Genomic DNA, 144,179 nt, shown 5'->3' on the forward strand with positions numbered 1-144,179 from the left:
GTTCAGAGTTTTTCCGACAGAAAAGCGGGCGCGCAGCGACCACAGGTCCCGGGGTAAGGAGATGGGGTGAAGGAGAGGAGTATGTAAGAAATCGGGCAGCAACGCGGGCGGCCCACGCCCCTCGGAGGGCGGCAAGACCCCACCGAACCTGGCTGCTGCCACAGCAGCGCCTCTCCTCGCCCCAACCCGTAATAACACGGAGGACAGCAGGGCACCATTCCCCTCCCTCGGGCCGAGCCACCCCGATGCGGCTCCCCCCACTTGGGCTGCGTGGGACGACATTCGCGCCTCAGCCCCAAGCACCGCGTTGCGGTCGCCGGCCGCACCCGGGGAAACCCGGTCGGGCCAGGGGCCGCCCCCCGGTGCAGGCTCCCGCCCGTTGCGCCTCTACCGCGCAGAGCCGGCTCCCCGCGCGGGGGATGAGCCGCACTGCGCATGAGCGGGAGGCGGCGGAAGGGCCCGTGAGGAGCCGGGAGCTGCCGCCGCCGGAGGAAGCCGTTGCCGCCGCCGTCGCCGCCGCCCTCAGTCTCCGCCTGAGCCGGGAGGGAAGAGGCCTGCACAGCCCTCAACATGGTGAGCTCCCTCTCGGGTCGCCTTTTGGCCCTGCTCGGCGTCTCGGGGCCGGCCCGGCGCGGCGACGCCGCAGGGGCAGCTGGGGCCTAGTCGTGGCAGGCTGGGGTGTCCGGGAGGGGCGAAAGGGCCAGCCCCGGGGACCCCCCAGACGAGGCGTGATGTCCTGGGGCCACGGGCTCCTCGGTTCTCCTACCGAGCGTGGTGGGAAGAGCGTGTGGGGCCCGTGAAGGGTGGTGCGGCTGGCCGGGGCCGCCGGCCGCGGGGCAGACAGGCAAGGAGGCTGTTCTTGTGCAGGGGCGAGCGCCGGGGCCTAGGTGGGGGGCGCTGGGATCCCACGGAGGCCTTCGGCCCGAGGGGATCTGTCTGGCCTTCTCACGGCGAGGAGGTGCTGTCTTGCACTTTGTATGAGTGGACAGGCACCTTTGTACGGGACAGGCATAACAGAGGTGTTCTGTGGGCGGCTTGGTTTGCGCCCTGTGCGGGGTCAGTAACAACCGTAACTAGAGAGGGTGCAGGGGACTGCCAGAAACCAGGGGCTACTTGAAGTTTTAGTCGGGATTTCAGGCGGCTCAGGGCCAATTAAGTGCTGTCAGTTCACTGGGAAACTTAGATATGTTGATCCTTCATGAATTAGGATTATGTTGGAGCAAATCTGGTTTTGGTAAGGCTGCTATTCATATAAGTGGTGAAAAGCAGGACCTATCTCTCTGGCATTTTCTCCATGATGCTTTTTTCCTTGTATCTGAGGATTTGCTGTGCACTGAGTTCAACCGACATTCTTCCTTCTAGAGGGAAGCTGCACTGGTTGGAACAAAATCTGGATTTTTTGTGCACCTGAACAAATGAAAAAGGCATTCTTTAGCCTTAAATAAGGAGAGTACTTAGGTATCTTGCACAGTGTTTTAAGCACCCAGGGCAACATGTTTATAGTCATACTTCTCTATACAACAGTTGTACAGCTGTACAATTTGAAGTAGTACTTTTACGTAGCAGCTCTATTGTCTTAGGAAGGGTGTGAGAGGGAGTCTAAGATCTACTGGTGTACGCTTGTTGGTGTAAAGATATATCATACCCATGGTTAATATTATTCTGGAAAGCAATGTCAGATGCATATTGAAAAAAAAAAAGTCACCTTTAACTGATGGTGTTATATTGGCTTAAAAATGTATTCAGGATTTAAATTAGTGGTGCTTTATGCAGACCTTTCATAAACTTATCACTATGTTACTGGTATATAATTTTTATTTGAATACCTTTAAGTAGATCTTCACTTCATTTTTTTTTAATGGGAGGTTGAAACTAAACTCTGGGTGAAGTTCAGACTGTAGAGGTGTCTTGCTGTAATCTGCAGTTCAGGGACTGTTTGAAAGAGCACTTTGGCAGTAATGTTACACAACTCCTTATACAGACTTTTTTCCATAAAATTCACCTAGAGCTGCCTCGCAGTATATGTAGTGTAGGCATGCAGAATAAATGCACATGCATATATGTACATACATATGTTCTTGGCTGGCTGTGTGGTTAGAAATTTAAATGGAACAATGCTGTAGTAAGTGTCAGTAGAACAGAAATAATGAGGCACATTATTGTGAGAATATCTTTTTGTGAGAAACAGCAGAATCTTCCTTGCTTAGTTTTCTTGGAAATACTTAAGAAGTAGCAGATAGTAGCCTGTGAACAAAAATCTACTGATAGATTGGGAGTTATCAGATTGGAGAGCATCTGAATACTGTATAGTCATGGCCCCAAGCGCAGTTGTTAGGCTCCATGCAAGCAGCTGTTTTCCAGGTTGTGCTTCTTGGCTCTAGCACTCAGGTGAAAGGATGATATAGACACTGAAGTGGGACTAAATGACAGGCTGCAGCCTTTGTAAGAAGTAAATACAGGTATGAATTGTTTCTGGCGCCCAGGTATAGGACTCTGTACCTATACCTATGGCATGTCATAATCTAGGGGAGGTTTAGATTGGATATTAGAGTTTCATTGCTGAAAGAGTGGTCAAGCATCGGAGTGGACGGTCCAAGGAAATGACACAGTGGCCATCTCTGGAAGGGTTCAAAAAATGTGTAGACACTTTATGGTCATGGTGGTGTTAGGTTGATGGTTGGGTTTGATTATCTTAGAGGTCCTTTCCAACTGAAATGGTTATGTGATTATATACGATATATGATCCCCTTTTTAGATAGGGGAAAGAATAGGGAGACTTCTTCATAGAGATCTGAAGATGGCGATCCAGAAACATGGGATTCAACATCTTGTTTTCCTGCTTGTGTGCACTCCTGCTCTGGCAAGTACTTCAAGTGGCTATGTCAGGTTCTGGGGCCGGGTTGGTTGTCCATCACAGCATATGCTGCAGCAGAGGCTTCTGCAGCTGAGGCCTGGCTCCTGCTCATTGCACTGCCAGTAAGAGCATTTCTGGCATTGACTCTCACCAGTGTTCCTACAGGCCGTGGTTTAAGGACAAAGGTTTCCTGGCTTTGAACTGTCTATGTCTAGTACCTGGAAGGGAGGCCATTACAGCAGCCTGTTATGCTCAGTGGCCATTTAGCTAGCTCGAAAAGTGTTTTCTATCCAGTGCTCAGGTACACCACCCTGGCACTGTTCCTTGGATTGCTGATAGCAATCTGCCTTTCTTACGTTTTCATTTGAGCTGAGCAGCAGCTATGGAAGTGGTCTCCTTCACCTTATCTGTTAGTATGTTATTGCTTCATCTCATCACAAGGACAAGTAATGTGCCTGCAAATCAAGACAGAGCAGCAGACCAATCCGTTACACCCTAATCCATCTTCTCTGAGGAGAAGAGCTACTACCTGTATTATTCTGAATGATTTAATGAAGTTAGGGCTTTGTGTGAGTGGCCATATCTTTATCCAGGACCAATTGCTAACTAGATCTCTACTTACACTATTACATTATCCAATTTGAGTTCTCTGAGGAATATTTCTATGGTGATAAATTTATTACTGCAAACCTCAGGTGACAGGAAGTCGTAAAAAATCAGTATTACAAGAATTTCACGTCTGACGCTGTCTTTTGTAATGTTATTGTACTTCATGACATTGTTATGTGGTGTTTAACTCAACAAGCTGTTGTGCAAGGCTGTTTGGTATGGTGGGTATTCATGCTTGTAGCAGTTTGTTGATATTAAATGTTTCGGGGTTTGGTTCTCCTGTAGTAAATCTTGCAGATTCTTGGCATTAGGACAGAGTAGTCTGAGTGCTAGACAAGATGGTGCATGATCTTGTTTCCTTTCCTAGTGTGCTAGAGAACCCTTTGAACTTACACTGTACAATCACTTTTAACTAGGGCCATGAAAAAAATATTCAGGAATATGAACTACTTCGAGAACAAGGTGCGAAATTTATTATGTAGCTCTTGATATTTTACTCCTGTTTCATGGTGCCAATGCAAACACAAAGTATGAATGCAGCTTCTAATAGCTGAATAGAGCTTCTGCTCCAGACCAGAACTAGGAATTATAAACAACTGACAGCTTTATTTTGTCCTTTTTTAATTGAAAAAGTGTAATTTTGGTGCTTCCTTCACCTCTAAGAGTAACATGAATTACCTTAAAAATCTACTGCAACTGCTTCATTCTTCTGACTACCTATATATTGATCTTCTGCGAAGGACCTTCAGCCCATGTGCAAGTACTAAAATGATTTTATCCACTAAAAGAACATCAGAGGTGTAAAAAGCAACTTCAGTTTTATGTTGCCTAGATTATTTTTTTTCCCCCTTTTTGGATTTTATCTCTCAACAGGCCTTTTACATTTCAGAGTTGTATTCTGTTCCACTGCAGACGAGTGGATTCACATCAGTTCAAAATCGAAGTTTAAGAGCATCCTGGCAAGTGTACTTAGTGTGCCCTCTTTTCAAGAAACTGTTGTAGAAAATAAAATGTAGCTGCAGAGCATGTTCATTGACATTACACAGAAACAGTGGCTCTTTGATTGGTTTTGTCTTTACCTTGAATTTTATGTGGGGTTTTTTGGGTAGTATATATATGCATGCCATCACAGTTAGTGGATGTAATTCGGGGTGTTCATGGACTTCCATTGTTTTTACTAACTTCTGTTTTCCTCTCAAAGAAAAATGGTCACAATTTTGCCTTCTAAGCTTTAGCTGTGTATTTTTTGCATGCAAGCAGTAAACAAGATTATGTGCAGGTGTCGTGTTCGTTCCTTTAATGGATACAGCCTAGTGTCAGCCTAGTGTGGAACGATTCAGACATCGTACGACAGCCACATTCTCTTGACCATTAGTGTCATGTAAAGGCACAATGAAATGGACAGTTATGATCTCTGAGGTTATTGCACGAGAAACTCCTTCTGTGTGCAGGCTGAAGTTACTCTGTATGAACTGATGTCACTGGGGTCCTTCGAAAGTGTGAGGATGCTTCCTGCAGCCAGATCTCTTGCTTTAAGTGCAGTTAGTGTAAAAGCCTTGGTATTGTGGAGGTTGATACTGTTTTAGGAAAGGCTTTTACCTGTCACCTGCATGCTTTCCTTTGAGTCCTGATAGAAAAGCCCAGATGTCACAGCGTTCAAATTCTTTTAGTTAGCAGGGGAACTAGCAGGAACCAGATCATCCCTAATCAATTGCTGGGAAGGGAAAGGTAAAAAGCAGTTATTCATTACTCTGCAGTGATGAGTAGAAAAGAAAGTGGAACTAGTTCTTTGGGAGCTGTAGGAGTTTTGGGCAGTGATACTTCCAACTCTTTGTGCCTCTTGTCTATCTGGCAGCTGCATATAACCTTTGAGAAAAGTCCAAGAACAGGATTTTGATTGGAATCCTCAGCTCTCTGCTCCAGGCAGTGAAGGATGAAGGTTGTTACTGTTTCTCATGGGCATTATTCAGGAGACTGGAACCCTCATATGGCCATCAGCTCTCCAGAAAATGTTGATGATTAGTGTGCAGGGCTGATCTTTGAATCTGAAGTGACTAAAAATTGAATGTGGAAGATAAGGAAAAACCACTATGAAGTAAGAGTTGGGAGATAATTTTTAGCACTTTTTATCCCTATGTTGTGAAAGCTTACCCCCCTAGACAGGGAAAATTTCAGTCTGAAAAAAAAATGGGGAAAAAAGCTCATGTTGCCTTTTTTGGTTTGTTTTGTTTGCTTGTTGGGTGTTTGTGTGTGTGGTGGTGTCTGTGTGTTTGAATTAAATTTTTAAGCTTTCTCATCAAAGATGGGCTAATGTCGAATTTGGTACTTCACAGGGAGATGCAAATTTTCATTTAAAATCAATGTTATAGCATCAGATGCTCATGGCAGTGATGTAATTATTGTAGTTTTATGAATCTACATAATATAGCTTTTAATTTGGAGAATTATTCTCTGTTGTAAAAGTAAGTTTTTTTTTCCTCTTATCCAAGGGGTAAGACTTACTAGAAACTCTGTTGCATTTGTTTTCAATTTGGTTTCCATTGGTTTTCACTTGGTATTTTATCCAGACAAGTATCTGTTAAATAAAATTCTATCTTCCCTTTTAACTGGTGTTGAAGTTGAGATATTTTAAATGGATTGCATTGCATTACAGTTCATACAATTGCAGTGTAAGGTATTTGTTGCCTGATGAGTAGAGGATTAAAGGTTGTAGGGTGCTCTGGCTTCTGTATTGCACACTTAAAACAATAATAGACTGTTAGAGCTTGACTTCTAGAAATAGCTCTTGAAAGTGCAGAAGGCTTGGAACCTGTTAGTGCTTGAAGTGTGGGTTTTTAATGTGATGAAAGAAGAGCTATAATAGGATAATAAAAACTCAGCAGTAATTTCATCTCTTGCTGTCCTGTAGTAGGCCTTCAAAGAGTCGTCCAGTCACTTAGGATGTGGGGTGTCTCCCATGTATTGGCAAGGTTCTGTGGAAACATTCATCAAGTATAAAGAAAGGGCTTTGGCATTTCTTCACTAAAAATAAACTCATATTTGCCCAGTAAAAATGGAGTTATTGCAGAAAAAGATTGTCTGAACAGTGTGATTTACTGCATCTTGTGTATTACCAAGTGCTATATTGATGAGTGTCATTAGCTGCTTGACTCTTGGCAAATTCATTGTACTGTTTAAAAAGGCTTTACATTGTTACTGTCACTTAGCCCCAAGCACAGAAGTTTTCATGTGAATATGTAGGATTTAAATTTTATCATAAAAGTTATTTAAGTTCTGATTTATTTATTTATTTTTAAATCTAATAAACTGTCTTCTCCTTTTATGTGCTAACACACAAAACACTATCGTTTGTGGGGTTGGGCATCCACCATGAAGTAAACCTGTTCCTTGACTTTTTGTTGTATGCCATTGCTTTTAGAGTTTACTCTTGTTAGGAGTAGGGCAGACCAAAGCCACTTAAGGTTTTATAGAATACACCCTAAGAAAGGGCTGTGCATACTTATGTGTACTTGTTTAAACAAACCAAACAAAGCCCCTAATGATTAAAGGCATCAGCTTTGTCAGGGGAAAAAAAAAAGGCAAAGCTAAGGTCACAAGTGTGACTGCCCTATAGTGCCCCTGAGTCTGTGGTGATGCAGCAGTAAAAGTGAGTGAAAATCCATTAGTAATTTCTGGAAGTTTTTTCCACCTGGCTTTGTCAGTGATTTTTGTGGAAATTTGAGCTCAGTGTTGTGGGGTGCTGGTGAACTCAAAGCACGCACAGATTGTCAGCAGCAGGGCTTTGCAGGACCTGCCCTAATGGCTTGACTTTTACCTGGAACCACTTACAAAAATCTGACTTTCAGAAACATGTTTGTAGCAGAAGATCCAATGTTCAAAAGACAGACTTGTAACTTTAACTGTAGGGTAGCCCAACTAACATCACAGTGTTTAAGTCTGCAGCTTGTGCTGAAGTTTTGGCTTCTGCTAAGTGGTGTATCTAGAGCGTTGTTCTGGCTTGAAGTTTTATTTATTTAAAGAATCTTAAAGGATATTCATCTGTCTAATATATTATGTGGGCTAATATCAGTTTAAGTCACACATGATGCCCTCATATATATTTTTTTAAATGTGTAGCTGAAGCTGACAGTTTAACTACCGTTACAGATAACCGTGTTCATGTTCACTGCCACAAGCAGCAGAAAACTGATTTTGACTTTTAGGGCAGAGGAGTTTGTGTTCTGAAGCATCTGTTACTTTTTTTTCTAATGATAATGTGATTGGACAGTAATTATCCTTTGGAATGAAGAGCTTGAGCCCATGCTGCTCCTAAACAGTTTGGGTTTTGGCTGAAGATAGTTTATTAGGTTTAGAGACTTTTCTGGCCTTTTTCCCTCCATGCTCCCAGAGAAGGTGCCCTGCACTTGGAAATTAGAATAATTAATAGAATATAGAAGTTTTGATTAGAATGCAAAGTGATCTACAAATGAAATATGCACCATGTAGGAAATCCAATCCTGACTTTAAAGTCAGAACCATGTTGTAGCATTAGGAGTCTTTTTGCTTTGAATGTATTGAGTGAAGTTTAGAACTGGATTTGGTTTTAGTGTAGGAGCTGTACGTGTGGTTACTTTCTTCTCATCATCAGTTCTGTATAACTTAATACCCTTGAAATAATGAGCATGCTTCTCATCAAAAATCTCCTTGGATATCCCTCTACCTGACAAATTACTGGCAGCAAGTTCTCCATTCAGTTTTGCACTAGAGCAGAGAGGGCTGTCTCTCAGTCTGGGCAAGAGGCCTGAAATTCCAAGCTCTCACCTTGGCTATTCACTCCCCTGCCTGCCTCAGGCAAAATTACTTTTTTTTTTACCTTCAGTTGCTGCACCTGTGAAATAGAGACAATGCCTCCTCACAGGAATGTTTTGCAAATTGTGTAGGTGGAGTTGAGGACCTTCAAAATGAAAAAAATCTCTAAAAGAGAGGGAAAAGGAAAAAAAAAAAAAAAAAAAGAAATAAGAAAAAGCCTTTTAAGCTATTTTTGAGCTTATCTCCCTGAAATGGATGACCCAGCCCTGGTGCCTTGCTGCCATCAGGAGGCACGTGGAGAGATCCTGTTCCTGGCAGCATGGTCTCCCCTGCACTAGCTGGCATGTCTGTTAGTTTGGTCAGCTGGGGCTAAATGACTGCCAGCCTCTCCTTCAGGGATGGTGATTAAACCAGCTGTCCTGCTGCATCTGTTGAATCAATCTATCAAATATTTTGATAGCCACGGGCTTTATTTAGGCATCTCAACTGTTCTTTTTTTGGTAGGTGTAGCATTACATCTCCTTTATTAATAGGAGAATGTGGGGGTTGTGTTCATTTTTAAAAACAATAATTGGTTTAAATAAGATGATGTCCCAGCTTGGAGCTGTGTATGAGTTTGCTATGATCTTCAGCTCTCTTTCCAAAGGTGCAATAAGAACACCTGTTTTCTATTGCTTTGATAGCATGATTGTTGTGATAAACTCAACTTTGCTAAAAGGTTTAGTGTGTAGGATGAAGGTAGTTAAAATGTTTTAAATAATTTTTAAGTTGTTGGTTTGAAAATATCTAATTAATACTGATGGTTTGGTGCCATTTTTTTCTTTCTTCCAGTTTAACATATCTAGTTACAGTATTGTCTGGATTTTTTTTTTTTCTTCACTAGAACAAGTTGAAATCATCACAGAAGGATAAAGTGCGTCAGTTTATGGTCTTCACACAATCTAGTGAAAAGACAGCAGTGAGCTGTCTGTCTCAAAATGACTGGAAGTTAGATGTTGCAACAGACAACTTTTTCCAAAACCCTGAACTTTATATACGAGAGAGTGTTAAAGGCTCATTGGACAGAAAGAAGTTAGAACAGTTATATAACAGATACAAAGGTGAGTACCCTGAATTTTAAGGCTTATTTCCTAGTCTCGTGTGTGTGTTCTTAATTACAGTGTATCACTGCAACTCTGCTCCTCTGCTGGCAAATCTTAACCTAGTCTTTCAGATTTGTTTTTCTGTTTACTAATAAAACAAGGTAGTAGGTTTCTACTTCACAAGGATTATATGTAGTTTCTTTGTGTGCTCTAAATATATGCACATTTCTACAAGAGCAGGGTCTGGAACTGGAGTTGGGGGTACAGTCAGTAGCTGTAATGGTTAACATGGGGTTTAGGGGATTGCTTTGGAGAAAGCATATCAGGATTTGCTCCTGACAAACTGGAAGGCTGCATTCTAAGGATGGAGTCTACCTTATTTTTATTCACCTTCTGTTCATTATCAGGTTGTTACAAACAAAACAGAAAAGAAAAAGTCTCTTCATCTGTTACAGAGTCAGTGTTGAACTGATGATATCCTACCACAAATAGTAAAGTGGATTCAGTACTGTACAACAAATTGAGGTTTAGCACTTAGAAATGAATGAGTTTCTGTCAGTTTTCACATGTGTATGTAATCCAAATACCATTTTCCTGAAGTTTTTGTTGGCTTATGTTAGTAGATCTTTGTTAGTGCACTTGAAATGTGAGCATCTCACTTCCAGACCAGATGTTGATTCCTTCATGGAAAGAGGAGTGTGCCTGGCTGACTTGGAATCGGTAATGGGGCAATGTAACTTTCCTCTTGGAGGTTACCAGGTCCAATCTCATGCATGCTGGTGATGCCAGAAAATGCATAAAACTCATGCTGATCATGGGCAGATTTGAATATTTTATCAGTCCAGCTTGCAAATGGACTTTGCAGAATTGTTTATAATGGTACACAGATCACAGCCTTACCAAAGATGCCAATAATTGTGTTGGTGGGAAAAGGACCACTGTTCTCTGTGTAGAATGAGTCAGAATATCATGTGTATTATTAGGCAGAAAACAAATGTTTGTGGTGCTTTTGTCTCTCAATGAAAATAACATAAGCTTCATTGTGTGGGAGGCTTTATTGTAGTAACTGCCTCGATTGTTAAAGCCTAACCATTGAAAATACTAATTTAATTTTGTTTTCAAAATAGCCACTTAAAAGGGCTGATCCCCAAAATGGCTATGTGAAAATGTTTGCCTATCTTAAATACACTTGTTAAATAACTGAGCTCTTCCAGCAATCTGCTTTTCTTGATACTTACTTTTATATCTTAAAGATCCTCAAGATGAAAATAAAATTGGTATAGATGGCATACAGCAGTTTTGTGATGATTTAGCTCTTGACCCAGCCAGCATTACTGTGCTCATCATTGCATGGAAATTCCGAGCTGCAACACAGTGTGAATTTTCAAAGCTGGAATTTATGGATGGAATGACTGAGCTGGGGTAAGTGTGCAGTAAGTATTAGACACTGACAGTGTAATCCGGTGCCAGAAACTGGAATGTCTGTTGAAACAGCCCTGTTATGGGGCGTTCACCATCACTTTGTCCTTTTACACTTCAGAGACTTTTCAGAGCCTAGTGTGCTTGTCTGTTTCTAAACCCCACCTGTCTATGTGCCAGATGCTTAGTGACTAAGAAGTGGGAGGCAAATTTGAGCACCACTTGCTGTGGCTGATTTCAGTTAGTTCCTGCAGAGCTACTTGGGTAGGTAAGGCAAGGATGTCCAGATGCAGTGTGGCGACAGGTTGGACTCGATGATCCTCGAGGTCTCTTCCAACCTTAGTGATACTGTGACACTGTGATACCTGGACTTTTCTCTGCCTGGTGAGAATGCAGTGGTGGTCTTCACATTTGTCTAAAATCTCATGGATTATAGAACTTGCTGTATCAGCTAGTTTGTGCAAGTAGCAATGTAAAAGAGGTAACAGCAAAGAAATGAAACCGTTGTGTAGGTGCTCATTAATTAAAAGCTTCCTGAATTTTGTTTTGATAGTTGTACTGCATTCCACCAAATTGTATAAATTCTTGTTTAAGTTCTAATGCATATTTTATAGCAAAATGGATGATACACAAATGAACATGCTATTTTTTAAAATGCAGATGTGACAGCATAGAAAAACTGAAGGCCCAGATTCCTAAAATGGAACAAGAATTGAAAGAGCCAGGAAGATTTAAGGATTTTTATCAGTTTACCTTCAACTTTGCAAAGAATCCAGGACAGAAAGGTTTAGGTATGTATTCTTAATCATTTGTTTGTGGATGTGGGAAGTGACTGATTAAAGCAGTAAGAGTATTATTGTGATCCAATGAATCTGAAGGACAACCACCCTTGGGAACAGAAGCAGCTTTCTGTTGTGAAGGACAGATGTCAATTTAAGGTGTTCAAACTGAGAGAAAAGTCTGCATCGTTAATACAGACTACAAAACTGAATGAGAGGGGGTTTATTCCTTCATTAATTGTGTGCAACTCTAAGAAAGCACAGTGGATTATGGTCTTAGGTTAAAGGCACGGTGATACCACTTAGAATTTGCAGCACTGAGCAGCTTAATTGAATTTTCACTTTTAGGATGAACTTAAGCTGTAAAACTGATTTCCCTGTAAGCACACTTGTACAATCTGTTATAACATCTAAAATGCTTGTAAATGTCTTGGCAAAATAGAGTTGGAAGAGTACAAATGGCTTTCTGTATCGCAGTCCGGATGCCTCTTGTTGTGCCATTGGTAATAGGTGCCTAGGTGCCCATCTGCAGCCTTTATTGGTTTTTCCACAGCTCACTGAATGTTTTGTTGCTTTTTTTCATTATGTCAGAGCACTTGGGTTGATTGTGCTTTGATAGTGCAGCAGGTGAAATACAAGAATCAGTTATTGAAAATAATGACAGAACACCACAGTTCTGATGAAACTGGCTGCCCAGGGGGGTTGTGGAGTCTCCCTCCAGAGATATTCAAGACCCATCTGGATGCTTTGCAGTGTGATCTGGTATAGCTGATCCTGCTCTGCTGGGGGGGTTGGACTAGATGATCTCTCAAGGTCCCTTCCAGCCCCTAACATTCTGTGATTCTGTGAACATGCTGAAGAAACTGTAGATATCTTTAGTCAAAACAGCAAAAATAATGGAACAAAAATTTCTTGCAAGAAATTGCATTGGCTAACCAGAATGCATGTTCATTGATATACAGTGTAGTTGAGACGTTAGCCATAACCAGTATGTTATGACTCTCTGACTGTTAACTTCTCAGAGCAGTTAGCTTAAGAAGAAATAAAATACTGAATGGCCAGTAAGTTCTTCCATGGCAACTTCTGCATTTATTTTTCTCAGCAATGGAAATACCTTAAACAGGCTGCCACAGACCAGCTTTGTATTCTTGTGCTGTGAAAAGATGAGCATTCTGCTCTGGCTTTATTGTCTTTTATAGGTGCATCAACCTCTGACTTAAAACATTTAAAAACAAATAAGAACTTATTAATTCATTTTCTTTTTTAGGTTATTACAATAAAGAAAATGTCAGCAGTTACTGAATGGTGAGAAGGTAGAAGTTAGGTTATGGAGAATGTCAGTGTGGAATCAGTTCTGCAGTGTGAATGGTTGCAGGATTTAGTTTGGAGGTTCTTTTATGGTTTCCATTGTGACATTGTAGCATTTGACAACAATCTTAACAGTTTTACACAAGGAATATTTTGCAGAATATCTGTAAGGTGGTAAAAGTGAAATGACAACTTACAGTGATAGCATAGGTACATGATCTTTTTTAATTCATTTTCTCAAAGTTTCACAACAGCAGAACTGTTTGATGGAGTACTTGCCTCCTTGTTTTCTTCTCCATACTTCTAAGGTATCAGGAAAGGTTGCATTATTTTTCTGAGTATCTCCCCTTCCTGCCCTCCCCCCCACCAAAAAAAAAAGAGCCCCAAATCTTCCTGGGTATCCCAGATAGACTTCAGTTAAAAATTATTTACAGGAAAAACCAAGTCACTTGCTTTATTCCTCATTCATCTAGAAGCTGCTTTATCCAGGTTATGCTCTAACAAAGACAAATACAGTTTTCTCAGTTCCATATAGCATATATATAGTATAAGAATTGGTTAGATTTTTGTTTGTGTTTTTAACTTTGGGTCTGGAAATTATGTAGAACTGGTCTTAGCTTCTGGATGCTTACCAGCCCTTTTGATGCCAGTAAATACACAGTTCTAGGCATGAATTTACAGTAGGGCAGAATAATTCTGGTAAACCCTGAAGCAAAAGAATATTGGGAGAAGTTCAGTGCAGAAAAGTAAGTGCTTCCAGTTAGGCAATTAATTTTGGAGTTTCTAAGTAGCTGCTTGTAAGAACTTGCAAATTGATTTTAATGTATATTGGCCTAATCATACAAACACTGTGTAGTAGTTCAGGCACAGCTCTGGAAACATTTCCTCTGCATAATTCCTTACTACTGTGTTAATTCTATGGATGTCTTGAAAGTTTTTGTGATCTTTACATACCATTTGAGAATACCTTTCAGCTGATGTTCATCTCAAACACTCTTTGCTTCTCTTGCATCTCTCTGGACAAAACTCAGAGCATATATTTTCTGACTTTCATATTTGATCCATGAGGACCTTTCATAGAATCGGTAAGGTTGGAAAAGACCTCAGAGATCATCCAGTCCAACCTGTCACCCAACACCTCATGACTAACTAAACCACGGCTTCAAGTGCCACGTCCAATCCTTTTTTGAACACCTCCAGGGATGGTGATTCCACCACCTCCCTGGGCAGCACATTCCAATGGCCAATCACTCTTTCTGTGAAGAACTTTCTCCTCACCTTGAGCCTAAACTTCCCCTGGTGCGGCTTGAGACTGTGTCCTCTTGTTCTGGTGCTGCTTGCCTGGAAGAAGAGACCAACCCCCACCTCTCTACAACCTCCTTTCAGGTAGTTGTAGAGAGCTCAGGTAGTTTCACTTATGAAAATCTAAAATGATATCTGTACTTTCCACTTGTGTGATTTGATGAAACTTCTTTTAAAACATGCAGTGTGTCCTAAGGCCTTCATGCTTTTACATTTTGGGACTTAACACAATGAGTTTGAAGTTGCAGCTTCCTGAGACCTGTTTTTCCAAGGGTTTGATCACCCACTAGAACAGTCCCCAGGTCCTACAAGCATGTCAGAAGCGCACGGTTTGTGTATAAACCACTGTAAATATGCAGCAACTTGGTAACTGTGCATTTTTGTGTATGCCTGCTATTAACACATTACAAGTAAACAAAACTTACTGTTCTAATCTCTTCCCTTGAGGAACTGATCAGCTTAATCTGAAGTTTGTATCTGCTCAGGTTTAGAAGACCATACTTGTAGTTGAAAGCTGAAGTGCATAATTTGTGTGTCTGAATCTTCTGTTGAAGAGCGATACCTAAGATTAACACTCTTAAACAAGTTGTTACTTTCACGTACAGCTTATTTACTGAGGAGTGGTGACAGAACTTTAAAACGTCTCTGCTGCTCAAAGCTCAAATTTGCTCTTTTGTCTGAAGTCACACCCCTTTGCAACTGCTGGAAAATCCTTCCACAGATTTTGTGCTTTGGTCCCATCACTGTCTGTTTTCCCTCCAGCAATGCAGAGTTCTTGCCTTGTTTTGTTTGCAGTTGATTGCACCTCTAAGATTCTGGTGTCTGGGGGAAGGGAGTGGCTTTCTTGGGTTGTGGGTTTTTTCCTTTCTTCTGAGGTGCAGTTATGCACTGCTTCTCTCTGCTCTCACAAGGCGTTTGTTGGTGGAAGAAGTATTGCTAGGCTGCAGAACATGAGAGGAGGTCACTTAATTAAGCATTTTGGGGTCACTGTGTGTACTCCATGCTGGATAATGAACTCTCTAAGGTCACCGTTGGTAGCATTTTGCAGTATGGTACAGAGGTCCTTGGTAGTTCATTGAGATCACGCTAGGTAGAGGTTTAGAACTTGGATACGTAGCTTTCTTAGGGCAGCTAACACATTGCCATATGCCACTAATAAAGAGTCAGTGCATGTCAGTTTAGCCTTTGGCAGATAGCAGGGGGCCAGTTGCTCTCTCTCCCTCCATGCTGGACTAACCAGTCTGTTCTAACTGCAGCACAGTAACAGCACCTGCTGACGACAGCAGCACACAGTTGCCTGACAAGGCAGTAAACTGTCCTCCTTCCTCAAGGGTCTTTCCCTGACAAACAGATTCAAACCAAGCAAGAACTTAACAGGAGTCTTTGGAAGAAAAATAAAACCTGAAACAACAGCTAGAAATGCACACTAAATAAAAAAAAACCCCAAACCCTCAAAACTGCACCCCTCTGAAGAAAGACCCAAAACTCCCAAACCAACCATCAACCATCTGCTTGCGCAGTCCTTAAAAAGAGCTTTTCAAAAGGAAACCTTATTGATAAGATGAGCACTTGCCAAAATCATTACAAAGCCAGCACCTGTGACATGGTTGCTTTAAAAATGAAATCCTGAAATGCTAGCTTGGTATAAATTGTATTTTATATATAAAAACCCAATAATACAGCAGATCTTAGTACAGAATTCTGCAGACTTTCAGGTCGATAGGATTCTAAGAAGCCTGTCAGTGAATTTTAACTAAAGGGTTGTTAGGTAGCAAAAGACATATGAAGTATGTCTTATGTGTCTTGGATATTGGTAGATACTAAGATGGGCAATGTTCACTTCTATATATTTGAGTGATGATACCAAAAAGCTACAAAACACTTGTGTGAAACTTGGTTTGTGGTTGCCTTCATGGATCCATGAGTATGTTTACATTAGATGAATCTTTTCACCTTTATTCACTGTATGGTTCACCTAGTGTTAGATACCTGTGGAGATGCTGTATTTGAACTGTAATCTCTAAAAGTAATATATTTTAATATTACAGATTTAGAAATGGCCATTGCCTACTGGAATTTAGTACTTAATGGAAGATTTAAATTTCTAGACTTGTGGAACAAATTTTTGTTGGTAAGTTAAAATCTTTACATAAACTGGACTGCAGCATTTTCAAACCATGGAAGATAAATGTGTTTAAATTTATGGAATAGATTAAGTGACCCAAATCCCAGATACTACATTTCATAATGTGGATAAGAGAAATATATTTTGGGGCTGTGGACTTGTCCAAGACAGTGAAAAGAAATGTCTGTAAGAGCCTTTTATTTATTGTATTAAAATACCAATTTTCCACCCTCCAAACAGGAACATCATAAAAGATCTATTCCTAAGGATACCTGGAACCTTCTTCTAGACTTTAGTACAATGATAGCAGATGATATGTCTAACTATGATGAGGAAGGTAAACATTTCCATTTTCTTTCATTAACTTCTGTGTTTTATGCTACATTTATTACTGTGTATCTGCTTTGGCACAGCTGGCTAATGGCAGCCTAATTAGAATGTCACTGGTGATCGAAAGCTCAGGGAGAGCTGCTCTAGTGCATGTTGTTAACATCTGCTTGTTACTGCACCTTAAAAAGAGGAATGCTGAAACTTTCTTAAATCCATTTCCATTTTTTTTCATCTGTCTGAGTTCAAGGGCTAATTCTTTATTGGACAAACCCTGGTATTTGTCCATTTAAATCAGTGCAGTTCTTGATATCTTCAACTAAGTAATTGATTTCATGGCCTGTGCAATTCTTTGCAGGGTCCCTTGGTTGTTGCATTTATTAGCTGAGAATGGTTTTGGTTGCTTCAGTTTGTGAAGGGTGGACATGTAATAATACGAAAATGAAGCTGGCAGCGTAGAGGAATTGCTAGGCATAAGCAATAATTTATCCAATGTGTTTCTTGTAAACTTCTGTATTGATCTTTCCTCTTCCAGTCCATCTGTAGCCAAGAACAGCTAATTATCTTCAGTCGTTGGCAGCAGATCAGTTCAGTGAGTGGAGGAAACTGTAAACTTCTGATACTTCCAGAGCAGAGGGGAGCAAACTTCTACAACTTTAGTAATTAAGGACAGTTCTCATTCCCTTATCATCGAGCTGCCCACAAGAAATAAATGCAGTTTAGAAAGATTAAAGGCAGAAAACAGGATTTAATGATAATTTAAGGGGGGAGGAAAAAACCAGCTTGGCCCACAATTGTTTTTAACCTTCACGTACCGTCACGCACCTGACTGGGGACTTCTTTGGGTTTGTCTGCCTGTAATATGTAAAATCACTGATGTACATTTTGACTACCTCTTGGTGAGGATTACAAAGGATTCTTATCTAGTGTTGCAGATCCAGCCTGCTAGGGCCTTCTGCTGCGTTGCTGGCAAGCAGAGCACACGGTGCTGTTTGGGTAGCACCAAGGATGCTAGCACTGCATTCGTGTGAACTCAGAGGACCAGCAGTAAATGCTCTGCTGTGTTTCGATGTGCTGCTGCTCACAGCATAGAAGGCTACATCCAAGGTTCAGTCAAGTTCTGGTATTACAAACAGGATGGATTTAAGTTAGAATTTATGTCAGCTTTTTTCCTTCCCCCACCCCCCCTCATTTGTCAGTGCTTTTCCCATCCCCCCTTTTCTTTTTTAACAGAAGGTTGAAGGCAGTATGACCCCTGAAAGGGATGTGTATTAACTGGGGTTAAAGGAAGTAGAGATTTGTCACCAGCTCTTAAATTTCAAGCAAGGAAAGCAAATGAATATGAATATGAAACCGTGCCTAGTTAAGAGTGGAAAGCAAATTCCTTGTTTAGATCTGAAGCTCTAACAGAAATGCTGTGTTGAACTGAGTTCTTACGTTCTTGTCGTTTTGGGTTTTTTCCCTTTTAGGAGCATGGCCAGTTCTTATTGATGACTTTGTGGAATTTGCACGCCCTCAAATTGCTGGGACAAAAAGTACGACAGTGTAGCACTAAAGGACCTTTCTAGAGTGTACATAGTCTGTACAAATACCTGAAATGGAAAATTGCACAGTCAATTTCTGCTGGCTGGACTGAACTGAAGATCAATCCTCACAATTATGGCTGAGGGTTGAGACAAACCTTTAAGGATACATCTTGGACCATATCATATTTCATTCTTCTACGGGTGGTTCGGGCTTTTCTTCTAGTCTGGACCGCTCTTGCCCGTTCAAATTCCGCCATTGTGGATTTCATCATGGATTTTGGTTTTCTGGGGGTTTGTTTTGTTTTGTTTTTTTCTTTGGTGGACCACCCTTAGTTCCATCTCCCATAAGTCCTAGAAGCTTAATAATTATTTGGAGGTTTCTGGTTTTACATAAAGCACAATGCTGGTCATCATCAGACAACCGTTGTGTGGCATATGAATTGCATAGCTCAACATCAACACCAGTTTTTAAAAGAATCCTTAAATATACACTTGGGGCTAGTTGCAAAGACTGCATCGATAGCACTTCCTGTCAGAGTGATATATTTAAGTGTGCTGGGTCCGCTCTTCTTTTTTTCCTTTCTGGAGAAGTACAGGTAATGTCTCAGTGAGTTGGAGTATCTGGTTCAAAACAATTGCAGAAATAACCAAGCAAACCCGAGGTGGTTGATCCTGGGATATCTAGGTGCCTATCTGAATGGTTTGATTGTACATCGGCTGGCTGCGAGAGTGGGCGAAGCACGACGCAACTACTGTGCACTTCCAGCACCCGCGCGTGATGTTCCAGCTGGCCGTCAGTGAGCCTCGTTGAGATAAGCTGTGTGTGTCATGATAGACTCTAATGCTCTCTAGGTTATTCTCTAAGAATGCAGATCTCATTACAGTTTTGAAATGCTTACGTCTGCCCAAGAAAGGTTTTTTCATTTCTGTGGAAATCTCAGACTTGAGTATAATGAATTTGTCGTAAATGTTTGCTACACAGTACAGTATTTTAAATCAAGACATGTAAATGTTTATGGGTGAGGTGTGATGAAGCAAATGGCCCTGTTGTACCCGAAGCTGGGGAGTTTGATGTGAATCTAGGTTTTGAAACCGTTATCCTGAGAAGAAAGCTGAATCTTTGTAACACACAGGTACTGCCATCATGGATGACACACGTTTTTTAAATGGTTTTCATGAGCTTCCCTTACATGGACATATCACTGTGGTTGCCAAATACAGAAATGAAGAGTAAAGCCTTCCCTAGCCAGCACAGATCAGATAGGAAATAGTGCGCTGGCTTTGTCTGCTTAAATTATGTTGTGGATCATCACTACTTCTTAACTCAATAGCTGCATTTAACTCAATCAGGTTCATTTGTTCAAGTTTTATCAGATACAGTTTTCCATTATTTTTAATATTACAAGAGCTCTTGAGCTGCTTTTGTGCTAAACATGGTCTTTTGCTCCTCAGTTACTTGTGAAGAGCTCTGATAAATAACTGCTCTGTAAACAAGCTGGAAAATGCCAAGCTCCAGGAGCAAAGACAGACCATAGTTACAAGTAAGGATAGAGGCTTAAGTCCATGCTCTAAATAATCCCATGATAAAGTCAGAGTTCTTCTTGCAGTGTAATTGGTACTTGCACTAAACAGCAGAACACTTTTATGCAGATGCAAAAGGCATTTTAGAATTATTGACTATTGAAACTGCAAAAAATTGTAATCTGTGCTCTCTGAGGTTGTCCCCAAGGCCAGCACCCCTCAGATCAGAGCCCTTGAGAGAAAAGCCCCGTGTGCATTCATTTTCAAGGACACCGTTCCGTAGAAACATTGCAGACTTCCTCCAGCTACTGGAATTGGCTATGCCAAAAACAAAAGAGTGTGTTTTGCTGCTTTCAGTATTTCCTTTTCTCAATTTTGTGTAAATAGAAATAGGGACTTGAAATTATGGGGGAAGGGGATGTGGACAGAAGGTCTACACACTATCTCTGCCTGCTGTTTTCTGTCTTGAGGGTTTTGGTCCAGTTTCAAGGGTGGGGTGCTTTTGGAGAGGAGAGCTGACTTGCTTTTTGTCCCACTACAGACTTGGCCCTCCAAAAAGCCTGAGATTGGGTAGCAGCCTAAGGCCGTGGTGTTTTAAAGACTATTCCTTTTGAATGCAAGATCTTTTCAACAGACTTAAGTGTTGTCATCAGTTTGGTACTACATGCTTATAATTACTGTGTAATTATAAAGAAATACATAAACCTTTGAGTCATTATGTTGCAGAAAAGGGTTATTTGTGCTATGATGGCATCTGAAGAGTTTGTCTGAACAAGTGACTGAAGTTGAAAGAAGCATTGATTAACAGGGTGTTGTTCTAAGGACAGAATGCCTGGTTACAGGAACTATTTTGTATTGAGACGTGCTCAGATGTGGCCATGTGGGGTTTTTTTTTCTCCTTTATATATTTGTGTGGTTTTTCTTCCCCCCACCCCTTTTGTTTTTTTTTTTCCCCTAAGAATGCAGACAGCTGCTTCCTTGGATTGCTTTAAGTCGTTAAGTGCTTATGTCTTCAATTTGGTGAGCTCCCCTTAAACGGATCGGTTTGATTTTTGCCAAACGTCAAGAGCGAGGCGGCGAAGAACACCAAGTTTGTAACCTGTTTTTATACATGAAACGTGTACAAAATTAGAAGTGCCCTGATTATAAAACACTTAATCTTGAGATTATATTTAGTAAAAAACCATCATTTACATATCTCTGTAAGTTCAAATGTAACTTCTTACAATCCCTCTCATTACCAACAGAGGCAATAAAGCTCCAGTGAAATTGCCATGACTAAGTCTTCTCATGCATTGTTTCAGTCTATTCTTTGGCAGATGGCTCTAGAATGCGCTTTTATAAAAGCAAGGGGGGACGAAGCTGTATGGAATGCTTCTCTTTGCAGTAGTGAGTAGTTTTTGGGGGAGGCAAAAGGTGTCAGAACTGCTCCACCACCTTGCCTACAAACCCAATTTGTTTACAAACCCCAAAGGGAGCTGATCTTTCCCAGCCATGCTGCATTGCCATGACCTAGCATGTGAAGGAAGATACCACACACACTGCGTTGTGTCAAGATGGTTGTAGACCTACATCAGTAACGTGACTTTTTTTTTTTGTTGCTCAAACTGTTAATAAATAACTTATGACTTGCTTCAGAACTGTTTGACAATGAAATCCATACTGGGAAATCCTTATTTAAGAAAGAGAAAAATTTTTTTAAAGAATGCATTTAATAAACTTTTGTCACTCACACTTTATTTAAACCATGTTGCCAGAAGTCTCTGTAGATTTTGTTTGAGTACTTGGTTTTTAAACCCACGGTGCCAGTCAGTCCTCTGAGCTCTCCCAAGAGCAGACCACAGGCAAATACTCAATTAAATTATAAGCTTATGCATCAGAAAAGTCCTTGGCTTCCTAAGTGCTTAGCAGACGGCTTTAATACTGCATGTAGCGGTAGCTACAGGAGTTAAGCAGAGAGGTTTGCTCCTGGCTGTTAAAACACCTGTAACTCAAACTCCAGCTGGGATATTTAAACTGGGGCAGAGATCAATACCCTGCTTCTGGAAGTTTCGCCATTATCTTTAAAGGGCCCAATTCAGCAAAAGCTGTGTAACTGCAGTGTGCATGTTTACATGACATTAATGCTGCTTCCAAACACTATGCTGTGTCTGCAGAGTATAAAATGTAAGCCCTCCTTCCTTGAAGAGCTGAAAGGACAACTGGTGGGAGTCAGGATAACCCTGTTAATCATGTTGGGAACTTGGAAGGAAGCCTGAGAGGTGGGTGAGGGATGGCTGTGACTGGGTAACCAAGTGCAAGCTCAGGTACTTCTGCTGTTTAAGGAACTGGAATGAAACCCATGCTGGCATTCAGCAGTAAGTAAATCCCCTGGTGAGCTGGAGTTACTGGAGCACCTAGTTGAGCTCAGCTGCGGGAGGGACAGCTCCTCCCCCTTACACATGCATATATGTGTGTGTGTGTGTGTGTGTGTGTGTAAAGTTGATGGGTTGGGGTTGGTTTTTTGTTTTTATTCCTTTTCTCAGCCCTTATGGGGGGGATTATCTCCAGTCCCAGAGGGCAGCAGGGTGAGGCCACAGGTACTTGTCATGCTCATCAGGGGTGTAGGGGGCTCTGCACATAGGGATGTAGGTACTGTATGTATGCCTGCAGGCAATGGAGCCCTAGCCTTGCTGCTGCGTGAGGCTGGAGACGCGGAGCAACAAACCTTGCTTTACTCTGGCATATTTTCCTCTAATACATAATTGAAACAATGACTCAGCTAGAAGTGAAAGATTTATTTAATAAATATAGTTTTCATAAACCATTTTTAAAACAACTTCTACTGACCAAGCTGTACAAGAAGCAAGCACACAGACTCGCTGTCAGAGAATCAAAAAGAACATGAGGCAGCCACAGTGTCAGAGGTCCAAAATTCTTTGTACTAATTATTGCTAGTTTCCAGTTGTCAGTGCCCCTTATTTGCCTAAAATTAGGGCTCAACATCTTGTATCGAGGATACCATTCAAGTTTGGGGGGGGTGGGGGGGTGGTTTTCTTCACAAAAAGCAGCAGAACTTAAGTGGAAACGCAAGACTCTAGAGAGGAGTTATTTTTGTGTGCATAGGACCTGAAATCTCTCATGGGACCAGAACTAGGAATTATAAAAAACTCCACCTTTGCTGCAGCACTGAGATCTTATACCTGAAACTAAGTCTTGTGCTTAACAATCTTCCCCTTCCTAACCTCTGTGCCCCATGGGTTAACTTTTGTCCCACTGCTCCCATGTAAAAAGGGTTTGAACCTGCTGCTGTATGAAATAATTTCCTCTAAAACTGCTGAGGAAAAATTTAATATACACCACAGGCCACTTAGGTGCTCCTCAGGGTTTCTTTCTTTCAGCCAAGGCCCACCTTGTAGCTTTGTCTATTTCATTTCTTCCCACTTCACGTTACACACAGCAGTCTTTAGCCCACAGCCCTCAGGTTTTATTCACACCTGCATTTATACAAACTGGAAACACCACAAAGTTGGAGCTACAGTGCTGACAATTGTATATACCGATTGCAATACAACATCGGAGCGTGGCAACAGCGAGAGCAAGGCGAATACTTCAGAGTGATGAGAACATTCCTCTTAACGAAAGCCACGGAAGCTTGGGCAGCAGACAAGGTCTCTCTATTGTATTATTTCAGATGTCTCTACAAGCAGAATTTAGCTGAAGGAAATAAATCTATGGAAAGCAGAAGCCTTGCAAATACTGATGCGAATGTGCTCCTAAGACGACTGACGGCAAGAGCTGACACAGCCGTGAGCATCCCATCTTTCCTCCTCCTGGTATAAATTAAGTCATTCCAATAGAGAGCAGAAACCAGACAAAAATCAGGCCACTGGAAGCAAACAACAGAAGCAAAGAACATACAAAACAACCAACAATAAAACCACTCCCAGATCTGCAAAGAGGAAAAGTCTAGCTGGAAACTAATTCAGGTACAGAAAAAAGGCCAAAGTGAGTCCATAAGAAAGGGTTCGCCCAGCTCTAGGAGTAACTCTTAACCCAGCGCTGTCCCTGTAACAAGTCAGTGCTGGCAGTGTGAGAGTTACTGAGTGTTCTACACCAACAAAACCAGAAGCTCAGATGGTCCAGATGCACACTGGTGGCTGAACACTTTTGAACACTGCATTTCACCAAAAATCACTAACATTTAGAAGTACCAGGTAAAACTGTTAAAAATAAAGTGGACTACAGCTTTGAGTCATTTCTAGCACTAGAAAAATGAGATTTCCCCCCCCCCCCCCTTCCCAATATAGAAGTTATACTGTCATAAAAAACCTGTTTGAAAGTATTACCAAAGGTTTCCAGTATGAAATTATAGTTGTCTACTATGCACTCTAAATTGCATAAATCTTTTCTCACATCATCTTTTGCCCTAGAAATCACTCTGAGAATGTCAAGCCAAAGGTTTCAGCGTTCCTTCCTTTGCAACTTTTGTTTTTGTTCGCCCTCCCCCAGAACCTTCAAAAATATACAGAATATTTGTTTTGAGCAGAATATTTACATTTGAGTTTGCAAAACCATTCAGAGGGTCTTCCCACTTCATTTTTTCCACTGCACCCTTTAAAAAGCCCAAGTTTGGCAACTAAAACTATGTTATTTTAAGTAACAAGAAGAAAAAAACCCACCCTATTTTTCACAGAACAAGAACTAAAAATCTGCTGAGAACTCAATCCTGCCTTTGAAAGTGGCTACAGAGAAGGTGCTGCTTCTTCAGACACTGCATAGTAGAGTGACCACACACCACTCTTGCTTTTAACTGCAAACATCCACTATAGGCTCTTCTGCCATATGTTACGGATTTCAAGGCTTAAGAGGTAATTCTAAAGCATTTCCTCTCTGTGGGAAATCCTCCCTCAACCCATTCATACTCTAAACAGAGAGATGAATGCTGGCGTTAAGATGGAATTGGCTGTATTCTGTTCAGTCTTCTTCGTGAAGAATTCTGCACTGCACCCAACGCACAGTGAATGGTTTCACACACTTTAGCTGTCAAAGAAATACACAAAAAATCTTTCATCCTCGAACAGAAGCAATTCTCAAAGACTTTGTGAGATCAGTACTCAAAAACACAGTCACTCCTTCCATCCAGAATGCTTGGCGGACCAAAAAAATCTGGTCTTAGGCAAAGCAATTCTACATTCTTACTACATGAGAAATTACTGATTTAGAGTTACTGCAAATAGAAAAATATACCTTGGCAGACAGATGGACTCTTAAGTTCTTCCTGAATTGTTTAAATGCATGTTTCTTCGGTAACCTTACAAACACTGAGAAAAGGGAAAGCAGGGGGGAAAAGGAGAAGAGGAGATGGAAGGTTTTAAAGAAACACATAATGAAGGTAAAATTATTCTTCAAGCATAGGACTGTGCTGCTTTTGTGCAAATATAAGTAACAGAGTTGGGTGGTAAAAGCCAAAACAGACGTGTGGAGCTGAACCATCCTAAATGCTTGGAGTGGGGCTGCGTATCAAAGCTTCTGCCTCCTACTGTACCAAAGTTAAGCACACCTATTATACTTCACTACATGATGCACCAACCACACAGAATAATGAGGTCACACAAACTGACTGGATGATTACAGTGCCATGGTTGACGGACAAACGAGAACTTCTGGAACGTGAAAACACCGATTTAGACACCAAGGATATAGCTAAACAGCAGATGTCTGATTAGAGTACTTCAAAAAGTCTTTGCTAGGTAGCTCTGGCAGTAGGAAAGCTTTTAGGATGACAAACTACTAAAAAGAAAACAATTCTTGTAAAAATAGACTTCATATTATATGTGTGTGTATGTATATATGCTACATAGAGGAAGCTACGGGAGTAGGTGAAATCCAAGTGTATTTTGTTAGTACCACATACCTGGGAAAAAATAGTTTTCCTGGGGCCTAGAGAGCTGACAATCGGTTTACTGACCTCTGCAATCTCAAGCCCTGTGCAGTCAGACAAGTTACACACATTAATACCCAGGGCACAGGCAGAACTTGATTTTCAGTAATTCTTGATCATCTTAATCATCATAAGGAGCCCCTGCTGTATGGTGAGGATGATGGGGCACTGGAACAGGCAGCCCAGAAATGTTGTGGAGTCTCCTCCTCTGGAGGCTTTCAAAACCTGCCTGGATGTGTTCCTGTGTGACCTGCCCTTGGTCAGCCTGCTCTGGCAGAGGGGTTGGACTCGATGATCTCTGGAGGTCCCTTCCAACCCCTAGCATTCTGTGATCTAGACACTCAGTGGGGGGATCTAGGTGTACAATTGAAATCCTCAAGCTTAGGCTTCACTGCACTTAGGCATTTGAAGGCATCGTTCAGATATGACCTACAAATGCTGAATTAAACACATTTAAAAGGAAAATTTGCTTGGTTTCTTCTGTTTCCTAATTCATTTTTAGAGCTTCTTAATAAGGTTAATTGGTCTTCATCTACACTGGCAAGATAAAAACCTCATATACTGCAAATTCAAGTCACTACGAGGTTCCAAACAGGGTTAAAATGACAGTTTCTTCACTACACTGCCTTGAACAATGAGATCTTGCAAATACAGCAGCATCTGCAGCCTTTGATTAAGAGTGAAGCTTCCAGGCATTAATGTAAAGTTCCACAAGGAGGACTGAAATAATACTGGTTATAGTCATTAGCAAGAATTATGAACGGCAAAGCTGTTCACAGGGAGGCAAGGAACATCCAAATCATTTGATAGAAGGAAAGTTGGACCCCTTGAACACTTCTCCTGCAGCTCTTGAATTTGGGACAATCGGAGATGACCATAACAAGAAGGATACACTCCTCTGTCAGCAGTCCAGGCCCCACGGAGGTGCCTTACCAGGAGGGCAAAATTTATCTGCCTGAATCATAAAATAAAAGCATCTGCCCTGTAATTGGCTCAGGACACAGCACTTCACTGGAAACTCATGCAAGCAGTGAATGCAGCTACTGTTGGGTTTCTCCAAATCCTGTGCTTAGCCACATCCTTATTACAGGAGTTCTTGTAGGACTTATTTACAGTCTGTGCTCAATTTACAGTTTATTCCATTAGAGATAATTTTAATATGCAGCTTTACATCTTTTAGTGTCTGACAGGAAGAGTCTTCCAACTGTTGATGGGACTTCAGTGTCAGAGATTGACCTAAAATTTGATATCCAAATGAGGGTTCATAAAAAGCAACATTTTTACCATAAAACCTTCCGTGCTTAAGCCAACGATCTATGGCTGCTCCTCTGTTTTATCTCCTACATCTAAAGACAACCAACAACAGGTTTATGCATCCCACCTGAGTGAAGAGACAAACGTTGCTACCCAACCCCCAAACGCTCAGCCACGTTACTTTTGGAGCAATGGCTGTACCTGCAAGATGCACCAATCGAGGCTCCATCTGTGCAATTGGTTTTTATTGGCATACTTGGGTATCAAAACATTGCCATCAATGTCTCGGGTCCTTCAGATATACGAAGAGAATTAAGCATAACTGTATCTTCAAAGCACAACATAACCAAATATAAATACATGAGGAAAAAAAAAAAGAATAAAACATGCAAAAATTCCTCAACTTTAATAATTAATTAAAAAAAATAATATTATGCTAGTGAGGCTTCTGCACAATCCACTGATTTGGACACATTTTTCCACCTCAGGATGAAGAAGCTGTTAACAAAACACACAGGGCACAACCAAAAGATGACTGCGAACTGCTATATCCCTTCTTGTTCCAAACTGCTGATTTGTCAGAGTTCACAATGCTTTTCTAAGCAATGACTACTACATTGCCAATCATACACCAGCATAAATAGTTGAATTTTACTTAACTCTCAAAAATTACTGAAGTGATTGCTTATAGAACGCAGTAACCGTCCACAGAGAGGACAAGTGATTTGCAAACTGCTAAGACATCATCTGTAGGAGCAAACAAAAAAAAAAGAGAATGTGTGTGTGTCTGAAGTGAAAGGTCAGCGTGAAAAATGCAACTCTGGAAAGTTTCCTTGTGCAATTTCGGTTCTGTTGGAGCACTCAAATTTGGGAGGAGGAAGATTTTGTCACTGTGCTGCAGGGATGTCTCAAGTACCAAATGCAGCGTTCCAATCTCCGCTCTGAGCGTACAAAGCTCACAAAGGTAACACAAAAGATTAAATGATCAGAGATAAAAGTGTTCCTTATCAAAAACAAAACAAACCCCCCCCAAAAAACAAAAGGAAAGAAAAACTATGTAGCCATTTGTGGATATAGTTAGGGAAAAAAATAGGGGAAGCAATTACTGTCCAGATGGCTTACACTAGGCCACAAGACAAGCCACAGTTTGTATCTGCAAGCCATGCTAGTCCTTTTCTAGGGCAGGGATGCAGCACTGAACTCGCTTCAGAACCTGCTATAGGTGTGAGCACCACATGGCTTCCACAAGGCATTTACAAATGTCCCTGTTAACAAGTGGCTGAGTCCATTGTGGAGAGAGTCAAGATGCTTCTGTCGTTGGCATAGAAGGGATCCGAGGAACTCCATGATCTAAAGTAACAATAAAAGAAAAGTTTGGCTGACTGGGAATTTACCATCTAGAGGTGAGGAATAAAGTCTATGAAAGCAAAAGATTTAAAAGTGTTAGGAGATTAGGCAAATATTACTCTTCAAAAGACTAATCTGTTCATTTTATGGAGGCACCTGCAATTCATTCAAACCTTTCAAAACAGACTGCAATTAATCATGTCAACTAACGATTCTATGTCTTCCTTTCTGGCAAAGTCTATTCACAGCTCCAGGTATTTTCATCACTGAAATGACCATATGCCAGCTTTACAACCAAAGCTGTGCCTCAAGGAGAATCTGTTGCAGGGGCAAGCTGAGGCACTGCCGAGTGCTGAGATTTGATACAGCCCAAGGTCATTCTAGTAAAAGCCTTGTGGTACGCACAGCTAACCTGGTAATGCAGGATTCTGCTGCTCTAATGTTAAACACCCACACTGCCAGGAAATCAATTATTTCACCATTTACTGTTAAATGCAAGGTAAAATTTAAGATGTCAGGAAAACTACCTAACATGTCACAGCTTTTAATTCAGAGGGGATCTCACAATGCCTTTCTCTTAAGGATGTTACTAATGAGGATGAATATTGTTCTGGGTTGAACAATACTACAGGAGTGCATGTGCAAAGCTGAAAAACAGAATGTTGGAAGGAAATCAAAACATAACAAAGTTATCCTCTGAATTTGCCTCTGTCAGAAATCTGCTGTTTCTTTAGAACTTTTACATGCGGTGCCTTGACACGAGTACCACTAATGGGAGATCCAAACAAATCAGTAATGAATCCTACTGTACAAGAAATGGATGTGATCCAGCATTCTTAATATTTTAGTGACTGACAAGTTGACAAGACAATTTAATGGAACAGACAGACAAAAATGCATTTTACTATACCACACCACACATTTTATATCCTAACTGCTGAACGAAGCTAGAGAAAATACTTCACAAACACATTTGACAAGCAGTAAATGAAGTACAAGAGACTCTATTCCTGCGTCCCGTTACTCCAAGCATTTATACAACTTTGATTCAAAGTTTCCACTGAAATTTGATACTATATTTGACTTCATGTTCCATTACTGTATTTGACAGAATATCATATTTGACAGAATATCAGGAGCACTGAATGAAACACAAGCTAGCGACAGCGACGTTATTTCAAGCAGTGCTCGTCATTCTGCAGCACTCAAAGAGAACGCTTAACAGCATCACTTCATTCAACAAAAATCATTCGCAGCTACCTCCTGGTTGAATAAGAAGCTAGTTTATAAAGCACAAATACTCAAAAGACCATCCTGTTTGGGACTGAGCAATCTTTTGATGGTACCAGCTTTAGGTTAAAAAATCAGAGCAGCTCAAGCTTGTGAACCAATGCTAAACAACTGTACCAGATGGATTTCTTAACTGTACCTTCAGCATTTCACAACTTGTGACTGCCTCATGATCAGTACATTAAAAACAAACACTGACTTCCACATATTGCCAGGAAAGTGGAAGGAGGAAAGTAGTCTCATACCTTGACTTTTAGGCAAGGTTTTAAATGTCAGTGCTGAGTGGGAGGAACTGAAGGTATTGAAGAAACCATGCAAGACTAAAATTCAACATCAAAAAATGAGAATCTTTTCTAGTTGTGAAACCAGAAGATGGTTCAGAGTAATATCAACCAGAGGCAGAAGCAAAATCTACAAAACCTCAAGCCCTTATTGTAGCACCAACAGTTTTGCATATTCATTAAACATAATACTAACTTCTGCATTCTAACAGCTCTAGAATTGCTCAGCTAGATGGAACTTTGTCTGAAAATTACATGAGGTAAGCAGAAAAGAAACCTGGGGTGGGGGGGTGGGGGGGGAAAAAAAGCAGTCTTCAGTTTAATATTCTGTCAAATACAAGTTATCTTCAATAAGTATTTGTAAGTTGCAAAAGAAAGAAAATTGAGTGGGAAAAAAAATAAAGAGGAAATTGTAAAAATGTAAATGCATAAAGACAGAATACCTACCTTACAAGACTACACTTTGCTAAGGCAAATGTTATCTAAAAACCTGCCTTATTAAGGTAACACTAAATGAAAAAAGTAAAATGAGACTCTCTCAATTGGAAAGCACAGTTTTACAGAGAAGTGGAAAAAAAACCCCACCAAAAAAAAACCCTTAAGAGTAACTGCTACCAAAATGCTGATTTTTTTAGACCAATTAAATGCTCACCTTGTAGATTAAAAAGTCTATTCAACTGTTTATTTTATACACCATGCCCGCTTTCTATACAGCAAGAGTTGGAATTAAAAAGGTACTTAATGATTGTAACAGTTCATTTTTCATATGGAATGAAACATTTTTGCATAATTATACTCTAGGTTTGTAGAAACGTTGAATAATTTCATAAGCAAAGCCAGAAAAGAGAAACTGAGACACAGACAGCATTCGACACAAGAGTTCAGACCAGAGATGTACTACACACCAAGTCAATACCTAAGGGCAGAATCAGAAGTGACAGAACTTGTCAGTGAAAAGTACCCAGAGGAGATGTATACTGAATGAATGATATCACAGCCTTTAACCAAAAGAGAGAAAGTTCTTCAAATACAAAAGGAGTTTCCTTGCAAATGTGTGAAGCACAACTTTTTCAGGTTTGCCTTTCGACCAATGTAGGACCATGATATCATCTGGGGACTGAGAGACTGAGATGTACAAAAGACTCCTTTTACTTCTACCCCCAAATATTTCCCTGTTTGTTAGCTATCCCTCTTTATCTGGCAATGGGGAGATGGCACATTAGCAGGTTTAGTAAGAGCTTTTCTCACAGTTACGTTGTCTGCAAGAGCAGTGCTGCTCCTTAGACATATTTGATTACCCTCCCACTGAGGGTTGTTTCACACCTGGTTTGTGAAAGAAGACGATTTATTTAGCACACACTTTGGAATGGCACACACGATTTGGACAATATACCTTCCAGAACCAAAAACACGTTTAAAATTCTTAGAACCTCGAGGCTCTGCTCTGTCAATTACTCTGGTTTTTTTAGAAATAGGTTTATAAAAGTTATACTACAAAAATATTTCATCTTCATATCAATCAATGGCTGAAAGATTTAAAGACTCTCCTTCCAACAATGAAGTTATATTTAAGCAGGGGGGTGGGGGTAGGGTGGGGGGAGTGTAAGCCTTTTGTATGTCTTCAGGAGTAATGCAAGCTCCAAGGTAAATATTTGGAGGTTGTACATCAAGAACCAAAGGGAAAAGTCTTTTGACTTTACAAACAACTCCTGATTTGTGAAGGTTAAAAAAGAAAAAAATTAATCATCAAAAGGAGAACAAAACCAGCAGCAAGGCTTGATTTCTCTAAGGAGGAGACTGTACAAATCAAGAGAAATTACGGAAGATACAACACAAGAACTTGTAGTGAGCCAAACGGAACATTGAAACAGAAACCTTTTGCAAACTGTTTCCCTGCCCCCCACCCGCCCTCTGCATCCCAAAAGAAAAGCACCCAAAAAAAGAAACAAGAAACTAATCTTTCAGGATGGGAAAAAAAAAAAATAAAAAAATAAAAAAATAAAAGTACAATAAAGAGTTGCATTTCCTACTTAAAAAGAAGCAAAACCTGCAGCCGGTTTGCTACACATCTATTGCTGCAGGTTCGTCAGGTTCCAGTTTATAGGAGACTCGTCTGCAGCAAAGGCTATTGAGAGAAATGCCACACCTGTTGACCCGGCTGGGACTACATCTTCCCATTAGTCGTTCCAGCATTCTTCTAACAGATGTGCATGCTGTTTCCCCACCTGAGAAGCAGCACATGGAGTCCAAGCAGTTGATACCTGAACCTGCCTCAGTAAGCTGGAAGGAGGAGATAAAAAAAAAAAAAAACAGACAAAGAAATACAAGTCAGAACTCTCAGATTCCAGCACTGAAGATGCCATCAGAGAACACTTAGGAAAAGCAGGTTTTCTTAAAGTTAGAGTGTTGAATATTTTTCAATTTTACAGAAGAATGACAATGATGAATAATGTTACCAGATTCCTTCCTAAAGTCTATACACACTGAAATTTGATCTGCCCAAGTATTGAATGCAGCCTCGGTGAATGTAGGGAACTCCTTTAGCATCACCTCTGCTTAATGTTGGAAATAAACTGGTTAGCAGTTCTCTGCCTTACAGCTGTAATGAATCTCTGGAGCAGACTGTCATGCAGTTTAAGCTGTGATGCCTTGATTAACCTCAGTGGAGGTACAGGTCTGTTTTGTATTAAGGGAAATCCATCACGAGAAAGCTTCAGACCGGGGCTGCAGAATACAATGCAGCAACCTGATTTTAAGTAACATTTTTTTTCCTCAAGAAATGTGAAAGCAATCACCTATAATAATTCACATTATATCATGACCATAGATACCCTTAGCTTGGTAAGGAACAAAAGCACATTCCTGATTTTATGAATATCTTTTATCTGAAAGCAAACAAGGCTGATGTTAGAAAGGTTCAGTCACATTCATGCCAGCATGAAGAATAATTCAACATCAGCATAATCAACTTCCTATACTGTTCACTCTCTAGGTGAGAAAAAGACCCAAAGAAAATTAAAGCAATAATACAGAGATGTATGGATTTGTGTTAAGTGCCATTTATCACTGTTTTGTTTTTGCACACTAGTCAATCACAGCATAACTAAAATCTGACTGAAATCTAGTACTGATGGAGAGAGAATATCCAAAACTGACTTCAGTATCCTTTCCGAAAGGAAACAAGAATGTGGAATGCTGGGACTCTATTTTAATTTTCAGCTCTCCACAAGAGCTTCCTGTCAAACAAATGCCAAATACAGTGGGTAAATTTAAACATCCATTATCCTCATCTCACTCTCAGAAACCAGTGAATGAAGAAATCTGGGAGGAGGCATCTTAATCTAGGACAGGACACAGCTCACTTAAGAGAATCCCCCAGCTTTTCACCGTGTGACCAAAGGTCACTGACTGTTTTTAAAGATTTTAGTTTCCAACCCCAGTTTCTTCCATGCTACCCACACTTGCCCAGTGCTGCAAGGAAAGCAAAGACCCTGAGTTTCCCATGGGAATGTATTACTATGAGTGGGTGCATTCCTTCCTAATCCCTCAAAACAGGCAGCTGGACAGATACAGCTTCATAACAGAACAATATCTGTAGTACAAAGAAGTAGGTAACACAAATGAGGGCATTTGGAAATCCAAGAGAAAAATGACAATGGATAGGACAAGGAGGAAGCAGCACACAGGCAGAATAGGAGCTTCCATGCATCTTTTCCTATGCCTGCTCCTTCCTCAGTTTGGTTATGCATTCCCCATGGTGCCTCCAGATCTTCCCATCAGATCACTTAATGTGGATTGTCAGCTCCCAACTGTATGACCTTACAGAAAGCATCACAGACTGAAACCCTTGGAGGCCATGAATGAGTGCACCAAGCAGACACGCTCCTGACTAGCTTGCGCTCATTTGGTAGGTCTTTTGGACACAAAATGAACATTTGCTATGGCAATGAACTTCTGTAAATACTTAGGAGACAGGAACAGAAGCATTGCTTTGGTGAAGGAGTTTGGTAAAACCAAAACAAAACACACCTTAAGAGAGCTTGAATCCCTGAAGGACCTTACTTGATGACCATCACATCTGGGCACAACTGTGCCATTACAGAATATATCATAATCTGTAACAGCACAGTTTGGTGCAGTGCTAGCAAATATGACCTTCACAGTCACTTCACACAAGGCTTAAGGTATCAGAAAAGAAGCAGCAAATTCCTGCTAGGAGGTCAGAGAGCAAGCTGCCTGCAGTGATCTTCACCATTGTGTCCACAGCAATATAAAACAAATTCTCAACACTTAGGATTTCAGAAAGAATATTTAGCCCATCCATTACCTTGAAGCAGAGCACATAATATCTTTAAAGTTACTGTAAAAGTTCCTGTTACAGAGGTTGTATGTAGGATCAGATGGACCAGACATTTTCTTAACCTAGAATCTGCTAGCAGTCCTGGACATTACCCAAAGATTGGAAAAAGAGCAAGTAGGAGTAACCCAAACTAGTTTCCAAGGAGTGAATCTTCAGCTCTGGGTTTTGGAGGGCTGGTTTCTCTTCTTCAATAGACTCTCCTTTGTCCTTTTCAAGTTACATACTAACAAAAAGCTGGAGTCATACTTGAACCACAGTTTAGGGAAGGTTAATACTACCCTTTTTAAAAAAGAACTGCAAATGTGAGCTTACATAAGCCTGGAAACAACATTGATGTTATATAAAATTCAACAGTTAAGTGTAAAGTAATACTGGGAAAGCATTGAAGGACAACATAGAAATAAATTCCATTTTATGTGCAGACATATTGTGCATCACTGCCTAGTGAGCATGGATTTTTATATTTATATCCACCAGCTGGAAGAAAGATACTTGTATTATGCTAAAGAGCCCCTGTTCTCACTTTTCTCTCTGTGGCAGCAATTATGAGCATAGTTAGATATCAAAGTAAAACCTGACAGAGCATAAAGATCTCTGAAGACCTGAAACAAACCCTCAGGAAACAAAAAGCAGGAGAGATAATGTTTTAAAATAAAAAAAAAAAAACAAAAAACCCAACTGTATGGAGAAATATCTGAAACTATTCATATTTGGCCTGCAAATACAGTTTTTTCATGAGGTAAGACCTGGGATCACAATAAATGCAATACTTGATATGATAATGGCCCACTTCATGTAATAAAGCAAAAAGCAACTGAAGTGCAGAATTAAAGTGTGATTCAGCTTGAGAAGGAAAAAAAAAACATAAGAAATAATCAAACCCACATACTATGATGCAAATTTTCTGGTAAACAGCAAAAGTATGGGTGTTTTGGAGATGGCTCCATGTCTAAATATTATATATATATATATATATAAAAATATGATATATAGAAAACACACATTAGGGTAGAGTGGGAGTACTACCTAGTGAACGTAAGAACTGTCGGGTAGGCTAGATGGGTCTAGGAGTTGCCTATTGTCCTCCCCTCTGTGCCTGCTTTCAGCAAAGTCACATGCTGAGCTGACTGAACCCTTATCTTCTTCCATCTAGAAGGACAGAAAAGCAACAAATCTTATAAAGCACCATGCTTGCATTGCTTTAAAACAGTTACCATTTTTATATGAACTTTGACTTTACAGATCTGTTCCTGAGAGAGCAGGGCATATTTCCATGGCAAAGAGGCAACCTTGAAAACTTAATTGGTGGATCAAACACAGTTTGTCAGTGCACTGGAAGTGTTTGGGCTTTTTGCACAGCTTAGACTACAAAAGGGGACACCCCATCAAATTTGAAATCTATGCCAAGTTTTCAGATTTTGGAGGTTTATTTGTTTTCTCCCCTTCTCACAGAAAGGACCATTTCAGTCTGTTTGCCTTGCTACAGGGTATGCTATATGCCACAAGACAGACATTTCAACTAAACATTTAAATCACACTGCAGTCTACAGTTGGGACTTTGCTGGACAGGAAACTTATCTAAGCCTGTACATGAAGTTAAGAGCACTGCAGCAGATTTCCCTGAGCCCAGGGCCTAGCTGCCAACATGTCTGATGCCACACAGATGTTTCAGAAAATATCTATGAGATGGTTATTACTATTCCACAATTAAACTTGCTCCCTACTGTGAGGCTGACTTTCTTTAACCCTTAGTAGACTGCATACCAAAATTGCAAACAATTAAATTCAAAATTTTACAAGAAAATACAAAAAGGCTGACATGGAACAACTTCACTGGCACTTATGTTTTCAACACTTTGCTAGTTTTTCTACTCTTCATCTCTTTGAATCAAAGAGACTTACAAATGTCAGATTACTTTGTTATTCCAAAGTCATCAGACAAGAGTACCTTCAGGTAAGTAAGCATGTGCACTTTTGTACCTGAAGAGAAACAGAAAACAGTATTTATTCCCCCTTTTGGTGCTAGATTCTATGGATTAGCTAACAGACCAGCACCACTCTGCTAACAACACACAAGGTTGTAAAATAAGAGATTACCCTTGGACCCTAGCACACTAAGATGTTCTAGTGTACTTCACTAGTGCAAATGCATGTTTGCATTTGCAGAGTCTTCTCTCTTCACTATTGGTTGCTTATGCTGTAAAAGACACAGCAGTCTGTCTGTTCTGGACTTCTACACAGCTGGGCTGGGTCAGATATGGCAGTTATCAGCAGGGGACTCCTGTGAAACAGTAATGACAGCAAAATATACAAACAAGTAATGAAGGCCGTAACACCAGGGCCTGGAGTTCTATACACCGCTAAAGGAGGCAAATCTGTAGAGAGGTGAAGGGAAAACAAGGCAGCAACAGACTCCTGGGCCTGTAGATGGGGAAAGAACAGGGTCTTGGCTATGCTAAAGCAAATGTTAACCGTTTCAGGGTCCCCTTTCTGTGTTTACACTTCCCTAGTACCGTGCACAGTTGTAACACACTGTCCAAAGGTAAAAACATAATTGTTAATGCCATCAGAGTTAAAACATCTGTTCAAGCAACACGTCTGACATATGGCTTAGGATTTCTAACAGTTCTTATGAAGCACAGACATGTATACACACACAACCACATACAACATTGTTTACAAAGGCAAAACTGAAATGAGATACAATGGGGCCCAGTTAGTAGCCTAAGACACATGTTCCAAGAGCAGGAGAGACAGCTAGAGAGGAAAGAAGTAGCACTCAGTCAGTCTCCAGTTAAGCATGAAGCCTGTGCCTGACCTGTGCTGATTTCCTCTTCATCCCAAGCGACAGAGGCAACAGACAAGTTCAGAGGCATGAGTTTAACAGGCACACACACACACACACACTACATTTCTGACTCACAGGAATGACATGGACATTAAGAAAAACAAACCCTAACCCAACCCTCAAAGTCCTGAACTGTACATCACAAATGTACTTAATACAAACTTGAACACATTTTGCACACTGTGAAGGCTATGGACATAAAAGTTCATTATAACATCAACCTTGTCTTTTAATTTGCATTCATAAAGGTGTTCTCCTTTTGTATATCACCATGTATAGAAGGAAGCACAATCAGCTTAAGCTGGTGCTACACTCACCTTGAGTTTTCTTAATAGATATTTAACAACCAACAAAAGTCTGCCAAAGTCTTTTTGTCAATCTACATGCATTCTGCAGTCACAAAGGATGCAGTTGCTGGGTGGGCATGTACAAATCAGGCAGAATTGGCTGCCTACAGGTGCAGCTGTTTTGTTTCACGTTTCTATAGTTTTCCCTGCTGTCAGAAAATAGCTGCCCTGGACACCACAGAAACCACCCCATAGTCTTCATTCCAAATTAATTTCTATTTAGTACAGTGAAGTGAGTGGTTTCCATCTACTACTGATTTTCCTTTTTACCCTTTAGGTCAGGGATCCAGAGGATAGCCTCTGAACTTTATTGGAAGACTATAAATAAAGAAGAGAAATTCGAACATTTGTTTCTTCTTTATAACTTCAATGCACAGCATAAGGCATTCAGTGCTTCAGGTACCTCACTATTTGACACTCAAAGTGTAACAATCCTGACATACCAGAGAATTGGATTTGCATAATCATTTGTTAGTCATAGGAAAAACAAATTTCTTGGTTTTGTCAACTTCTTCTCTAAGTGTAATATGAAGACAACCCCCTCAAGTTAGCAGGCATTTCCCTGGGTTTGATAACTGCAGTGCTGCATTGCTAGACTGCTTGATTTTTCTTTCACCATCCAGTTGCATAACCCTTAAAACTTCTGGAAAGAAACAGTTTGTTATAAAACTTTTGGTGTAGACAATGATGATGCACCAACTAGTTTACTACAATAATTCAGTGGGAAAACAAAGGTTTACCAAAATGCATTCACCCAAAGTTTTCAAAAGGTGACTTATTTACATGAACTTGGTAAACCAAGTATTTTAAAAGCTACTTTGTAAGAGCTTTTGCACTGGAATCTCCTCAATATGTTGCTACCTTTACTGAAATTCAAGGGGCATACTGCAGCTTGCAGCTAGCAAGTGCTGAATTTAAATCAGAGCAAATCAAGAACATCCCACCCTGGGGTGTCTGGAAATCTAAGCTGATATGTTTCACAGTGGGACAACTAACAGCTAAACACAACAGTCGTTTCAAGTTTCCCCTAGCTGGGCACTCTCCCTGGCAATACAAAGCTTTTCTCCCCCTACTTTAAAAGCACTTGGATCATCTGTTCCAATTAACCTCTAAACATTCTCTGCTAGTCCTTTACCATGTCAGCTTCCCATCACCCATTTTCTCCTAGTTAAAGAACAATGAAGACCCCAAAATGCAGGTTGGTTTATACTCCTCGCACCTATTTGCATGGGGTTTTTTGAACAACAGTCACCTTAAAAATAAATATCTAAAAGGAATCAGTTCTTTGCATTTATTCTTGCTGTAGAGTATAGAAGTAGATTAGGAGTGGGATAAAACATCAAACAAGTTGAGACGTCATCGATGCATGTGAATGTTTTCGTGTTACAAAAGAGAGTCAGCATTTGATAGCATTTCATGTACTGAACTCGATGCATTTGAAGAGTTTCAGAATCATAACGGTTCTCCTACACAGACACATGGAAGCTTTGATCTTTTTTTTTTTTTTAACAATTTTCTAGGACTTTGTAGCCAAATGCCTGTAGGAATATGTATCTATAACACATTGAAAACAAACAACACTCACTTTAGAGATGCACAACACAAACACAAAAAGCTTTAGCTGCACAAGTGTATGTGCGTGCCCAAACTTAAAACGTTCTCTGCTCTTTCACCACAAGTAAAGCAAATTAAAACGGGCAAAGAACTTGCAAGGACTTGCTGCCTGAAATACATGGACCTTCCTGTCATGGTCTTATGAAGCTGAAATTATCCAGCATGCAAAAAGCACTGTTAATTTGGATCATAAAGAAATGAAAAGCATCATAACCATGCTAGAAACAGTGATTAATTAAGAAATGGATGCAAGGAGAGCTAGATCTCTGTTCTGAAAGTTGAGCATCATGCCAGGGATGTTTTTGTCCTAAAAGCAGCACATCCAACACATGCTACTTAGGAGAAGCATTTGGCTCAAAAACACAGAGCAAAGCCAAGAAATAACCAAACTGAATATATCTGCACTGCAGGTATTGCCCTCTCAACCCACTAATATTCATGCCTCTTCCCATCTCTCTCAGCACTGGTTAGTTCACCTTCAGCATGCAAAGAGTTGACGAGGAACTGTCCCCTCCTACTCTACCTAATTTTGCTCAGCTGATTCCTTGCCCTGGACAATGGCTGCAGTGCGATGAATTCGTCACTTAAAGCAACTCTGTTGGAGTACATCTACAATTGGACAGAGAAGGGATGGAACATACATGTCAGTAAGTAGCAGCAGTAATTTTCTGAGAGAAAGACACAGGACAAGACATTGTTATTTAAGTGGAATACACATCATATACAGAATGTAAGTCTGGTACCATCAGGACAGCTCCTGGGATCATCACAGCCGGTTATTGTTTGGCAGGACCATTCTTAAGTACACCTTAGATTTCAGACTGAGAAAAAAAGCCTGTACACTTCTACACCTAAACTGTAACAGACACCTTTATTCAGTATTACCTTCCTCCCTTCAATAGTGCTGTGGTTTATATTTACCCAAAGATTTATATTTTGACTCAGCTTTACCTTATTGTCCACTTCCTCCTATATATTTCTGGAACAGATCTATAGTCAGAAATTGCCTAGAAGCCACTTCAGGGCAACAGCCCTAAGTCAAACATAACAAGATAGATTTACTAGAAATGTTAAACAAATCTAACAAGGTATAATCACAAAATAAGCAGTCTGTCACTTCTTGGCAACAAATGTTCTGAACTGGTCACATGTTCATCTTCACTTAAGTCTACCTCCCCACAAGAAGAATAGCCAATGAAATTCCCTTGGGCTAATTGTCCCATTAAAAATAAGAGTGGGGAAATCTCAACAGATCAAACCTCAAGAAGGGAACAAACTCATGCTTCCTTCTCACAAATACATTTTTAACTCTGATTTCACTGTCAGACACACACAGAGAAATCACTGAGGCATTTCTGGTCAAATGAGGTTTTAGATACCTCAACTTTGCAGTATCAGGAATAGAGCTGTTTTCAAAAGAAAAATCCCAGACCTTTACATTGTGGTAAACACAGATCCTAATGCTGACACTTGCAAAGGGCAAAACAGAATGTGAACAGGAGAAAAAGATGACTGCTAGAAACACACAAAGCAAAACCCCCACGGCTATGAACCAAGCTGCAGCCACAGAAAAGGTGTCAGACATTCATCAAGATTCCTTCTGAAAAATAAGAAGTCCAACTGTGACCTTGGCAACACAACTAATGGAACCAAACTGAACCCAGAAAGTCTCAGGAAACACAAGAATGCAAGAAGTAGTATATAGATAAAGCTAGGGGGAAATGATGTGGGCTTTTTGGTTTTTAATTCATGTATTTTAGGAACATGAGAAACCAACAACCACATCAACAGACTGCCAAACAGGAACAGCTGATGTAAGGGAAGGAAGGAAAGGGAAGTGTTTGATAAATATTGCTTCTAGTTTTCAAATTAAAACCCATATAAGTATCATTACCTATAGAATTCTTCCTGTACTGAGACTCTTTAATTCAAAAAGTGCAGTAACATGCACTTAAGAGTCTTATCAGGTCTAGGTGAATAGCTTTCTGAAAGCTAGTAGCTATTTGACTTGGGTTTTAGCTATCAAATTCCAAGGCTGGAAAAAGCAGCTAATGTTCCCGTTTTGAAAAGGGAGTAAGGGATTCTTTTAGGTTGCAATAGATTTGTCAGCATGATGTCGATCCTAGCAAAATTAAGAGAACATGTCACATGGATTTTTTCTTCTTCTTCTTCTTTTTTTTTTTTTTTAAATACACAACTTAGAAGGGTAATATAATTTAAGTCAGCATTCACTTACATGGAAAATAATTACAAGGGGAGATGCTAAAAGTACCAGTATTGACGTAATGGAGTTAGGAGTACAGCACACAGCTCAGTGCAATTTGGATTAAGCAACTAGGCCAGCACAAAATCCATGTGGCACACAAATGGCCTAAAAATCACTAACACATTTTAGAACACAGCTGTCTATGAGGGTATCTTTGTCAACTGGGTTCTTCATTCACCGTCACGTTGGTTTTAGCCCTAAGCTATATGACCTCACATCAAGGACCTAGAAGAAACCAATACAATCACTTTCAGATGAGAAAAAGATGCAGAAGAGAAGAACTTATTGATGTGTAATATTCTGCACACTGAATGCAGCTTGGGGGTTTTATATTTCCATGCTTGGAACTGACATATGCTGTGCTTGAATATTGTGTCCACTGCTGAAATCCAGAACTTAAGATGAGGTTGAGGAACGGTGAAGATTAGTAGAGAACCACAAGAATTACAAAAAAGACTGGAAAATAACCTTTTTGACAGAAAGTTTAAGTCCATTCTACTACCCATCAGTGACAAAATTAACTTGATCAAACCTAACTGTGAATTAAACCAGCAACTGTTAAATGAAGGCTTTTCAGTTTGGCAGAAAAAGTATGAAGAAAAAAAATGCTGTAAAGTGAAACCAGGAGCAGCAACTATTAGACCAGTGGGTCAGGATGATGCCTTTGTAATTGTCACTAAAGAGAAAGAAAACTTCTCCAACACAGATGAGATATTTACCTAAAAGATGTAAATATCAACATCAACAGGATGGTTGCACAGGGTTTTTTCAGCCTTTGTCAGGCAAAAGGGAGTTTCTGTTCTCACAGTGTATCTTCAGACCTCTTCTATGAATTTACCAAAATGCCACATGGGTAATTATCTTTCAGTACATAATCAGCCACCAAAGACACAGCGTATGACACAATCAAGATTGAAGAGATACTAATTAAAACATGTCCCACTAAAGCAATTTCTTAAATTATTGTTTTCATTGCCTTTTAAGAACTATTCAGTGGCAACTGCAGTTGAAAAGAGAGCTCCTAGCATCCAGACAAAACTGAGATTCTTTATAGAACCTGAACAGTGGCACAAAAACAGGGAGCATGATCCACTCATACAGTTGCAAGTTGAAATGCAAAAGACTAAGTGGCCCCTTTATAATTAATGCCACTATTGCCAACATCAATTACTTAAACATAAATGTTATTTCCTTGTAAAATGGTGTCTTTTTTTTTCTCTTTTTTTTTTTTTAATTTAAATGAACAATTATCTTTTGAAATGGCAACACTTTAATGCATTAAACATGACAGTAATGGAAGAGGGTAATTAAAAATCACAGGAAAATGATTAGTTTACGAGATACATTTTCACAAGCCTGTTCTTGTAGCTATTGATCAAGTCAGATACAAAAGCACAACATTACCTGAGCTTTTTCAGTACTTGTTGGTTGTAGATGTCTGTACAGCACTTTCTTCACAACATCAACAAACAAACAAGCAACTACTATGAGGATTATGGCAAACCAAGCAGAACCACTTGACAACAGTTGAACAAATACAAAGTACATGTCCTGGGTATGTAAAAATGGCCTGAAATTTTAAAAGAAGTGACAATTATTAAAAGGATCTTCCAGACACAAAAGTACAGCAGGCTCAAGTGCATGCTATTTTCATCAAGCAGCAAATCTCTCAGGACATAGTTAAAACTGCATCTGTCCATGAGGAAGTCTAACAATTTGTAGGACCTGACCTGCAAAGAATCTCTGGGGAAGAAGATTACCAAACTTTGGAGGGAAGCATCCTGGTTTAGTTTTAAATTGTTTTGCAGGAAATCATCCTATCCCACCAAGAACCCCAAATATACTGAAAAAATACATCACTTCACTGATTCAAACCACAGCATCTTCATTTATGTGGCAAACATTTACCTATCTCCAGCACATCTAGGAACCTATCTACTTAAAAGCAAAAATGCTTTTATAGACACAGGCTGCTGGAAACAAGCAACATTTAGCCTTGAGCAGAGGACAGCTTAGCAGCTTTGCTCAAAGTTGCTAAAAGAACCACCAAAAATGCATGGCCAATTTAGGTTAAAAAAATTTATTTTCTGATGCCTGTCACAAAATTAAGAGCAAGATGGTAGAACATAATACTCTACTATTTTTTCATAGGAGCAGCAGAAAGGAGTGGGGGAAAAAACAGTTAATAAAATAAACCACTCACCAGATAATTCCCCCATAAAACAAGGAGAATATGAAATAAAATACAATGGATCCCCAAGTAACAAAATGGTTTATCCATGTCCAGAAGTGAGTTTCTAGTGCCATCTAAAACAAAGATAACTTCAGTTAACTTCCTTTTTACTCCTTCTTCAACAGAAAATTATACATACTGGTCTGAATGTACTTAGGAACTTTCAGCTCAAACACTAAACATCATTGCAACATGCAAAAAGTGTGAATAAAAATTGCAAGCACCACTGAAACTAAATAAAAAAATCACTAATCTGGAGTCCTCAAGAATCAACTATTTCTGTATAAGTTTTGAATTGATTTTAAGGTATAACTATATTTGCTTACACAACCAAACACAGGATTAATTAGTACAATTTCATACCTTCATTGTAACGGTGATAACCATAACAGTGAAGACCAAAGTACCAAATGTCCAGTTCCCAAACATCTAAGAAAATGGCAAGGCAAAGATCACAGCAGGAAAAAAAAATAAACATCTGTTAAGAGCATTCACAGTAAGCTACATCCTTCTCAAGTCAGCTACACTAATGAAACAAGTCTGTGGACATAAGCTTGTGACAACTAATTGTTGTCAAAAAGCAAGAAGAATACAACACGAACTACTAGAAAAAAACAAAACAACACAGCTTATGTAATAGCAAAATTCACAACCCACAAGTCATCTTTCTTCTTGGTTTAAAACAAATTGCCATAAAAGCTACACGAAGCATGAAGTCAAGTCCAGAATAGTAACACAAAAATGATAGGAAAATGAAGATATCAATTAAGTATAAGCATCCAATCGAAAGCAAATATTGAGTAGAATGTATTCACTGTAACGTTAAGTGCAAAAAAAACACCCCACTTTGAATTTAAATATTTCCAGATAATTTTCAACATGCAGCATCATCTGAAAGTTCACTTTTTACCCCAAGCACAATTTCACAATTCAAAAATAATGGTGCCATTGCATTTTTTTTCCAATAAAACTCTAAGGAAAAGACACTTTGTTTCAAGGCTGAGAAACATAAAATTAAACTTCAATTTAAAAAAAAAAAAAAAAAAGCTCTCTCTGGTCACTTTTGTATTCTGTTGTTTATGTAAATGAGGCTATCAAAACTCTGAACAAGTTCTACAACAACAAAATCTCAGCTCTGACAACCAAGCAGGGTTGCTGAGTTTGTAATCTATCTACACACGTGCTACTCAAACAGACACTGCCATTCTACAATAGGTCTGACTGCTCTGCTCTTGTAAGCAGTCTGGGTGCTGAAACTGAAGGCATTGCTGGTTTGTAGCTATTTTTGCCACGGACATACTGAACAACGATGAAACCCTCAACTCTCTGTTTAACGGTAGCAAACTAAGCAAGCAAGGAGAAAGGTACTACATGCAGACAGGCACAGTCATCCTAGAGCTGGTTTATTAGTACAGCACAGGGTCATGGAACTGGGATTCACACAGTTGTAGTCCTTGTTACAGAGCTCTGACAAAAAAAAGTCTTGATAAATTAAAAACCCCAGTGGCCAGGTGGGAGATCTCAGAACTGCTTTTCTCATCTTTACACAAGGTGTAAAACTGAGGCAGCCATCAGCCATTTACTGTTCAAGTATCTCTTATAACACAGCTTCTGAAGCCTTCTATTTACTTTTCATACTGATGGTAATCTTTAACAAGCCACATGCTTGCTGTTAACTGCTGCAGTAATAGCCTTACAATAAAATTAGCAGACTAACTGCTCCTGAGCAACCTGTGAAAGAAAGTGTCTTTGCTAACGCTGCTCTCAATGGTCACAGAGTTAGAATGCAAAACATGAAGAGGTTCTTGCCACCATTTTATTTTTGAATACATGGACACTAGGGATGCTGCATCCTTTAATCCTGTGAAGTAACAGATACAATAGTTTGTATCTCCTCCTCTTCTAAACTCTTACCATTTGTCTGTTAGGTTTCAATATCTGATGACATGCACAGCATGAAAAAGGTGGGGAGAAAGAAAGAACTAAAAGATCAAGTTGTTGCACAATGCATTGAGGTAAGCCTAACAAACCACCAGCATTAACAAATCATTTACAATCCTTTCCATTCTGTTTTGTTCCAAACTGAGAGCTTGGAATTCGAATGCGAGGCCTTGCACTAACACTACCCTGTGGTTAAGGACTTCATACGCAAAGGCACTTCAATAGTACACAGACTTCTCTTGCCCATAACTTTGGCTTTTCCAGGCACATATTATATTTGCAATTATGCACCACTGATACTTGACTGCAAAACAAAATTCTACCACTTCTGATAACTATTTTTAGCAAACACAGATAGATGAAGAGTAATTCCAAATAAAGCCCAAGACTTTTAAGTCACATCACAGAAAACATGAGAAGCCAAAGGAAATCTGAAAGCTTTATTTGCAGTATGTTCATCCACAAAGTCTACATTAACATACTGTTCTAGACTTATAGTAGATGATCTGTTCCTCCAAGTAAGCATTCATTACTTAATATTTTCTAAAGCCTGTTACTGCCTTGTGGGCTTTAACTAAGCAATACTGAAGTGAGGTGCTTTGATAAATAAGACAGATGCACATAAATGCACTGCTTCATAGTGTGGAATTACATTTAGAAGAGCACTGAAGGTCCTTTACCAAAGTCACACAGCTTGTAACAAATGACAAGAGGACACTCTTACAGCTCATACTCAGTTGTAAGAGAAACACAACTATTTTCAAGTTATTATGTCTTAATGTCACGATGAAATAGGTACCTCACCTAGTTGCACCATTCTCCCTTTATTACTCTTTTCTCTGCAGGGATGCTGACCACTCGCTCACATGCTCTCTGATTTTAGTCATTCAAGACAATTCTAATCATTGTACATCATTATAAGCTTTCTTTGGCTAAAGTTCCTGAGCTCATGTCTACTCCCCATCACCAGGTGACCACTGAATACTGCATGATGCTGCTTTTTGCACTTTGTGCCAAAACTTGCAACTCTGCCAAGCGCTACACAAGAATCAGCAACCACTTCATGTCAGCAGTGAGAACGGCATGAGAGAAGCAAATGTATTTTTGCATTGGCACATGTAGCAGTTCTAGGAGAGAAAAATCAGTAGCTAATTGTTCTAAACTGGGTTGACTAACTCTGAACCAGGGAAAATAAGGGAGAAAACTTGCATTGGCTTTATCCAAGCTTCAGAGGTTTTTTTGTATATGGTTTTAAGAGCTTTAAAATAGTCAAATTAGTGTTTCATTAAAGTTATTGTCCTAAAATCATTTATTGAATAGAAGCATCTTGTGCCACTTCATTTAAAAAAATTCTGAGTAATTGAAACAATACAGTTTTGGACAAAGCTTCAAGAATTTTGGCAACTTTCAGAGTTGAGCCTGATTTTGTAACTGATGCTAAAGAGAAGCCATTGTTTGACACTGCAACTAAGTCAAACTCACAATGAGTTTTGAATGAATGAATAAATTCTCATTTACTGAAGCAATGACACGGGATTTTGACAAAAATGGTATACAAAATAAAGCCACATTTAAGTAACCATAGTACATGCATTGTCTTGAAACACATATTGTGAGGAAGTGTATGTCCATAAAGAATATGTCTTGCAGTTTCCAGACTAAGAAATGTTACTTTGAATATACACATGAATACCGGCAAAGCATCTTTGGTAATTTATGTGATTCATTAACAAAAACCAAACAAAACCAAAAACCAAACACCCAAACCTTAAGATTTTTTTCTTACATAAGAGGATTTTTTTTTTTTTTTAAATAAAATTAAGAAATAACCCCCAAAAATACAGTGGTAGAATAATGTTTATGATGTACCTGGCCATTTCCCAGCAGAGAGGTGTCTTCTCCCATTAGAAGATAAGAGCCATAAAAGAAAACAAATGCATGAAAAAAGCCCAAGATGGTCCAGTAAAGAAATGGTTTAAACCCCAGATGGGCATTTTTACTGATGTCTCTGCAGAAATAAAACAGATTTGGGATTTCAGATTGTCTTTACATAAGCCATCAGCTGTTCACATTGCATGCCTGCTACTGCTTTGAATAAATATAACTTTCAGCTGCACCAAGATACACTTAACAAATGCTGACATGTATTAAAAAAACTCCTCAAAAACATAAATCATGAAAAGAAAATAGGAAAAACCTCAGAGAGCTCTCATGATTTGCCTCTGCTTTATGCAGGCATCACCAACGGCAAAGGTCTCTACTGAGTCAAATTGGGAATAGCACAAACTAGAAATCTTCTCCCTTGAGGTGGAATTGCAAGAGGATGGAAGAGCCGGATCTGATACTTGCCTCTTGCTCTGTTTAAAAGGCCTTTAGGGAAAGAGAAACATCTCCTTTTAACAAAAATATTTATGTTTTCCAAAAAAAAAGCAGTAAGCAGTGCAATGCACTACCACTGGAAAGACATTTAACACTACAGGAAATTACTTCCCTTCTTAGTAAAGCATTGTTTGTGATGACTCCCCTAATCACAGCGCCCTAGTTCTTCACCTGCATGTCTGAATGATTTTCACCTCCTACATGTAATAGAAGAGAAGGCTTCCAATCATGGAAGCTGACCACATGCTTAGGGCTCTAGTCTTAACATGACTGATATAAGATGATGTTTCCCTGAAAATACTCATGTTAATTTATAGGATGAATAGTATGGAGCTGCAGTTCCTTCTCATCAAATGTTATGAGCAATTGCAGAAATTACTGTTACAGTTTTAAGACTGATGTCTTAATTGGAAATGAAGCTTTCCAGAGAGTTTGATTGCCAGGGATGGGCAGCTCTTGGAGACTGGACACAGAATCGTGCAAGAGAAGTGCATAAGAAGGCCATTCCATGGGCCTGCTGATCATCTTATATTTTGAGCACAAGCTTGTTTTTCTCTCTCTTCTGGGCTCGCTCTGCTTGCATCCTGCCTGAGCAATCTGCTATTTGGGCTATAAGGTATTGCGGGTAGAGATAACCGGGGCTAGCTGTGTCCAGAGTGGGGTGAGAGAGCTGAATTTTGGATAAGAGAGGGTATGGTGCTGCTGTTAATCTGTAAATTCATGGGGGGGAGGGGGGGTTGTTGTTGTTTTTTGGTCTATGTTTATTGCCTTTCATACTTTTCTATTTAGTCTGCTGTTTGTAAATACAGTTTCATTTTGCTTCTAAAATTCTGAGTGTGGTAAATGTGCTCCTCAGGGTAAACTTCCAAATTGTTGTGGGGAAGGGGGTGTGGGTGTCTAACCCAACCCACCACAATTATAGATTGAAAAAAAATAAATAAATGGCAGGAATGCATAGTAGCAAGTTCAGACTTGTGTAGGTGCTGTGATTGTTGTAAAGGATGTAGCACTGTGGCCACAGGTAAGAGATACGTACCGATAGAGCACAGGTTTGCTCTGCAGTACATGCGGATGCACATGCTGTTCAAAAAGACTGTAGATGAGGACAGGCAAGGAAGTGAAACAAATATTGTACAAAGTCAGGTATACACTGTCATAGAGCGTCTGAAAAGGGAAACAAAAAGCAATTTGTTGAGTCTTGCAAAAAATAAAAGTCCTTTGTGTTTTGTATGAAAAATTATTTAGCACACTAACAGCGGCAACAAAACACCTCTTAATTGGGTGAATTTGCTAGTTATTAAAAAACTATCCTCACATAACCAGCTAGCAACATCAAGGTATCAGAGAAAATGAAGCAGGGTATGTACCAAATCTGTGCTGCTCCTGTGTAGCTTCATAGAATGGTTTGGGTTAGAAGGGACCTTAAATTAGACCATCTAGTTCCAACCCCCCTGTTATGGGCAGGGACACTGTCCACTAGACCAGGTTGCTCATGGCCTCATCCAACCTGGCCTTGAACACATCCAAGGAAGAGGCACCCATGACCTCCCTGGGCAACATGTTCCAGTGTCTTACCACCCTTACAGTAAAAGATTTTCTTTCTTGTATCTAGTCTAAACCTGCCCTCCTCAAGCTTCAATCCATTCCCTCTCGTCCTATCACAACAAGCCCTTGTAAGAAGTCCCTTCCTGGTTTTCTCACAGGCCCGCTTCAGGTACTGGAAGGCCACTGTAAGGTGTCCCCAGAGCCTTTAGCCCAGAGTTCTTTACCCTTTTTTCCAGTTATTTACCCTGTATGTTTCATATACATTTAACAAGGCATCAAGTACTCACTTGTTGTGAAAACAAACAGAAGAACTGATATAAAAATTGTGGTGTAATAAAGCACACATTCTGGAAAAAAAAAACAAAAAAACAGAAAAGTGAAGGAAACAGTTAATCCTCAGTATAGGGCTCACAGCCCTCAAAAGAAATTACTAACTCTGGCAAGCTGGTAAGAATACACACAGAGAGCATAAAGCACTTCAGCACTAAATTCGGCAAAGCGAAGCAATATGCTTTGCTTGAGAGTGTATTTTGCCTGTCCTTTGGGACAACAGACCTGAAAAATATAAGCATAATTATATGTGTTTGATGAACAGATCTCATTATGGCAGTATAAGCAGTGTTAAATGAGAGAAATCCATCCATTTTCCACTCAGGTTTTATTTCAGGAATTGATGTGCAAAATAGTTTCCACATCACACTCCAGACCTCCTATGCCCTGCTCATGTCAGATTTTTGCATGGAAGTAGACAAAAACTAACATCTAATGCCATCTTTAAATGGAAGCAAACAAAAGAAGATAAAAAGTGTATTGGTGGCCAGTGATATACGTCAGATACATTTCAAGTTGGCTTCTTATCAAGTAAACAAACAAACCAAGCCAGAACAAACCCCAGACATTTCAACATTCAACACCCAACCTAGGATTGAGGTCGCTGGCCCGTGCTCTCACTCCTCCTAGCTGCTGTTCCATGCCCATAGCTTCCTGATGGGTGCCCAGATATAACTCAGTCCCTGGTGCTTACTTCCCTTGCAGTGTTTCACCTCACAATTTTTTGAATCAAAGCTGCGACCATGTTCTGGTTTGAGTTAGAAGAGAATGAATTCTGCTCAGGGATTTTATTTTTCAGCTCAGCCTCTTATAACCAACTGCACTTTCTGAAGTTAATGACATATTTTGACAGACAGTGTCTGCTTCTAGCAGTGAAAATACTCAAGGGTGTAAAGGGCTGCACCTGTAGGGAGAAGCAGACTGAACAGATGGCTCTAAACTGACCAACAAGGTATTCCATTCCCTCTACGTCATCTTTGGTATATGAGCTGAGGGACCACTAGGGTCAAGTTCTTCCTCCTCTTCTTCACTCTGTTCTGCCTTTGATCCTGATCCATGAGTTCCTGAACCTAGTTCCTATCTGCCCCCAAATCCTGTCTGGGACTTCTGCCACAGCATCAGTGGTGATGGTGAGTAACTTCCACCAGGGAGGTTGAGTTTAATATTTGCTTTGTATATACTTATTATTTTCATTAGTTTTGGTTTTCATTTCTAATACACAGGTCTCTCTCCCTTATTCCTTTTCCTTTTAGGAAGAGAGAGGGGCTGGTGGAGAGCTTCTGTCACTTGTTTAATAGCTGGCCCAGATCTAATCCTTGACAGACTGTTAAGTTTTCTTAAGGTCAGTCTGCCGGTAAAGAGCATGCTCTCTCCTCACACCCTTCCTGCAGACCCTTCCCTTCCTCAACTTCCTGTGCTCCTTTTTTCTTATAAGACAGATGAATGGATTTGGTTCACATTAAAGCAATGAACACAAAATGTTATACTTCTGCATCTTGCTACAGAATGGATTCAATTTCATGCTAGTAATACTGCTTTGAGAGAGCAAGCACGTCTGCTCTCAGCCTGGGCACACTCATTTTGGTATTTAACACCTATTTCTAGGTGGAAGGACTAAATGTCACAAACTGCTGCATTTGGTTGTAAAATATATTAAAAAATATAAAACAAAGCAGAAAATGTTTTGCATATAGATATATAGCAACCAAAAACTTAGAACTGGAATAAACTTCTTGCTGGGAAAAAGTTACCTATTTAATGTGAACTTCACTGGTACTCTTTGAAGACTTACCTTATAAAAAAAGTACTGTACAAGGGTTGCTATTCTAATATAGTAAAAGTGTCCATGAACAAAAAGCAACTTGGAGAGGAATTTGAACCGTGCTATTGCATAGTCACTGTTTCTTACAGCTTGTCTTCCTTCCTTGCCCATGATTCCTGTCACATTTGGGAAACAAAACAGAAAACAGGTTAAACCTTATAAAAATTGAAGTTTAAAACCAAACAAACACAAACCAAACCACAAAAGAGACCTGCAGCTACATGTTCTGTTTTCCTGCACTTCAACATTATAAAGACTTCATCAACCTTCAGTTCTAAAAGATGTTATTCCTGACACTAACAGCTAAAGGAAACTACTCATTTGGTGCTGATTCAATTAAAAATTAATAATAAAAGACCATTTCCATAAGGCATGCTTTAGAAAAGATTTTTACAAGGACATAGAAACAGTAAGATTTGTACAAAACCAAACCCAAGCAAACCATCATCAATCCATGATTAATTTACTTAGTATGATTCACTTCAGAAAGGTTTTTCTTATGGTACTTCCTGGGAATAACACATGGCCTATACTGAATGGTAGAATAAAAGCAATGCTGCTCTTACAATAGTACCACCTTAGAAAAAAAGTACTGTACAAGGGTTGCTATTCTAATATAGTAAAAGTGTCCATGAACAAAAAGCAATTTGGAGAGGAATTTAAACCTTGCTATTGCATAGTCACTGTTTCTTACAGCTTGTCTTCCTTCCTTGCCCATGATTCCTGTCACATTCCTAAAAACCATTATTAATATTAGGATAAGCATACATGGAGGATACAAAATGCTCTTTTACAGAAGAGAACTGGCCCAGATATCTAAAAACCAGGTACTTAGAAGTGCTGATTGCTTTGAGAAAAAGAATTGACAAAGATAGTCTAAAGGTCTCATCACCCTTGATTGCAAAGACTTGCCAGTTCTGGGCAGTGCATATGTAATGTCTAATACAAAATGCAAAAAAAAAGGTGGACAGTTTTTTAATAAACTTCAGTTAATTGATAAACCAGATGTAGAATAAAACATCATTTGCCTTTGGCTTGTAACCTTGTCAAGCAGTCTATGCTCACTGTCTTAAAAATCATGGCCACATACTTACATGATAAACATTACACATATCTTTTTACTCACAGAGGGAGACAGACTGAATATTCTGATGTACAACACCTTTTGTAAGAACCTCCAGCATTTACTATTATACCAAAAACCATTCAAAGTTAGTAAAAGGAATACCAGAACACTATGTGATGGGTACCAATTCAGTTGTATATTCTCTTTTGCACCCAATTGCATTACACACCAGAAAAAGTTTAAAGGTCCTGGCCAGATAATAAATAGAATACTGCCAAGCTTAGCTGAGAATCAGTAACAGTCTCTCAACAGATACAATGAATGCCTTCTTGAAGAGAAACCAGACACAAATGGCATTTCTAGGTTGATGCAGATGTGGTGCAAATAGTGGCAGTTTAGTGCAAAGAAAGGTTTAAAGGTCAAATTTACACAGGAACTTAGAATCTACAACGTCTAAAGCTACAGATATCCACTTCCAGTATCTGAAGCGGTGTACTTCTGAGATTGTAGTTACATAGAAATCTTTGCTGTTATGGCAGCATTGAGTAGAACTTCTGATTATTGTTAAGCTACACAACAAACCTAAGATTTCTGAAGGCAAATAGCCTTAAATTTTACATTTCACTAAAACTGCTACAACAGATGATTCATATTAACATCCTGTCATTCACAGGTGAAAAGATTTTATACAAGTTTGGGTGTTTATCAATACTACCCTCTAGTAAAATTTGCATTTTATTTATCTCTCTGCCAAAAGAAAGTTACCTATGCCAACATGTGCTTCTTGTATCATGCTCACATCATTAGCACCATCACCAATTGCTAATGTTATAGGTTTCTCTGGAGATGTTTTTAACAGTCGCACTACCTGGAAAAGGAAAAAAAGTAAGGTAGAATCTGTTCAGATTAGACATACAGTCTGCCTAGAAACCATGCCACTAATTCCCAAGCACCTTAGTTAGTTACCTGCTTGTAAATATAATTAGTATGCTTTATGAATGTGCATGCTTGAGTGAAAAATATTTCTGGCATACCACATGTGCAAATTCGTTGTTCCTTTAGAAAAGCTGTTTGCTTTGGGCCATGAGTCTTCTTTAAATATGCCTGCTTTGAGCTTATTTGGCTGGCTTTACTTAGATGATCTTTTGCAACTCCTAATTTGGTGCTTTCATACAGAACAGTCAAGTACAAATTAGGACTAAAAATTTACTTAGGGAGTAATCCAGACATAATGCTCTTTATTGGACATGCCCAGATTCTTCACATTTTCAATTACTGGAACTAGTCTGTGTTAAACAGGAATCCCAAAATCCAATGTATTACCTCAAAGATCAATACCTGCTGTTATTACTGAAAGCAGTTTATATTTCAAGCAATTTCATTATCACCAATAGGTATTCTCAGTTGGAAAAGACACTGAAGAAGATATGATAGAGGGGAAAAAATTTGTTTAGATACAATGCTCCAAAGTCCTTGAAAGAAGAACAGTGATATCCAGCTCTTGACAGAAAATAAACAGACCATTAATTTAAGTATCCACAATACCTAAACACAGAAGAATTAGTTAGAAGAGGCTTTTTTTGTGAAGGAGAATTAGTAATTCATTAACCTTCCAGACAGCTCTAACTAAAAGTAGAAGCCTCAGGCTGAAGAGGTAAAGGTGTGAATGCAGATCCAAAAGGCTTTCTAAAACCAAAAGATAATTATCTAAGAAGAAACATTGCACTTCTCTCCCTGAAGTTCTAGAAAACCCAAAGTGGAAATATGAACTACATGAGGTAGTTGATACAATGAATTACATTCAAAAAATTGAGTTCTAGCTGGCAGCAGCAGAGCATTGATTCATAGGAGCAGTAATTCACACGAGAAACACAACGGTGATTAAATACAGCCCATAGTTCAGAGAAATTCACCTGATTATGGGGGTATATTCCCTAATTGCAGGTATTAACATTGAAGCTGGGGAGTTTTCCATTCCTAAAGGGTAATTACTTCCAAGTACACTTAGCATTAGATCTTAACAAGAAGCCTTAAACAGGAAACAAGGCTGCAGTATGTCACCCAGATCAGTCCTCATGAGATACTGAAGACTGTGGTAACTTAGACAGGCAAACATCTATGTGAAAAGGTCAAGACAAATCCTCTGGCAAATTTTAACAAGAGTAGTCAGCAGCAGCTCTGAATGGCTGACATGAAAGATGTTTAAAAAGGCTTCCAAGCTATAAAATACACAACAAGAAGCAGTGATACCACTAACCACATATTAACAAGCAATACAATTAACAGAAAAGAGGCAGAAAATAGCAAGATGAGCTACAGTTAACCTTGGAATAAACCTCACAGAAAGGGTGCCTAGAGAAGAAAACCAAATGCAAGGCCATACACTTCCTTCCTGCCTGCCCTCCCATGTTAATGGCATTTGTCTCAGGCTTTTCTGTACTTCAATGTTTCAAATTAAAGAGTCACTGCCATCAAAATTAGGCTTTGCTGTACTTCATGACAAGACACAGGAAATAAAAAGGAGATTATCAGCTGGACAGGATCCGAATTAAGCAAAGCATTATTGGCTGCTATCTGCCAAATTTGGCAGTACAAAAAGCACAGTATAAATCAAGTCAAATAACACAATAAGAACAAATAAGGACAAAATAAGAACCCAAGCAAATAACTACATTTTAAAGAGAGGGGATGGCAAAAATTTCAGCTAAAAAAGTGTACATCAAGTGGACACATCCAAAAAGTTGTTTTTCTCAGTTACAAACAACTTGCTTTTAACATTTTATTGAAACTAATACTACATCACATTTTATTCACAGGTGAACAGTTTTATAACAAACTAGAAGTCTGGCTACACTTTGGAAGCATGCAAACAAGTCACTCATGCTATAGTAAACCAGCCTGCCCACTTTTGCACACCCAGTACCTCACATGAGGGTTTCCTAGTGCCTCAAGGTAAAAAGATAGGGGTTTATTCCCTTTTCTTTTTGATGAGGTGGTTTTAAAACTCTTTTAGACACACACTTTTTTTCCCCCACAGTTGCATGAATTATTATGAAGCTTTTTTGGCTTGGAGAAGTGATGGAACTGACAGTGAAAAAGCATGCAGGTGTGCCTTACAGAACATTCAAAAGGCTGACTAAAGATTAGCCTTTTCTTGCACAGTGCCAGTGTTTTGCCTCCCTCCTACACACACTTGCAAATTTCTACTAACACATGTAGAAACTTCTGAGCAAACCACCTGAATTTAACAAGGGTTGAAAAGTCAGCCATAAATAAGGTCAGGCAAGCAAACAAAGCAGTCCCAGAAATCCTTGCCTCCTCAAAGCAGGATAAAAAACACTTAAATGACAAAGCTGGTTAATATTCTTCCTTACCTTTGCTTTCTGAAGGGGTGCCATGCGACAGCACAACACTGCAGAGCAGTTTTTGCAAACTTCCATGAACAGTTTTTCATGTTCCCTGAGTGCGAGAGAAAGGCTGGTGCCGTCCACAACCAGTCCGTGCTGGATAACATGGTCTTCCTTTATTCTATTCAGGGACAAAGCAGTTGGCTATGTATCAGTGCAATGCACAAACTTTAATTTTGTTATGAGCTATGCACTTGTCCATACAAGAAATTGAGAAGTTAGCCTGGTAGACAGGCTACTTCTGCAAGCCTATTTTTGGTGGTATTTTGTGGTTTTTTTAAAGGCCACAACAACCCCATGCAGTGCTACAGGCTGGGGTCAGAGTGGGTGGAGAGTGGCCAGGAAGAAAGGGACCTGGGGGTGCTGATTGATAGTAGGCTGACCATGAGCCAGCAGTGTGCCCAGGTGGCCAAGAAGGCCAATGGCATCCTGGCCTGCATCAGGAATAGTGTGGCCAGTGGGAGCAGGGAAGTAACACTGCCCCTGTACTCAGCACTGGTTAGGCGACACCTTGAGTACTGTGTCCAGTTCTGGGCCCCTCTGTTTAGGAACGATGTTGAGTTGCTTGAATGTGTTCAGAGAAGGGCAACAAAGCTGGGGAGGGGTTTGGAAAACAAGCCCTATGAGGAGTGGCTGAGGGAGCTGGGGTTGCTTAGCCTGGAGAAGAGGAGGCTCAGGGGAGACCTTATTGCTGTTTACAACTACCTGAGGGGAGGTTGTAGCCAGGTGGGGGTTGGTCTCTTCTCTCAGGCAAGCAGCACCAGAACAAGAGGCTACAATCCCCAGCTGTGCCAGGGAAGGTTTGGGCTGGATGTTAGGAAAAAGTTCTTCACAGAAAGAGTGATTGGCCATTGGGAGAGAGACGCCCAGGGAGGTGGTGGAGTCACCATCCCTGGAAGTGTTTAAGAGGGGACTGGATGAGGCACTTGGTGCCATGGTTTAGTTGATTAGATGGTGTGGGGTGATAGGTTGGACTTGATGATCTCAAAGGTCTTTTCCAACCTGGTTAATTCTATTCTAAGGCAACTTCATGTATTTGGCACATACATCAAAGAAATCAGCATAGCATTTGAATATAAAAGAAAGATCTCCCCTGAGATAATGAGGTCTCAGGTGGTTTACCTCTTGGCTAGCTGCCTCAGTTGTTCTGCACATGTGCTGTCTGACTTGTGTTGCACAAGCTCAAGGATGTTCATGGTTCTGTGAAAGTGTCCACATGATAAACTGACACTAACAGCTGTTTCGTGCTTATCTCCAGTGAGTACCCACACTTTGATGCCAGCCAACCTGAGTGCTTCTATAGTTTCTTGGACTTTCTCCTGCAGTCTAGAAACAAGAAAAATCTTAAACAACCAGTCAAACACTTCACAAAAAAAATAAAAAGAGCTCACACTGTAACTCCATTTTATTCCTGTGACCCCACATCATCATGATGTAGGACTGCATGTCCAATGTTATGTGTATTTTCAGAGAATCACAGACTGTCAGGTGACATTATTTTACCAGCAATAAAACTATGGTCTTGATGAAACAAAACTTGAACTTCAATCCTGGAAAGTGATCAAAAATTTGTAATAAACATATCTTAATTTAAATTAGCCATCACTGCTGCCCTTGAGAACCTTTAAAACAGTCCACAACAATTATTATCTGTTATGGTGCATGAAAAGTTTCTAAGTGATCCATCTGTGCCCTCCAGTGTACAATACACTCTCTGATATACAGAACAGACATCACACAAATAGAATGTTTTGTCAAGTAGCCATTGCCCTAAATACTGACTGCAATTACTCCATTCTACATATATTAACTCTCTCCTGATGAAGCACAATGTGTGTCATTGTTAAGCCAAAATCAGTTGGTACAACATGTGTTTTGAATGCTCCTCTCCTCAATCCAAACAAGACAGAACTTTTGGCTGTGGCAGGACATTTTTCCATGGCACGTATCATATTTCAGTTACAAATCCTAAACTCATAGTGGTTTTGAGGGTAGTTAGCAGAAACTCCATGCATACTTGTCTTCTACTCCTGTAGCCCCAAGTAACTCCAGATCCCTTTCTATGAAGTTGAATACATCTGCTAATCTTTCCTCCCGTTGCTGTAAGGCAGTCCTGGCCTCATGAAGGCGTTTGCCAATTTCTTGATACTCCTCAGGTGTGAATCTTCTGTAGGCTATGCACAAAGTTCTCAGTCCTTTCTGTGAGAAAATAAAAGACTACATTCAGAGCAGACATAATTCTAATCTAACAAGATGATGTCACCAGTCACAGACTTTTCTATCAGAACAATTTTCTCCCAATCAGCCGAGCAAGCATATATGCTTACCAAAGCAAATTCATCCACATGTATCCTTGTTTTGTCTATTTCTCCACTGTTACTACGAGGAAGAATGGAGGATTCTGCTCCCTTTGTGAATAAAAGCTTTTCCCCTGAAAAGGCAAATAGAACAGCAGTTAAGAATACACACTACTTCAGAAATTCTCAGCTGTGGCTTGTTAGCTTTCATCACTTACCTGAGGGACTCTCTACGATGACACTCATGCGTCTGCGGTTTGGATCAAACTCCAAAACATGAAGCAATTTATACCTGTATTTTGTAGTTTAATGGAGGAGGGAAAGGGCAGAAAACATTTTTTAGAAATAAATCTCCAAAGACAATTACTCTTACACCACAGAGCTTTTCCCAAAGTTGTTGGTTTTATATAGAAACTCTAAAAGTAACTCTACCACTATCAGGCAACAATAACTGTTATCAGTGGTTGTGCAACAGATTTCTTTCCATAATTTTATGTATATTTACAGAATAAACCAGGTTGGAAAAGTCCTTTGATATCATCAAGGCTAACCTATCACCCAGGACCATCTAAACAACTAAACCATGGCACTAAGTGCCTCATCCAGTCTCTTTTTAAACACTTCCAGGGATGGTGACTCCACCACCTCCCTGGGCAGCACATTCCAATGGCCAATCTCTTTGTCTGTGAAGAATGTCTTGCTAACATCCAGCCTAACCCTCCCCTGGCACAGCTTGAGACTGCATTTAACTCAATTTTATAAGACTAAAATATTTTTTCTATGTATAGAAAAAGTTTCCTGAATAGTTTCTCAAAGGTCTTTTCCAACCTGGTTAATTCTGTATTCTGAACATTAGGTTGACATTTGAAGATTACAATCAGCTCCTACCTACTCTTTTATCCTTCTGTCACTACTTCAAGTGGAACTTTGACAAATACATTTTGTTTCTCACATTTGTAAACAACCTACACGGTCAAGAGTGTAATGTTCCCTGATAACTGGTTATCTGTTGATATGTTACCACTACTTCAAATTTAAATGTCTAACATTAATTTTCTAAAGTACTGCCACATAGAATTAAACAGGTTGGAAAAGACCTTTGGGATCATTGAGTCCAACCTATCACCCAACACCATCTAATCAACTAAACCATGGCACCAAGCACCCCATCCAGTCTCTTCTTAAACACCTCCAGTGATGGTGACTCCACCATCTCCCTGGGCAGCCCATTCCAATGGCCAATCACTCTTTCTATGAAGAACTTCTTCCTAACATCCAGACTAAGCCTCCCCTGGTGCAGCTTGAGACTGTGTCCTCTTATTCTGGTACCGGTTGCCTGGGAGAAGAGACCAAACCCCAGCTGGCTACAACCTCCCTTCAGGTAGCTGGAGGAAGGTTGTAGCCAGCTGGGGGTTGGTCTCTAAGTGACAAAGATCAAGAGGATTGAAGGTGTTATGACATAGCACAGATATACAATTATTGATAATATTTCTAGTCATTTTGGGAAAGTTTAAAATGTGTTTTTAGGTTATGCATACATGAGACTGATTCTGGATACTTCTAGACCTGAAAGTGACAACCCTAAGAGCTATCCAGTTTTCCAACTCTGCTACAGCCACACCCTTTGAGGAACGGGCAAAGATGCAACCTGTCATAATATACATCTGCACAGAGTAGCTCAAACAAAATTCTTGCATCTCAGTTTCAATAAGTAAGGAATAAGATGCAAGCAGCCTTGAAAGCATTAAAAAGGGCATGCTGTGTAAAGGCAAGGTTTGCATGGGAACAGAGAGGATTAATTTATATCAATCTTCATTACTGCTTTGTCCTTCAAAAGAAACAAGGAATAAGAACAAATACCTCTCTGGTTTTCCAAGACTTTTTACTTCCATACTGTCCCCACTAATTCCAGTAAATACTACTCCAACCCTAAGAGGAAAAGAAAAATATACATTTAATCACTTTAGACAATGCTGTTGATTATGAGGGAAGGAGCAGAGAGGGAAGGAGGCTTTCATAGCACACTAACAGTACAGCTGAGGGCCTGGCACAAGTCTGTGTAATTTATAAGGCTATTTTTACCATTAATTGCCTGCCCTATGAGGCAATTTCTACATTAGATGGCTTTGGGGGTACAACTCACCGGCTTGCAGCTTCAACTAAAGCTTTCTCATCTGGTGAGGAAGCATAATATTCCAACTGGGGTGCTATTCCATTAGCATGCCAGGGGCCATCAGCACCATCTGTTTGATCTGCATTGATCTGCACTGTATGACAAAGACAAACTGCTTTCAAGAAGAGTTCTTCCTCTTTCATCTGTAATACAGAAAAAACTTTATTTGTAACATTTAGATTTCAACCCAACTTTTGAACATAATGAGAAAAAGCTTTTATTTAAAAATCTGTCAAATACTCCATGCTAATCACATATCAACATCTTTAATAAATGATATTTTTCAGTAGCACTTAATAGTTTCAAACTACTCAGAAATTCTGATTTAAAGAAAAGAAATACTAGAAGATTATTTCTCTGATGTAAAACATTTTCTATCTAAGATGCATATCATAGTATCATAGAATTAGTCAGGGTTGGAAGGGACCACAAGGATCATCGAGTTCCAACCCCATTGCCATGGGCAGGGACACCCCACACTAGATCAGGCTGGCCAGAGCCTCATCCAGCCTGGTCTTAAGCACCTCCAGGGACAGGGCCTCAACTACCTCCCTGGACAAACCATTCCAGGGCTTCACCACTCTCATGGTGAAGAACTTCCTCCTCATGTCCAGGTAAAATGGTAGAGCCTCTAACAGAAGTAGCCAAGAGCAATTTGACCTGCAGGATGCTGATGTTTGAACAAGGGGATTAGGGTGGGGGGAAAGGTCTTACCAAACCATGCCTATTTCCATCTGGAGAATCTTCAGAAAAACCCTCTGGTGTTAGTTTACCATTGACCTCTTGGTACTTTATGCCATTAATGGAGCACTCCCGAAACTGCATCTCATTTTCAGTTAATGTGCCAGTTTTGTCTGTAAACACATACTCTACCTTTCATAAAAGAAAGCAAAAAACCAGACTTGGAGTTACATGCATTTGTTAGAATCAAAGTTAAAATAAACAAACTCACACTCTCTTACACACCTTTGTTTGGTCATGTCAAACATTTTCATTTCTGCTATCAAATACTTCTGCTTTATTTTAAAATTACTCAGAAATCAAAGCACAAGAGAAAAAACAACACCCAACTGTTTGCAGTAATGAATTTCAATTTGGAAAAAGAAGTAGAAAATTGATAGTTTAAAAAAAAAAAAAAAAAGAAAGAGAAAGGAACAAACAACATATATTTTACTCTACCTGGCCCAGCTCCTCATTGAGGTCTGAAGTATTTACTTGTGCTCTCTGGTTTGTTTCCTTGTGATAGAGGTCAAGATCCCAGCCAATAAAAAAAGATCCAAGAAACTTCTGCATCTCAACAGTCACATAAAGTGAGATAGGTATGATAAAGTTGTAAAGGACCAGAAAAGCAAGAAAATCTGAAATAAATCTCAGAATCTATGAGAGAGAGAACAATGTAAAGGTTAATGCAGTGATCAGGTGAAGCATGGTCACTTAGTTGCTTCAATATATATGAAAAAAAAGACAAATTGACAGAGCCAGAGGAAACCACCTCCCACCTAGATACGAGAGAGAAACCACACACAGTGGCAATGTAGGCATCTCTTAATTGCCTCACTGATGCACCTTCAGAGTGATGAAAAAAGACTACCTTAAGCTGCATGTTTCAGTTGTCGAGCTCATTCATTTTTATCCTTTCTCCTGTCTGTCTGGAGGGCTGCCAATTAGTATTAACTGTGGTGGTGATTCTGTTTTTAAACCAGTCTCTTGAAAGAGTTGGGTCTGAAAAAGCTAACCTGTTCCCCACTTCATCAAGCAGCACCATTCACAGGTGTTTCTAAGGAACCACAAATAGTGGAGGCAAACAACTGACATTCCATGTTGTCAGAGCGATCTGCAAGTATTCTGTCCTGGTTTAGGACAGCAGATTGACAAGAGGTCTCTTATCTACTAGCATTCCTCAGTCATCCAAACTACATGACAAGAAACAGAACACATGGATTTCAAGGTGGAGACTTCATTGGTGCGTCTTCCAATCACTGTGTTTAGGCACATACATTTCAGATAAACACCTGTGTAACAGGATAGAGAATTCTCTTTATGAGGTAGAACAAATTTGAACAAACTCTGAAATGCTATGTTACAGTCTCTTTCAAGTCTCCATTTGCACAAGAAACTCAATATTGACATGGTACTTTGGGAAGACTCCTATCAATACATGAATACCAAGCAAGGCAGATTAGAGATGAGAAAAACTGGGATCTTTCAGCTCTACCAGATGCTGTGTAGATGAACATTTTGAAGAATAAGAGTATGAAAGTAGACAACAGTTTGCAAAGCTCTCTAATATCTGTTCTTCCCAATTATGGAGTGTTGCTATAATTACTTAATGAAAGTCTGTGCCAATAATTAAGGTGTCTGACAAAAACTCAGGAAGCTCTGTGCCTTAAGAGATCTTTCAAGCAAAACCAGAAGAGACAGTTATAACCTGAGAGCAGTAATTCATGTAAGAGAACATATAATGAAGTGACAATAACTAAGGTTAGGGAGTTTCTTCAAGCACTGTCTGTTAAATAACAATCTGCACAACTCAGGACTGATGACCAGAGAAAGCACTCCAAGTAAGGATGTCAGCATACTGAGAAACCCAAAAGTAGACTGTGGAAGTTAACAAAAGAAGAGGAAAATAAAGGCATGATAGAAGGAGAATGTCACTGCAGAAACAGATGGCTCTGTATGCTCCTGAAGGCAGAAGTCAAGGAAGGGAAAGATTGAGTAAATATTTAACCTGATTCTACTTGGAACTGAGCGGGCTCCACAGGCTGGTCTAACTTACATAGCAGCTACTTCAGATTAGGAAGAGCCAAGAATTTAACTGACCACTTCAAACAGTGGACAGTGGAAAGTGCATAAAGTAGGTGCAAGCACTAAAGAGAAGTCACTAAACAACTGGAAAACTTTTACATTAATTTAGCACTTTTCAACAGTGGCACTTTGCGGCAAGAGTATTTTAGAATACACTGAAAAGTTTTGGAACTGTAGCGATAACCTCAACTAATATTTGTAAACAAAACACAGCACTGAGACACAGGTGTTTTTCCACTTAAACCACAAAACCCCACTTTGTATGACAAGCTTCTGAGAAAGCTGCATGTTCTACTGGAATGCCAGTAAATGTTTAATTCTCTTTGAATTGAAGATGTTCTCAAATTACTTCTGGTTTTCTTCCTGAACCTCCATGTACTAATCGTAAATTTCACTCTATTGCTGAAGCAGAACAGAACTCTCCTGACCTGGATTTGGACCTTCCTGCACACATGGCACCTAGTGAGCACATTCAATTTTCAACTCTCTGGGAGGTGGGGAGGGTGTGGGTGTTAAGCATCTGACACCACATGTGGCAAGTGGATTTCCAGTTCCTCTGTCTTTTGAAAATCCTCTATACTTAGTGTCAGCTTCAGCCAGATCCTGAACTGTTTTGGAAGAAGGCAGACTCACATAGAAATCAAAAACTAAACCAGAAAAGTACAAAATGATTGAAAAAAGGACACTTCTCAGAACCACAGACTTCAGGAACACTTCAAAGCATCCCTCCAATCTCTACAGAAAGGTGAGAAGGCAAGCAGGAGCTTGAGCAAAATTACCGCCTTATGAAATTGTCTGAACAATCTCAGCATCACAGAGCATCCAAAATGCCTGAACTGTGAAATCACTGCAACGGAACGTGCACAAGAACAAGCTGCTCTGCCCTCCTCCCCTTCCTCCCCTTTTCATTTCAGGAATGACAAAAGACACCCAAAAGATCTGGAACTGCGATAAGAACAGAGAACATCAGGTAAAAGTCCTAACAAACCCCAACCTTTTCAAAAAGCTTAGTCTTCATAAAGGAAGAAAAAGTCCAACTGGTAACAGGGGTAAAGTGTTTCTACCCAAGGGTGAGGCTACATAGGACTAACTCTCTCAAAAACACTGGGACAATAGCACACAGACTTGCAAGTGGATCATGTGGCATTTACACCTGTATCCAAGAACAGAGACAGTGTACACATTCAGTGTATAGTGGTTGAGGGTTCCCCAGATAGGTAAATCAGGCAGAACTACATTACCTTACTGCTGTTTCTTTCATGCTCTGTTTTTCCATTATACCAAGGCTCATCCCATTTTTCTTCAGCTTGCCATGCATACTTTAAAATAGTGCTCAGAATGGCTTCAAAGAGGAGGATTATTAGATAAATAATCAAAAAGGAATTCATGGACCTATAGAGGTAAAAAAAAACAAACCAAAACAACAAACAAACAAAAAAAGAAAAGCAGCAACTTCTGTTAATTTTCTCTTTTAGCACACTGAGGTTAGATGAATCATTCAAAAACTTATTGGACTTTGTTTTTAATGTATACTGTGTTATGGGTATAAAGTTTCTATGTGACAAGCAGGCAACAGAAGTCAAATAAATCCTACATCTGACTAACACATATACTCTACATATAGCAATATGAAGGCTAGCTTAAGGTGCAGGAATACCCCAATATCTGACTTGTGCCACACCTGCTGTCCAAGATTTTAGGGACTCACCTGTTCTTCTCTTCCCCAAGTAGCTACCAAGGTGGTGAAGGCAGTACAAACAACCACAAGAAATCCAAGGCTGCACCTTGGATTGCACAACCATGTGCAATGATTGTTTAACCCAGGCCATGCTCTTGCCTCTATATTTTCTAATCCTAGCCAGACCACCTTTGCCCTCCTTACTTTGATGGCTGAACTTCTCTTGTTCACTCTAGGGTTCTGTTTGTATTTGGCTGTAGAAGACCAATCAACCCTACTTTTGCAAACAAATACCAGGAGCCACATTTTTAATAGCTGGAATAAAGTCACCATATCAGAACTTCTTTTACTTTTTAAATAATTCACAAGGTTCTACTTATAAATCTCTATTATAGTAGCACCTATCCTGTAAACTGTGAGCAAAGGTGTTGTGTTGGTTTTTTTTTAAAGTGCCTTGCAACTTGTGCTGGAAGCCAGGTTCATTGCAAAAAACCTATCTGCATCAGCTGTATTCTTTAGACTATATAAAACAAAGCTATTCTCCATTATACTAAACACTATGATTCAGAAGCAAGACTTGTAAGAGCTTACAACTACATTTCAATCCATCCTCTTTACAGGCATGATGCAGTCTTACAGCAAAGGATGCAGAAAACAAGCTGGGACTGTTCTGAAAACTATGTCTGAGCATCTGGTTCAAGCAGCATTTCACCTATCATTAAATGATTTCCACAGCTTGAAAACAAACGTCCCGAAGGAACCTTTTCTGCTTTAGATCTTTTAAAGCTTGGGTATTCCAGCTTTGCACACTACTGCAAGAATCAATAAAGGATGAAACATCAAGAAACAGATTTTATATGTATATCTTCTTACTGAAAGCAAAGCAAACACACTCTCTTCCCTTGCTTACAACCCAATGACGAGAGCATCAGGGTTTTTAAGTCAGAGGAAAAAACTAAGTCAAAACTCTACAAATAAGAAAGATAGTAGAAAATAAACATACTTTTCTACTGCTGACCGTTTCTGAGATTTACTCTTGTAATTTAATGCCATCTTTGTCTCCATACCTGTATACACTGCAACACCTGGGAAGGAAGGGGAGGGGGAGGAAAAAATTACACTGTATTTTCTGCATGCGTAGCATTTTTCATTTTAAGAGACATGGGCTAAAATCAGGAGGAGATATTACTTTTGTGTTTACTTCAGTGCAATGATAGTACTTTTTAAGTATGTGCAATATTCTGCTACAGCAAAACAGTACTACTGAAGCAATTTTAACATCTACTAAAATGCTCTTCATTATTATGACTCTACTGCTCTTCAATATGTATTTTATGGAAATCAGATTGGTAAATCTCAGGAGAAAATCTTGAATAATGTGTAACAGTAAAAACAGTCATTTACCCATTGAAGTTAACTTATTCCTTTATCAAACCACTTCAAATATGTTCACAGAACAGAGCTGGAACTTTATATCCTTAGAGATTCTTCAGCATAATATCATTGCTTTCATCTATAATCATATCCCCTTAGGTTACAGCCAGCATGATTATTACAATTTCTTCAGTGTAAGTAGAATTAAACCACAGTTCATCAGCATGTTTTAAGGAGAGAATACTCTTTAAATATTTAGGTGTCTACAAACCAAATATTTCTTTAGTGTTTTTTAATCTTGCTCCACGAAGTAAGAGACTTTCAGGCCCAAGAGGTCTAAAAAGAAACAGACATATCAGCATTTAAAAATTACTTCTGTATTCTGTAGGACTAATGAAATCCAGTTTCCTATGCAAAGCTGTCCCAGATCCCCTATGAATTCCCACCACAACTCCAACACCACTCTCATTTCAGTTGTCTTCAGTCCTCTTACCTCTTTTACCATACCTCACCCACACATCTCCACAAAGCTCTCGGTTTCCTTTGGTCACCTCCATACTCTCCTGCCACTGTTCAATTTCCCATGATTAGCAATTGAGCTAAGCATACCAAATAGCTCGTTCAGAGACACTAGCACGTCACTTGAGAAGCCAGCAGGCTAAAAAGCCTGTCAAGCTCACAGTGCAATGGTAGTGCTGGTTTAGGTTTAGCTAGTTTACCTGTTACTTCTATCCCTCTACCAAACTGAAATGATCTATCAAGTTTAAAAGCTACTCACATCAGAGGAACAAACAACTGCAGGGACACACCATCAACACAACAGTGCAAGTTTTGCTTCCTAACACCAGAGTAAAATTTAGAGGGTTTTTTTCCCCTTCACACCTTCACTGGCTAAGTTAACTGTGAACAGTGCTGTGAAAGTAAAGGCTCGGCTAGAATCAAGGTTCATATAAGGTTAGGGCTATATATTCTACTCCAGCAGCTGTATCATCTTTAGAAACTACCAGCAGAGTTGCTTGGTTTGAAATAGAATTTAAAACAAACCCAAAGGGGTACATTCACTACTTCTGTCCATGTTTCAAAGGAAAGCAAAAACTGAACAACTGCAGGGGCCTAATTGGCATACTGGGTGTAAGCAAAAGAACTGACGATCATATACCAAGAGCTACTTAGGTACAAGCCCTTGGGTTTGTCTTATTTTTCCATTAGCTGAACCACAAGCAGTCCATGCTGACTATTATATAAACAAAGCTCTTCTATTTGAAGTTCCTTTGAAAGCATAACCTGGAGTTACTCAAGAAAACCATGGCCAAGCCCATCCCCAACCTCCCACAGCGTAACATTTAACTTAAATGTTACTCCAAATGTGGCTGTTCCCATCCCAAATACCATGTGAACTGACTACACACACAGATTATGACAGGTTCTCCAAACGACACATACATGTGTTTAAAATTTTAGGTCAGACTCTAACTGAAACTCTGAACTAAAAGTGACTAAGTGGTCAAGCATTTAACCTCCTCTCTTGATAAATCTATTGGATATTTCTGGATTCAAGTGGGTTTTGCAGTTTGTAAAACCAGATTTTGGCAGATATTGGAAGTAGAGAATCCAAATCTGTGCAACATAGACCAGACAAGTTTATCTTTGGCATTCAGAAGATACAGGTCCACCAGCAGTCAGAACTTAGTTACTTTTCATGCTCCATTTAAACTGGCTCTGTTATAGGCTGTCAATTAAATTACTTTAATATATTATCTCAAAACTGAGCCTGTAAAGCTTGGCAGTAATGAATTCTGAAAAGGTCTAAGCGAAGTAGCAACCTTAGAAAACAGAGGAGTGGGTTTCTGGGGAAGGTTGAATAGGGGGCTTATTCTGGGGGCAGATAAGGCATTGGAGTTGGGGTCCTCTACATTCCCATATTTCTTGCAAAACCATTGACATGCCACTGATTCACCCTGAACTCTGTGTCTCTCCTATCTAAACTTGACAGATGTCTGTGAGCCTCATAGGAGGCTGTCAGATTCAAGACTTGAAGCTCTTCAGGCTGAAGGCACACATTACACAGAAAGTACTACTACTTTAATACTTGATTCAACCAGAAACATCACTTGGCAAAAAAGTGTAAAAGGATAACATTTTTGACATTCTAGCACTGAAAGAATCACAGATTTACCTACATTTATACATCATAATACAGCACATCTTGAGAAGAGGTGATCAAGTATTTTGAAAGTTTGATTATCAACAACTTAAAAGAAAACAATCAAATAACTTGCATGCTAAATATTCCTTAAAATCTAGCCCTTTCTTGTGAGTAATTTCCCTGTCTTTTTTCCCAAACAATGGCCCTTCTCACATTGTTTTTCCTGTCTTGTGGTGGTGGTAAGTGAATGAGCAGCTGTGGCTGTTAGCTGGGGCTAACTCACTGCAATTTGCAATCTTTTGATGAAGTTCACATACAGGTCTGTAGGTGTCTTCACCACTTTACTTTCACATATGTTTAGGCATATCCTACTCGCTATGACTACACAGGAAATGGTTGCAAGTACACCATTATGTACACAAAATCATGTGTTGACTATTATAGATGTAGACACTTATCTTTACAGTCCAGGCAGTACAACAGTTTGAAATACTTAGTATATGCTGCAAACTTTTTAGCAGAGGCTTTATTAAAACAGACCAATAGTATACAGGAATTTCATCTGCAAAAACACCTGCCTCTGATAAACAGATGACAAGGGATCTGTCATGTACATATTATGTAGTCTCCATAATATGCCACTGGCAAATGTTTAAGGTCAATAAATGCTTTAAACAACAAAAACCAAGTTCCCAGCTAATGACCCGTGCCAGAAAATCTGCCCTTCCAGAACGGTTAAGCTTTCCAGAACCATCATATCAAATTTGGAAAACCGGGTAGCAATGAGCTTTTTTCCTCTAGTTTTCTCTCATCTCCATCTGAACTATGCAGCTACAACTGACACTTTCAGTAGAAATACCTCTCCCTTTCATATAGTCGACAGTAACTCTTTTGTGATGGTGATGATTTTAACCACTTCCATCGGTTCTAAACTTCAATCTCATAAAATTTTACTTACCGTACAATTTCTTCAGCTTGTTGACTTATAGTTATTCTTCCAACAAATCTATAAAAGATGGCCAAAAAAAAGAAGAGTCATGAATGGCTTACAAGTACAAAATAACCAACTTTTATTGTCAATCAAACTAAAATACTGTGGGAACACTGGCAACAATTTTACAAGAAATATTTCACAAGAGAAATATTTCTCCTTCAAAAGAACAGCCATTAGAGAAAGCCTGTTAGAGTTCACTTACAAAACCACAAAAGATTGTATTCTTTGCTCTGTTAAAATGGATAGTCACTTCTTGGTGTTTCAGCAAGAAATAATTCCTCAACAAAATTCAGCATATGATCCATAAGAACTAGTAATTTTTCTGCTTTTAAAACCTGACACTTGCATATTTGGCACAAACCCTGCTACCAACTGGGGAAACAAACTACTATAGATAGTGTACCTTAACTCAATGTTCTCTACAAACTGAACACTGCATTTGGATTTAATTTCAAAATATTTACTAATAAAGTGATACCTGTATAGATCTGCCTCTGGCTGCTGACATTCTATAACAGCCACAAGTTTGTCCAGGTTGGCAACGGACTGTAACACTGCTGTTTCTGGGACCGCAACGTGTGTCTGTAAAACAGCGTCTGTTAGGTTAACGATACAGGGCTCCTGGGTTGCGGTGGGGGGGTGGGGAGGAGGGGGCTGTATTTCAGTGGACTGAAATAAAAAAGGCATGGCAAAATAGCAACACTTAATTTCACAGCAGTAACACAGACCTTAAGATTGGTCTCTCCATCCAAACTTGCGGTAGTAACATGGCATGAACCGTCAACTCGATCAGATGACAGAAGAACCAGATCAACAGGAAAAGTCTCATCTTTGGCTACTCTGACAATGTCTCCCACCTAATGAAGTGAGGACAAATGAGAAGTGTACAAATAGAGTTTGAAAAGAGACTAAATCATTTCAGCATTGTTACCAGATCATGATGAAACAGGCCACGATGTTTGGTAATGAAACAAAAGCTTTAGCAATGGACAGAAGCACAATTGTCCATTTGCCCTTCAGCACATACCCGGATGTTTTTAGATCTAGTTTTCACAAGGCCACCACTTCGAACAACATAAACTGGAGCACCATTTACTTCATTGTCTGCTTTATGTCGTAGCCAGTCTTCATAACCCTGTGGAAAACACACACAAATTTACTTTTTAAGTAAGAAACTCATAGAGCATAACAAATCTCTGCTAAGCCAGTGCACTGCAAATTACTCGCTGCATAGCCTGAACGCAGTTACAAACTTCTCCTGAGTTTCTACTGCAGTGGTTACACAAAAACTTGGGAAACTAATTTTCCTTCACTTTACACAAAGTAGCAAAAGTTGAGAAGAAAATTAATAGTCCTGTGTTCTGTTAAACAGGCAGGGACATTTTCTGCAAACAAGATGAACACTCAGTCTTTTGGGTTTTCATGGGTTAATATACCATGAAACTCAGAATAGTCACTCCCAGTCTCTCTTACAGACTCCTCTAAGAGAAGTAGACTGAAATTACTTCCTCATGTCATGCCCTATAACACTTCCTATAGTTACTGCCATAGCCTATGCATGAAATCTTAAGATTTCTTAATTGTGCATGACATGCTCTTTACACATCAGCTCGGTACAGCAAGAGATGACTGAGAAGATTTTAGTTTATGTATGCAACAGTTCACAGCAACTGAGTTTTTAAAAGGATAAAATAAAGCAGCTTTCCTTAGCCTGATATTCAGCACCTCTTTAAACACCCTTTATCTGTGCAAATATTCATGAGAGTGAATCCAGGTGTGTTATCCCCCTCCTGTTTTTCCTCAACTATTCATACACTGCTTAATCTCATAGCATGTTCATGTTTGTCAATAGTATGATCTCTGATCTCCAAGTCCAGCTACTCTTTAGAAAGCCCCATAAGCAAGCATAAGAAATGGATTAGTCCTTGCACAAAGTTTCATTGCCTCTTACATCCTGGCAAGACTCACACAACTGATTTCAATAGAGACATTCCCCAAAATATTTTTCTGTAGATTTACAAAACATGAAAGGGTTAAAACCACTTCCTTGGAAGTTTGAAGACTGAAGAAGAGGGCCCTCTGAAACAGCAGGCATAATCTCAATTCATCCTAGAATGCTACAAACATTAGATGAATGTCATAATACAAAGAGTAGTACTGCAGATGGAGTTTGGCAAGTTCTGAAGTGGACTGAATTTTGGAGGAAAGTTCTGTGCTGAATGTAGCATTTTAGAAGTATAGTTTTGCAGGTCTACCTTCATGAACCTCCACTGTTACTAGCACAAATATATAAAGACAGCACAACTGCACTTAGGTTTAAAAAAAGAAAAGATGGAAGCTTTATATGCCAACTGCTTAAAAATAAATGATTAAGAAGTGTGTGGTAAAACTAGCCACACAAATACTGTGAAATCAGATTCCTAAGTAAGAGTCTTTATGAATCCCTCCTAATCAGCATGAAAAGGGAAAATGAAAAAGTCAATGAGTACAGCTCCTTGTTAAAGGTGACTGACAGAAGAACACAAGGATTTAACTAACACCCAGTAACCTTGGGGCATTTGTCTCATAAACCTGAGCAGCTGAGCAATATGGGCATTTGGCAAAGAACTGAAATTTACCTTCTTTAGAAAGTACAGATTTCAGCGCTTTCTCCATCTGACACCTATTGCCTCTAACACAAGGGCAACACCTTACACCAGGGAATTATAAAGAGCCAACTCACTGTGGTCAGTTTAAATTCCCCCCAAAATCTACCCAATGCAGCATTTTTGAGAGAGCTCCTTAGCCTCACTTGTAAATGCTGCTAAAACAGCCTTAAAAAGATGCAGTAGAAATACAGGGAATGCTGCTTAACTGCAAGAGTAGAAAACAAAGATTAAAATCCTTCAAATACTCTTAAGTCCAGCTTAAATAACTGCATCAGTGTACTTGAGGAAAGGACAAAATTAAAACAGGCTTGTATATTAGATTACTATGTTTTTTCATCCTCAGTTTAAGGTTATATTTAATCAAAACCTGCAAAGCAGTTGCTTCTGATTTACCTGGCAGTCATGTAAACATGTGTCAAATCAGCTTGTTTGCTAAACAGCTATGAACTTACTGAAATGCACTAAGCTCCTTAGGAAATATCTTTATTTAGTTGTATTTTGGTTTGGGGTCTTTTTTGATTTTTGGTTTTATCTATTTTCTGGTTTTGGACTCCTCCAAGGACTGTGTACACATCTTCCCAGGCAGAAGGAGGAAAGTGCTCTGGCTAACAAGACAGACAAAATGACACAGCATGAGTTGCATCACTTTGCAGTCTTGTTTGTCCTTCTTCTGTCCTAGGTGCAATGACACTTCTAAGAAGAAAAAAGTTCTGTCTCCTTGGCTGAGATGAAAATAAAGATGAGTTTGAGGTCTGCTAGAGGTGCCATGTTAACTGGCCTTCTGGAAGTAGGGGAGAGTGTTCAGAGTTTATCCACCCACAGTCAAACTTCTCAAACCCACATACTGTTACTGGATCCATTTTGCCCCTTCATCCCTTGAAAGATCCTGATGTAACTTTATATAAACTGGTGCCCTGCAGCCTTCAAAAGGGGTTTCTTCCTCTAAATTTGCTCCCCATTCCACTTCTGGTTTGACAGAAAACAGGAGCTGGTTTTGAGACCACACTGGGCATCTTCCATCTTCCCCTCTGCATTCCAACACTTTCTTCCTTGTCCAAGGGCAGCACACAGAATTGTCTTTCCAAGACATCTTGTGAATACTTTTTGCCTACTTTGCAGTAGGTAGGATAAACAGAGAATCCATTAGAACAGTTCAGGTGGTTCCAATAGTCTTTGCAGATACTGAGAGAAAACCTTCTGATGCTTAACAAGTCATGAATGATTTGAAACTTCCAAAATGAATGCCAAGATTGTTGTTCTTTGCAATTGGTGGCAAGACATTTCTATTTCCCAATATAAGATTGGACATGTCAAAACAAATTGGTAATAGATTCTTTCAGACTTAAGACTTATACAAGTCCAACCTCTTTCAGGAAAAAAAACCAAACACCTAATAACTATGTCTCTTTCAGGTCACACAGCTTTAAGGGCTATTTTCCATTGCTTGCTTAGATCTTTTGAACCCATGATTTTTGAGGGGTGATGATATTTACTGTAATTGAATAGGACCGGGGCACTCTACATACACAAACTGCACAGCAACAAGATCACAGAATCAGAGAATCAACCAGGTTGGAAAAGGCCTCAGAGACCAAGTCCAACCTATTACCTAATACCTAACACCACCTGACAACTAAACTGACACATTAGTTGAGATATTACTCCATCATTTAACCTCCTTCTGCCTCAAACACCATTCTATCCACTTGAAAGCCAGAGCTATTTTTACTTTTGCCCTGTTTCTGGGTGGCTCTGGGTCTTACTGCCACAGAAGGCAAATTGAAATTCCAACTGTAGCTTCATAACAGTCTCCTGATTACTTTCCAGTTGCTATGACTGCATCTCTTCCCCAGACAGCACTGCCAAACCCTTTGAAGGGGACAGTTCCTGAAAATTACATCCCCGCAAAAGAGATTACTGTTTCTATCCACATCAGCTCCTTATATGTTTGGTTTTCACTCCTCTTACTTGAAGGATTTAAAGAAAACAGAAGATTGTTTCTTCTTTATCTCTTATTTTTCTTTTTCTCATTTCTTTTTAATATTTTCCTTCCAGGAGCTCTAGGTCTTAGCAGTCTGTAGTATGATGCTTGAACAAGATTCCTATCAAACTCAGAACATTCTTCTTATTTCAAGTGCAGTAAAGCACTTCTAAATATTTTATGCCACCAAAGGAAAAAGAAACCAGAAGCCTTCTAAACTGGACCTTTTACCTGGTACAGGATTATACAGTTAATATATATTTTACAGCATGAAACATCCTCCTTGGGGCAAAGTTTGCCTTTTAACTACTGACAAACATGGATTGCACCATAGCTTCATCTACCCAAGCTCCTTTCTCAGTGTGTCATGTGGGAGGATTGGTTTTAATATGCAGCGAGGTGTGCCAAAGGAATAAGTGAGAAGCTTTCAGAAAAGGTCTTATAACAAGTGACATGCAATGCTTGGACAAAAATGCTGTCTGACAGTCATTCACTGTCCATTTAAGCGTCACAGTGAGTCACTGAGCTCTTGACAACGAACCAAAAAGCTCAAGTTCAAGCCTCTATCTAACAAGAAACAGGAAACACAAAATCCTTTCTACAAAGATGACTCTTAAAAGATATTTTTAGTATCTACAGATTGTTGTGGTCCCACTTTATTAAGTAACTTTACCTTAGAAGGACTTCATACTGTAAGATTTTTCCCCTTTACCTGTTTTATGGCTGTCACAGTTATGACAAAAAATAATGGCAATCCACTGGTAATAGGACTAGTAGGGGTGTCTATCATAAGCTAAAAGAGAGGAAAAGATGAAAATTAGCACAAATTTTATTTTCACATTTGTACTTGCAAAAAAAATAACACAACAAAACAACCCATGAAGCAGGATGACACCTATTTTCCAAACTTGCCATTATAACTTATGAGTATTTTTACTGCAGTATTTCTGGAGTCTAAATAGTAATAATCCTGACACCTGAATAATCCATATGACTAACGATGCAAACAAAGGTTCTAGGGCATGGAACAGACTTAATAGCATTTATGATGCATGTGCTAATTTAAAGAGTCCACAGTAAAAGGAATATATATGTTTTCAACTTAGAAAGATGAATACACAAGTCCATAAAAAAAAAAAAAAGGAAATCTACATTTTGTGAAGCTGTTTCAACACCCTGCACAATCTACTGCTTAACAGCAATGTAGAATACAACAACATCCACTTTAGAAGGGGAAATAAAGCCAAAAATCATAATTCCTGACCATACAGATATTAGAGCACACTCTTTCTTAGACTGCTCCTTTCTGTCTCCCCCAAGTTAACATGCAGATTTTACAGTTTGTGCTATTGTTATTGGCATGCCACAAGTGCAGTGTATACACCAAACTTCTGGATGTGGAGGGGGACATTTGTGGTTCTCCTCTGCTGCAGGGAAAAAACCACACAGACAAGTGCTGTAAAGAAAATATACACAAAAGCTATTCAAAACCACAGATATCAATTTGATCCACTTTACCTGAGACTTATGGCATTGCTTTGGGAACCATTAAAGAAGAAAAAAATAAAAGTAATCATATATGAAGTTTAAGCTGTTGAGAGCCAAGAGCCTCACAGAGAAAACTGACTATGCCACCTTACAAAATGTGCATAAACGCTTTTTTTCCCCCCACTGAAACACAGAAATCAAATCTAGCCTGCAGTATCACCTTTTCTTCACCTGTAGCATTGCACCTTCAGCTTGGCAGGATGCTGTTCAAGAAAACCCATGCCAAAAGGATCTGACTTTTGTCTGTATAGGGTTAACCATGACATTTCTGCCATCTACACTCTCTCCTTCTTTCTCAGGAGAGGCTCTCATGTGGAAAGGAAGCAAGTTTTGTACTGATGGAATGATCATGGCAGCCTGCTCCTTTTGCCTCTTTGACCAGAACACCATGGCCCTTTGCCTTTTACACAGCTGGCCACATGCCCTTCACACAACTGTTTTGGAGTCTCATGTGAATGAAATGCAGTCAGTCACCATGTTGCTGGCATGCATATGTGCAGTGAACAACGTGGACTGGACTGTGCCGCGTGTTTAAATCACACAACGAGAACTTGCCCCGGCTCTGTCATCCCCAGTGGAATAAGGTGGCAATGATAGACACTGCATCTTGGTCACATGAGATTCATATGACAAAGAAGATACCATGGTGATCAAATTTAAAAGGCATCTTTGCCTTATAAAATGAAAACAAAAATAAAATTAATGGATTTCCAAGTGGGATTTGAATAAAACCAGATTCCACTCTAACAAATGAACCAAAATGTCTGCAGCATTTGTCCTGCTCAGTCTCCAAGAATACACACACACACAGACAAGATATTTCCCATACAAACTGGGACACCCTCGAGTCACAAAGTGAGAGAAGAACAGAGTTACACTCTGAATAGAACTTCTGTCTTTAGATCCACATTTGTTCATGGACATCACATTTAACTGTTACTGAAGTCTAGCAGTTGGAAAGGAATGTGACTCAAAATGTAACTAAAGAAGTAAATTTGCATTACAAAAAAAAAACACAATAAAAAAAACTACAACAAAAGCTTTAAAAATACAGTATAATGGCCACTTTAAGCCACATTTATGTTCCATCTCCAACATATCCTCATCTTCTTCATGCTACAATATGTTAAATAGCATGAAACATCATAACAGGAATGACAAAGTCAGTATTTTTCACTAGGAAGACAGGATGGGTACCACGTTGTTAGTCTACATTAGACCTATATGACTTCAGTATCTCTCAACACAGGATTTTCCAGCCTAGTAGGATATTCACTCTTTCCAAACTTGAAAGAACAAGAGCAAGGGACACAGGATGCAATGGATTAAAAATTACAGAACTGGCTCAGCTATTGACATCTCACAGGCAAATCTTATGGACTCTTCACTGTTCCTGTTTTTGTCAGATGAGGCAACCATCTGTTATGGATGCATACTGTAAATGTTGGTTAATCACTGTTGAAGGCTGTACATGTTCAAAGCATTCTATTTTACAATGAAAGAAAAGCTTGTATACCCCCAAAATATTGTCTTTGTCTCAGATATTAATTGGTATTTCAAAATACAGTATCTCTCCTCACAGTCTTTCTCCCACTTCATCTACTCAGTTTGCAATAGCTCAACAAAATTCAAGTGGAACTAGAGTCAGTGGTGCAAAGCGTGAGCTGCCATAACATTTGTGGCTGTTCTTAATTAGAATATACTCTGTCACAAAAGCCACAGGAATATTTGTGACCTACAGTGTATCAAAATCAGGACTAACTGATGTCTTCAAAGCTGATAAAAAGATCAGTCCTAGCTCAAATATTTTCTGGGTGCATTTTATCTGGAAAATTGAATTTGAGGGTCTTAGAACTGTGTGACAATAATTTGTTGACTTAGAAAGTCCAGATTCCACCTACAATGAGAACATAGCACTGATCTGTCCTCAGCTCAAGAGCGAGCATCTTGCGCAGTCTGACACATTTGATTTGAACTTCTGCATTTTGACACACTCATGGCCAAGAAGCACTTCAAAACACACAGATTAAAACTCTTGGTCTATTTAAACATGAAAATGTCCACAAAAATAACAACTTTAAAAAACAAAAAAAAAAAGAGTCTCTGGAATTTTATTACTAACCTAAGAGATTTAAGGTTGTATTCTGAAACAGACAACTGAGTCCCCGGGCTGGCAGTGCAATGGACTTTGAAGCTGCACACTTAAATATACTATGAAGCATGAAGACAAAAACCTAATGGATAGTACTTAAAATTTGGACACAACACTTTAAGGTTATGTTAGTTTCCCAGAGAAACTCAACTGTGTTGGTTTTCTAGACAGAATACATAGGCAAAGAAGTTAAGTTCATAGAACACAAATCAGTGGCAGAATTTACAACGTAAACTGCAATGTCCTGAATATTACTCAACTTACCTGAACCAAAAAAATAATCAGAAAATAAAAGTTGGCTACTCTTCTGAACTGCTCAAATAGGTTTTTTGGAACAAAATTCCACACTGTATACTGAAGGGGAGAAAAAAAAGAGAGACAGTGAGAGAACAGTTATGACATACTGAAGAATTTTTCAGTGAAATTCAGTTCCACTCCCATTAAACTCTCTTAACCTACATCTTTTCATTTTCTATCTCCCTTCCCCCAAACCTTCTTCTGGTGTTGTCCTACTTCCACACAGAACTGCTGCATTCACTTTGCTGAGTTTTTGTTTGGAGTTGGTTTTATTGTTTGGTTGGTTTTGTGCGTTTGGTTGTTTGTGTTTTGGGGGTTTTGCTGTTGTTGTTTTGCTTTTATTTTAAGTACAGCTAGCAGGGAATCTGAGGTAGCAACCTCTTGCCTCTACAGTCAAAGTTTCAGATGTTCTTTTTAAATGTTCTCCTACCAACTGGGACAGGAGCAGCTGGAGTCATTTGGCTGCTTGCATCCTAGGTAGCAGAGAAGAAATTCATTCCTGCAGCTGTAACTTTCTCTTCTACACTACAGCAACAAGACACATCCCCACCATCAGTTCTATTGATTCCCATCCAAGGTCACACCAGGAGGGAATCTGCAATTGCAGTTGATTGCTGATTTATTTTATGCAGAGCACTAGCTTACGGCCTGGCTATTTTATAAATCATCACAACCAGCTTCAGCCTTCCTTTGAAGTGGTTCCACGCATCATACCCAAGCACAGGCAACACCGGTTTTAAACCTACTTTTCTCCAGCAATTCTGACCAACATGCTTAATTGTTCTGTGCTTAGGTTCTGAAGAAAATGGATGAGAAGGGGGAAAACTACATAGGCAGCAACCTATCTTTTTCCTCTAAAAAGCTGAGAGTTTGCTTCATTTTCAGTATTGTATATGCACCATTTGACATAACTAACACAGGCACATTCGCTACATGAATTCTTAAGTAACACATCAAGTGGTTTTCCCATGACAAATTGATTCCTTACCTTGGATGATATGATTCTGTTGTCTGCAAACTTCTGAGGAACATAATGGCCATGCTGGGGAAAACGGTTTGCTATATAAATAGTTCTCGTATCGCTTTGATGCGGCGGGTCAAAACCCTAAAACACAAACCAAAGACTATCAAGAAAGACTGGTTTATTAACATTAGTTTTGTAAAAGGGTGATCTTTGGGCTGAAAAGTGATATCCAGATACCAAGCAGCAGTTTCAGGATGGCAGCATTTGAATGGGAAACAAAATTAACATGTAAATTAAAGTCTGCTGTGTCCAGAGAATTTCCAAACACTGGGGGAAAACTCCTCAGTTTTGAGGTTGTGAACTTCTTCTGGAAGATGAGAAAAACCCACCAAATTTTAAGTCTCAAAAAGGCTAGAGAATACTTGCTATCATGCCAGCCTGACGTCCTATGAAATGTGAATAAGAAAGAGAAAAGGAGATGAAAACATATATAAATCCCAAAACCTCAGAGCCACACTCTAGAAAACCCTAATAAAATAGATTATGAGAAAAATAAAAGGTCTGAACAAACAAGGCATGATAATATGCTGTGAAAAAAATGGGCTTTGAAAAGAATTCTCACTGGCTTAAATAAAAGAGCATATGCATTTGACTAAAGAACACTGTTTCTCCAAACAAGTTCTATCTCCAAGAACTTACTGTTTGCCTAACCTCAGATGAGACTTCCTGCCACTAACACCAATTCACACAACTGCTTCAGGTCTAATGGTTGATACTATCATCAACTGCCACTGCCAGGGCAAAGGGGATAAAGGTGTTGAATGTGCAGACGAACCCACCTCAGGAGTGCAACACCAAAAAACAAGGATAACTCAAAATCATCTCAACTAACCCTACACACCTAAGACTGAAAGATAGAGAAGTTGAGACATGATTAACTGCATCTACAAAAAGAGAATAAAAGCCTGTTATAGGAGAGCTGTAGAAAAGGATCAAAAGGCTGTGGCTGACCAAAGGCTGAATATGAGTCAGTAATGTCACCAAGTAAAAGGGCTTCAGTATTAAGGAGACTAGAGGAGGAGTGGGAGCCACAGTCGAAGCACTGCGAACCAGCTGGACAACATCCAGAGGAGTGGAACATGAGCCACCAGAGATCCTGAAAACATGACATAATGCAAGGCTGAACAATCTAGAAAGCAAAAAGTAAAGAAATTAGAGCAATTTAGCCTAGAGGAGAGGAAGCTTGTGATATACTAGTACATCTTCTGATACATAGAAGACTATTCCACTGAGGAAAGGGGTAATCTGAAGGACAAGAAACAGAAGTAGGTTTAAACTGCAGCTAGGAAAACATAGTTTGGATATTGGAAAAAAAAAAACCAAACAAACAAAAAATCTTTTTATAGAAAGAAATAATAATAAAAATTATTTTAAAATATCAAAGTAAGTCACATGGGAAGGTTGCAATGTCTCTGTAACACAAGGGCTTATATCTAGGTCATTCAAGTCTATCTTTAATTGAGCCTTTCCTGGGGCTACATGACTCACCAGAAACTTTCCTAGCTTTAAGGTTCTGACCTGCAGAAGCAGGTGATGGCAAAAGACAACAAACAAGACTGCAAACCTGTAATAATTCAGATAACAGGTCAAGAAAATTACCAAAATAAAACAAACAAAAGTTTTATGACACACAATAAAAAGTAATAGTGAAATTAAACTGGAACTGTCAAGCCAATTAATATGGAATCAATGATTTCTTGGGAGGTGGTGAATTTCAGCATCACATCCCTAATCTTAGATAGAACCAACTTTACACTCTATTTGGCCTCCTTGTTCTTTGATGCCAAGTGAAAAGACAACTGATTAAACAGCTAGAAAGGGCATTAGCAATTCCATTACTGGAGGTGAGGGAACTACTGCTGCTGCTGTGTTGCGTCACTTGTGAAACCATGCTCAGACCATGACTTGTGTCAAATAAAAACTGAAATTTCACAGCACATGAACAGAAGATACTTCTCCAACATCGAACTACAGAGGGTGATGAACAGTGAGCATGATAGCTACATTAAAAATGCTTGGTATAACCAATCAAAAATTTTATTTAATCTCTCTCTGACATAGGGCATCATGCATGTTCACATTTTAAAGTAAAGGAATAATTTAAAAATCCCCTCAAAATGACAAATATTTGTACTTGACACTATTGCTACTGCAACATTCTGCTTTGGGAAGCAAGCAGCCCAGAAGCAAGCAAGCAAGCAGCCCAGAAGCAAGCAAGCAAGCAGCCCAGAAGCAAGCAAGCAAGCAGCCCAGAAGCAAGCAAGCAAGCAGCCCAGAAGCAAGCAAGCAAGCAGCCCAGAAGCAAGCAAGCAAGCAGCCCAGAAGCAAGCAAGCAAGCAGCCCAGAAGCAAGCAAGCAAGCAGCCCAGAAGCAAGCAAGCAAGGATGGAAAGGGGAATTTGATTTCAAAGACATTTGAAGGAGAATAAACTTTAGACGACAAGAAGTGGAAGGCTGCTCTAGTCACATGCTTCAGTGTAAAAGCTTGTTTAAAGATAAGAGTGGAGCAGTGAGACAAAAAGTAGTTAGGGGAAAGGACAGGAGAAAACATACAGGATGCCAAGAGCAAAAAGAAGGGAACTATTCACAACTTCAAAAAATGAAATATAAGTATGAAAAGAAGATGAAAAAACCCCAGAAAATTTAAAAGGAGAACAATGTTTGTAGCAAAAGCACTTTTGATATCTGTCATTAGTGACACGTTATCTGTAAAACAATCCATAAGACGCTACATTGACAGTGTTTTGCAAGCAAGAAAAAAGTGCTTAATTAGTACATAGACTAAGTACATAGTTCTCCATCTCAGAAAATGTCTGGCACTCAGAAAATGCCAGGCATCCTCACTTTGAAAAGTGATATTCTACAGCGTGAAAAAATTCCACTCTAAACCAAACAGATGCAAAGCAGGAAAAAAAAAGGGGTGGGGGGGTGGGGGGTGGGGGGGGTGGCACGGAGGGAAATGTAAGAAAGCAAATGGCAACTTTCTGATGATGACAAATGTTAATCTCCATGCCACTTGCTAAAAGTTATTAAAAGACACATGAAAAATTTCAGGGAGACTAGAGTATTACTAAATTTTTTTTAAAAAATATTTGTAAGCCTTTTTCAGTCCATCACCTGAGCACCCAAAAGTTAAGAAGCTTACTGGTACTTTCATTATGAAAAGCAAAGACCTCCATACAAGTCAAGCCTAACTGCACAAGCACTTCCCTCAGAGCACACCACCACCACTGAAGCAGCTTCAGCTGATTAAAAGTGGGTAATCTATCATCCAAATCAAAATCTCAGCTAAAACAGCTTAAAATTGCAGTCTGTACACACACAGCTCTGTTCTGTTGACATTTAACACAGAGATGGCAATGCACAAGCAAGGCAGGCTGGGGGCAGGCTGGGGATGAGAATCTCTCCTGCTGTTGGAGCTATGGTTGGGAAAGGACACATCCTTGACAACCTGAGCTGCTTGACTGTAGCCACAACAGGAAGCAAGTGCCAAAGCTGGAAACAGAACTGAGATTTCCCAAGTTTCATGTCTGCAGCTACGAAAGATCATTTGAAATTTCCTAACAACCCGATCATCACATAATTAGCTGGTGAGACCACAACCAGGCAGATCTTCCAGTGAAATTTTAATTGCACATCTCTCCAAGGAAAATTCTGCACAGATGTTCACAGAATGAACTTAATTGTTCAAGAACTGAAATGTCTTTAACTTTTCTGTAACTATGGGGCTGGTCACAGATCCTGCTCCTGACACAAAACTGATTTGCAGTCCAAATTTCTGCCCAGCAAGCAGATTTTGCATTGTATCTACAAGCAAGCCAGCAAAGAGGTACAGAAAGCACATTGTTCCCTAATTCCACTTATTAGACAGTTCTCTTTCTAATGTCATTATCAAACTCAGGGTAAAACTAGGGTAACATGACCTTGTCAAAGGATTTCTGCAGCTAAAGAGCATGAGCAGAGAATCCCTAAATTCCATTTTGAGTCTTGCAAAAAGATTCAATTGTCATCAGCATCTTTCAACAAAAGTTAGTTCTGCAGTTATCCAGTGAAGTGGTTTCTAGATAACTGCACAGATCATTGACTAAGTTTATTACAAAATCTGGTGTTCAAGGCTTCTTAATCAGGTGGTATTACATGCATAAACTCTAAACACAATAAAATTTGACCGTATGATTAAGTGACTGAAATAAATAAAAAGCTAAAGTTCAACCATTCATAAGCATAAGCCAGGCATTATCTGCCCCTGGAATGCAGGTCTCATATTAAATCCTTGATATACACTTTCCCAGAGGCACCCAGATAAACCTGACAAGTTTCTTTTTGGAAATAATCTGTTAATTTATGGCAGTATGCACTATGCCCTCCCCATAGAGGCTACAGCACTGTCAAGCGAGGCAGCAGAAACCCACAGATCTTTCAGCTAGGATTAGCAACACGAGACCAGCCCGCAACAAATCAATCGCTGTTTCAAGCTTTGCAACACATGCACTGATAACTACAAACCATTTGACAAGTAATTTCTGCTTATGATTTGCATAAAGTTAGCATACTTTAGGATGACCATCTAGTGTTTCTTACTCATAATTCACAGATCTTACAGGAAAACAAAATGATATTGCTAGAACTTCTGCTATGTGACTGAGCTTTAGTGAAAGGGGTTTGAAAGAAGGAAGTTTCAATTAAAGCCTCTTCCTCCTTTCAAAAACCACACTGAAAACGGCTAACAGAAGTAGTACCTCCCCCCCACAAGCCCTCTGGACATCATGTACTAGTTAACTAAACTAATAAACAGTAGAAAACTCAGTATCAGAAAGCTTTTTTTCCTAGGGAGGTGACTGACTGGCCATGCTGCAGAAACAGAACACCACATTTGCTGGCAGATAGCCCAAAGCCTGATGCCAAGACATTTTGATTAAAGGTGTTTTGAGGAAATGGATTTTCTTGCTTTGGATTTATTTTTTTTCCCCCTCTGAACATACAAGGAATATTTTTCTCCTTGTCAGAGAAGATGATCTATTCACACTCCATGCACATTTGCAGAAGTCTGTGTAAATCTGCACTCAAACCAGTCAGCCAATAATTCTTTCAGTCATATAACTGGGCAGTAGTCAAACTGAATTTGCAGTATCAAAGGTTAGCATGAAGAAAGAAACAGCCTCTCACAGCAATTTTAAACACTGCTCTAACAACTCCAGTAGTGAATCAGCTGAAGCACGCTGGGGTTTACAGAGTGTCGTGTAATTTGTTCCTCCTCTTTTAAATATCACTGCAGTAAAGAAATAAAAAGGTATTAAAAGTCATGCACTATTCATGCAACTTCCTCTTCCTGCTTACTGTATCTGCAGTTGTTTTAAAATATCTGATAACAAATCATGTTGTAACCTTCTAAATGGCCTATAAGCAGGCTACACTCCTTTGTGAAAACACTCTGGGAAACAAGGCCCGAGAAATCAAGAAGCAATGATCTTTCCTTTCACAGAGTTCAAAAAAGCCCTAGTGCTGTACTTAGAAATGTTCTACTGGTGCTGGGAACAAAGTCCTGGTTGCATACAGCTCAAGTTATTCTTATTTTACGTTATTTTGTCCAAATGGCCACAGAAATAACTTGGAAAAATCCCTGCCTAAAATTTAAAAATGTACATATCTTCTTTTTCTTTATCTGCAGAAACAAAAAGCAAGCTGAACTGGCCTCATTTGCTGCTCGCATACTTCCCCATGCCAGTTTTTTCTACTCAGGTGACTGATGCCAAACATACTGGTCTTGTAACATCAATAAAATCGCAAAAGGTGAAGCAAGCTGAGCAGGCAAGCTAGGCTTTCTAACCTAGTGTTCTCAAAGACTGCCATGACGTGTCCAGTTTCTGCTGCTAGTAAAGAATTTCAACAGATATTTAGGGATACTGCCTCAGTTAAGGAATTGGCTTTCTTATCCTCTCCAATAATCCAGCCCATTTTGGGCTTCCTAGGATAGAACAAAACTAACTCCTTGTAACAGGTCCTCTTTTGGGACCCTCTTCACGAATTCTAAACTTTGTCTTTCTTTCTGAAGGATTATTAGAATTCTTAGCCTCTTGCATCCAATGTATTTAACCAAATGCCTATAAAACATTCCTCATTCATTGCTTTATTTTAGGATGTTCTGTTTCATCCTCAGACACACAGATTATGAAAATTATGAATCATGAACAGATCCAGTAATACTTTTGATCACATTCTTTTTGATGGAAAACAGACTTTACAGTAAATTTGTCTTCAACTCTAACAAAGAAAGCAATTCAGTTAACATTCAGACTCTAAGAAGAAAGCCTCTATCTAAAGGAAATGGATAGTGGCTCCCAAAATACTTTTGGGAGGCCATTCAGTGCTTCTAAATTTTTTTTCCCTTTAAAAAAATGTATTATGATAAAGTCCAAGGGGTCTAAGAGAAGTTGAGGCTTGACAGTATCTGTAGTCCAAAATGTTTGCTCTTTTGCCATGATTCACAAAGCAGGCCCTTGCTCTAAAGAAGTGGGAAAGAGGATGCCTTTGAAGTTCCAACTACATAGTTTTAATCTCAGAACACTTTTCCTCTGTGAGCCTCAGCAGCCAGTTGCCCTTATCTGCAATACCATCTCCCTCTCAGACAGGTACAAACACAGAATAGGCAAGATTTTTCAAAGCTGAAGTGTGGCTTTAGACACCCACCAGGAGGCAACTATAGGGCATCATATTTTATAAAATAGGAACTGATATCTCAGAAAAAATAATTAATTAAACCAATAGCCACTTTTAAAAACACTGCTCAAAATAAAGTACTTTGAATATGGAAAGTGCTACAATTTTGCAATAATCAACACAAAGGCAGTTACTAAACAAAGTCATACTAAGAAACACAGAACCAGTACATAAATGAAACACTCAAAATCCTTCATATACCTTGAATAGTAGCTCAGACAAACAAAATCTGATTGCATCCTTTCTGCATAGTCCCTGATTTTAAGTCATTTTAGAGTAGAAATATTTTTCTTTGATTTTCAGTACTAAATAAAGCATTGAAGCCTGTGACAGGTTCTGAACTTTCATTTAGAATTAGAAAGCAGTTCCAACTTTGTAGCTAGCAACTCCACATCTCACAACAATTTCTCAAGTCCATGACAGGACAAACACAGAAGAATCAAACATTTGTTCACATGCTTCATACTGTGTGCACTATTATCTTAAAATGAAATGCTGTTTACCTGCTGCTTTAAAGAGTCATTTATAAAACTACTTCACACAAGCATGAAGGCTCCTCTTCTGAGCTACTCCTATGACCATTATCCCACATAAATACTGAAAGCAACCATTTCCACTATTTAATTGGTTCTAGTAGGCAACAGCTACTATGCCAATCAGCTCCTGCACTGCAAGATTAATTCATGTTCCTTCAGTATGTAAAAAACCCACCAGTTTTCAAAAAATTCCCCTAGATAATGTATCTGAAGGCTTTTGGAAAATGTGTGCTCAAATTATACTGACAATTGCTTTGACAGTTGTTCCTCAAGAAATTTCAGAGGAAGAGAATTCAGTTCATAGCTGGAACTGTCTAGCTCTTCCTACTAACCATCCTAGATAAAGCTTGTTCTGTTAAAGTTAACATTAGGAGTTTTGAGTCTGCTCCATTCATTGAACACCAATTTAGGTTTTAATTCCAGTCCAAATGTGATTTATGACCTAAGTTATCAGTTGATGTCCTGCCTTCAAGCATGTTTGCAAACTAGTTTATCCTTAAAGCTTGTTAAATCTTAAGCTCCCTTCCTATGTTGTTGTAATTCTTTTTTTTTTCCAAGCAGACATGTAAATATCTGCAGAAGTTATCACAGTCACCCATAAAACTAGCAAAAAAAACCCACATGTGGAAAGGGGATAGTAAAGGAATAATAAAATGTGACAATATTAAACAAAATAACACTTTTTTTTTGTATAAACTACATAAAATGTCTTTCCCTAGTAAAATATTTCAGGATGAAAACAAACGGCTTGCCTTTTGTTTACATCAATATCTCTCCTTCACATTTACAGAAAAATTCCCCATGCTTATTTTTACTCACAGTAAACAAGGAAAAAACCCAAACCTTTTAAGCCACAGCATGTGGGAGGGCAAGGAATTACAGGGTTTTGTATCTTAAATCACAGTGTAACTGCTGGTCCTACTTTCAGTCTTTTCTGCCATGGTCTGTACTGTTGCTAAGTGGCCTTTTTTATTTTTTCAAGAGCAGCTCAAAAGAGGTTTGTATTCAACAAGAAAATCTAGCTGCAAACATGTCACCTGTGTTTTGCTGGAAGATATGACCTTGCATTTACAGACTTTGTCAGACCTATTTCACTGCATTTCTTATCTGCTGGCATACAAACAGACTTTGTGCTAGAAATTAAAGGATTTCTTGAGAGGTATACTGTAGATACATTCTTCCCAGCGAAATAGTTACAAAAACAGACATCACAGCACAGAATGCTAGGGGCTGGAAGGGACCACAAAAGATCTAGTCCAACCCTCCTGCCAGAGGATCCCCTATACGAGATCACACAGGAATGTATCTAGGTGGGTTTTGAATATCTTCAGAGAGGGAGACTCCACAACACCCCTGGGCATCCTGTTTATAACTACTGAGGACACCATAGCATAAGAAGAAAAACAGATGGCAGATCACTAGTGAAATGCACACATCATGACATATTTAATGAAATTTAAACATATTATTTTATTGTTCTCTTCTAACTCCACCTATATCTCCAGTTTTAATTAATTCAGCCAATCCATCCCAAGCTAGAAAAACAAATACCAATGATATTCAAAACTCATGTTGAAGGTTATTAAGTTCAGTGCATTTACTTCCCTTAGATTATGAATTTTACCTTCTAATACAAGTTCAGAGGCAAAGTCTTAGCAACATACAAGAGGCATCCACTCTTAGCATTCTCTCATCCCACCAGATACCATCTACTGACCAGAACACACAAAGCTTTTGCTCTTTGTCAACAAAATCACTTTCCTTTCTCAGTCACACAAAACATAAATAGACAGTAGCTATTAAGGGAGCAGGACCCTGTTAGTGGAGGAATATCACACAGTCAATTAAATAGTCATATTACCGTGTGACAAGTAGAAATTTTGCCACAATAAAAATTTGCTGCTTAAAAGGCTCATGGCTAGAAAAGAAAGCAGAAGGGACAAGACAAGATACAGGTCAAACATTTGAGTCTCACAGCAAAGCAGCACATCAGAAAAACTCTGATTTTCAATGTTTAAAACTGTCTGAAGAAAAAAGTGCAAAGCCTGTCTTGCTTAGGTTTGGGTAGGTAATTTTTAGAGTTTCATTTCCCTGAGACAAGATTCAAAAATTACACACAGGACACAACGGAAGCCTCCATTCGGAACAGACAGCTGTCTGAAGACAGGGCCAGGTTCTGCACACTTTGGAACACACTGTGCTGCAAATGCATTAGCCCTCAGCAGTCTCAAAATATAAAAAGAAAGTAAGGTTAAAAGATCCAAACACAATGGAAGGGTTATTCCAGCTGACCATAGAAGACCTCCAACAATGAAAACAGGGCCACATTTACTTCTGTGTGAAGATACAGGAGAGGAGTCATTAACCCCCACTTCTGAAACTAGTCTAACCATAGCAGTGGAACCTTTGGGCAGTTCCACTGCACATCCCGCTGATCCTCTGTGCACAGTGGCAACACAGAAGGTATTAGCTGGGCATTCTGAACAGAGCAACTCTTTTGAGCAAATACTCACTTATTTTGCTAGTATACAAAAACAAACACCCAATTAATTTTAGCCAAAAAGGGGAACAGGCTTCAATGACAACTAAGAAAAGAGGGTGTATTTGTGCCCCAGAAAAGCAATGAGATTTCAGAAGCTAGGATAAGTTCAAAGGACTGTCAGCATTCAGAAAAGACAGAAAATTCTTTGGGGAGGGGTGGAGGAGGGGAAAGAGTGAGAGAGAAATAACTGCACTGGATCAATTCTATAAACCAATTAAGTGAAAATAATATACGTGTCTGTGCAAACAATGAGATCAAATTCTCTTCACTTTGTTTTGAATGTCAATAACCACAGGTTCTCACAGAATACCATCTGTCTTCTCAGAACAACTTAATAGATTCCAGCACCTGGAATATACCAAACATGCAGTCCTCTAGTGCTAATCTAACTGGGGACTTTTTCCTTATTTGTAGAAGACAGTTTTTATTAAAACTCCTCCAAAAGATGAGCAAGAACCTCCTAAAGTTATTGTCCATAGGGAAGTGGGAACATGGCATCTGACAGTCCAACACATTGAAGTCAAAAACATTCCCTGTGATCACCTCTCAATGAAAGTTATGTAGAACTTTTTGGCTAGATGAACTCCCACTGTCCCTCCCAATTTGAACCTCCCTATAATCATGAAATAAAATAACCTGGTAACTAGGTTTTCCAGTTAAAAGACACTGATCCAAAGAATTAATCTACGACTGTAAGTCAAAGACAAAATGTAAGTATTGAAGCTGCATTCGCCTGAATGCTTTTCTCTGCATGCTGTAGTGGTTGTCAGGGCACAACAGCATCCAGGTCCTTAAATTGTTGGAAGAAGACACTACCAAACAGAGGATAATTCTGCTTCTCTTGATCTGTTACATGTAAGGGACCAGGCAGATAGCTCTTGGGTTTTCTCCATGCAGTATCTGTTAGCCAACAGCTCAAAAAGCTCAAATATCCCATAACAACAACACTCTGCTTGACAGGAGTAATAGTTCAAAATTGTGCACCTAAGATCATACATTATAAGGGTATTCTGTCACAACTTTGGGGGACCTCCTTGCCAGACAATTGAAGTCATTACCTTCTGTCATAAATCTATCAAAACTGGAAGTGGTACAGAAAGTCACCAAGCATTACAAATGCCACTTTGTGCTCTTGTTTGGGTTGGTACTGCACAAACTTGACCAGGAAAGCCACAGTAGTGCTCTGCTGTACACAGATTAGCTCTGTAGTCTAACCCATTCTATTTGGAAATGTAAATAAAATGTACTGTGTTATTCCTGCATATCCATTTTCCTTACAATATTAAGGATGCTTCCTATCAACTCTTGTTTACCCAGTCACTTTTTTTCAAGCAGAGTTGGCTGTGCCTGTGGTGTTATGCAACCCTCAGCAAATCCACATGCCTACTGTCTTTCTGAAATCTCAAGGTAACAGAGCTGGAACTCAAGAATCTTTCCTGCTCAAAGCTTGTCTTTGAAATACATCTAGACATTTTACCCAAAGCAAGGAATTGTAACTCCATTTGTCTCTACACTTTTTTATTAGTAAAGCTTAAGGTACTTCCAACTACTAACTAGATAATACTATAATATAATAATATCAGCTAGAAAGTTGTACACTGTTAATGACTTCCTGTGCAGTTTATTTAGTATGGGACAGCACTAGGTTAAGAAAAACTGATAATGGTGGTGCAAATTGTTTCTGAGCAAACAAAGCAGGACTGCAGGCCAAGATATCAAATTTATTTGGAAGAGTCCCACACAGACACTAAAGACTGAGCAACAGTATTACTGTCACCAATCTGCTATATAACAAATTACTGAAAAGACAAATAATAACAGTTAGAAAACTGGATTTGGACTTGTAAGACCGTAGTAAAGATGAAGAAAGTCTTATATTCTCAGCCTGTCTCCTGTTCTCAGAGGAGCAGTCATCCCTTTAGGTAGCTATACAGGCATACATAGATCTTCACAGACTAAAATCACAGAGAAGTCGCCCCTTAAAGTACTGAGCTGGTTTAATTCCATACCAGGTCCTCTCATTACTTCTAAGACCAACTGCTTCATTTACCCTGCCTCTTTTATGACTCTTGAGAACACAAGCTCTAAAGATTGTATACACTCCAAATGATCTCATTAATTAGTATATGAAACACTGTCCTCTTAAACAAGTTGCAAAACATTTGTTGCTTTTGTACAGAGAGTACTTAATGACTACCTAAAAGCACCTTCAGCAAAGCACCAGTCCCTCCCCCTTTCCCCAGCCCCTTACTACTTTCCATCATTTCTGCACACCAACATTTTTCTTTTGTACTACTACAACATCCCACTTAAATCACTCCCACGTATTTTCCTGGTTCCAACCCCTTTGTATGGAAGAGAACACTTTTTTTCAAAACCTATTGCCACCTCAAGCACAGGTACAAATACATGCTCTAAAGGCATCCAAACCCACACATTCTTCTCTTCTCCTATCAGAAATAAATCAGACACAGATTTTGCCACCCTTTGTTCAAGTACTTCTGCCACCCCACTCTTCCCACTCACTCTGATTATTTTCTCATCACCTTTTCCCAGATTCTCAGCCCTTTGACATTCTTTCAAAACCCAAACATCACACATGAAGGAGCAAACATATGCTGGAAGCTGTGTAAAACCAAAGACTACAGACAGTTTGAGCTGCTCAAATGTCCCTCAGAAGAAACGGCACTGTGATACCTATGTTAGGCTTCTTTTTCATCTTTATGAGCTCTGAAACAACCAAGTCCTTAATGTCAAACAGCAGGGTCTATAGAAAAGAAAACACAAAATGTGTATCATTGCAATAATTGTTTTCCTTATTCATCCTGATTTTTCATCATCCTGTTCCGCTATACTATTCCTTCCCTGTCAAAACTACTACAAGTTTTAAACAGTTATTTTCTCATCAAAATAAGAACAACAAGGAGAACAAAAGTCTCCTATTGCTAGGGTTATTGCTCATCTTGTTAGACTAAGCTTTTACTTTCCATTAAGGAGGAACATATTTCTGGAAAGCTGGTCAGTGCACTCCCAGGGAGAAAAGCAACCATAGGTTTCGTACATGAATTCCTGGCACTAATAAAATCCTAATCTCAGCTACACAGAAGACAACACAATACTGCTTTAAAAACCACCACGAATCTCAAGCCATCTTCAAGAAGAAAAAAATTGCAAGCTATGTTACATCAAACAGGATTTATTCTAAAAAACATGTGTATGGCTGTAATGGAACAGAAGAGTGCAGTCAGAGCTCAGACACAGCAATCAATTTCCAGGTCAGTAACTCTTGCTGTCAAACCAAACTAGTGAGCGCTGTCAAGCTGGCATTGAGAACATCACAAGATCAGTGATACACAGACACTGATCTGGGAAAAATCTATGTGCCACAGGAAAAGAGATAGAGAAAATAAAAAATCCAACCCAAAACTTAATCTTTTTATGCTTTTTTTGTAAAGTGGTGTAACAAGTTAGACAAATCATTAGTGCGACAGAAGATTTAACCATTAAAATACAAAAACATAACTAACTGAAGTGCTTGTACTAAACTGGGCACCATGTGTGATACAAGCTAACTCCAAAGAATGGAAAAAGTTTGTAAATACATAGTTGAGAAGGAATTTCTCCCTTTGAGAAATTCCAAGAGAAGTAATGCTGGAGGAGGCAGCCATCCCTTCAAATCAAAATAGTCAGACAATGCACTTCCCTGCTACAGTACCACAGACACTACAGTCACAGCCACCTTACTTCCTTTGCGGGCTGCAACAGAAGCACAGCCCAGCAGCACCTATTTGGGGGGAGAAAAGCTCTAACTACAGCCTTTTTCACATGGTTTGCCCCACGAAAAGCCTTTCACAGATCTAATTCTTCCATTTCTCCTCACTTCTACAACCTTAACACACGCAGCACCAAGGGCCTCAAAGCTCTCAGGTACAGGGAAACCAATGAGCCGGACGCACACCGAAGGAAACAGCCCTCGAAGATTTCGCAACGTGAAGGAGGAAGAGAGGCCAACAAAGCTCTGATGTGTTGGTGCACAGGAAAGGCATCGTCATTTCTCCGTGAAAAGTTGGGGAGCCCTTCCCAAAGAGGGGCACGGGTAAGGGAAAGTGCTGCCCTGTGTCAACGCGGTTTCAAAAAAAGCAAAAGAAAACAAAACAACCGAACAAGCCAACTCCCCACAAGGAAACCCGGAACACCCCAAACCCTCCGGCTCACCTTAAAAACAAACAAACAACAACAACAAAAATCCAAGTGAAGCCTGCCGTTCAGCCCCTGCACCTCCCCGCTCCCGGCGCGGGGCAGGACTCCCCTCCTTCACTCTGGCCCTGCTCACCCTCTGCCCGCTCGCCCGCAGCCCCCGCGGACGCCGCTGGGGAACGGGCCGGGCAGAGGCGTCAGGATGGGGTTCCCCTGGAGGACGGGACAGAGGCGATGGACCACCCGGCCCGCGGGTGCATGGGGTGCAATGGGAAGCCCCCGTCCCGACTCCGCGCCCTCCCCGGTCCGCGCCGGCGAGAAGTACCTACCAGCTGCTGCCGGACCCACCGCAACATCCCCGGCGGCGCGGGTCGCGGCCCCCGCGGCGGGGCCCCCTCGGCTGTGCCGTGCCCTCCGCTGTCGCCGCCACCTCAGGCGAGGCGTCCGCCGCGATTCTTCCCCATGGCTCAGGGGCCCGAAGCCGAGTTAGGAGCGGCACAGCCCCCTCGGCGCTCCCAGCCTGCGCGGCTGCCGGCGCCCCGCCGCCGCCATCACAGGGCCGCCGCTGACACCCCGCGGCTCGCAGCACTGCCGCCCGCCCCCTGGAAGTGACGTGCGACGGCGAGGGGAGGTGGGAGGGGGCGTTGGGCGCGGAGGATGGATGGAGGGATGAAGGGATGGGAGAGTCAAAAGCCTGATACACCCCAGACCATGTCTGCGAGGGTTCAGTCCCTGGTGCGGATTTCTTCACCGGACCGAAGTGCCGCTCCTGCATCATAAGGGCCACACGTGGGCCCGAGTGACCTGAGCCCAAGCGGCCTCCTACAGGCAGTTGGGCAGGAGTGGCCTGGAAAAAAGCCCACCCGCGCTTTACGAGAGCTGCGGCTCACAGCCTGCCAGGTCCTCGGCATCGCTGAGACTCCCCTTGTCTAGTAAAGCTACATCCTAACTTCACTGTTTTAATCTTCATTTTCATGCAAAAAATCGCACGCTCGCACGTGTTGGCATAAAGATTTTGGAAAGAGGCCCAGTAACCGTGGATTTAAACTTAAAAAGCAAGCGCAGGCTGTAGGTATCCCAATGTGCAAGTGGTGGGAGGATCTAGCACCTTTCTTTTCACCTGCTGCTGGCAGTGTTGTGCGGAACTGCTGTTTGTTTAAAATGGAGGATTGAAACGTGTCAGTGTCAGGCAGTAGTACCTTTGACATCTTCTGTTTTGCTCTGAAAACAGCTGCTACTTATGAAGCCAAAACAGTGTTCAGCTTCAAACGTCACACTGATACAAGGCTGCAGCTTCTGGGTCTGTGTGGCTAAGAACTAAAGGAGATTATTTTAAGCAGTAAAGACCTAGGTATTTGTGACCAAATACTGTTGTAAGTGGAGTCGATGACAACTTTGACACTGACTTATAAAATAAGTCTTTTTTTGCATGTGAAGATCAGCATATTGTTCCTGGCATTCCCATTTGTTCCTAGGTAATTGTGATATATAGCAACAAAGCATGTCTGCCATAAAGCTAACAGTCTTGAATGTTCAGTTAAAAATTTGGAACAGAACTCAAGATTTAAGATAGATGATATCATGTCTGAACAACTGAATCTTGTGGTAAATGCTGATGGTTTAAGCAATTGCATTTAATTAGAAAAATAACCTTGAAACAGCAGGGAATAATATATTAATCAGGCACTTAGGAAAGCTAATGTTAGCAAAACTCTGTATTCAATGCTAGGCATTATTTCAAAACATTTAAATACATCTAAGCTGAGTTTCAAACAGCTTGCACTACCCTATTCATCTAATGTGAAGTCTAAAATAACAGAGTGATTTCATAGCTATGGCTCGTTGCCTGGAGAGTGGCCTTAAGCCAGAAGCTTAACTAATACATTCAATATTCTTATGCTCCTCCTTTATCCTCAGATACAGAACAGGGTCCTGACCACTCCATGATAAAAATCATATGCCATTTCTCTGAAGTGTAAGGATGTTTGGTCACTGCGTCCTTGCTAAATTCAAGTACTGAGTTGCACTTTTTGCAAGCCTTTATTTCCATGGCTTGCAGTGGTTACATAAAGCTACTTTGTGCTTCCTGTTCCACATTGCTGTAATGATACTATGTCGCCAGATAAAACTTGGTAGCAATTCACAAGTGATTTGAACCCTGCTGTTCATGTTTTTCACTTTTAAAAGTATGCATTTTGGTGGATAAAAGTATATTGATAGGATGAAATTATTTTCAGAATGCTCTGACCACTCTGATAACAGAAGGCTCTGGCTGCATTCCTCTTCCAATATCCACCAGAATGCTACCAGAATAACATCCTTAACCAGTGTCCAGGCTAGTAAAACTTTGAACCTTTAAAATTGCTCAAAACCCCAACACTAGACATTTATAAAGTTTCATTTCACCCTTGAGAGGTAAATCGTTTTCAGAAGATAAAAACTGAAGCAGAGAAGCCAAGTCAGATATTGATTAGCCAGTAGCACTGCAACACTTCAGAAATTAAAGGTCAATTGTATTAAGAATGAAGATTCCCACATCAGAGATTCCACTTTAAGATTGTGCCCTGAAGCCTCACCTGAACTCACACAGCTGTCATACAGAAAAAAAACGCAACTGCTGAAGAAAAAAAAATTCACCTTCTGCTATAAGGGTTAGATTTAACCTGTCACCCAGGCTTTCTTGATCAGACTCCAAGCTTTCCAGTTAAGTATCTATGAAAGCAATAATTTTAGATGCTTGTTTAGCAAGACAAGGACACAAATGTCTGACATAAAAATGCATCCACAAACATAAAAGCACACAAATGTTAGGTCCAGCAAGCTTTTAATTATATATGCATGAGTAGTTTTTATGTAATCAATGGCACTACTTTAAGGTTTATAAAATTAAACATTGCTAACCACAGAATCGTTGCCTGAACATGCAGCCATCAGACACTGGGGACACCAGTATTACTCCCTGAGCTTGTTCTTGTGCAAGATACTGATGCATTTCCAGTATTCCTGACTGGTCTTTTGGGGCCATTCTTTGGTGGCAGCTGCTGAAATGTTGGCATGCTGTATGGCTGTGGCCACTTCTGGTGTATGATGAGACAAGGTGCAAGGGCAGCACTAGTGCCAGAGGATGGGCTGTCTCAGCACTCCTGCCTTTGAAAACTTTGAAATGCTTGGGGGCTATACCCTCTCACCTGCCACATTCCAGGTTGCTGCTGCAGTGCCAACTAGGCACGGGACAGCAAAGGGGCTGGTGCACTCTGGTGCTCTGGCAGCAGGGCAGCCCAGGTCTTGTGCTGCAACTAATGAGCACCTCTGTCCTTGGGGGCCAAAAAGGAAAACAGCCAAGCCTAAGAGGAGAGGTGCGTGTGGGGATGTGTGTGTACACGCTCATGTAGCAAAGGACTAAGATCCTTCTGGTACACTGTTTTCCTGGTGGAGAACTGCTCTCACTCATTGTTTTGTTTGTAATTAAATAGTCTGTAATTTCTTTAAGCGAGTATTTTAATCGATGCATTATTTACTTAGGTAACTATGGTGCTAATTAAAATTGTACACTATCTACAAAAATGCTCGTTTTGTTCCTAATCCACAGAGGGAAAGAGCTGCCAGAGAGACACAGGATTTCTTCAAGGCATCTTTATTCCACAGGCATTCAATTACTGGCTGAAGCACCAATTATATATAGATAATCAGTGGTTGATTTTCAGTCACAAGGCCCTTCATCTAAGTACACATGTGGATTCTTGCCTAGAGCAACCCCACTTCAGGGAAAAAATAAGAGCTAGAAAATTAACTGAGCTTTTTAAAGGAAAGCCTTGTGTGGATTTTTTTGTCGGTGGTGGGTTTTGGGGATTTTTTTGTGTGTCCAGAAAGAAGTAAGATCAGATTAAACTACAGGATGCACAAGACGACATCTGGAACTACACAAAGGTGCATTATTTTGTTATTTCTTCTGACCCATTCTCTCAACTGCTAAAACTTGGATCCTGACTTAAAACTTTATCTTGATATTACTGTGGGTTTTGTTTTGGTTTGGGGTTGGTTTTTTGTTTTGTTTTGTTTTGTTTTTTTCACTTGAAAGCTTTCTTTACAGTGAGAGCTTTGACTTCTACCCAACATATTAACCTCAACAGAGCTAGATCCTAGAGTACCAGGTTAAAGATTCCATGTGACATGCAGAAGATCAAAACTGTCAGGTCCCCTGCACATACAGAGAGCACTTTGCACTGCACCATACTCCACAAAACAATGCTCGGCACTTATGTCATCTTCTGGCTGTGTGGAAGAGCCTGGCCAGCTAAATGCAAGTCAAAGAGTTTAGGGCCAAGACTCAGCAGTTTGCATGGCCCCAGGATACCAGTGAGCTGTGGAAAATGTTAGAGTTTCTTTTCCCCTTCAGCCTCACTGTTAACTTTTTAATTATACGTTGCCTGTAACCTGTAGCGTTTGGCTTATGGCTTTCTCTAGAGCTGCTTATTTCATTAGAGAAAACAGGAAATATTTAAAAGCCATCCCTTATCTTCATAAAGCTGTGTAGGCCCAGAGTAAAGAATAATACTCTGGTTGGTTTTTTACAACTCTCTTTTTTATTTAAAGGGGAGCTAAATTTTAAACCCAGAACTCTAAGGTCTGGAACATCTCCAGTGGCTTTGTCTTGATGAAAACTGAAGGACTAATTATCTTGCAAAACAGGGGCTTATGAGGAAATGTGTAAACATGAGTGAGATATTGCTATTCTATCCTGAACATTGACATAATTTTGCTGGTTTATGTTATAGATATGGATATCCTTGTAAAATGCAAATTCTTCTCCAGACTCTACTTAAGGATTCATAAAAATTACACTCTTCCAACTATTTTTCTTTTACTTGCCTGGTTACAAATATTTACTTTTTTTTTTATTTATATACTGAAGTGATTATTTGGCACATTCACAAATCACCTCGTGGCTAGCCTTTGTGGGGGAAAAAAAACCTGCCAGGCAGAACAGCATCTGAGTATTGGGATTTCTTTATAAACACTCATCTCATAATATATTCTACAGGGAGATTTTTCTGCTTTGTAGCGTCTCAGTTAAGGCCACTGAGTGGATAATGAAAGATTGCTCTCTGAAGAATAAACACAGGGACTAGTACCTAGATCTCTTGACACCAGTCTCCTAGGACACTACCATGACAACTGTAATGCAAACACACATCTAGGTATGTTTCTTTGGAGAGAAGTTTGCTTTGTGGGAAAGGAACATAGTAAATCTGTTCATGGCTGTACACACTCTCTCTTGTCTTAATAGCTTACTTTAAAATTGCATAACACCTACCTTAGGTATACCTTCTCCAAGTAGTGGGAGGTAGGATTTCAAACACGCTCACACAGAACATCTGTTTCCCATATCTTGGAGGACAAATTACTGAACTTGATAGAAGTTTTCTGAGAGCACCTTCTGGTGCAGAACTTACAAGTCATCTAAGCAGGAAAAAAGCTTTGTTTCTAAGTCACCATGGGATTTAGATGTTAAGTAAAGGTTGTCATAACCAACAGAATAGAATAAACCAGGTTGGAAGAGACCTTCAAGATCGTCGTGTCCAACCCATCAACCAATCCAACCCACCTAAACAACTAAACCATGGCACCAAGCACCCCATCAAGTCTCCTCCTGAACACCTCCAATGGTGGTGATTCCACCACCTCCATGGGCAGCCTATTCCAATGAGCAATCACTCTCTCTGTATAGAACTTCTTCCTAACATCCAGCCTAAACCTCCCCTGGCACAGCCTGAGACTGTGTCCTCTTGTTCTGGTACTGGCTGCCTGGGAGAAGAGACCAACATCCATCTGTCTACAACCTCCCTACAGGTAGTTGTAAAGAGCAATAAGGTCACCCCTGAGTCTCCTCTCCAGGCTAAGCAAGCCCAGCTCCCTCAGCCTCTCCTCATAGGGCTTCGTTGCCCTTCTCTGGACATGTTCCAGCAAGCCAACATCCTTCCTAAACTGAGGGGCCGAGAACTGGACACAGTACTCGAGGTGCAGCCTAACCAGTGCAGTGTACAGGGGCAGAATGACCTCCCTGCTCCTGCTGGCCACACTGTTCCTGATGCAGGCCAGGATGCCATTGGCCCTCCTGGCTGCCTGGGCACACTGCAAGCTCATGGTCAGCCTACCATTGACCAGTACCCTGAGGGGATCCTACAGGAAGGTTGGAGAGGGACTTTTTGTAAGGGTGTCTAGTGACAGACAAGAGGGAATAGTTTGAAACTGGGAGGGAATAAATTTAGACTGGATCTTAGGAAGATGTTCTTCAGTATGAGTGGTGGTACTCTGGAATAGCTTGCCCAGGGAGATTGTGGATGCTTCATACTTCCTCCCTGGGAGTGTTCAAGGCCAGGCTGATGAAGCCTTGAGCAGTAGAGTCAAGTTGAGAGGCATCCCTGCCCATGGGCAGGGAGGTTAGAGTAGATGATCTTCCAACCTAAACCATTCTATGATGCTCTGTTATTTAAGTTTTATGATTCCAGGGCTCAGCTTTTCTAATATTTGATCTAGTTCATATAAAGTTAGCTTAGATGTCCCTGTAATGGACTCACACTACAAAGTGGATATTCCTCAAGGTATTCCCTGCTGTGCAGTTGGCTGGGTTGTAGCCAACTTGAATGCTGAGAACCTAACTTGGGTGCCTATGGATCTTACCACTCCAAGTAGCAATAAGACGTGATTACACAGGCTCCTATTCAAGGCTCTTCTCTCAACTCATCCAAGGATAAAAGCAAAACAATTTAGGAGTGTCTTAATTCAGTGCATTCCCTCAACTCCCCACCATTTCAGCGTGTGCATCAATTACAACTGACAGGATATTACCCAGTATCAGTGATTTAATCCCTTTCCTGAGAGTGTGAGAGATTAAACTCGTGGGCTGTGACTTTATCTCCGTACCTGCTTTGTAACACCCCTGATAAAGGCATCTTGAAGGGTAATGGTCACTCTCTTGCTCAGGCATGGCCATGACAAAGCACACGGCTCCAGTGTGTCTGGGTTATGCAAATGCCTCAGCAAACAAGACAGAGACAGCTTGGAGAGGCAAGACAGACACCTTGGAGAGGTAAAGTAAATTTCAGTGTCTCATCTAAAACTGATACAGTCACCTTGGCCTAGAAAGGACAAAATAGAAGAGCTTTGCCAACATTGGCCATGAACACAGGTTTCAGATACATCAGCGGGTGCAAAAACATCTCACGGATCTAGACAAAATCACTAGCTTGTACTTACCAACACTGGAGGCTGTCCATTAGTATAGCTGTAAAAGCAATTATTTTCTAGTAGGGGGTGCATTTTATACAGCAAAAATTGTTAGCAAATGTATTTGCCAAACAGAATAAGGTGGCAAAAACTTCTCCCTTCCCAGGTAGTGTTTACAGTAAAGTTTTTGTCACTTCAGAAATTGGAAATTAGCCACATCTCCAGCTGACATTTGCTATGGGACTTATCAGAATCTTAGCATGAATATCTTCAGTCGCTTACCGCTGTCCTTCCTACCTAAGCCAAATGCTAAAGTGTGCTGGCAACACACTGTGTCTCCAGGCACATTTCCAAAGAAGTGCAGGTGTGTCCACCAGCAATGCCATGCTGTTTCCAAACAGCTGCTCACCTCCCTCACCCTGTCAGGGCTCTGAGGATGCTAATGGATGTTTGTGGACCTCAGCAGCCTTGCTTATACCCTCCTTCCATCCTGCACTTCTTAAATTCAGGCTTTACAAATGTAAAAGTAGATTCCCCCAAATGTGAGGGTGGATAGATGTGTTTGTTTATTTAAATATGTATTTATTTATTTTTAAAAACTATCCAATTGTGGCCCAGTATTCTAGAAGTAGGGTGCAATAGTCTGCCATGCAGAAATGTCTGGAGTCTCTGCAGATGAAAAAAACATAGCTGTGAACATGACAGATGATGTTGCTGCAGCCATATCAGACAAAGAAACATATGGCTGCTCCATCTGAAGTTCCTACGATACTTTATGTCTTCAAAGTGTAGCAAAACATTGGCTGATTAACATAATTAAGGCATTTACAAATGACTCCTAATTATTTTTGCGAATGTAAATGATGATGCTGACATGTGAAGTATTTTGCTGTGCATGACAAATACCGAGTTCTCATTTTACTGAGTACTGTAATCAAATTTAGAACAAATGTTATATAAGTGTATAAGCAATCCTAATCCTAATCCCTTTTCTGCTGTCTCACTTTCTCCATCTAGGCCTGCTGCAGCTGTAAATCTATAAATCTCCCATATTTTGCGATTTCCTGACATATTTTTATTTCACAACCTCCTGTCTTTTTCCAAAAGCATACATTTTTGGTTGATAATAGTTCAAATGCAATGAGAGGTCAGGGGTTTAGCTTCCTACCAGCTTCTTTCTTGTACTGTATGTTTGATCACTGCAAAGTTACTTTCCTGATGCTATTGCTACACTGGTGCACAATCCCACAAAGTGTTAAGCATCACCCTGTGGAAGCACCTATTGGAACAAATCTGGAGGTGTTTAAACAATTTTTACTCTGGCCTTAGATGAATATCTATTGTTGTCAATGTTTTATTAACATCAGTAGAGGCTGGCTGAGGATACGTCAACAATGCTTAGTTTGAAGTAGCCAGAAGATACCAGAGATGGCCATGAACAAACTAGTTAGTAATAAATCAGTTCCACTCAAGTCTCTGTGGGCAACAATATCCCATTTCTGATTTTACCCTAGGATTTATGCCACTTGTCTAATAAGTAATTATTTCACTAGCCCAATGAAAAATGTCCAGGAGGGACAGGATCCTGTGAAGGTATAAATGCTGGGCTCAGAACAACAAGAGGGAGTGCACCAGTGTGTTTTGTGATAAATTCTAAAACATATCCTGGAAATGTATCAGCTTCATATGGTTCTCAAATCCTTTACAAAATAACCCATGTATCAATTAAATACATTTATCACAATCAATACTGATAATTTTTATGAAAAAGCCCCTTTCTATCAAGCTGTGTCTTTTATTTGGAATATTTGCAAGGGTTCACAATAATAAAAGATAAGCATTACAGCTGAGTGGTTCACAGTATAGCATTTAACCAGTTAACTTCATTTCTTTGTATTTGCCTACAAATTGCTTATAATTTTGTGTAATTAATTCATGACATGGACTGGATTGCTAAAATAGCTGTGATCATCCATCTGAAATAAATAGCAGGTTTTTGTATTGATTTGACTGAGAACAATGCTAGGCCACTGGAAGTTTATCCCTACTCTGTAAATTTTACCCAAGTTATTCTTTAAGAGTGCTGAAAGGATGAGCTGTTTCACATGTAGCATATTATTCCTTCTATTTCTTGCTTGCTAAAAGAAAAGTAATTCTCAAACAGAGAATATTCATATTTATAAATTGCTAAATCCTGCAAATGTTCTTTTTTTAACATCATGACTGCCCATTAGACTGTTTGCTAAAATACATAGGGAAGAAACCCAGCACAATAATCTCTGTAAGTGTATTTACAAACTGAAACATATTTACAATAATTATTTCCATGGAATCCATGCAGATTAAGGTTTGCCTTGCATAACTAACCTTTGGTGATGTGACATATAATATCTGCTCAGAGGCTAAAAGAACACATGCAGTCAAAAAACGAGTGCCTGTCAATGGAATAAGAGCTCAGGTGTCTGTCTTTTTTCTCTAGTTATATCAATTGTTTCTATTGCACTTCCACACAAGTCAGGCTTCTTTTACAGCTAGGACTTTGGCATCACAGCGGTGTTGATGGTGACATGATCACTCATATTAATTATATTAGATTTGAAGTCTTTGTATGAGATTATAATTAACAATAAAGCTGCTTGAATGATGGATTTACTGTTCACTTGATAATTTACAGATTTCATGGCAAGTATTACAGTCCTGTGCTAAAATATAAGGCTGTGGCCTCAGTATATAGTACTCAAACATATGTGATTAGACGACAAACAAAAGCTAACAAAATAGCAGTGATTCGCGTGTTTTAAGTAACTTCCTTCTGCTTTGCACATCCTCAGTTTTGCTCATTCCACAAAAACATATTTAAATAGTTAAGTATCACTGACACTAGCTGTGAGTTAAGCAACTGCTTTCTAGAAAAGAAGATGGGCAGTGATTTTCCAGCCCCACAGTCCTGTCCAAGACAGGACCTGCTGCATGAGCCAGTCCTGGTAATCCAGCTGCTTCTAGAAATCTATTATAAAGGCTCAACATCTCCCAAAACATTTAGTTCTTCTCAACCTCTAACCTAGATCTTCTTCACCAGAAGGTATTTTTTTTTTTACTTGGTGTATTGGCCCAAATATGAGGAACAATACTGAGCAATAGCTTCTTCCTCAACCTGAAGAACACCCAGTTTATTCAAGTTTTGCTCATAAAATCTATGGTTAATTTTGTTGCTCTTATCTGGACTTTTATCAGTGTGCCACCTTCTTTCCAAATTGACAAGTACCAAACAGGGCCAGTACTTTAGATGAGGCCTTATCTGGGCTACAGAGTGGAAAAAATTTCACTTATCATGCACATGTTTGTATGACCTATAAAGAGATATGGTGTTCTTTCTTCCATAGCTATTATACTGTTGACTACTGGTCATTGTATGCTTTGCTATGACATTTGAAGCTTTTGTCCTGCAGGCTAAACCAGTCACTTCATATATAGTGTCCCTGCAATTTGTTATTTGTAAGTAACTTCTATTTTTTAAGTGATTTTTTTTTTTTCTTCCTAGCACCATCCACAGTATTTATCTAAGTTTACCAAGATTGCTTCAAATGTGACTCTTCCCCTGCCAAGTGCCTCCCAGCTTGGTATCACCTGCAAAGTTAACAGCAGAGAGCTCCGTAGTCTAAATGCTTAATGAAAATGCTGATTAGCATTGGACTCAGGAGAGATTTCCACAAGAATCACCCTTCCATTTCCACAATGAAAATGGGTTTGATCAGCATTAGCTCTTATTATTAACCTGGATGTAAGAAAACAGATAGTTTCCAGTGTATTCAATTTGCATGGCTACCCTGGAGCCTTTCTTGGGATAAACAAGATTCTGTGTTGGTCAAAGAATTCATTACAGAGCACACAGATGGCTAAAACAATTGTTACTGAACTGTGTTAGCCCTCTGGAAAAATGCCACCTGAAAGTACCTGAAAGTGATACAGACAAAAGTGCATTGGCCAACCTGTACATTTTTAATGATATTCTGCAAGGTAAAAGTCTGCAGTGCCAGCTGAGTTAGCCCTTCTGCATATTGCCAAAAAGATACTGCAGGTGACCCAAAAAGTACTGCACTTAACAGCTGAGGTTAGATCATCTGCACAATCACTAAGCTTCCTTATGTTCCTTTTTCACTTCTCTCCTTCTTGCCTTTCCAGCTGTGGCATTGGGTTGAAGCTGCCCTTGGGAATCCAAATCCTGGCTGTAAAACCACCATGAAAGACAACCCGAAGAGATGTGCTCCTGTACATGGTCATACCAGCAGGCATTTCTCATAATGTTTTGGGAGAAGACCAGGGAAATTCAAGGACTCATGGACATGTTCAAAATTATCAAAACCAGTTCAAATAAGGTTTACTTATTCTTAATAGACTTTTCTTTCTTGAACTTGCCTATCCTCCTATTTGATTGCAAGTATCTTGGAGCTGAATAAGGAACTGGGGATTTGCCTGTGTAAAAGCACATAAATTAATGAAAAAAAATCCTCCTTTTGATAGAAAGTCTGTTGCTCAGAAAAGAATCTGTAAGAAAATATTGTTAACTGTCTTATTTCAGATTTGAGAATCTGATTTTCATTCTGAGATTGAAGCACACTGTTAACAGTATAATTTAGATATCGGATTTACGCGTTCTCTTCTGCTGCCAGCCTGTATTTCGTTTCAGGGTTCTAATGTTGACTATTAACCTATTTAAATATTCACCAACAGCCTTCTGCCAAGGTAGATTAATTCACCATCTCTTGTCCTTGTCAAGCTGTCAATTTTTCAGATATTTTTCAGTTGCCAGTGGCCTTTATTGTGACAATGATGGCATACAGCCGAGTAACAGCTTTTCTGTTGTTGTTTTTTGTTATAGAAAACCTCTCCAATATTTGAGGAGCTAAAGCTTTCTGTCTTGGCAGGTTTGAAGAATAGTCTCTTAACCAAAAGGCAATTAAGTGCACACAGAAAGGAGCTGATGTACCATCTTGATTTATGATGGCAAGGGCCTGTTACACCAACATTGAAGCAACCTTTAAAGCTAAAAATCCACTGTCAGTTTCTATACCCACTTTATCTTTCATCCAGCACGATGAAGAAGAGATTAATACTAGTCAGGAGAGGATTCTGGCTCTCCCTCCAGTGATTTAACCCCATGTCAGTGTGATATTATCTGGAGTCATTAATTTATTTACTGAATCAATAATTAATGACCAATTAATTATCACTATCACTATTTTTATTGAATATAACACTATTTATAATTCCTGCCACTACCTAAAAAACCACCCCAAGGATTTATTATGGTTACCTCATCTTTTAGAACATCTTTTGGGGGGACATTTTAATCAGAAACACCAAGACATGTTCCTGCAACTGATGATAAATATATTTTTCATGATAGAAAACATGTCAGCTGCATCAAGTGCCCAAAGCTCCTTTTAAAGATCAGGCTTCCAGCTTCCAAGTGAGTATTAAATACAGGAATTAAAAACAACAGTTTTCCAAAGCAAGGAAACTATGTAAGTTTATAGAGACAAACATTTATCTATGTATTTTGGAGGTATTTAGGAGTGGTAGTCATCCAGGAAGAAGTCTAAGTAAGCCAGGGGAGTTACAACACGGGTGTAAATGGGACAAGAATGAGACACTTGTGTTCCCAGACACGCTTTCCTCCCCCAGGGACAACACACCATTGAGGAAAGAGATTTTCTCTCTCCTAGACTTGTGCCCAAAGGCATGTGTGATGTGGAGGGTGAGCAGATTGCACCCTTCAGACAGTAGGTCAGAGCCCAAGATACCTCATTGCAGCCATAAGCATCCCAGAAAGCCATCGCCAAAAAGTGGCGACCCCAACATGGCCTTTTCAAGCTCGAACCTCTCTAAATCCATCTCCAAGGACATACATGCAGGGACTTAGAAGAAACTTTACCTTTAGCTAGAGCTCTATGTGGAAACGAAATTTTCTCCCTAATTATGTAGCAGCCCTGGCTCCTGACCCATTGATTTCCCAGCAGTTTGGTTCGAGGTTCGGAGAGGGCACCAGTTTTCATTTAACTAAACACAGTAGAAACAGAAAGACATTTAACATGCATCCAAAAAGTCTTACAGTCAAGATTGTTAGCTATGTTAAAAAAAAAAAATAGATAAATGAACATGCACTGATAGGTTTAGTTAAAACTGTACTCAACTGTCTGACTAAGAATAAGCTGGGCAGATATCTTATCCCATTTGCGAGAAGCCGTTTGCATACGGTGATTGATTTCAATGTAGTCTGCAATTCTGTTTAGCAGGTGCTGTATTAGCAAATCTATCATTAAATAAATATGACACAAATGTAATTCTACACGTGGGGATGCTTTCACAAGGCTTTGGACACGTTACAAATTGGTACATGGATAGATTGTGCTATATAAGATCAGATAGCTAAGGCTACAGCCTGTACTGTATACGTTTACACTCTGGTAGCAGTGTAACGATGCTACCAGGTTAAAACTAAGACATAGAATAAGTCCCACAAGAGATTCCCATTTCCTGTTTTAATACAGCCTCAACAACATTTACTTAACTTGAGACGAGGAAGAGCCCAGCCTCCCTCCTGAATCTGTTGCAGTGTCCAATCACCTCTGTTAAAAAAGAGGCAAGACTTTACCTTGAATCTGATTGAAGTTAGTCTAATTTAGGAGTCCCTTGTACTTTAAATTGTAGTGAGACCAATACTATTTGATATCATATTTATGTAAATATTTACAAGCTACTGTCTAGTCACCACTCCACCTTCTTGTTAATCCACTAAACGGATTAAGCTTGTCATAACTTTCAGTGGGAGCATTGTTTATTTTCCAGAGCTCAGTTTACTCCTCCAGCTTGGTTTGCAGACAGGCAGCGCTTCGTGAGAAATCAGATGGCCAGAAGCAGAATGAATAAAATATTACAGATCAAAACCAGGAAGAAAGAAGCAAAGGGAAAACAACATTTGAGCATAATTGCTTGGTGTGAGATGATGGTATTGCTACCTGATACATTCAAGCAAAAACAGGGATTCATGCTACCAAGACTCAGCTCAAGTGTGGTGCATGCTGTTGAGGGGGTTTGCAAAGATTTCACACCACAACACTTCAGAGGTGAAATACTCTTCAGGGTGCTACATGGTATAGGGGGAGAGGCTCCTCCCAAAACGTCTAGCTGAGGTACTGTGAGCTGAACCCCTAGGGGATGAATGCAATGTGGTGCTTTTGCAGCTGAGTTAAGATGGCAGGAGCTGCTCTGCTCACACCTTACACCAAGTGAGGACTGAGACACTCATTAGGCTCACACCTGACTCTTATTAACTCCCAGTTTTCCATGGAGTTTGCCATTAGCTGGGCCAGTACTGAGAACTTCGAGCAGGTCTGGGACTTCACTTTGTTCAGAGCTGCAGCCCACCACTGCAGCTGAGCTGGGGCAAAGCCTCACCCCGCACAGCTTTCTTACAGGAAGCAGAAAAAGGCTGTCATACCCTAAACCCAACCCCATTCAGCAGTCTCCTGACACAGATAGAAATGCAGCCTCAGCAGCTCTGGATGCACAGTGGTGAATTGGGCTTCTCCCTCCCACTCCCTGTGAGCTCATTAGAAAAATATTGCTGCCAGGAAGCAGCAATTCAGAGTGGAGAGGTTTATGGGCACGACTGTTACTCTGGACCTGCTCCATCATGTTCACGCTGGAGGGGGGTTCATGCTCCCAGGCTTGTTCCAGTTCAGCCCAGAGTTTTGAAAGGGAATGGATAAGCAGCACAATTTTTAAGGGGCAGAGAAGTAATCAGGTAATTGCTTTCATAGTTACATGCTCAGCTTTCCGCTGTTTGCACAAATGAATCACAGACAGGAAGACTGATACCACTGGAAACCTTGGCTACCTCTTGAGGCAGAGATAATCATTCATCACATGCTTAGGCAGTCAGTAAACAAACAATAGCATTTTACACTTCATTTGTCAGCTTATGAAGTACAGGTTGGATTCGTGTTTTACCTCTACACCCATCTTACACGGTGCTGTCATGCAATTAGTGCTGATCTTTTAAAATTTTAATTAACAACAATTATTAGTAGAAATCCATCATTGAGTAAATTATATAGTCACTTGCCATTTCCCCAAGAAGCACACTGCTGCTCTCTGTTTCAGTTCTTGTACACATCTGCACCGGCTATGGGGAGAAAATTAAAGGTGGAGGGAAAATAGAAACAGAAGCAAGCTGAACTATTCCAGAGAGTTGTGGCCAATATTTGTAAAGCACAAATATTCCTGTGCTATAAGATGGACTAAACATCATACTTGGTATTTCTTAAGCTACATTTTCAGATGCTTGCTACAAATACCTGAAGCATATTAAAAGGAGACTTCCTCCCACCTCCCTCCCCAGGTTAAAACGCAGTGAAGAATCGGGGGGAAAAAAGGGCAAGAAAAAAGCCAGTTCTGTATATTTTTGTAAAAGCATTGATTCCTGTTTGTTTGCCCCAGCAAGGTCTCAGGAGCCCCCAGGTCATTTCTGGGAACCCAGAAATATCATGGGAGGACAGACCACTTCCTGTGTGCAGCAGAGACTGCTGCTTGGTGGCATTCAGCATTGAAACAGGATGATGCAATATTTGCCTTTGGGGGAAAGCAAAACCTAAAGAGACATTGGCTCTAAATTTGACAGTCACTGGTCCTCCTTTGTGGAGCATTCTCACTAGCACTGTGTGATTCATGGCACTCAGTGGCACACAGAGAAGTGAATATGAATCTTAATGGCATCAACCTGCCCAAGGACACCTCAGGACTCAAGTGATGAATCTCTGTTCTTATCAGGTAATAAACCATACAAGTGGGGCATAATGATTTTCTCTGCAATGCCTGAAATAATTCAGGAGACTCTTCCAGCTGTTTATAGATGGCTTTAAACTTCCAGCCATTATGGTCACAAGAAACTGCTTTTACTCTGCCTGTTCTTTGTTTCTGGTCCCTGGACAACCATTTCCACTCAAACACAGTCTCAGCTTCAAAGCTTCTGGAGAGCACAGTTCCTGAAGAATCTCCACAAAGACTCAGTAAGCCACAGAATATTTATAAATTTCAGTGTTGGTATGTAGCTTGGAAGCCAAACACAGGTGTTGGACACAGGACAGTTTTATAGGCATAAGCTTATAGTAATTTACAACCTGAATACTGAACTGAACAATGAAGCAGCTAAAACTCTGATTTGCACCATATTTTTTCAACCCAGACCCAGGTAAGCATAGTCAAAACCCATATCAGGGAAGTGCGAGACGAGTGAAAATTAGTTACAATATCCAGTGCTGCTTTTTGGCAGCCACTACACTAGGGAAAATATTTAACATCAGCTAAGGAAGAGCTCATGCAGGGACAGCAGGAACTACTTTATCAGTACATCTTCAGCTCAGCCTACAGGAACAGAAATCTTTGGTATATCTACACTGTGGCAGGATTTCCTTTTCCGGGTCTGGTCTTGTGTCTCACACCACCTCTCTCAATTCTGCAAGGAAGACTCTGTCTTAAAGATATCTGTAAATCAGTCCTAGCTGTTTGTCACAAAAGTTAATGTAATAGAAACATTTGTCTGTCTGGGAATACCTTTTAAAGGGTTTGGGCACTGTGAAAAGAGATCTACTCCTTTCTTCAAATAATAAATGATAGTTTCTGAAGAGTCCTCTCATCTGTTACTCTGCCCTCAGTGTCACTTCCAGTGCCTAGGCTCATTTGTTTCCTATATTCTATACTCCAAAATCTGTTGGCAAGCTCTGTGAAACTGATAGGCATACATCAATTTATGTACCATAACCATATGTATGTCTATCTCATAAATGTGTCATATTTCATCATCTCAGAGGTAAGGTAGTTTAATATGGTCTTTCCACTAAGTCTCCCACTTCAAATCACATTTTGCCATTCCCTTGATTCCTGTACTACCCTCTCCCATGCACATGGTGCTTTGTCCTGCTGTGCAGCTTCAGGCTGGGGGGCCCTTTCCCATGCTACCTCTCTTGCTGGGCCCATTCCCGAGCTGGAGAACTTAATATGAATGGTTCTTTCACATGAAATGGTTTTGCACTGCAGGTCAAAAGGCACCACCAATGAGTGACATTAGCCATGAGACTAGATTCCCCTCTGGTTATACTGGAACTCAAGAGAACTAGATCCCACTAAAACTTACAGGGTTCTCTTGTTACGAGCAACACAGAGGTACAAGAAGGCTCAAGCCTTTACTTATAAGGCTCTTCTATAAAAGAATCATTCTGCTGAATGGCTTCAGTGAACTCAGTCTCTTATTACACTGGGCTTTTTTATAGTCTCCTTTGCTTTGACCATTCCTTATTTATATCTCTCATTACTTGGCTCATTAGTCTGCCATCATAAGAGAAGTCCAGTTGAATTTAATTTACTGGTTATTAATAGGGTTTGTTTTAAGCAAGTGCCATGTATTTGTCTGTGTTTGCAGAAGTCTAGGAGGTAATGGGAGTGAGGGAGTAAAAAAAAAAAAAATAATAAAACCATCAGGGCTTTTAAAGACTTTAATCATTCACATAAACAACCAGATGACTGCAGTCATTCAGAATAAAAATAAAATCAAACACACAGACTTCCCACAGCAAGTGGATAGCTCTTAAAATGACTAATGAGATAAAGTAACAGGCTAGTTAAAAGAACATTGACTGAACCATACTGTTTTTAGAAACTCTGATAATGTGAGAGAGCACAGAATAAAATAGAAAGGTTTTCCAAGTATTCCACTTGCACTGAAATGAAACAAAGCAGATTGCTTCCACTAAGGAGGCTTCAGCTCTTACTGCTTTTCTTAAAGGGGTTGTGTCACCAGGATTTATTATGAATGTGGACATAAGCTTGCCAAGACACTCAGCTTTATGTTAAGAGGCCTCAGTGCAGATTTAAGGTGCCAATTTGGTATCATGCATAGCTTCAAGTAGATGCTTAACTTCAAGCTGTGTTATTCCCACTGCTGATCCAACAGAAATCATCCACTTAGATTGCCTACATTAGTACTGCAGTGTGAACTGGAGCCTCTGAATGAGAGCCTCATGCCCTACTTGACATGTATGGTATCTTCTGTCTGGAAGGCCACAAGAACATGCAGGCAATTGCATCTTAAATCATTGCAGATGGATTCAAAGCACGTGTTAGACAGTTACATCTAGGCAGTCTGATTTGAAAACTGTGGCCTAAACAAATTGTTTAAAGGAGTAAGGTCAAGTTTTCCACCTTAAATCTTGTGCTGTGGCTGTCCATGTTGGGACCAGCAACAGGGCAAGTTCAGTGAAGGAAAAAACTGCAGCCAGTTCCAAGAGTGAAGCTGGGAGAAAGAAAAGGCTATTTGTCACATGGTAAGAACTTCAGGCAGCCACAGCTTTGCAAACCTTCTGGTGCAGAGGGCTTGGAAAATGGTTCTCCCAGACAGAGATGTGCGCTTACACCAGAGACAACTAAAGGCAAAAACTATGATCTTGGTTAGCACTGAGTTTCACATCAACTGTTTCAACACAAAAAACCCACATGATCATGTGATGTTACCCAGAGTTTCATATGGTAAACTGAATACTGCAGATGAAAATGCTAGCTCCCACCTGAACTCTTGTTATGTCTCTCTTGTTACACAAGATGTTGCTTTATAGATTCTGATGTGTAGTTGCACATCCTATTGAGTTACTCTATCAAAGTGCTCTTAACAAAATGACAATGCAGCTAGGTCAGGATAAACTAAAAATAACTTCTAGAACAAGCTATTGGAAAATTAATTAGTTTTGGGTCTAACCCAGTACTCACTGCACTCCATGGAAAACCATCACTGGTAAGCATCAGGAATGGCTGACCAACCATTTACATGATTCTTTAAGCCTGGCCAAAATATTACATAAATGCAGATCCAGGAGAGCACCTCTAAGTAAAGAGCAGAGGATCAGAGACTGGATCTGTCTTCAGCAGGTCATTTCAGACATTTGTTCACTGCTCCTGCTTCTTGAGCAAAACCAAGTTATTTATTTTACACTTGTGCTGTACACTGCCAGAGGCGAAACGTGAGTTAAGTTTGCTGCTGTGCCCTTAGAGTACTCTGCTGTGTCATGAAGGCATCTTTCCAGCTCAGGGCAAGTTAAGGACAATGTCAACATTTTCTGTGAACTTTCTTGCTTTTGCTGCTTTGGTTCATAACCTTAACATTACTTAAGCTGGAAAGGAGAGAACAGTGAAATACATGTCCAAGTAATGCAAGGAAAGAGTGTGAATTCGACTTCCTGAGCTTTAATAAACTCTAAATCCTTTTATACTCTTCCTGCAACATTTTCCTTCTGTACTTGTGTTAAACAGCTCTAGCCCTCATAGCTGTGGAGTACTTGCCTCCATTTTAAAGCATTTAGATGTCAGTTATGGTACTGAATTCAAGAACTGAATTGCAACGCTTTGGTAAAACTCTACTAGGGAAGGAGCACAGTAAGTATGAACTACTGCTGTAAGTCAGTGGTGCTGTGCTGATCTGCATCCACTCTGGATCTGCTTTCACTAACTTATTCTTCAGTTACATCAACACAAGTGAAAGGAGAACCAAGGTATAAATATCATCTACTAATGATGATTAGCATGCACAAATGTTTGTAAACTTTTAAGGCAACAGCTTTTGTAATAAGAACAACACAAAAATAATGCAGTTGCATTCCCTGGCAACAAATATAAATAGAAAATAGCTTGGTAGCTCACAGAAGAAGACTGAGTTACTATAAAGATGCTTGACATACTCATTTCTTTCTTACTCATTTCCATGCCTCAATCCAAGGTCTCTCTTCTAAGCAGAAGAAAGCAACCTGAGTCAGGAATTAAATGCATCACTTCTATATTAGGAGAAAGCTCTGACTGTCAAGCAACAGTGTCCTGTCAGAAGCAGCCTGCCTACTGAAATAGTTCTTCAGTGAGTGAAAAAATAATCACTAGGACAGAAATAGAGGCTGGTTTATATTGCCTAGTGGTTAGGACACTCACTTGGGATGTGTATCCAGATCCTTGTTCCATAAAAGTGTTGGACTATCTCTTCATTCCCTAAACAAAAGGGAGGTTTAGAAAGATTCCCTCTACATAGCCCACAGCCCAGTGCTTACATGCCTCTAAGTACTTCTGCAGTATAAAACAATAATTTGGGTTAAAGTAACAATATTACAGCAATTAAGACTTTTGCATGGAAGCTATACTTTTAATACATATCACAATTCAGTTTACGTATAATTGAATCCATTTAGTTTCTTGTTCTTTCATCTGTGTGAGTCTTTGTGCAAATGAGACCAGTAACTGACTTCCTAATAATCAAAATGTAATTATTCCCTTATTCCCCTACTTCAGACTGTAGAACTGTAACTTTTTATTTCATCAATATAACTGATTAAGTGGTAACATCAATGAGGAGCAGCTACGTATCAGCTGAGCTATAAGTGACCTACATCAGTAATTGATCTTGCTTCTTGATTAGTGTAAGCTTTAAAGCTCATAAGCTGTATTCTGCACTAAGACAGACATTTAATGAGAATGATAATTAGCTAGTAGCTTGCAGTTTTCTAGTACTAAATCCTAAGAACATCACAAATCTTTACTTCTCTATACATTACATCAACCACAAATTTTGAGCCACTCTGAAATTACATGCCTCCCTAAATGAATCTTAGGTACAATTCTCTCCTCATCGATATATACTATTAACAACAATTATGCTATCTAAACCAAATTGCTCATTTAAAACCTTCAATAAACCTTTACTGAAGTTAGTGACTTTCTTGAATTTATCTGAGCTAGCCATAAAGCCATAAAGCTTAGGAAAATATGTATGTACATAAATACAGACATATGAACAGCTGGCCTGACTCAGTCTTCCAAAATAGTCAGCAGCAGATTACAGAAAGAGCCTAAGATCAGGGAGCCCTCCTTGTAATCTGGTGTCAGTTTTAGTCAGCATATTTGGACATTGTAGCTGTCAATCTTGGGTATTCTGCTGGGCACTGCTTTTGAAGCTGATCTTGGCTAGGTAGGAGTGAAAGGAATCTTTCTGCCTCGTAACCATCCCTTCCAGTACAGATACACACCCTGCATTACTGACACATATTTCCTTTGCTTGTGGCTAGAGTGGGAAGAGCGAAAATGCAGTGGCTGCAGATGGAGTGGGAGGAGAAATAAACCCCATGGCTCCAGGGCAGAATCCCCTGCACCATGTTATTCACTTGCCTTCACACCCAGAGTACTGGCTGGATGCCCAAGTGGAAGGAAGTTGCTTTATGAAACAGGGTCAAGTACTGGGGGGATAGATTTTGAAACTATTTAAATGGCTAATGGTGCAGACAGGCAATTAGTGGGACTTTCAAATTGCATTTTCTAATTGCATAGCTAAATACTTGAATACACTTCATAAAGTTTAGTCTTTATGCCTTCTAAGATCAAAGTGAAAGGAAGAGCAGGACAAATTACAAGCCAGCATGTAATCAGACAGCTTAGTTTTGTGTGCCTTAAATTGTCTATGGGAGAAGTGCAGTTTCTCCTATCTTCCCCAGAATTACCAGTACTGCCTAGCTTCACAGTCTTTAATTCAAGGCTCAGCTGGATAGGAGCTCACCCACAACCCATCCCAGCTTCCAAGCAGCATGGACAGGCAGGCAGGTAGACAGTTGGTAACCCCACCAGCTGTCCTGGATTAAGCCAGTTCTACCTTTAAATCAGATCTTTAGCTCCACCTCTGGAGGCAAATTTGAGCCACTAAGCAGGGATATGGGTAGTGAGCTGAGGGAGGCTTATTTTGAGACAGCTGTCATGATTTCTTCTCCATTTTTCACAGATTCAATTAATATTCCAGGTTGGACGTGGTGGCAATGCAAAGGCTGCCTCCAAATCTGGAGGTAGGAGTGGAAACTTCAGGGCAAGCCAAGATGGGGAGGTAACACTAAGACCTACAACACACTCAAAAATCAAAGCCTTACTGAGGTTCAGAGCATATTTTTTTTCTGGCTAGTTGAAACACCTGTGCCAGCCACTGGATGTTACATGATGTGAATAACCCGTCAGAGACAACTGTTTTGCTGATTTGCTCTCGTGACAGCTTAGTTACACACCAGCACTTACAGAGAATAACAGAACAAAAAACCAACTTGTGGTGTATCCTGAAGTGAAGTGACAAGAGAAATTCATCTCTGGGGGAAATAATAAGGAAATACACTTGAGAACAGGAGCATCAGAGGATTCAGAAAGTCGCTGCTGAGTGTGGAAGGGCAGGGTGTGAAGGCAGATGACAAACTAACACACTTCCCTCAGAGGAGATGGAAGTCTTTGAAGAAACACAGCTCAGTGCCCAAGAACCTTCTACATAGCTTTGGGTATGAGCTTTGCACTGACTTTCTCTGACCCCCACGTTCATCCTTTGCACTGCTGTTTCCTGTAGATGGACTCTTATCCCCAAGAGCAAATTGCTTCCCACCTGTAACTCTTCAAATAAATGCCATCAGCCTGTGCTTCTCTAAGCTTGGCAGTTGCATTTGTGGTATTTTCTGAAATGGCATGCCTCCCCCCCACTCCCCATGCTCAGAGGTCTGAGATGTGCAAAACCCTGTGGGTATTATCATTACTCCTGGTAGGCAGATGTAAAGATGGGAGGTAAAAAGGGTTTGGCAGCCGCAGACATGCTCCAGTCTCATTTGAAAACAGAAGCACCCTCCTCTGTCCCTCTCCATGCATACAAATAGGAAACAAACAAACCAAACCAGGAATAGGAGAATGCTTTAAATAGACTGGAGATGCCTGTCTGACAGCTCTTGTGCTTCGAGGAGCGGATGTGTTCTGGGTATGTGATAGACTTCTTACCTCTCTTTGAGCAAACCTTGGATTTTTTCTGACTTCTGTCCTAAATGTCTCCCCAACTTTCAAACAGGACTTACAGATGCTTAACTCGTGGCTAGCTGTGGTCTTGTTGATATGGCATGGAAACCAATGAAATGCCTTTGGAAACACCGAAGATGAGTAATATTACCTAAGTACTTTTCCCTTCAGAATGGTGACTCTGAAAAGGTGATATGCTTGTTTGCAGCCATTTGTAGGATAATGTTTCCCTTGATTTTCCAGTGCAACAGCTGACTGTTCAGGTGCTCTTGACAAACCAGCCATAGCAGCATAAATCACAACATCAGGTGGATTATGATGATGCAGGGTGCCAGGCAATTTTCCGGCTGCAGCCACAGACCATTTTAAAAGCAACCCTCCTGCAACACCGAATGACATTTCTCACTGCCCTTATCTATTTACCTCCCGTTGTAAAGTTACATTTTTTCCAGAAGAGTTGAAGAGAATTAGTTTAAGTCCCTGTGGCTTGAAAGAACAATGGGCAATCAGCTGACTGGCAAGCAAACAATGCCACCATTAGCTTTGGAAACCAAACGCACTTTCAAAATAACCAGAGAACAAGAGGATTAAAAAAAGGCAATGCCTTTTGTGACTGAAACCTGCAACAGAGGCAGGCTCTAAAAAGCTCACCCGTCACTTTGGGTGAGTAGCCACCACACATTATTTACCCCGGCAATCAGTGAATGGGGGGAGGTAATGTAACAGGAGCCATTCAGGAGGACACCCTTTGCTGGGGAGGACAGTGCACAATAGGCTGATCCCTTCTGGGCTCACAGTTAAGCACTTTGCAAGTGGAGTCAGAAAACTGACACCCACATCAAGCTATGCAAGTGTCAGCGGAAGGCTAAAGAGGTGAGCAGCTTGTCAATCTCACAGACACACCAGAGCTTTCAAGGATGTCTACTGCAGCTTGGCAGAAATCTTCACTTGCAGCAGAATGACTGCTATGTCAAGAGCAAGTTTCTAAATCTCCCGTTTAGGAAAAAAGACCTCTTCCACAGACTTCAATGATGGCCAGTAAATTTCAGCTTGAGTTTTAAAACTGATAAATTTTCTGGCAGCTAAAGCTTCAGCCTAGACCAGAATAGTTTGCAAATAATATCTACTACCTGGTATTTCCTTTAGGAATGTACCCCACAGATATGCACACCTCCCATTGGTATTATTGCAATTTACAAGATGTTTCAATCTCTTCAGGCTGAGCTAGATGCTGTGCAGACTCACAGGAGCCACCCAGGTGGGCTCAGTCTTGCTGTGGGTGTTCAATCCTATGGTTTGAATCATGGAAAAGTACAGAAGAGTCACTTCTCCTCAATATTCCGTTCCAGATTTAATACAGGTAAGTAACACAGTTTTTCCTAACTATATATAGGGGAAACAATGCTTAGGAGAGGACCAGTTCAGTTAAACAAGTTCTCAGCTATTACCTGTATTGAAAGGAAGCAGTCACATTTTTTCACCTGTGTGAGCTTGTTTCAAAGATCGATTTATTATTCCCTCAGCAATGTAGAGAGGCTCAGGTCTGGAGAAATGAGGAGCTTTAAGCTTTACTTCCCTGAGCACTGAATTCCTCCTGCAGATAGTAATTCCCTCCTTCCTTGCTAACAGAAACTCCTTTCCCCTTCAGAGAGATGTAAGATTTCAGTTATGGAAGTCCAAATACACAGCATAAAAGCAACTGAAATTAACATATGCCAAGGTTGAGAAGGGCATATATATAGGATGAAAAACTCAGAAAAATACCCAGAAGGTTTATTGTTGATTTTCAGAAGGTACTAGGAAAGGGATGGGTTTTATTTTTCCCTTTGTGGGCAATAAAAATCAGGGGGGTTTTGTTGTTGTTTGTTTGTTTTGTATTTGTTTCTGGGTTTGTTTCCCCCTCTCCCCAAGAAGCAGTTAAATTTCTCATTCCCATCAGGCTCCAGCAAGATACCAATGACTCCGTTTGATCTTCACAGAGCTCCTCACAGAGCAGTTTTCATATCTGTCTAAAATAAGTTGCAGTGACTTTTAATACTAACGTGAACTACCCTGTAACTGAGCTTCAGGGCTAACATACACCACAGCCTGACCAGCAGGCACAGCTCCATCTCCCAGTGCTGTCACTGCTAGAGGTCTGTGGATTCAGACAGTCTGTTGTCACATGGCATTGGACCAGAATGGAATCCAGCCATATTTTGGAAGTTAGTTTCCCAAGCCATTGAGCCCAGAGCTTATGCTAGAACAGAGTAACACTGCAGACATCCTAAATAAAAACACTCAAAGACATGCAAATTGCTTCATTATATATATGACATCATGGTGCTCTGCAAATAAGCATGTGACTTCAGGAATCCTCTCACAAGGGATTAGCTGACAGAGTCTCTGGCTTTCCACTAAGCAATAATTTGTTGCCACTGCTGTTTTCAGGAGGAAAAGAAATGTATTATGAATGATATGGCCTGGCAAGCAGCATGCCAACGGTGCAGGCCAAAAGCCAAGCCGGCACTGCTGGATGTTTCTGCTTCCAAAGCCCTGAGCTGAGCTCCCTGGGCAGGGGGGCTGGCAGGGCAGAGCTGCGGCTGAAAGGGTGTGGTGAGGAGATGTTCCAGCACCATCTAGTGGAAAAAACTATCTGTGTTACGTCTGAGGGACCCACGGATTATTGGGCACTAAGGGAAAAGCCTAACAAACCTGGCGATGGGCTTAATTCCCTGGGAGTAAGCGTTCCCTTTTCTCTTCGGGAGGGAGTCAGGGTGTAAACAGAACCGAGAAAACAAGTTGGGACAAGAAATAAAGAGGAAAGGTGACTACCTACTGGGATTTAAACTCTCTGCACATATCTATATACTCTACATTGTTCCTGCCATATTCACCTTGAGCTTCTCATGTGCTTTCACTGCTGTTTATGGTCTGTCCCCTTCAGAGGCCATGTGCTGGCTGGCACAAGCTGACCATGCAAGCAGGACCAAGGGGCTTTAAGGAAAAGCTTCTGATAATTTTGCTGCACACTACCTCTACTAGAACTGGCTGGTAAACCACCCTTTTCACATGCAGTATCCATTTCTGCACACCTGGTTCTGCTGACACAGGTAGGGTCCAACAGCACAGGAGTCTGATTTTTTAACTGTCTCCCTTTACAGCCAGGATTCTCCCAGCAAGGACAACATCAATCAAGCAGTCCTCCTCCTCGGCTCATGCAAAGATCTGTAAGCAAGGGCTGGGTTTTCAAGCAGACACAGTCATGATGGCAGCTAGCATCTTGCTTGGCTGGCACAGCAGAGAAATCTTAGATGGAGACCTCTGAGGCTGCTACCAGGTGGTATTGTGAGCACCCATCTAAGCTGTACTGGGGGGATGTGGAGAGCCAACCCAGCACAGTTACAGCCAACATTCCCATCCCTTTTTATTGGTCTAGTGCCACCTTTACTTACTGCTGTGCTATTTATCTTGTGGGGCTCAGGCTCTTAGCTAAGAGACTCAATTACATGTCATAATTAAAAAAAAAAAATCTTCTGCCAAACAAGGATTTCTCCCCAGAAATTTTCCTTTGTTCCTTTGTACAGAGAATGCCTATGTACCAGGCTATAACCCAACAATTAATACAAGATTAACCTGTAGGATATTGTATTTGAGCTTCATAAAGGTACTATATATCTTGAACTCATGAAGTCAGAGCAGTTGTCTTCAGCGTTGGGTCACGAAACCAGAGTCTTCTAACACATTTCTCTGATTCTGCCTGCAGTTTTTCCTGAAGACAAGTCAGAGGAGTAGTCTTAACATGAACATGGAGAACAGTGTACTCAAGTAGTTATACCTTTTCAGTGCTATTGCCAGAGTTTTTTTAAAAGGTAATGATCCCTGAAGAGTTGTGGAGGAGAAAGAAACACACACTGCAAGTGCCACAGCTAAGGTGAGTTTTTGAGAGAAAGACCTTTTCTTCTGGATCTTATACTGACGCCAGGCTGATTTCCCCCCCCCCCCCCCCCAATTTTGACCCTGTAGCAACAAAAGAAGAGAGAATTGCCTGCTTTTCTATGTTCTACTCAGTCAAAAGGGAGAAATGTGTGTGCTAGACTCGCACGGGTCCAGTCTACCTTGACATTTGGAAGTTAGGAGCCAAAACAGAACAATGACTTCTAATAGGGGCACAGCCTAGCCTATGCCCTGCACTTGTATAATAAGAACCCCCACTAAGTTTGGGCCTGGCTTGTCTCAAGATGCCTGGAGTTTCTGCATGGCTTCCAGATTCCATTAATAGATGAAATGTGTGTGTAAATCCTCTGTGAGACTCCAAAAAACCTTGGCACAGAGCTTTAGGAAAAAAAGCAGATAAAAACTTAATACCTTAGATTATTAAAATCTCAGCACTTCTTTTACTGCAGTGGCTTTTTGCAATATCTACTAATCCTTTTCCTCCATAAAACTCCATATCCTGCCTCACAATATACTTTGCTGTGTTATTGCTAATCTTCACATTTCTGCATGTTCTTCAGTAGGTGGACATTAACATGTGCACTGTGAGAGCATTACACTTAGAGCATGCTGGATGTGTTGGCTTCAGCAAAGTCAGGGTGAGACGAATCTCCTTCACCCATGCCTACCCCACTAGCACTGTCAGCATCATGGGGAGTAAGAAGATGCAACAGGTTTTGTAGGGAAGGGGAATTTTTAGCAGGGCTTTTCCGCCAAAGCCAAGGTGTTCCAGATGCAGAAAGCAGCAGCTCTTGGAAACCAGCTCATTCTGCAAAAGGTGGGATGTTCTTTGCATACTGAAAGTGGTCCTTTGCTTTGCATGAATGAAACAAGGAAAATGAGCTAGCAAGGCTAGTGTAAGAAAGCCTCAGGTGGTGTTTACAACACTTGCGTATTCAGCAGTGTGAGCTTGGGGTTTTGGTCATGACTCTACCAGCAAAGATAAACAGAAACCTGCACTTATTTCCTGAAAATAACCCTTACATCTGCCCTCTTCAAGGATTTCTTGAGGAGTTGAAATTAAACTGTATTTGCCTATGGAAACATATTTTCTATAAGCTTTGTGATTGGCCCCATACAAAACAGAAGTTTGTGCTAAATAACATATATGACCCTGTAGAACCAGAACACTGTTCTGATAAGTTGCATAGAGAACCTCTCTATGATGCATTTTCCTATACATTCATTTAAGTCATAAGTCAAATGTTTGTAACAGTAAAAATGTAGTGGTTGATCATATTCTAAACTCAAAGAAATGGTTCTAGATATGAAACTTTTTGGAAAAAAAAAAAAACACATCAAGCCACAATGTACATATTTAAAAAGGCAGTTAACTATAAAGAATACAGAATATAAATATAGAATTTGGGTGGGATAAGTAATAAACCCACAAAAATATCATAATACACCACTGCACTGTACAACACACACTAGCAGCTGCAAGCAAACAGACATAAGCTGTGGCATGGCCAGATCTATGCAGAGCATGGCAGAAGTTAACTGTGAAGTTTAGATCTGATCATATCTTTAAATCATCTGTATCTTTCCTCATGTCTGCCTGGGCCCATTCTGTCTACTGCTGAGATAACCAGCACCAGAGATGATTGTACAGCCAGGACAGTGTCCTCCAGTGTCTAGCTGGTGGTCTTTTCTATTTCAGATGCAGCTGCAATCTCCTCTGCCTTTGTTTCACTTCATCAGTAGCTCAGATTCATCAGTAGCTCAGAAACTTGCCTCCTCCAACTAACTCAGTAACAAGGGAGCTTGTCCTCCCTTTCGTGCCACTGGCATATTATTGGAACTGTGAGAGAAGGCCTTCAAAATGCTTGTCCAGCACTTTCATTTGTTGTGCTGTAATGTGGCTGCTGTAGTCGCTGAATATGTAGATTTAGAAGTAAGGTGTGTTTTTTTAAAGCAGAGCTCAGGAGGTATGCCTCTTAATCCCATTATCTGATAAATGGATTTGTGAACACACCTCCCACCATCCTGCATTAATAACCTACCCCTCAATGTCACTAGGAAATGTAATTTAAGTGTTCAAGAGGAGTTGGTAGACCACATGCTCAAACCCGGGGAATTAAACAAAACAAGTTTATGAAAAGTTGCAGCGTTGTCAAGATCTTATCCCCTGCTCTCTCCTGCCAGCTCTCCTGTTCTTGAAAGTCACCAATTAGAGTTGCCACTGGATTTCTGCACATTTAGCCAATGTGCTACCACGGTAACTCAACTTTTCTTCCTCAAAGTGCACTGGAAGCAGAGAGCTCCGACACGAGACCTGGAGACAGATTCTCCTCTAAAGCCACATACTGGCTCTTGCTCCCAAGAAAGGCCTTTCATTCTTTATCACTACAAATTCTATAACATGAAGGGTTCAGTTTTGTATGTTTACTTCACTATGCCTGCATGTAATCAGTATTTTTCTGTCATGTCACAGTGAAAAACTTTCAGGGCTCAGTCAGTTGAAGCAGTTGATACTGAAATGGAAAATCTTGCATACAGGCCATCAGTCCAAAGTCAGCATAGGCTGCCAGCTACACAAACCATTGGTTTTTGTTTGTCTGTACTGAATGGAGATGGAGAATCGACTTACATTCTCTTTAGCAAAATATACTTTCAGGGAAGACAGTCTTATCAGTCACCTCTGAATATTTACTATCAGTGATAGAGATTACTTCCTTAAAAATCTGGGACTCCATACATTGCAGTGTGAATTTCAATGGTTAATGGGAAATCTAAACTTTGTCAAGGGCCAAATGCTTTTGGCACACATGACTCAAGAGATTGGAAAGGAGAGTGTAAAAATAAGAATAAGCTATTCCTCAAAGAAGCAAAAGCAAGACAGACAGGTCAGTAATACTCATCACCCAGCAGTTCAGGCCAAATACTAGCTTTTGCATAAAGATAACTTCACTTGCATAGCAAATACCAAACAAAACAGTTCCTACAAACAGTGGATGCCAATCTAAAATTATATGGGACCTAGTGGGGGGAGACAGGGGTGGTGCTGGTGGTAAGAGATCAGAGAAAGGTATTTCTTCTCATAACCTGAAAAAGTCAATACAAGATTTTGAAATCCAAGCTTTTTAATCTGCAGAAGCATAACTCAGTCAGTTTTTCCTTGTTAGTGTTTCCATTTACAGTTGCTCTGGTCATTCACATAGCTCTTAATGAGCACTTTTGATCCCAGAATTTTGTAATGGCTTGTAAGTTCTATGCCAAGGTTTTGCAGCAACAAACTTTTGGAAGTTCTAAGTGCCCTCAGTAGGGAGGGTAACTTATAAAGAATCAGGCTTGTAACACTTTCCCTTCTCCCCTGTATTTAGATGTATAAACTAAAGCACTCCACATCATCAGCTCAAGGAGTTGACGATGACAAAGTTGTTGGGAATACGCTGGAGTACAAAGTGGCTGTCTGTGCCATCTCACAACACAGACAGTTGTGGTGTACAGAAGCTTGAGTAACAATCCACCCCCTAAACATGGGCTCAGGTAAGCAGAGGTCACATGCCAGAGATGGCCCATTGATTTCCAAGGGCTCATCACTGACATTACTGCCCCACATCCTATCCTACTTTTCCAGAGAACTCAGCACAGTCTGCTGATGGGGTTGACAAGGGAAAGAGAAACCCTCTGTTACAGTGCTCCAGATGTCCAAGATACAGCCACTGCAGTAAGAGGGGAGAGGGAAGGTGAAAAAAGCAAGTCACACTCTCAACACATGAGCTGCAGAGGCCTACAGTGTGTCCTTGTAGTGACAGGGTAATTCACACCCAGTGCAGAGAGGAGGCAATTCCTTCTCTTCCACTCATCGCCTCCTTGGGTGGCCTCTTTTACTCTCTACAGATTAATACTTGGGTCTTGAAGTCTTCCATTTTCCTGGGCTGGAGGCACACAGTAACAGAGCACATTTGTTTTTGTAACCCACTTGACCAAGGAAGAAAAAGATCTGTTTCAAGTCACAGAAGTCCTGACCATGCAAGCTTAGCATTAAAGAGACACTTGCTTTCCAAATCAAGCAGGAGAAGCAGCTCAGCTAGGGGTTCATATCTAGACTTAGAACCAGCAAAGGAGTCCAGCCTTTTGTTCAGCAGACTGTCGCAAATGAAGGAAAGGTTGGTCATTTGGGTACCAAGTGGGAGTTGGCAGAGCTGGCATCTGTTCCCATCTTCAGAGACTGCATGTTAAGTAAGATTCATGGCAACGCTGCTGAAAAACAGGATTTACATCGGCAGTTCTACACTGATAGGGAAACGGGGCAGAGTCGCCTTTCCTATTCTCCAGGCTGCAGCGATTTGAAGTCCCCAGGAGCCAAACCACAAGGTGCAGTGCACTACACAATGCGGTCCGCTAAAGGGAGCTCCAGGCTCAGAGCTCAGCACTGGCTCCCTTTTAAGCAAGCGCCACCAAACCCGTTTTCTTTCCCCTTGCAGTAACTAGGTACAGAGAATCAATGGTGCGTTTACAGGGACATTTGAGAAATGTAAAACCTGGTCCTTAACTTTGGGTTTGCAACAGAGCAGCTACAAGCTCTCTGGGGAACTTAACACACCTTGAAGCCGGAGGCTTACACAGAGTTTCACTAGGCATTTCCTGGGAATGCTTTCATTTTGAAGCCAAACAGTCATAAGGTGTTAGAAAATACTTAAGCTTGTCAATGCAGACTAAATAAAACCCCCCATCCCATTAATCTCTTTTTGAAGGCTAAGATAAAAAAAGAAAAGAAAGAGATAAAAAGCTATGCAACACATACCACAGTATTTATAACAGAAACGTGTGAGGCTGAAGTAAAGCACATCTTTAGTGATTTAATGTGAACACCTTTGAAGGGGGAACATATAACCCTGGATTATTTTAGAATTACAAAGCCAGTTTCTACTGAGTTGCACATTAAATGTTCACACTAAGGCACTGCTAACAGGCAGTTTCAGATGCCTGTTAGCATTGTTGGTGCAACAGGTAAGCAGAACAGTTCAAGCAGAGACAACCATGGAACTCTTGTGACCAGGAAAACACCACCAAAAGATGGATTAATTGGTTTGCAACAGCAGCTTGGTTTAAAACCCAAGCAGCTAAAACCCCCCGGGAGCAGCAGCTGCTATATGTGGCAAGCACAGGCTCATAAATTAAGTGTCCCTGAGGCAAAAAAAAAAAAAAAAAAAAAAAAGAAGTAATCAAAACATCTAACAGCCAGGAAGGACTGCTCCCAGTCCTGGGGACCAGGCAGGAAAGTATTTCTTATTTTAAGTGTTTCTTCCCAATTTTGTCAGCCCTCCTGAGGGAGCTGTGATTAGCCAGTTTTGTTCAGTCACTGCTGGCATCAGCTGTTTATTAACAAATGAAATTCTCAGGTTTCTACATTCTGTTTCTTAAAAAAAGAAAAACCACCAAAAAACACACACAAAAAAACTCCTTGGGCTTCTCTTAGGGGCTGGTTAGGAACAGGTGACTTTGAGGTACCTTTTGCATGTTCTTTGCCTTAAAGAAACTCAAGAGTGGATGGTATTTTGCATTATCATTATTCATTCCTTACTGGAATATGTCCAGAGAAGGGCAACAAAGCTGGGGAGGGGTTTGGAGCACAAGCCTTATGAGGAGAGGCTGAGGGAGCTGGACTTGCTTAGCCTGGAGAAGAGGAGGCTCAGGGCAGACCTTATTTCTCTCTACAACTGCCTGAAGGGAGGTTGTAGTCAGGCAGAGGTTGGTCTCTTCTCCCAGGCAACCAGCACCAGAACAAGAGGACACAGTCTCAAGCTGTGCCAGGGGAGGTTTAGACTGGATGTTAGGAAGAAATTCTTCAGAGAGAGTGATTGCCCATTGGAATGGGCTGCCCAGGAAGGTGGTGGAGTTGCCGTCACTGGAGGTGTTTAGGAGGAGACTTGACGGGGTGCTTGGTGCCATGGTTTAGTTGATTAGGTGGAGCTGGATGATGGGTTGGGCACGACGATCTCAAAGGTCTCTTCCAACCCAGTTTATTCTACTCTATTCAAAGCAAAGCAGTGCATACAGTGCAGAAAGCAACAGACAAGCAGGCAGACTCAGCCACAGCTAAGAAATGTCTGAGAGGAAGGAAAGTCCTACCACCAGCCTGTCTGTCATGCCAAGTCTGTGTCTCCATAGATGCAAAGCTGTGGGTATGCCATGCAATTTGTGATTCACATGTTTTTAATTACTGTGGATATTTGCAGGAAAACAGGGGCTTTGTTTTCCTTAAGGGCAATTTACTCCTTACTTCAGGAGCCATGCTGCAGCTACAGTGGAGCTAAGGGACAGTTTCTGGCCCAGTTCTGAAAAAAATCCCACCCAACTCTATCCAAGTTAGTGGCCTGCAGGTTTCTCAGCCCCCTTTCACTGAGAATAAAGTCATCCAATCACATGCCAACAAGAACTCCCCAAGTCACACCCTGCACACAATAAGACAGGGTTATCTGCTGCTGACCCTGGCTGACTGCTCTCCACTGGGCACAGGTAGATGCAGCATCAGGAGGGAGGTGGGAAAAGAAATAAAACTCCCTTAGTTCACGCTAGTGCAGCAGAGCTCATTATGTGCCCTGCTGTCTATTGCTGCGAGAGGTTAGAAATGTTTCTTTATTTCCCCTGCCCTAATGCACTTGCTGCCTTCCCCATTCTGTTTATTTTGTGCCACCAAAGCAGTGACAATCAGCTGTGTGAAGCATTATACCCCAGTCTCCTTTCTGAGGTGAGCAGGGTTCTGAAAACAGGAGCAACTTCCAAAAAAAGGAAAAAATTACTGCCACATCAATTTCTATTCAAATCGCTTGGCAGATTTCTCCAGCTCCTTTGCTGCAGACCAAGGTTCACTTCCAGCTCCCCAGCCTTCAATACCTCAGGACAGTGAGTGCTGGCACAAAATGAAACCTGGTGACCTTCCTTTGAGAATATTAAGTCTTACTGGAGTTTCTGTGAGGTTATTCGATTCCACTCAATCCTCTGTTGTGAAATCCTCAGACAGGAAAGAATGAGAGAAAAAGCCAAGGGAGGATTTTCATACAAGCCTTATAGCTTCCAGATTGCTTCACTTTTCAGTGGTATTTGTCTCAGTCTCATCCTCCTTGGAAAATATGCTGCTAGATACTCAGATGAGTCCTTAATTAGAACACCCAGAATACCAAGTGGCACCTTTAATTTGCCAAAAACATGCAGTCTATGCCACATTTGAAACACTGTGTAGCAAGGTACGGTGCAACATTGTGCCATCAGAACTGTTAGAGATGCTCTCCCACCTAGACCTTCCCAAACTTTGTAAAGAGATTTACCCTGTGTAGCCCAGCATCCAAAAACATCAGGTGCAAGGAAGCTAGTTCAAGTGTCTGTAGTCACATGGAGGTTGACATGATGCCATCCAGGCAAACACAAGCCTAATCAACTTGCCAAGCCCTCTTTCCTCTTTTCCACAGTTGCCAACACAATTTATGTTAAGTGGGTGCTCACAAATGCAATTTTGTAACTGAAAGACAAACTCTTCATCATTTTGCAGCAGCTGGAGCTTACTGACACCTCTGCATTTCTCTGTTCCTGATGGAAGTCATGGATTGACCTCCAGGCTTTCCTAACACACTCTCTCACCATGACCTGCTCCACACCTGGGGCTGTGGTAGACTTTTGTCTAACATTAGCACTTCACTTGCTGCAAAAACAAAATACCACATCAGCTGAGATACTGAAGGAAGCAAAGAATGAACATCTTAACGCCCTGCAAGGTAAACTTGTCTCCAAAAGGCTGTCCTATCAAAGGCATTGATTCTATCTCAAAGTTTGACCACACTTCGTGTTGTGTACAATATTTGGCACATGAGCACTTAATTATGTGTGTGATATTGGGCTGAAAAGAGTTGACTGGCCTGCTCAGAACCAGCAAGGACCACTAGTGCCCTCAGGGACCAGCATATACAGAGCTGCAGAACATGAGACACCATTAAGAACAGCAGATCTGACCACAAGGATTTTTCTGCTGCCGAAACATCCCCATTCCAACATCTGTGCCTTGCCTTCTGTGATCAATGCTGTTTTCAATTTGATCAGCATCACTCTGTTCTGCAAGTCCCCTGCCAAATCAGCTGGCAGCATCAGCAGGAGAGTCCACATGGGATAACTGGGCATGTACTGCTGGCACAGACTCGTTTCATACAACACTCAAATCTCTGAATAGCTTTATCCCTGATAAAAAATAGTTCAGTTTGGACATCTAGAAACCAAAACATGGGTAGGAACATATATAATTAATAAAAAAGGTAATTTCTAAGATGCAGAATGATCCTTATTTATTTGCCACTTTTCTCGAGGTTGAGCTGAGATGCTACTTCACCCCATCACTGTCAGCTCTCTGAAATGCCACACAAATGTCACATGAGTAGTTGAAATTTGGAATCTGGAACCTTGGAAATTTGAAATGGAATCTTTCCATTCATTTGACTTAAAAATCTTTATTTTTCTTCTACATTACAGGCACTGATCAAGAGTGATATTTAATCTTGGAATTCATCTGTCCAACAATCATCTAATTAATTAATCATTGATAATTAACATGACCTCATTTTGACTGATACCTGATCTCCAAAAGGTTCGGAGGAAACTTGACACATGTTGTTTCATGTTCCAGCATATCCCACTACAGGTATGTTATCATGTTGTGCCACATCTGGTTTCCACAGAACAAAATGAACTGAGGACCAAATTAAAGGGTGAAGCAGTTGCACAGGCATTGGATCTAAGCAGTTCAAATATCTGGCAATATGTGGGAGCAGGTGAACTTCTAGCATACTTGTAGGACCATCAAGTCCAGAAATGGCATGAGTTTGAATACATCTAAACAGAGACATCTGAGAACACAGTAGTATTTGTGCAACCTGTGCTATACTGAGGTGCTAGAAGAATCCTTTTAAGGGAAAACCTGATTGAAAATCTCAGTCTAACTGACAAGAGGGAAAAGCATTCCTCATATTTCGCCTGTACAAGCACTGAAAGCCCATAGACATTGAGCCTGAGATGTGCAGACCATAAGGAAAAGGAATGAATTTGCCATTCTGTGCCTCCTGTGATTTTCTTAAGCAACTCCCGATCTCACAGGAGAACTGGAGACTGATCCACACCTCCTCTGCTGCCCTTTCTGCTCACCATAGATTCACAGATTGCATTGGGTTGGAAGAGACCCTCAAAGGTTATCTTGTTCTATTCCCCTGCAGTCAGCAGGGACACCTCCAACTACATCATGTTGCCCAGGGCCACATCAAGACTAATCTTGAATGTCTCCAGGGATGGGGCCTCAACCACATATCTGGGCAACCTCTTCCATTTTTTTACCACTCTCACTGTAAAGAACTTAAAATATTTTAAGTACTTATCACAACTCAAGCCAATTAACACTGCAAGCACCTGGAATGTCTAGTTCCATCCCTGCAAATCCCTAAGTGTGTCCCTGTGAGAAGCATCATTTTGTTCAGTAGGAGCAGTAGTCTGAATAACAATGCACGTTTATATACATTTGTGAGCTCATGTGGACAAAAAAGGCCACAGAGGAGCTATAAATGCAATAAAGAAAGGATTGTGAGGATTTCTCTGGAGTGACTCTCCTTTACACACTTAGGCAGAGGAGTTGAAAATGGACTAAATAGCACACATTCATGGGCATCAACTGCAGACCCTGTATACGATCTACCTTGGTCACTTGAAAGCTCATTTTGCTGTGGACATTTGGGACAGTTAGATTGAAGGAAAAAGTTTCAGGCTCCCAGGTGCCTCAGATGAAAATTCACCATGAGAGGCTCAGTTCTCCAGCTACACTAAATACTGCTGTCTGGGGAAAGATGCTACCCCACAGACAGTGAAAATAACGTTCCTTACTGTTGCACAGCTCTCATTTGCTTTTTCTAGGTATTTCCTCCTCAGGAGTACCCACCTACAAAAGGGTGAAGTTGGGGCTGTGTATTGCTTTTAAGTCAGTGATAGAATTCACTTATCTCTTCACAGATATTTTGTTAATTTGAGGAGGAAAAGTGTCAGCTAGAGTAGAGTCCCACCCTGCTCGCAGTAGCACAACTGAGGGGCGTTTCCTTTGAGCAAGTGAAGTGGTGGAAGTAGAAATAAACATTTACATTTATTTTATGCTGAGGCTAAGCAGGAGCTTTTTAAAAAAACATGAAACACTTGTGAATGAAGGGGTTTGGGGCAGCTATGCAACTGTAATAAGTTGTGGGTCTCCTCCCATGGGATATTTGCTTTCAGCATATAATTAATAACAAGAAAACTGTATCCTGACTTTGGGGTCTGCATGAGCATCCTGGAACAAAAAGGGCCATAAATTAGCATCAATTATGTATTAAAGTTCCAATTAACCTGGCTGACACTGATACACTTTAACAAGGTGCACTTAGATAAAAGAAGCAACTCTCTAATTACTTGGAACGGGACCTCCTGACCCATTCTGCTCTTTTATCCCAATGCCAACCTAATGAGGAAGGAAGTGAGAGGTAGGAAACCGTGCATAAGGCGAGGCAGTAGCACCGCAAGATGCCCCTTGGGAAATGCTTTTACCTTCTTAAAACTGCCAATGATTAATATTTCATTGCTTTCAGTGCCTTTTAGCTGTTTTCAGAGGTGTTTTTGAGGCTGAAATTGATAATGTCCATTTCATTGTGGAAGTCTGCCATCTAATGAAGGTCCTGGTCAGCTGTTTGTGTTCTGTGACAGACTTCATACACAGTGTTTGTGTTGATAGCAGCCAGGGTTCCTGTACACAAATTTAAAGAGTGCTCTTGAAGTGAGGTACTTTAGTCCAGGCAAAACAAAGAAAACCACAATTAATTTTACATTTTAGTGAGAAGAGTTGGTTTAAACATATTTTCCAGCACTGAAATTGTGCTAAGACCAAGGGCAAAAGGTAGACCTGTATAAAACCCGTAGTGCTAAGTAGCAAGAGCAACAAAGTGAGGAGTGTAGAACCCAGTCAAGGAGGTATATACAGAGCATCTAATAAGACACATAATTCCTCTTTGTTAAGTTGGTCAAAATCAGATAAATCCTGGATACCCAGGGGTCCTGTCCCTTAAAAAACAACCACGCAGCTACAGAGTGTGTACAGACAAGCAGCATGGTCTTGTTCAGTTCGGTTCAGTACTCAACTCCTCTACTCTACTCTGACCAGACTTTGAACATGTACAGTTATACAAAGGGTAAAGAGGGTGGTTTTGTAATGGTGTTTGAGTTTTTTCCTTGTTAACCACTGAATAACAGTTTTCCAGAATAAGGTAATTCCTGTAATAACAACTGTAGAAGAACTAACTTATCCCTGCAGAATAATCCTCCTCTCAGTACCAATCCTTTCTCTGAGTTGCGTTATCAGCACTGTAAATAGTTTTAAATCAATGATGAAACTATCCACTTTATAGTTTCACAGTGCAATACAGCTTGAGTCTCTGCTTTCAGTATTCATCTCCCACTAGCCTGACTTATATCCTCTGGGAGAAGGTGTTGGTGGAATCCATCAAAGGCACCTCTTAATTGTGGTCAGAGTCTTCAAAATTCAGAGGGACGCAAACTCGTTGCTGGGATTTTGGCTGGATGACTCCTGCAGCGAATGCTTTCCTGGGTCCTTGTAGTCAAAGGTTATCTTTCACATAAGCCATACCAAAGTTTAAACTTACACACATTCTATAATGCACTTCCTCAGATGGAATTTCATGGCAGAGGAAGGGAAATATTCCCTGATATTGTAAGAGAAGCTGAACACCTCCTGGGCCCCAAATTGTGACTCCTTTCCCAATCTAAGGCTGTAATGTGCTCCATTAGCAAAAGCACCCAGCAGACAACTGCCCAAATTGCAGCCTCTCCAACAAAATTTTCAGTATTTCTTTGCTTTAGTTGGGAATTTTGTCTTTATCATCTTCCCCATAACTTTGAGATATTCTGCCAAAGCTAGCCAAGAATGAAGACAGAAATGTAAAAGAAACACTCATGTCTCTTTAGTCACTAAAAGGGTCAGAGTAAGGTCACCTGCAAGATTTGAACAGTTCATCGATGTCCTGAGCTAACGCTGCCACATGCATTATTCTCCTCCCCTGCATACCCTGCATTTTCTGGAGGAATATGTCTGGATCATTCAAATGGCTTGTGAAGATTGAAAGTGAACTTATACAATCAATTTTGGCCTTTTGTGACATCCCCAGTTACTTCAGTAAGCCCTTGTGGAAAAAGACACATCCATAGTTCATACATGATGCATACCCCTTGATCCACCTCCATTTAAACTGAGGTCTAGTTTAAACATCAGTGGGAATTGAATCAGACCGACAGACTATTATATATACACCATAGGGGACTTGCTCATAAGTCTCTTGTGGCAAACATGCTACTTATACAGTATCCCATTCAGATAAGTGACCTACTTATTGGTTGCACGTTGTAAGCTATTTTGACAAGAGCTATGTGATCCTTGCTGTTCTGCTTTGAGTAAATTTTAGCCTTTAGGTATAAGAGGAGGAAAATTTGACATCCATGTAATAGAGAACAGGCATATGTATTCTGAGTGGGATTTTCAAAACCATTCATCCCTGGCCTGAAATCAAACATTGCTAGGACAACAGTGAGCTCTTTACAAAAAAAAAAAAAAAAAAAAAAGTATATATATATATATAAATCTGCTCAAGGTATATTCATGCATAAAGTACTTTGTTGTGAAGCACTCAATGGGATTTGCAAAACAACATAGCTGACAGAAAGAGAGAAGCAAAGCTAAGTGTACGCATCCTCACCTCCACTCAAATACCCATCTTATCATCACCAGAGCTGTGCCACTCAGACTGCACACCATGTCAGTGCTCCTATTTTCTGTTCTGCACACACTCCATCACCATATCAGTTCATGAACCCTATCATGAAGAGTGAAATGTTTTTCTATCAACTGCTCAGTGTTTCCAGAAGGAGACTAGGTACAGAAAGGGTTATGAAGAATTGTAATGAAAGTCTGCAGACAGCGTTAAGGTGGTAACCCATGCCAACACTGAGCTGCAGTGTGCTACATGTCCAATATTGATGCTATGCAAGCAATGAATGGTGAAAAGTAGCTGCAGAGAGGAGAAAGAAACTTTAGAAAGCTCCAGTTCTCATAGGAACTTGGTCACTTAATAAATGTCTGGGTAGTTTTATTCTCTATCACACTACTTAGAAATGGGCCAAGGACCTGGGGAAATACGACAACAATTTGGCACTGGCTCAGCTGCAGGTGTACAAGGATGTTAAGCAGCACTGTCATCTCTTTCTTATCATTTGCAAGGAAGATGTTGTATTTCTACTGGAATATCACTAATGTGAAAAGATGGTAAGTGGCAGGAATTCAACTTTTTTTGCCAGTTTATGCTATCAATTAAATAAATCCATCATCTTCTTTGCAAGACTTTGCTTAGAAGTGATGTGAAATCCACCACAACATATTCAAAGAAAGTTATCCCTTTAAATGACACAGAAGGGAGAGAAGTGAGTATCCTCCTTGAGATCTTGTCCTTTTTCCTTCCAGCTTTACCCTTCCATCCTTTTATTCAAAGAAACCCCAGGAAGATCTATCCTTATCAGCTGGGGCTGTCGTGGTGCATGTGTCTCCATACACATACCCCCTGGTTCTCAATTGAGAAGACTGCATCTAGTGGTGAGTAATAGGTGGAAGCTCTTCAGCAAGCCAAGTATGAAAACTTGCTCACTCTTTTGTGACTCTTTTGGCCCTACCTTATTCAAAGGAAAGCTTCCCCCCCCGCCACCCCCACCTTTTCCTTCTTCCTAACTGCCCCCACTCCCTCTCTTAGAGGAATGAGAGAAAATTTAAGCACCCTGCTTTGACAGTCAGCTTGCTGCTTGCCTGCAGGCAGGCCGGCCAGGTGCCTCCCTAGATCTCCACTACACTGTCAATACATTCCTCTTGTGCCAAGACAAAATTTATAAATAGATTTGCCCAGTCAGTAAGCCCTTTCTCTTTAGAAAGACAGGGATTCAGGCAAAAAGAGGATTATTGATAACATGCAACATCTTTATTATGGCACAGACTGTTACTGCTACTACAGTTAAGGACCTGTCAGCATTTCCATTGTAAGGTTTCCTTTTTTGTGCAAGGGTTTAAACTTGGCAGTAAAAAAAAATTAAATATATTGAGGTTGGAGTTTTTCTTGCAAGAATGTAGCAAAAAGGTTAGATATAGGGCTCCTTTCTCTACTACTTCCTACTTAAAAATGAAATTAGTGAGTTTTAGAGCTCCTCATGTGAATGTGCTTCTCCTGTTTTCTAAACAGGACTAACACCTGTGCAAAGATCATGGGACAAACACACAGGGACAAATGCTGCTCTTATTAGTAATGGTGCTTGAATAATATTTGGCCTTTACAGGAATGCATAGTTTTGGCTAACATCCTGTATTTTCCTCTACCCAAAAAAACCCCAACCAAACAGCTGAGGGAGAAGCTAAAAAAAGTCCTTTCAAAATCATCTCATTTAGGTAGGTAATTTTCCTTGCAGTGCATGCTGGTAGGACCGCACAAGCTGCCAAATGATGCATATATCTCAGGAGTCACTAGTTCCACCTCTTTCCCCTTGCAGTTTGTGCCTCTCTGTTCAGCCTCTGGCAAATCACTGAATTTCTGCTCTGCCTCAGTTTCAGCATTGAGGAATGAAAACAGCAAAATTCATGCAAATGATTTTGCACACAGAATTCATTTTGCTGCAGCTCGAGCACTTTTGGGCAGGAAATAATCCAACTCCCTTTGACTTCAACAGTAATTAGCCTGAGTACAGAGCCATGACTTGTTACTGCAGAATTCCTGGCATCCATAGGCTTGTTTAACTTCAGGGAGTCTCACTAGTCCTGAGAGAGGACTGTTAAAATACTGCAGTGGAGCATATATGAGCTTCATCAAAATAAGGCCACCTTTACCTTCAGCCATACTCAGACATCTGGAAGTAAGCAGTGATGTGCCACTGGGTGCTTTCTCCTCTTCAGGTTTTTAAAATAATGGGGAGACTATTAATGGGTTCATAGATTACCCTTCAAAGATTTCCCTCCTAGCTAGGTACATTGAAATACAGCCACTGATTTTTAGTTTGTGAAAAAGGATGTTAAACTGAGGGCTGCATGGGGGATAGGCAGATATATTTTCCTCTGCCATGCCTCTGAGTGGGATGCTGCATGTCTTTTTCATATAACCAACACAGGAGAATATTTTGCTTTCAGGATCTGAATAGCTTTGCTCTCTCAGCCTGAAGTCAAGTGTTTAATATTAGGAGAAAGCGGGCCTTTTCTGGGGTGCTGTAAGGCCAGTGTAAATTACATGAAGTCGTTTACACACGGCACAAAAATCTTCTTTGGCTTGTACCTCTCAAGATTCATTTTTGTGGTCAACTATTATCTTTTGTGCACTGAATCCTACAAAAGAAAAATACTTCTGTTTTGTCTGTTGACAAAAATCTTCCAACCCTACTGTCACTCTGACAACCAAAATTTAAAACAGTACATTTCTGTCTGCTTTTATTTTTACGATACAAGGATTTAGCTAAGTCTTTGACACCATGGAAACTAGAGAGAGGACACAATCCTGTTCTATCTAAATATATCCCCCAACTTTCAATCATGCTTCTCTCTTTTGTATTTCATGGAAAATGCTCTTTAGCTTCCTCCATCTACACAACTTGGCCAGCAGGATCACCTTGCACCCATCCCTTATCTTTCATCACCAGCCTTTACCACTTCAAGAGAGTCACATGCCTTGAGTACATGGGAGATGATTCAAGAAACCAGTTGCTTATGAAGCTTTGATGTAGTGTATCATCAGGATAATTGTCAAAATAAAAACAAAATGTGAAATGGAAAGCAAATTTTAACCTTATGTGCAAAATGCAGCTTTAATTAAGATAAACAGAACCTTTTTCCTTGGACTGTAACAAAATGGGCCATCCATTTAAGCCATCAGCTACACCATAGATATAATATAGTTATCAGGTAGCACTGGTGGAATTGTGGACACACACAGTCCTCATCATGGAAGATGGGGTTGCCTTTCCATTCTCCTCTACCACCAGCAGCAATAAGCCCTAGGAAGTCCAAAAAAATTTCCCTCCAGACAAACAAAGCTCAGTATTTCTCTCCACCATGGGCTGCCTGGCTATACTTAATCAGCTTGTTTTAAGTGCCAACATGTGTTATTTTGCTTGCACGAGACGACCGAGCTGATAGCCGGACAAAGCAGGCAAGGCTTTTGGGAGGAGCTGGAACAAATGTCTTAAATTTTTGAACCTGTCTGTTTTGCCAGTGACCCATACAGTAAGTAGCTGTGTCAGCTAATCACTTAGCTGGCCATTGCTGACAGACAAATATCTTGTGATGACATCTGATGGAGCTGTTACAAAGCACCAACCTTTCAGGGGCTTGCAGGCTTTCAGAAGTGCAGGTTGTGCCGGTGCACAGACGTCCAGCACAGCCAGGACAAGTGCTCAACACCACACACACACACACCTAGAAGTGTTCACAGGGATTCTTTAAAGAGAAGGCTTCTGTGCTTACTTGGGCACTTTAATTTTTATCCAGTGATGATAATTAACTGATTAATAATACCACAGTCATCAAAAGTGACAACATGTTTCCAAGGAGCATGCAACAATTGATGGCCACTCTTATGGCCATGATAGTCAAAGCAAATAATTGCACCCCTTCCAAGGCTTGAAGAGAACTGCTTTCAACTCTGAGCAAACTACAAAGAAATTTCTTCAAAGTACCCATCTTTAAATGGCCACTTTTCCTTATAAATAAATCAATCTTGTAACAGCTGTGTTTCAGGTGCATATTTCAGGACTAATTACAGATAAGGAGAGTACCCAGGCAATCAGCTGAGGCTCTGCTCATCATCAGGGTAGTTCCACTCAAGGATGGACTTGGCATATGACATAATCTTTTGTTTTCTTCTTTTTTTTCTTAATCCCTACAGGGCTTCACATGCAATGCTAACCTTAGGACTGAGAGTTCCTCTCTACAAACCACTGCAATAGCTGGTTCATTTTTCTTCTTTGCAGTTTGCATCCCAGAACCTGACAAATGTCACACTGTCTGTGCACAGGAAAATACAGACTCACTGCAAATGACAGAGGAAAGCAAAGTATGAATATGTGTCTGTTTGCCACAAACCTTTATTCTTTTTACTCTGATGGAATTTGGTGCCTGTGACTGATCTATCTATAAGCCATGTGACCATAAGACAGATGTCAAAGACCATCCAGCAATGAACCTGATTACCTGTAGCTTCCACCCAACCCACTCAGTCAGCAGGGTTTTTAATCTCTTCTGCCCTGACTTCTTTGGTGTCTAATCCAATCCCCCTGAAGCAGCAGCTTGAACTATCAGATTTAACAGGACTAGAGTTGGATAGAGCTTTGCAAACAAGTGATACTCCACTCAAAAATAAGTTCAGCCTCAAAACTCAAGGGCTCTGAAAGCCCATTATTAGATCCCTGAACAGGAACAAGCTTGCCAACCTTTATGCGAAGTATGAAGTGTATGTAGAGTATGGAACTAGACCAAAAGTTCTATTCACATCAGCAATCTCAAGCACTTAGCACTGAGCATTGTTGCTTTGAATGTTTCCAGCTCCTGAAGCAATTCCAGGCAGACATGCTGACAAAAGAATAATTTTATCAGCATATGGCTGATCACAGCATCCAATTCCACCAGTATGAAATGGCCCCATAGCGCACACCAGCATTCCTGCATACAAGGGGAACAGATGCTATAGAGATCAATGCAATAACAGTTTAATTAATTTTAGTGTTGAAGTCAAATGCTTCGTTATTTCCAGTTGACACATCCCTAATTTCATGGCTGGCTCTATAAATTTTGAAAGCAGGAGGAGAAATTTGATTCCAGAGTTAAATACTGCAGAAAGGCCTGATGAAATGCCAGAGAAGCACTTCTGTTTCTGTAACCTTTATAATCTTGAAGTCATAATATTGTCCATTGTCTACACTTTGCTATAAGATTTTACAGGTAGAGTTGCAGATCCCTTCATCTTGTACTGTGAAGAGTCCACTTGCATAAATGCGTAGTAGCATAGTGGAGCTCCAACCCTAGAACAAGATCCCACTGTAGATGATATACTAGACCAGGAGCCAAGAGACTTGGCTCTAGTCCCCACCCTGAAAGGGATGTTTTCTGTCAGAAAAAAAGTTAGGCCTATTGATTTTCAGGAGGTTTAATTTATCACTAAAAATACTGCTGTATTAGGGTGAGAACTCATACCTCCCAGCACTGGATGAATGATCAACATTGTACAACTCCTCCCCCAAAATGCCAATGGCATTCAGCAGATGAGCTAGAGAGGTGAATGGAAGGAAAGGTATGGACTTGGAGAAGTCATTTTATATTTCAGGTCACTGAGAGCACCAAGCACTATCTGCATATTACACTCATGGAAAGGCTACACATACCGTATCTGCTATTAGTGCCCCACTCCCCAGCTTAGATGGGGGAAAACAGCACACTCAAATGTATTCAACAAGCAAATATTGCACCCTGACTTCTGGTCAAGAGAAGTTAAGGAACTTATTAGTAAATTGATTCTAGGAGAGATTGACATGGTTGTGGTCTAGGGGCATTTGGATTGTCACAACAGTGAGAAGAGGCAGAGGGTGGTGAGCGATTGCCTGCTGCACAAAGTGTTATTATGCTGAAGTGTGCTCAGCAAATGTTTATTCCACTGGCAGGAACTGCAAGAGCCTGCAGTGGTCACTTAGGGCTGAAACCAAAGATTTCAGTAATTTCATCTGAATGCATTTGCCAAGCACTGGGTGACATCCCCCAACACAGGCAGCTTCTCAGGTTTCTGCAGGAACTAATCTAGCATCCTCCCAGCATCTGTCACTTCCAGTGACCCAAACTAAAGAGCATCATGCACACCCATCTGCTCTGACACTTGGTGGGTTATCACCTCACAATTAGGACTCTTCCTCCCAATGTATTTCATTAGCAAGGTGAGATGATGGCCAGGACTCTGTACATGGTGTCAAACAAAGTGCCCAGATGACAACAGGCACAGCCAGAGAAAACCCCCACCCCACCAGCAGCCCCCATCTTGAAACAAAGGCAGGTTGCGAGGAAAAGTGATGAGGACAGAAAGGGGGGAACCCTTAGCAATGCTTAAGCAAACACATTTGGAATGAGACTTGAGTTGCTACATGTCAAGGGTATTTTTTCCCTCCTGCTCCTTATGTTGGCAAACTGTTGATGACCACAGGCGTGGAGGCCTCTCAACAGGGGACCAGAAGAGACCAGAGGCAAAAGGATAGGGGATCCATTGTGCACAGGAGAGCACCTAAAAAAGCACATCCTCTGGGTGCTTTTGTTTAAGGGCTATGCTTGACTAACAAATCCTGTTGCACTAAGATTACAGGCTGCAGATATCCTAACAAAAACAAAGCCAGAGCACTGCCTGTACATCCAAATGATCCCAGGGAAGAGCTGTTAACAGCAGGATGACAAACACCACAGTCCTTGAGCTTATGAGTGCAAATCTGAAACAACTTTAGAATATCACACAGAAAAATCCCACAAATCAAACACAGTAATACCAAGTGCTTGTACAGCGTGTTTTACCTGCAGCTCTTGGAGCAATTACAAAGAGAAGTGAAGAAAAAAGGCTCATTACCAGCATTTCATAGATAAGGAAACTGGCACAGAAAGGAAGTGATTTGTCCTGCAGCCCAGTGGAAGAACCGGGCAGTCAAGTCAAGCCTCTTAAGTCCCAGTCCGATGCCCTCTCCCCTGAACTATTGTAGCCGACTCTGACCCTGCAGGAACTTCACATTTGTCATTATGCTTTACACCTTGATCATGAGGCTGGGTATCTTCAAAGCACTGCCCTCGGCTCCTTGGCCAGGAGAGGAAAAAGCTCCCATGTACCTAATCAAATATAATTGCCATTCCTGGAGAAAAGAGATTCCTTCTCAACTCCTCTGGATGATAATTCACCCTGTGTTCAGGTGTAAATGTAATGCTATATGTAAGCCAAGATAAAAGTAACTCCTCTGACCACTTTCAACTCAACATCCCTTATGCAGTAAATTTCATACATAGCTATTGAAATAGTATCAAGAAGCAGCTGCAATGTTGTTGTCTTTTAATACAATTTTATATAGTGGTTGTAGAGTATTCTTACTGAAATGTAGGCTACAGGGAAAGCTTATTTGACAATAAAAGCTTTCCACCTTTAAACACACAGATAGCAGAGGATTAGTTTAACTGCTGAACTGCAACTGGGGGACCAGTTTCCAAGAAGGCACTGGCCCAGCACACATCACGCATCCCTCAAGGCTCAGGCACAGCACTTTTCTACAGCTGTAGTTATATTCCACTGGAACAGAGAAATAGTCAGGACAGGAATATGGGTCAAAATCAGCACTTAAAAGTTAACCTGGAAAGCAGTAAATCACAAGTGGAGATTCCAGAACTTGGGCACAGAGCGCTTGAAATGAAGGATGCTGCTTAATAAGTCATCTGCAGAATGTCATTCCCATGACAAACGGTGTGGGTTTAGGATGTACAGATGAATACAATCTCATAAGGCAGATGAGAGCATCCTGGTGGGTAGATGGCAGGTTTATTCCTTCTCTTGCTACCAGAAAGGTCATTATTGTGACCAAGTCAGACAGTTAAATTATCAGGCATGAACAGCTGACAAACAGGGCCAGGAAGGAACAGATGTTTTCCCTTAGGTACCTTGTGTAAACTTGCAGCCTGCTACACACTAAAGGTGGTCATAGGTGACTTGTAATCCAGGCCAAAAGCAGAAAATCACAGGATTAAAAGTGGGTGGTCAGAGCATTCATTTGACTTGTAGGGGGAAAAATCCCCATGCTATCTGCTTGTAGACGACAAGCAGTTTTGCAGGGAACAAAGAGATTTCTCTCAGACAAAATTGGTCTGCCAGGAACTGAGCACATCTAGCTCCTCACCTCCCCACCACCCTCTCTATATCTTCCCCTCTAAAAGGATCTTTTCTGGGATTCAGGGAATGCGTGTTTATAAAATAGTTCCATTCAATTAGGGCACAGAGTACAGCAGCTTTATATCAGAGGCAACCCAGAGCGAGAGCTCTGTGGAAGTGCAGATACACGGTAATGATGACAGCCCTGCACTGGTTGTAGTGTCATCACCTCTTATTCTTAATCAAAAGGCTTCCAATCCCTTCTCAACGTGTGCACTTGGAAATGAAGGGACTGCTGGAGAATCATTTGAATGTGGCAGCCCTAGATAATGATGAAACGAATAAAAGGCTGACTTTTTTGTTTAGGTTTGAGGAAGAATTCAGGATTCCTCTCGTGAAAAGGCAGCAGTTTAATAGCAGTGAGGCAGAAGGGCTTCTCGTTATCCACAGAGACCGCTGTCAGCACAGCGCTAATGGCCATGGCCTGGGCTTCCCCGGAGCACTCCCTGCGCTGCAGCACCCCGAGGACAACACATGCCATGGGGGTGAAAAGGGACTCAGCATGGTGCTGGGAAACAGTACCAGGCTTGAGTCCAAGGGCTTTTCTGTGTGGAAAAGGCAGAGGGCAGTTTTTCTGGGCTGCACTGAGCCATTCAAGCCCTGCAGACCCATGGCTGGCTGGCTGAGTGTGGTACGCTGGCAATTTTGCCCCTTACTTTATCCTCTGCTGAGGTGGCAGCTGTGTAAGCAAATGTGATGCTGCACACAGTGGAATGACTGTGTACATCAGCTACAAGGCTGGAATCGCTTCCATGAAGTAAGGATGCTGGGCAAGCACATAACATCACTGAGCCTGGGAGCAGCCCATGGATTAGATGTATCTTTCCATACCCTGCCTGGCCCATTTTGATATTGGATATGGATAGATGGAAAGCAGCTAAGCACTTTGCTTCTTCCCATGGCTCATACCTACCTCTCAATGCAATTTTATTAATATCCCTTGCCATATGTTTTTGCAGTGCCTTTTATGTACTCTAGCAACAAGCCAGCATAAGTCATGGAACCTTCAGTCTGAGGGAGGTCAAGAGCAGTGCTGTGCTGAGTCACCTATTGGATACTTGCTGGTTCCATTCAGGGAATACCACCACCATGCCAGCCAAGAGCCAAAATAAAGGCTTTTGGTTGGCTTGGGTGATTTAAAAGAGCATTATTTCAGAAAAGGAAGTTGATTAACAGAGGCTTTTAAAGTGACTTAAGAACCCACAGAAGTAAGTTTTGCTTTCATTTCATTATTGGCCTCTTTGCCCAGAAGTAAAGTTTTCACCAAAAAAAATAATATTCCTGACATTTACAAAATTGCAGCTGTCTTTTGCATTTTGCCCAGCCCTTCTCAGGCATTCACATTTATCTATGTGAGAGCAAAACATACAAAACAAAATTCAAAACAACTCCTGTTTAATGGTGAAGTTACTCTATTCACTGTAGTAACATTTGCCCCAAATGCAGAGCTAGTAAGGTCAATAGTTTGACTTTTTCTGCTTCAGCTACATCAATATAACAGTTTGCCATTCCTCTCTATTACTATATACGTTCAAAGCTTCATAAGCTATCATGAACAGCCTGATCTCTGACACGCAAGACATGTTAACAACAGCTTTTTCCATTCAGAAAGCCAGCAAGAAAGAGAAGTCAGACCTTTCAATGTATGTTAAGTAACAAATATAAGATCTCCATGATGTCCTACATGATGAAACACCTTACAGCAGGTTAGAAAAGGAAGTATGTGGAATCAATACATTCCTTCTCACAGTTACATAGCTGCATACATCACCACTTTTAACTTCACTGTCTTCAATCCAGCCTACTGTGTCCACAAGTAATATCACAGGGACAAGGCTATAGAAAAGCCAAGGACATTATAAACGAACAATGTGGTTATTCAGTGCATACATCTAGGGTTAGGGCAGACTGACCAGTGATATAAAAAGCCCAGAACACTGAGATGAGATTTCAGTGCATAGCATTACCTGTTCATATGAACATCTAATAAGAAAAAAAAGACCTGATAAAATGAGCTTACAAGAAAGCAAGCAATAAACAAAGCCAAGCAGAAATACTGAACATGTATGTACATAATTTCAGGATTCCCCCCCCATTCACAAAACCAAAGCATATCAATTCAGACAGCTGTATTGGCTTTACATGGTAATGTTTCAGTAGTGGGGAATGGGGGAGGCTGTAGCCCATGAGGAGCTACAGCTCCTCACAGGAGCAAGTTTTCCAGCAGTAAGTGTGACCCATAGGGAACCCATGCTGGAGCAATCCACTCCTAAAGGACTGGCTGCACCCCATGGAAAGGGACAGTGCTGAAGCCATTCTGGAATAACTGCAGCCTGTGGGAAAGGATCACCTTTCTGAAGGTCTGTATCCTGTGTGAGGGATCCCATGCTGGAGCAGGTGAAAAGAGCAAGGAAAGAGTAGCAGAGACCAGGTGCTATGAACTGACCGCAAGCCCCACCCCCGCTGTGCCATTTCAGAGAAGGAAACAGAAATGAACAGGGTTAAGGAGTGAACTTGAATCTGGGAAGAAGGGATGGAGAGGGGAAGGTGGTTTTGTTTCTCAATATCCTTCTCTTTTTGAAAAATGGAAATACATAAAGCTAATTTTCCCCAAATTAATTTAATTCTTTTTGGTTTGCTAGCAATGCTAATAGGCATTTCCCCTGTCTTTGTCTTGACCCATAAGCTTTTTTACACATCATTTTCTTCCCTGCCCTACTGAGGGGAGAAAGCAAGAAAGCAGCTTCGTGGGCATCTAGAAGGCAGCCAAGATTATCCCACCAGAACAGCACTGTCTCCTACACAATAAAGAACAAACCAAAGCTCCAGAGCTCCCTAGAAATCAAGGTTCACTCCAGAAACATGCCTCAGACCAAGAGAATTAGAACCATTGTTAAAAAAGAAACCAACAATCACATATTGTTTTTTTTTCAAATGGCAAACCCAAGAGAACAAAACCATCATAACTCTTACCTGTTACTTCTTCAGTCTAAAATTACTCCTACATGCTCACTTGTGACGAGACTCCCTTCTACCTCTTTTTCTCCTTTTATAGCCTCTCCACCATC

General features: G+C 40.4%; 2 protein-coding genes across 12 annotated transcripts; one reads left to right on the forward strand and one right to left on the reverse strand.

Moving 5' to 3' along the window:
- The first annotated feature begins 445 nt into the window (after positions 1–445).
- On the forward strand, positions 446–19,791 carry DCUN1D1 (defective in cullin neddylation 1 domain containing 1). The gene is made up of 7 exons (XM_054166229.1): positions 446–573; positions 9,135–9,351; positions 10,587–10,755; positions 11,413–11,543; positions 16,190–16,272; positions 16,507–16,603; positions 18,063–19,791. The coding sequence occupies exons 1-7, from the start codon at positions 571–573 to the stop codon at positions 18,140–18,142; spliced, it is 780 nt and encodes a 259-aa protein (XP_054022204.1). The 5' UTR covers positions 446–570; the 3' UTR covers positions 18,143–19,791.
- A 3,030-nt stretch (positions 19,792–22,821) lies between these two features.
- Positions 22,822–93,593, reverse strand: ATP11B (ATPase phospholipid transporting 11B (putative)). Of its 11 annotated transcripts, none has more exons than XM_054167065.1 (32): positions 93,331–93,593; positions 78,975–79,091; positions 77,954–78,043; positions 74,702–74,782; positions 70,388–70,495; positions 70,089–70,217; positions 69,839–69,942; positions 69,325–69,372; positions 66,492–66,556; positions 65,850–65,931; positions 64,410–64,560; positions 61,543–61,740; positions 61,078–61,236; positions 60,334–60,506; positions 60,051–60,119; positions 58,409–58,482; positions 58,221–58,324; positions 57,911–58,092; positions 57,016–57,219; positions 55,861–56,014; positions 53,252–53,354; positions 51,391–51,536; positions 49,556–49,615; positions 48,760–48,887; positions 47,214–47,352; positions 45,318–45,341; positions 43,767–43,832; positions 43,374–43,477; positions 42,575–42,740; positions 31,882–32,015; positions 24,870–24,943; positions 22,822–23,452 (listed from the first exon to the last, which is right to left on the reverse strand). In XM_054167065.1, exons 1-31 carry the CDS (start codon positions 93,355–93,357, stop codon positions 24,910–24,912), a joined length of 3,423 nt encoding a protein of 1,140 aa, XP_054023040.1. In that variant the 5' UTR covers positions 93,358–93,593; the 3' UTR covers positions 22,822–23,452; positions 24,870–24,909. The 11 variants fall into 11 exon arrangements, with proteins under 11 accessions (XP_054023040.1, XP_054023038.1, XP_054023037.1 ...); XM_054167063.1 differs by having other exon boundaries at positions 22,822–23,508; XM_054167066.1 differs by lacking the exon at positions 22,822–23,452 and adding an exon at positions 23,913–24,662.
- Between the last annotated feature and the right edge of the window lie 50,586 nt (positions 93,594–144,179).

Source organism: Dryobates pubescens, chromosome 13, assembly GCF_014839835.1.
Source record: "Dryobates pubescens isolate bDryPub1 chromosome 13, bDryPub1.pri, whole genome shotgun sequence".
Lineage (NCBI taxonomy): Eukaryota > Metazoa > Chordata > Aves > Piciformes > Picidae > Dryobates > Dryobates pubescens.

Coding starts and splice junctions, on each gene's coding strand:
- DCUN1D1 (XM_054166229.1), top strand. Junction 9,352..10,586: donor GTTATATAACAGATACAAAG/GTGAGTACCCTG, acceptor TATATCTTAAAG/ATCCTCAAGATGAAAATAAA. Junction 16,604..18,062: donor GTCTAACTATGATGAGGAAG/GTAAACATTTCC, acceptor TTTCCCTTTTAG/GAGCATGGCCAGTTCTTATT.
- ATP11B (XM_054167058.1), bottom strand. CDS start 93,357: ATGTTGCGGTGGGTCCGGCAGCAGCTG. Junction 60,507..61,077: donor ATGGAAATAGGCATGGTTTG/GTAAGACCTTTC, acceptor TCTGTATTACAG/ATGAAAGAGGAAGAACTCTT. Junction 57,220..57,910: donor GCTACAGGAGTAGAAGACAA/GTATGCATGGAG, acceptor TCTTGTTTCTAG/ACTGCAGGAGAAAGTCCAAG.